Raw genomic sequence first — 118,409 nt, forward strand, 5'->3', positions numbered from 1 at the left:
CCCCTGTGCCCTGTGTTGGGGGGTCCCCCATTTGATGATTCCCTAGGAGAATCACACACTCAGCCGATAGCCCCGTCCTGGCCACATAGGAATTATCACAGAACGCTGTATAGTGGGACCAGCCAGAGGGCAGCGTGCGTAGCCAAGTCAGGAGGAAACCAGGTACAGGCTTCCCAGAGACCTCTCTGGGGAAGTCACACTGGATACACGTCACTCCGCCAGCAGTGAGTTGTGACCACACCAGCAAACATTACCCACCAGGCAAGCTGATTAGAGAGAGACGCGGCACCCGCAGCCGTCCCTGGGGGCGGGTCGTGTGGCACCCTCTGCCTAGCACACACCAAAGTCTGGACGTTCATCATAGAACACAGTGCCTGCACGCGCACACACACACACACAGACACATACACACACACACAGCTTAGGCACAGCGAGCCACTCATCATTTAGTGAGTCTCCATGAGAAGCCTCCCTGAGTCCACGTTCCCGGGCGCCAGCGAAGGACCCACCCTGCAAACAGGTCTTTCTAAGGCGAGCAGTCTCAGGCCTGCTTTATAATTCTTTCCTACCCACTCGACCCCTTGGCCCTCGGCCGAGGCTTCTTTACAGCAAGGTCACTATCAGTGGGACCCCACACAGAAGGGCGAGACAGGCCTGCAGGACGAATCTCAGCGACCCCTATTAGGGGTCCTGAATTTAGTCACTTAAAATAACAGCCATTTCTAAGTCTATCTTAGAAAGCCAGGTGGCTTCCTCCTGGCCCAAGGCATCGACTCAGGTCCAGCACAGCTGTGGCCTCCAAGTTCAAGCTGACCTGAAGCCTTCCGAGACCGAGCCAGTGTGCTCATGGGCATGCAGCGTAACCCCGGAGGGTACATGGGGTCCCCCTGGAAATAAGTTACGATGTCAGGGTACCCCCAGCAGGACAGGACAGACACTGGTCAGGCAGCAGAGGTTAATAGTGCCCCGCCGTGAGTCTCCTACCGTGGGACTTCCTGCTCTACAATTCCCAGGCCAGCAGGAAAAACTCACAATTCCCAGTCCAGCAGGAAAAACTCACAAACCTATACGCACTTTGTGAGACTCGCCCAGGGTCACGTAGCCACCAGGGGACAGAGCTTGAATTCCAGCCCGACCCCGTTGACTCCAGGGTGCACCGCCTCTGCACACCTTGTCTGGAGAGCCCCGAGTCCCAGACACCTGTGTTCGCCTGCTCACGCCCTCCCGACCAAAATCACAGGAGGACATATTGGCTCTACTCATCAGCTAAAGAACTCAAAGTTCCAAGGCCAGCCCCTCCCTAGCGGTGCGACCTCTCTGTGCTTCAACGTCCATGTCTATAAAATGGAGATAATGATGACTTATAATTCTCTAGATCAGTGGTCCAACCCCCGGGCCGCGGACTGGTACCGATCCGTGGGCCATTTGGTACCGGTCCGCAGAGAAAGAATAAATAACTTACATTATTTCTGTTTTATTTATATTTAAGTCTGAACGATGTTTTATTTTTAAAAAATGACCAGATTCCCTCTGTTACATCCGTCTAAGACTCACTCTTGCCGCTTGTCTCGGTCACATGATACATTTATCCGTCCCACCCTAAAGGCCAGTCCGTGGAAATATTTTCTGACATTAAACTGGTCCGTGGCCCAAAAAAAGGTTGGGGACCACTGCTCTAGATGACACACCTATCTCCCGAGGTTCCCGTGACGAGACTATGTGAGTACGTCACTTCAGACAGCACCAGGCACACGGTCATGTCCTGGTGGGTGGTGGTTGTTACTGAAATGAAAGGAACCTGTGACTGTGCCCAGGATGCTGCGAGTCTCCGACAGGGCTTCTCGGCTCCCAGGCTCTCGTGGTCCCTTGTCCCCCCCCCCCCCTCAGCTCCGGCCCTACTGCTTCCTTGGGCTCTTGTGGCTCCCCCGGGGCATCAGAGAGCGCCCAGCAGACCCCGTGGTTGAGACGAATGCAGCTGAGAAGGGACAAATTGGTGGGGCCAAGAGACTCCAGAGGCTGATGTCCAGACTGAAAGGCCGAGTGTGGACTCCACTCCTGTGCTTCTTTTATTGGATGATCTTTTTTTTTTTTTTAGTGAAAGAGACAGTGACAAAGATAGGAACAGACAGACAGGAAGGGAGAGAGATGAAAAGCATCAGTTCTTCGTTGTTCACTGATTGCTTTCCCATATGTGCCTTGACCGGGGGGGCTACAGCAGCACGAATGACCCCTTACTTAAGCCAGTCACCTTGGGCTTCAAACCAATGACGTTTGGGCTCAAACCAGCAACCACAGGGTCATGTCTATGATCCAGCGCTCAAGCCGGCGACCTCGGGGTTTCAAACCAGGTTCCTCTGCGTCCCAGGCCGATGCTCTATCCACTGCGCCACCGCCTGGCCAGGCTCTTGGATGATTTCCATATGCACAGACCATGTGCCTGATGCCCCACAGACTTGGAGACACAGAACACGCCGTTCCGTCTCCTCGGGGAGCGGAGTGTCCTGCGGGACCTCTTCCCCCTTCAAGGTCCGTGTCGGAGCGCACACTGAAAGCGACGGGGGGCCCAGCCCATCAAGGGAAACGTCAGTGAAACCAGAGACTGGCCGGCTGGGCAGCAAGGGCCGTCCTCGGGCCAAGTGCTCCGGAGGCCTGGAGCTGCAGCAGCGGCCTGAAGCAGGGGTTTGCAGTAGGTAAGACCTGGCTTTGACTTCAGCGCGGCACTTACTAGCTGTGTGACCCTGGGGGTCTTGACTGAACCTCTCTGAAGCTCAGCTTCCCCCTGTGGACCTGGCTTGTGAAAATCCCTACATCTTCAACAGGGAGGATTAAGTGTTTTCAGATAACTGTCTCCCGAGTCCCTGGGGGTCTAGTGGCGAGGAATCAGATAGGTGTCTGGCACCCCACAGATGCACAGCGAGGAGGGGTGACTCCTCTTTCCATCGCTTCATTGTGGTAGACTGATTAAAAAGGAAAGGTGAGCCCTGGCCGGTTGGCTCAGTGGTAGAGCGTCGGCCTGGCGTGCAGAAATCCCGGGTTCAATTCCCGTCCAGGGCACACAGGAGAGGTGCCCATCTGCTTCTCCACCCCTCCCCCTCTCCTTCCTCTCTGTTTCTCTCTTCCTCTCCCGCAGCCAAGGCTCCATTGGAGCAAAGTTGGCCCGGGCGCTGGGGATGGTTCCTTGGCCTCTGCCCCAGGCACTAGAGTGGCTCTGGTCGGGGCAGAGCATCGCCCCCTGGTGGGCAGAGCATCGCCCCTGGTGGGCGTGCCGGGTGGATCCCGGTTGGGCGCATGTGGGAGTCTGTCTGACTGTCTCTCCCCATTTCTAGCTTCAGAAAAATACAAAAAAAAAAAAAAAAAAAAAAAAAAAAAGGAAAGGTGAGGCCTGACCAGGCGGTGGCGCAGTGGATACAACGTCAGACTGAGATGCTGAGGACCCAGGTTTCTTTTTTTTTTAAACTTTATTTATTTATTCATTTTAAAGAGGAGAGAGAGAGAGAGAGAGAGAGAAGGGAGGAGCAGAAAGCATCAACTCCCATATGTGCCTTGACCAGGCAAGCCCAGGGTTTTGAACCAGCGACCTCAGCGTTCCAGGTCGAAGCTTTATCCACTGTGCCACCACAGGTCAAGCAGGACCCAGGTGTCAAACCCCAAGGTCGCCAGCTTGAGTGTGGGCTCACCAGCTTGAGTGCCGGGTTGCTGGCTTGAGCGTGGGCTCACAGACATGACCGCATGGTCGCTGGCTTGAAGCCCAAGGTCGCTGGCTGAAACCCAAGGTCACTGGCTCAAGCAAGGGGTTACTCACTCTACTGTAGCCCCCCTCCCACCAAGGCACATATGAGAAAGTAATCAATGAACAACTAAGGAGCCGCAACAAAGAATTACTGCTTCTCATCTCTCTCCTTTACTGGCCCAGGGGCAGGGCCTGGCTCCACCATGTTCCCCGCTGTGTCCCCAGGGCCCAGAGCGGGGTTCACTGAGTAATTTGTTAACTGAATACAGGAGTGATGCCGCCTGAGGCCAGGCCCTCCAGGGCAGCAAGTGCAAGTCCTGTGAGAGCATCACCCCCTCCCTGGGGGGGCTCGAGAGGGCTCCAGGGATCGTGGACTTTCGGGAACCGGTCCACGCTCACAGCACGTTTCGCTGACACCTGTTTTGAAAGGACCAGGCCTCCCGACACTGCCAGTGCCCTTGCGGCTCCAGACGTCCCAGGCCAGCCAGCTAGCATGGACCAGGCACGGCAACCGCCCAGACCTGAGGACGCCACGTCCCGGGGGCCCCGCCAGCCGTCACCGGCCAGATTCGGACACACAGCAAGGCCTCCAGAGCCAACAGTCTCGCTCCTTCAGGCCAAGAACCCTCCCAGGAGGCGTGCTCAATACGGGCCACGGTCCCCTGATTCACTTCAAGCCTGCCGTCTCCCAGATGGGTCAGAGTGACTTAGAAAAGAACCGTGGCTTCAGGCCCCGAGTGAACTGACTCATGCGGAAGTGACTACTTCAGAAGCCACCACAAATCCCAACCGACCTCACGGGGCCCGTGCAGCCGTGTGAAACAGAATGTCAGCAGGAGGCTCGCGATGCAACCAGTCAACCTCGGTCCCTGCACCTGTGGTCCTGCAGCGTGTCTTCTCCGGCCTGGGGTGCAGAGCAGCGGCTGGGGGCGGCTCTCGGTCGAGCACTCAGCCCGTGAGGTACGTGGGGGATGCCCGTGGGCTCACACCTGCCAGCGCGGACCAGACAGACGACAACCTAAGGACACCGCCGGAATTCTCTGCCCAGACCTTGACACGGGCCTCTCCACGGGTGCTGTGGGGTCCAGGAAGAGAGGCGGCCTCCAAACGGCTCTTCACTGGACAGTCCACTCTGGCTAAGCTGTTTCCTTCCTGTGCCCCCTGATCAAGGTGCAGGTACCACTCAGGAGGCAGCCCCACCCCAGACCAAGAGTAATGGGGGGGGGGGGCAGGGAGACAGAAAGGTGAAGACATCCAGAGCAAAGGAAGAGGCCTGGGCTGGACGCCCGGTGGGTTTCCCTGCTGGGCACCCATTCACCCCCCTTCTGGTACTGCCACACCCTCCATACCACCACCAAGCTCCAGCTCTCGGCCCACGTGGGCATGGGCCCCCGCCCGGGCCATCGGTGCATTCCATGTCCTCGCCACTGTGACTCCCTGAGGCTGGACACCTCCCTAGTCTGGACCAGTGACAGCCGGGCTCAGGGGTTGTGTCAGGGAAGAGGTGCTCCTTCTCCCAGTGACGAGCGGAGGGTCACGTGTGAAGTCGGAGAGAAGGAAGCCAACTCAGAGGACAGCAGCACAGACGGCTGAGCAGACACAGACCCTCTTCTCCTGAGGCACAGCCCGACACCCCGTCCAGCCCTGACCTCCTCAGCCTCAGGAGCCGGTACCTCTCCCCACCCCCCACCCTAAGCCAACGGGAGAGAGTCCCCACCTGAGTCCTGAGGGCCCCCCCGTCAGCCTGCTCCGCTGGCCGTATTCAGAGGACAAAGAGACTTTCTTCTCGGGGGTGGTGGAGGTGATCGTCGGACAGGCTGTCCCCAGAGCCACCATGGAGACTGAGTCCAGCTGGCCTTTCCCAGGACACACACTTGAAACTATCAACGTATTTTCAAAGAGCATCAGCCCACAAGGACAGACCTGTTTTGCAGCAGCTGTTGTCTGGGTCTCCTCAGCACCTTGCTTTGTGATTGAGCTACGCTGATTCCCGCAATGCAGGGGGGAGGGGAGGGGTGGGGAGGGGAGGGGAGGGGAGGGAGGGGAGGGAGGGGAGGGGAGAGGAGAGAGGGGAGAGAGGGGAGGGGAGGGGAGGGGAGAGAGGGGAGAGAGGGGAGGGGAGGGAGGGGGAGAGAGGGGAGGGAGGGGAAGAGAGGGGAGGGAGGGGAGGGGAGGGGAAGGAAGAGAGAGGAGGGGAGGGGAGGGGAGGGGAGGGAGGGGAGGGGAGGGGAGGGGAGGGGAGGGAAGGGAAGGGAAAGGGAGGGGAGGGGAGGGGAAAGAAGAGAAGATGGGAAGGGGAGGGGAGGGGAGGGGAAAGAAGAGAAGATGGGAAGGGGAGGGGAGGGGAGGGAAGGGAAAGGGAAGGACACGTATCAGGTTTATGGAAGCCGCATGCCCTCGGCCACAGGGGGCGGTCAAACAGGGTGTGGGGCTCCAGACGAGCCACGGGGAAGCTTTCTCTGGTATTTTCCAAGTTAGAGCTGGAGTGAAGGGACCCTTCTGTCGGGCCACTGTGCTGGGGGGCTCTAAGTCTGCAGCTGTCAGCTGTCTCCTGCCCCGCGCACAGAGAAAGCCCACCTGCAGGAGCGGAAAAGGAAGCCAGGACACCAGCCTAGGAGGTCTGCTTGCCTAGGGGAGTCTCTGAGCGGCCTTTCCGCTGCCCTGCTAGAACTACACTTACAGTCACCCTTATAGTCAGTCACCTGCTGTCATGACGAGATGGCAGGACCTTGGGGGCCTGGTGACACGGCAGCGCCCAGCCACCTCCCGACCCGGGACCACCTGCCTACCCGGGACCACCTCCCGACCCGGGACCACCTGCCTACCCGGGACCACCTCCCGACCCGGGACCACCTGCCTACCCCTGCATTGGGAGGTGACAGAAACGACCTTCTGGCTTGTCTGAGCCACTGTATTTATTTTTAATGTTTATTTTATTGATTTTAAGGACAGAAGAAGGCAGAGAGAGAGAGAGAGAGAGAGAGAGACAGGAACATCCATCTGCTCCCGTACGTGCCCTGACTAGGGATCAACCCGGCAGCCGCCGGGAATTGGGCTGAAGCTCAGATAAACTGAGCTGCCCGGCCAGGGCTGAGCCACCGTATTTTGATGACCTCTTGTTTCGGCAACCCCCCCCCCCCCCCCCCCGGTCTGTGAAGGTGAGAAAGATATTAAAACAAACAAGCTCTGATGGGTCTAAGCCTCTGGATGTCACTGTCTCTTCAATAACTATGTCATTCATTACTCCCAGAGCGCCTTCTGAGCGCCAGGAGGGTCCTCAATGCTTCCCAGGACACCTCACTCCATCTGCACCAGCCCCGGGGCGCTGGAACCCCCACTGTGCCGCTCAGGGACCCGCCTCACATTCATACCCCGCTGCCTCCCAGGCTACTGTTTCCTCATGATTGGTTGTGTTAGACAATAAATCCCCTTTTTGCTAAAACCGGTTCAAGCTAGGTTTGTCTCCTGTAAGAAAGCAGCCCAAACTGGATGTCCGATTTGTCCGGTTTGTCCGGCCCTCTATGGAGCAACAACTGCTCGGTCCAGCACTATCAGCCGCCATTAATGACCGCAAGTCAGACAGCTCTCCAGGGACACCTGCTCCGTGTAAGTCCTCAGACCACAGCTGTAGCCAGAGAGGCCCCTGTGTGTACTTTTGATTGGGTCCAACTACAGATATTCTGGTCTGAACTATGAGGTTTATGGCAAAGACAGGGTGGGTCAAAGGTTCTAGGCCAGGGAACAAGTGTCACAGCTGCTGTCTTCAGTGAAGTTAGGCGTTACTGCTGCCCCCAATACCTGGGGCAAATCTGGCTGCCAGACTAGTCCATCCACACGGGGAATCAAACCTGGGACTTGGCAAAAATCAAGTCTGGGTGCTGAGGGTCCCCTTCTAGTAGAAAGGTCCTACAACAGAATGCTGGAAGGCCTTCTGTAGTCACCCTTGGTCATTTAGGAAAGAAGAAAAACACAATCACCCCTCCTTTCAGGTTTCGGGAGCTGACAGGAATTGGGTTCTGAGAAGCCACGAACCATGTCTTCATGATTTTAGGCCACCGCGGCCACTGGCCAAGTGTGTTAGCAGCAGGAGAGCTGAGTGACCCCTGTGAGTGGTGCTCACTGTAGGGCGCTGGTGGCCAGGCACAGACAGCAGCCTCATGACCGCCATGCAGGGACAGAGTGACCCCTGTGAGTGGTGCTCACTGTAGGGCGCTGGTGACCAGGCACAGACACCAGCCTGATGACCGCCATGCAGGGACAGAGTGACCCCTGTGAGTGGTGCTCACTGTAGGGCGCTGGTGGCCAGGCACAGACAGCAGCCTCACGACAGCCATGCAGGGACAGAGTGACCCCTGTGAGTGGTGCTCACTGTAGGGCGCTGGTGACCAGGCACAGACACCAGCCTGATGACCGCCATGCAGGGACAGAGTGACCCCTGTGAGTGGTGCTCACTGTAGGGCGCTGGTGACCAGGCACAGACACCAGCCTCACGACCGCCATGCAGGGACAGAGTGACCCCTGTGAGTGGTGCTCACTGTAGGGCGCTGGTGGCCAGGCAAAGACACCAGCCTGATGACCGCCATGCAGGGACAGAGTGACCCCTGTGAGTGGTGCTCACTGTAGGGCGCTGGTGGCCAGGCAAAGACACCAGCCTGATGACCGCCATGCAGGGACAGAGCTCTGCTCTGCAGCCTGACTCAGGCAGCACCCAGCCACCAGAGGACAAGGGTGGGAGTGTTGGGGACAGGTGATTCTGAGTGCCACAGATAATGGCATAAAATGACTGTTAAGAGATATGGTTTAAGCAAAGCCCTGGAGAGCATTAAGAGCTTAGAGCCGAGGATGACTGAGAAATTCAAAAGAGTAAGAAACCCAACAACAACAAAGGGTGGGTAGAAGGTGTCACAGACAGCTTTTTTTTTTTTTTTTTTTTGTATTTTTCTGAAGCTGGAAACGAGGAGAGACAGTCAGACAGACTCCCGCATGCGCCCGACTGGGATCCACCCGGCACGCCCACCAGGGGCAACACTCTGCCCACCAGGGGGCGATGCTCTGCCCCTCCGGGGCATCGCTCTGCCGCGACCAGAGCCACTCTAGCGCCTGAGGCAGACGCCATGGAGCCATCCCCAGCGCCCGGGCCATCTTTGCTCCAATGGAGCCTTGGCTGCGGGAGGGGAAGAGAGAGACAGAGGAAGGAGAGGGGGAGGGGTGGAGAAGCAGATGGGCGCTTCTCCTATGTGCCCTGGCCGGGAATCGAACCCGGGTCCCCCGCACGCCAGGCCGACGTTCTACCACTGAGCCAACCGGCCAGGGCCCAGACACAGCTCTTTGTAGATGCCGACTGGCTCCCTTTGTCCCCAAGTTCATCTTAGAGCGCAAGCGAATTCAAAACACGAGGCAGAGCCCTTAGACCTGCGTCAGGGGCAGGAACTTCTGGTAGTAGCTCTTGGTGACGTCGATCATCAGCTCCTGGGTGCATTCTGGGAGCTCCCCTGAGAAGAGCCCTGGGGAGAGACAGACCAGGTCAGCCACGGGCAGTCAGGGGAGAGACAGACCAGGTCAGCCACGGGGAGAGACAGACCAGGTCAGCCACGGACAGTCAGGGGAGAGACAGACCAGGTCAGCCAGGGGAGAGACAGACCAGGTCAGCCACGGGCAGTCAGGGGAGAGACAGACCAGGTCAGCCAGGGGAGAGACAGACCAGGTCAGCCACGGGCAGCCAGGGCAGGACTCAGCTCTGACTCCTGTTCAAACCCCCAAGGGCCTCTTCTTCCATCACGAAACGTCAGAACGCTCCGTGTTCCCTCTCTGGTCTAACAGTATTTCTGCCGACCCTCTCCTGTACGATAGGAATTCCTGGGGGGGGGAAACAACACTGCTCTCAAGATGGAGACACCTGTTCCAGGCTCACTGCCCCATCTGAAGAGTGAGGCCACTCTGACTACATCAGAGCTCGTTCCAGACGAGGACGTGTCTGTCCTTCCCGATTCCGGTAGGACCCCTCCTGGGCAAGCCAAGGTGAGAAACCACCCAGCTAGTCAGACGAGGAGATGAGTCCACATCCATCAGACAACACAGAGCTGGGAGCAGAACAGAGACGTCCCACAGGGAGACGAAGGACGGGTGTCCTGCTGGGGACACCGGGGAAGAGGCACTCCCTACCACAGCCGGAAGTGCAAACTCACCACTGTCAGTTAGAGTAACTCAGGCATACCTAGCAAAGGTTCCTCAAGTTCATAACCTGTGGCCTGACAACCAACTTCAAGTATTACTCCACAGATGCTCATGCCCAGCTGCACGATGTACGTATGAGAGCATCAGTGCGGCAGTCTGACCATGAAAACCAGGTCCTGCTGAGCGTCTGATGACACCCCTCACAGCAGGGCGCCGGTCACTCACACTGTGGCACGTCTACGCAATAAAAAACACAACCACTAACAGGAACGAGGTGACTACACACTGACAAGAAGAAACGCCGAGACATCTGTTAAGAAAGCAAGTTTCCATTCAGAATAGAGTGTGATTCCGTTTGTATACGTATAAACAGTTCCATATGTCCACATTGTACACACATATACCTATGTATTTATATACGTACACACATAGACACTCTGCACACACACACACACAGTGAGAAAATAACAGTAGGATAGAAAAGATGGTCTAAAAATACAGTTTTTTGGGGGGCAACTGACAATTCACAGGCACCTTTTACAAATCAGCAGCTCATGTTACATTTGCAAACACGTTTGGTCTGCACAGTATTTAATCTTTTTAAAAAAATCAGCAGCCAATGCTTAACAATTCAGAGATATCACCTAAACATTCGGTTTTCAGGCTTGTGTTTGAAACCAGCCACAACAGGGCATGACTGCAGTCACCCCCAGGACTGGCCAGGCTGCTGGGGCCTCTGAACTTTCGGTTCCGGATGGTTTGCCCCCGATCTGTGCCGTGACACTGCATGCTGTGGAGCCCCCCAAAACGGGCCCGTGTCCCCGCAACGGGCCTCTCATTAGAGATGGAGGTCCGCAGCAGCAGCATTCAGATGGGTCGTGTTTGTCGTGAAACCACAGGAAATGAACCTGGGAGTAGCTTATCACAGGACAAAAAGCACTGGATTCTGAGGGAGGGGTCTGACTGCTGTGGAGGCCCCCCCGCAAACCAGCTCTCACACCGTGGACCACCCACCGCTCTCGGCCTGTTCCCTCAGTTACACGGTGCCCCCTCGGGTCCCCGACGGCCTGACTGGTCCAGCAGGAGCTCCACACGGTGTTTCTCTGGACTGGCAACACCGGCAGCGCCTCCCTGACTCCTGCCGTAGGCCGTAAGTGGTTCTAGGGCCCGTCGGCACGTTAGAAGAGATGGAGAGATTTCTCTAGCAACGCACTTCTCACCTCAGACCGGACGTCTGTCTGACCGTCCGACTGTCTGACCTAGCACTGGCTGAGACAATGAGATGCTTTCGCAGTGGGAGCCCACGCGGGGAGTTACGAAGACGTCTCCCCCTCTGCAAAAGCCGAGGCACGTGAAGGAGCACAACGGCCAGCTCCCCCCCAGGACCCGGAGGACAGTGCTGTCCCACTCGGATCGCATACCCAGTGATCTAGTGAGACCGTTTAAACTGGAGAGACAGTGGAGCCGCCCGGTGGCAGACATCGTCTGTGCATCTGGGACGGGGCTGTGTCCACACACAGGGTCTCAATGACACGGCCTTGGGACGGGGCTGTGTCCACACACAGGGTTCCAATGACACGGCCTTGGGACGGGGCTGTGTCCACACCACAGGGTCTCAACGACACGGTCTTGAGACGGGGCTGTGTCCACGCCCCAGGGTTTCAATGAACATCGTCTGCGCATCTGGGACGAGGTTGTGTCCACACCACAGGGTCTCAATGACACGGTCTTGGGACAGGGCTGTGTCCACACCACAGGGTCTCAATGACACGGTCTTGGGACGGGGCTGTGTCCACACCACAGGGTTCCAATGACACGGTCTTGGGACAGGGCTGTGTCCACACCACAGGGTCTCAATGACACGGTCTTGGGACAGGGCTGTGTCCACACCACAGGGTTCCAATGACACGGTCTTGGGACGGGGCTGTGTCCACACCACAGGGTCTCAATGACACGGTCTTGGGACGAGGTTGTGTCCACACCACAGGGTTCCAATGACACGGTCTTGGGACGAGGTTGTGTCCACACCACAGGGTTCCAATGACACGGTCTTGGGACGGGGCTGTGTCCACACCACAGGGTCTCAATGACACGGTCTTGGGACGAGGTTGTGTCCACACCACAGGGTTCCAATGACACGGTCTTGGGACAGGGCTGTGTCCACACCACAGGGTTCCAATGACACGGTCTTGGGACGAGGCTGTGTCCACACCACAGGGTTCCAATGACACGGTCTTGGGACGAGGTTGTGTCCACACCACAGGGTTCCAATGACACGGTCTTGGGACAGGGCTCTGTCCACACCAGAGGGTCTCAATGACACAGCCTTGGGACAGGGCTGTGTCCACACCACAGGGTCTCAATGACACGGTCTTGGGACGGGGCTGTGTCCACACCACAGGGTTCCAATGACACGGTCTTGGGACGGGGAAAACCGGAGTTTTCCGTCTTCCTGTGACTTACGTTTTCCCAGCTTTCCGGGATAAGCAGGTAGGACTTCTGTTCCTCACACGCTGTGTAATCGGAACTCTGAGCTCATGAAGAGTTTTACCCGAGAGCACGTCGGCCTCAGTGGAGAGGTGACGTGTCCTGTACTTCCCTCAGTGTCCTGGAGGGACACTGCTCTCAGACCGTGCCCTATGCTAACTTTTCAGCTGGGGCCTTCCTGGGCAGGGCAGGCAGTATTAGTTCAAACCGCAAACCCTGTGAGCGCAAGGCCATAGTCGGAACTCTCTGGAGACCTGCTTCTCCCACCCGGAGCCCAGGCAGAGAGAGACACGTACTCTGTGCGTTTCTGTGCTGGGGGAGACGTGCTCTGCACCCACTTTCCCTGAGGGACCCCCTCCCAGAGGACCCCCGCACGTGCTCTGCACCCACTTTCCCTGAGGGACCCCCTCCCAGAGGACCCCTGCACGTGCTCTGCACCCACTTCCCCTGAGGGACCCCCTCCCAGAGGACCCCCGCACGTGCTCTGCACCCACTTCCCCTGAGGGACCCCCTCCAGAGGACCCTCGCACGTGCTCTGCACCCACTTTCCCTGAGGGACCCCCTCCAGAGGACCCCCGCACGTGCTCTGCACCCACTTTCCCTGAGGGACCCCCCTCCCAGAGGACCCCCGCACATGGGGCTGCAGGGTCTCTCTCATCCCACACGCAGTGGACTCTCACCACTCTGCTCCGAAGGCCGGGTCCCTGAAGCAGGCTCGCTGGGTCCACTTAGTGTCTGTGGGCCCTTGGAAATCTCTTTACCCAAGTTTGCATTTAAAAGGGTCCTTGTTACACTGGGAGCAGCACCTTAGGTGCTTAGTACAGCATAACCTTTAAGTCAGCCGGACCAACGTGCTGGCAGAGGCAGACTGCATGCACTGCTTTTCTGAAGCAAAAGACACCTGAGTTTTCATAACCAACACCCACTTACCTGGGCAGCCCGAGAAGACAGTGAACGGTGGGACCACAGTTTCCGGGGGCAACACCGTGTTGTCCAGAATTTTGCAGCAGTCCTTCAGTACGCAGCGCCGCCCCTGAAATCAGAACCTCGTCACTAGGCAGCAGACCGGGAAATGAGAGGTGACGTCTCTGTGTGAACGGCTACTTGGTACTCTCTCCACTCGTGATTATTCAGGGGACGCCTGTTTGCTTGCCTGACATCTGTACTCCTTTCCTCTGGTACCAGAACCTGTGCCCACTCAGAACGACCGTGTGCCGCTCGGGCCACGTGCTTCCACCCCCAGCCCACCCTGCAGGCCCCGGGCTGGCTCGGGCCACGTGCTTCAGTCTCCAGCCCACCCTGCAGGCCCCGGGCTGGCTCGGGCCACGTGCTTCCACCTCCAGCCCACCCTGCAGGCCCCGGGCTGGCTCGGGCCACGTGCTTCCATCCCCAGCCCACCCTGCAGGCCCCGGGCTGGCTCGGGCCACGTGCTTCCACCTCCAGCCCACCCTGCAGGCCCCGGGCTGGCTCGGGCCACGTGCTTCAGTCTCCAGCCCACCCTGCAGGCCCCGGGCTGGCTCGGGCCACGTGCTTCCACCCCCAGCCCACCCTGCAGGCCCCGGGCTGGCTCGGGCCACGTGCTTCCACCCCCAGCCCACCCTGCAGGCCCCGGGCTGGCTCGGGCCACGTGCTTCCACCCCCAGCCCACCCTGCAGGCCCCGGGCTGGCTCGGGCCACGTGCTTCCATCCCCAGCCCACCCTGCAGGCCCCGGGCTGGCTCGGGCCACGTGCTTCCACCCCCAGCCCACCCTGCAGGCCCCGGGCTGGCTCGGGCCACGTGCTTCCACCTCCAGCCCACCCTGCAGGCCCCGGGCTGGCTCGGGCCACGTGCTTCAGTCTCCAGCCCACCCTGCAGGCCCCGGGCTGGCTCGGGCCACGTGCTTCCACCTCCAGCCCACCCTGCAGGCCCCGGGCTGGCTCGGGCCACGTGCTTCCACCTCCAGCCCACCCTGCAGGCCCCGGGCTGGCTCGGGCCACGTGCTTCAGTCTCCAGCCCACCCTGCAGGCCCCGGGCTGGCTCGGGCCACGTGCTTCCACCCCCAGCCCACCCTGCAGGCCCCGGGCTGGCTCGGGCCACGTGCTTCCACCCCCAGCCCACCCTGCAGGCCCCGGGCTGGCTCGGGCCACGTGCTTCCACCTCCAGCCCACCCTGCAGGCCCCGGGCTGGCTCGGGCCACGTGCTTCCACCCCCAGCCCACCCTGCAGGCCCCGGGCTGGCTCGGGCCACGTGCTTCAGTCTCCAGCCCACCCTGCAGGCCCCGGGCTGGCTCGGGCCACGTGCTTCCACCTCCAGCCCACCCTGCAGGCCCCGGGCTGGCTCGGGCCACGTGCTTCCACCTCCAGCCCACCCTGCAGGCCCCGGGCTGGCTCGGGCCACGTGCTTCAGTCTCCAGCCCACCCTGCAGGCCCCGGGCTGGCTCGGGCCACGTGCTTCCTCCCCCAGCCCACCCTGCAGGCCCCGGGCTGGCACACAGACTGGCTCAGGGAACTGCCATTGAGACAGAACCAGTCTGCTGCCCTCAGTCAGGGCTTCTGCTGGACCCCCGGGAGGAGCCGCTCTTCCCATGAGGTTTCGAGAGGAGAACAGAAGCTGGGAGCAGTGTCTCGTCCATGAGGAGAGAACCTGCCGGGGAGCTGGCCGGAGGAAGCCAGGGAAGGGACGGAGACAATTCTCGTAATTCAATCAAAGCGCCAGAGCCACTGAGGCAGAAAACTGGCATCCACTTCTACACTCGTGACTCGTGCTAGCCCACCCACCCACCTGAAGGTCTAGAATGACTCGTGCTAGCCCACCCACCCCCCTGAAGGTCTAGACTGAGTGCCTCGTGCTAGCCCACCCACCCCCCTGAAGGTCTAGAATGACTCGTGCTAGCCCACCCACCCACCTGAAGGTCTAGAATGACTCGTGCTAGCCCACCCACCCCCCTGAAGGTCTAGACTGAGTGCCTCGTGCTAGCCCACCCACCCCCCTGAAGGTCTAGAATGACTCGTACTAGCCCACCCACCCACCTGAAGGTCTAGAATGACTCGTGCTAGCCCACCCACCCCCCTGAAGGTCTAGACTGAGTGACTCGTGCTAGCCCACCCACCCCCCTGAAGGTCTAGAATGACTCGTACTAGCCCACCCACCCACCTGAAGGTCTAGAATGACTCGTGCTAGCCCACCCACCCACCTGAAGGTCTAGAATGACTTGTACTAACCCATCCACCCACCTGAAGGTCTAGAATGACTTGTACTAACCCACCCACCCCCCTGAAGGTCTAGACTGAACCTCAAGCCCGACTTTATCCACAGCCACCAATTTTCAGTTCCGCCACCACCCACAGCACTCTGCGGGCAAGAGATGAGGTCTGGGAGAGCCACCTGTCCCGGGGGGCAAGGGCAGGAGAGGCTTCTGTATTCCGTGTAGAGGTGTGCCTCAGTCTACCTGCTGCTCTAAGTGTCGGTCTTTACTGACTTGTGCTGACGTCACCAGAACCTGAAATTCACTGTGTTCTGGTCAGATGACCAGATACAATGAGCCTGGCTGAGAATGGGGAACTCTTCTTTTTTCTTTAATTTATTTATTTTTATTTAGACAATTAAATTTAACAGGGTGACATTGGTCAACTAGAGTACATAGATTTAGAGAAAACATCTCCGCATCAGTGGGACAGTGAATTATGTTGTATACCCATCACTGAAAGTCAAATCATCCTCCAGCACCTTATATTTGTTTTGGGAAATCTTAACAAATACTAGGACAATGCTAACTTGTTGAGATATCAGATCTCGCCAAAGAATATGAAAGATACTTTCACTTGGTTGTGTCCAAATTTTCCCCATTATGAAATACCCAAATCAGATGTATTACCAGGTACATTGCCAAATGAATAATTTACCTCTAAAAAGTTTATCCCTCTAAGGTCTGAACTTCTTGTTCTTTTTTTTTTTTTTTAAGGTGAGAGGAGATAGTGAGGCATGCGCCCAGATCAGGATCCACCCCGGAACCCTGTCTTGGGCTGATGCTTGAGTACCAAGCTATTTTTAGCACCTGAGGCCGACACAGTAGGACCAACAGAACTATCCTCCATGTCCAGGGCCAATACTCAAACCAATCGAGCCGCTGGCTGTGGGAGGGGAAGAGAAGAGAAGGGGGAGAGAAGAGGGAGAGAAGGGGGAGAGGGAGGGGTGAAGCAGATGGTCATTTCCCCTTTGTGCCCTGACCAGGAATTGAACCCAGATATCCACACGCCAGGCCGATGCTCTATCCGCTGAGCCACAGGCCAGGGCCAGGTCTGAACTTCTCACGTGTCTTACAGTTGTCCCCGCTGGGCGGACCATAGCCTAGGCAATACTTGGCAACACCTTTTGCTGAGAAGCAAGTCACTCCTGCAGCTGTTCATTCCCTGCAAGCCCCCTTCCACAAATTCCTGATGTTGGCAATTTTAAACTCCAGCAGCTGACCAGCTCCCCAGTGACTTCCAAATGAACTCAGAGATGACATCTAAGCTCCTAATAACTCAGACGAAGCACACGGGGCCCTGGATACAGGAACAGAAGCGCCGTGTAAGGCACGACACATGCGCAGACAGAGGTCTGCGCACATGGGGCCCTGGATACAGGAACAGAAGCGCCGTGTAAGGCACGACACATGCGCAGACAGAGGTCTGTGCACACGGGGCCCTGACAAGGGACAGGAACCTTCACTCTGTGCCACCAGCCACCACACAGCCTATTCGTCCACTGGCTGGCCCTTCTGCCCACTCAGAAATGATGCTCCACCGGGCTTCAGGGCATTCTGGGTAAATGGGTCAATTAGACAGCAGCAGAATAAAGAGTGCAGCTGCCTCCTAGGTACAGTGGACTGGAGAGAGGGCAGGTGAACAGCGGAGACTACTTCTTTGCTCTTTCCTGGAGAACTTTCTTGAAGGGGTCAACAAGTCCATGTTACTGGCTGAAGCTACCTGAGTCTCCTGGTGCAAGGTACTCAGCACCTCTGAGCCTTGGTGTCCTCACCTGTGAAACAGGACGTACAACCAGCTTGCAGGGATGCGGTCAGAATCAGTCATGTGTGTGCAGCACGCAGCACGACTGCCCGCTGGGCTCTACCCGCAGGCATCTGGGCACCCGTGATTGACAGCTACACCTTCACGCAGCCAGAAGTCAGACGCCATACGGGATGCTGTGGGAAGGCTCCATGTGTCATGGGGCGTGCCAGACTCTGACACGGTGCCTGCTTGCTGTGAGAGTCTAGAATTCTAGAAGAGTCTTTCTCCTCACACTGGCTGAGACTCTAAAGGCTCAGCAGTGAGCACCACCCGTACTGAACGGCCGTGTCGTGACAGGCGGCCGAGGCACTGAAGTGGGACGCAAGAAGCAGAGCCCGCCAGCAGGACCAGAGCTCCCCGCGCTCCCGAACGGCGCCTGGGCCTGAACCTCCCAGACACGTGCTCGGGGGTAGAGGACAGGGCTCCAGGCCGGGGCTCGTGCTGCCTTCACTGTGCTGAGGGAACTGTGACACAAACCCAGGGGCGGCTCGAGGAGCCGGCTTCTGTCACAGGGAGGGAGGGACGGGACGGAGTCCCCCATGTCCCCCTCTCCACGGCAGGCCAAGCCAGAGAGGTCCTGTCTCTAACGCTGAGAGCTCGGGAGGGGAGCACCTGGCTCCACCACCAGCACGTCCCCTCACTCTGAGGCCAAGTCAGCTGGACTGTTCCCCGCAGCGCGGCTCTCCCCGTGGTCACCTCGCCCTGCCCCGCTGGCTCCTGAAACGCTAACTGCACAGCGGCTGCGAGTGTCCTGATACTCTAGGGGCGGAGTCCCACCCAGAACAGAAAGCCAGCTCTGTAGTCACAGGAGCAGCCATTCAAAACACAAGAAAAAGCCTTGGCTTTTCCTGGAATCTGGTCGGAGGAAACACTTTCCCTAAACATTTAGGCAGTCTGGCTCTGATCACTGACATTCTCATGAATCCTGACTGGAATCAAGCTCCTGGTCTGTGACATTCCCACAACCCCACCTTGTGAAGCACACACAGAGACCTGTGCACAGCAGCCCGGACAAGTGGGTCACACAGACCGACGCCCAGGCTCCCGGGAACCGGGGTCCAACGGGCGGTGCTGAGCGAGGGGCTCCCGTGCGCCCTGCACACCCACTGCCCTCTGCTAATGCAACTCCCTGGAAGTCACGTTCTGGGCTCAGAGCCTTACACGTGCCAATCTCTTACTAACACACCCTCCGCCCCCTCCCCTGTCTATGGGCCAGCCACCTGACCCTTCCCCACCCCTCGCTCCACCAGACCGGAGATCCCCGAGGTAAGGCGACAGGTGGACCACAGAGCAGCATGACCATGCGTGCCGCCTGGGTTCAGACCCCGGCTCTCCTTGATAGCCTCACTGATCCTCTAAAGTCTAAGGTCTCTGGTCTTCTCTGCAAACAGGGGCCACAGCAGCACCCACCACCCCTGCATGGCTGTGAGGAGTCAATGAAAAATCGAAGGAGAAACTTTAACATCACAGGGAAGAGGTTCAGTAAAGATTAGCCATGATTACTAACGCCTAGAAAAAGCCCAAGTCCAGTAACATTGCCGGGAGACCAGAAACCACTTCCGCCTGTCCGGTCCCAGAATCAGCGGCCCACTGACACGAGGGACAGCAGCTAGAGGGGAAGCGAGGCGCCGAGGCACGAGGGACAGCAGCCAGAGGGGAAGCGAGGCGCCGAGGCACGAGGGACAGCAGCTAGAGGGGAAGCGAGGCGCAGAGCTCCGAGTCACAATACTCACAATCACACAATTCTTGCCAACGTGGACGTAAGAGCCGATCTGGGCTGCGTTGACCACACAGTCCTCCTCAATAAACACGTGGTCCCCGATATGTAAAGGGAAGAATGCCACACTACGGAAGAAAAGGAGATGAACAAGGAAGGTCAAGGCGATGTCTTTCTGGTCAAGGCCTCCAGAACCACAGATCCTACCCTCAACGTCACCATCTTGTAGTAAGACTGTTTCCGGCAGGGAAGGAACCCTCAGGCTGGGGCAATTCTGCAATTCTGCATGTCCAAATTCTACTATTGTAGCTCAAAACCAGAAATATCAGACCAAGAAGACAGCAAGGCAGAAGGGCAAGACAGTCTGAGCTCAGAGAACTGGCCCCAAATAAAAATGCACAAACGTGTGCTCACTCCGTTTCCCTGGGAAATGCTCCCAGAGCACACGTCACTGACCTGCCCTGGAACACGTGAGGGATGACATCAGGGCTGTGGGGCATAAATTCTAGCACCCAACGTTCTGGAAATGTGTGTGCGGTGGGCAAAAGGCGGTTCACAGTTGTCTGTCTTATGGTGAAAGACACGCAGGTCATGCTTAACGTAATAGCTTTAGTGGCTTTCATGTGCTCACAACTGTAAACCCACCGCTGCAGACTCCCTCACGTGACCGAGTGCCTGCTGTACGCAGATTCTGTGTGAGGAATTGGGGGTACAACCACAAGGAGCTTAGACTCAAGAGGAGAAACAAGATCAAATCAATGATCAGATAGTAAGTAGTTAGTTACTCTTGTGAGAAGCGCTACAGAGAAAATACACCGCGTTACGTGAGTACGTAACAAGGAGACTCAGCGCAGAATGGAGGTTTGGTAAAAGCTTAATTAAAGTGACGTGTAAGCCAGGACTTGAACGGAGTGGTGGCAGGCTTCTAATGCCGCTCTTGCTCTCCAGGGTTTGTCGAGTGTCACGGACAAGGGTTCTGTGACCGTGTGTTCGAGTACTTTCAGTGCCCTGGGAGACGGAGAAGCACCTGGACGGGAATGAATGCAGAGTAGCTGGACGCTCGCTGGCTTTTCCAGCCCTGTGTCTATCCTGCCAGAGCCTCTGTCACAGACGGTCCTTTCCTCTGTGGACCTATCATTCCTACGTCTTCCCTCCTCGTGCTCTCGGTCCGTACACCTTGTGTGACAATGACGTCGGTCCGTACACCCTGTGTGACAATGACGTCGGTCCGTACACCCTGTGTGACAATGACGTCGGTCCGTACACCTCGTGTGACAATGACGTCGGTCCGTACACCTCGTGTGACAATGACGTCGGTCCGTACACCACGTGTGACAATGACGTTGGTCCGTACACCTTGTGTGACAATGACGTCAGTCTGTACACCTTGTGTGACAATGACGTCAGTCCATACACCTTGTGTGACAATGACGTCCTTGATGGGCTCAGAGTCCACAGCAGAATTACAGTGGAGGAGAGTGCACTGCACAGGGGACCCCACAGCACCTCCACTCAGGCGCTGTGGCTATTTACACTTCCTGTTTCCCTATTTCTCACGTGAACCACATCCGTCCACTCACCGACCAAGCCCCGCGGCCTGCCCGACTCCGTGCTGGGAGCTGGGGCACCACGGCGAGGGTCAGCGATGCACTGTTCAGTCCGGATGCGTTTCCTGGACCACGTGCATCTAAGAACACCTTTGGCAGAAGGGCAGCACCTCTAGTAGATCATCAGTCCCTGCGTGTAACCACGTGGGAGATCCACCACAAGGCTTCCTGGTTTCCCCCAACGGCCTCCTGAGCTAACGAGCGGACGGTTTCCTGAGAATGACTTAGAGGGACGCCCTGCGGCCACCCCTGGTGTCACGGGGCCTGGAGCCCAGTCTCACTGTGGAAGACCCAGGACTGTCCCTGCACGAGACACTCCTGGTAGGAGAGCTGGTCCGCGTCACCTGCTCTCTCCTCTGCTCCTCCCTCTCCTCACTCAGACCCACGTGACAGGAGGATCAGTATACAGTGAGACCACGTCACAGAACCACATTCTCTAAGAGCCACCTGTTTATGGAAATGCTATTTTATCCCTTTTTAATTACTTATTTTTTTGTGAGAGAGACAGACAGGAAGGGAGAGAGATGTGAAGCATCAACTTGTAGTTGCATCACCTTTTAGTTTTTCATTGATTGCTTCTCATATGTGCCTTGACCAGGGGTGTGGGTGGGGTGTGGGGAGGGGGCCCAAGCCCAGCCAGTGACCCCTTGCTCAAACCCGAATCTCAGTGTCCCAGATCAATGGTCTCTCCACTGTACCACCACTGGTCAGACTATTTTATACATTTTATGTGCCCTGCTTATAACTGAGTGACTGACGTAAGAAAAGCACTCAGTAAATGCTGCTGAATTACTGGATTAAATGCGGGTGATGTCATAGGTAAGAGTTAGAGTAAATCACCAAAGGGGGAGACACCACCACAGCAGGTACAGGGTCGTTTTTCCTGCCCTGTCCATGTCCTTTCTTGGACACTCCTTATTCCCACTGTGAGATCAGTGGGACGAACTTGACCTGCCCTCTGGGTCACAGCTGTTTAGACCAGGGGTGAACACTTAACTCATACAGAGCCAATCAGATTCCTTCTCCCATGAATTTGAAATAAGATATCTAATTGCTATCTGTTGAAAATCTAAATGAAGAAATGATCTAGCCTGACCAGTGGTGGTACAATAGACAAGACATCAACCCAGAATGCTGAGGTCCCTGGTCTGGAACCCTGAAGTCGCCAGCTTATGCAGGGGACCATCAACATGATCCCAAGATTGCTGGCCTGAGCCCAGAGTCGCTGGCTTAAGCAAGAAATCATTGGCTTGGCTTGAGCACACCCCTCCCCAAGTAGAGGCAGCTGTGAGAAGCAACCAATGAACAAAGAAAGTGAGGCAGCTGCAAGTTGATGCTTCTCATCTCTCTCCTCCCTCTCGCTCAAAAACATAAATTATGGCCCTGGCTGGTTGGCTCAGCGGTAGAGCGTCGGCCTGGCGTGCGGGGGACCCGGGTCCGATTCCCGGCCAGGGCACACAGGAGAAGCGCCCATTTGCTTCTCCACCCCCACCCCCTCCTTCCTCTCTGTCTCTCTCTTCCCCTCCCACAGCTGCCGAGGCTCCATTGGAGCAAAGATGGCCCGGGCGCTGGAGATGGCTCCTTGGCCTCTGCCCCAGGCGCTAGAGTGGCTCTGGTCGCGGCAGAGCGACGCCCCGGAGGGCAGAGCGTCGCCCCTGGTGGGCATGCCGGGTGGATCCCGGTCGGGCACATGCGGGACTCTGTCTGACTGTCTCTCCCCGTTTCCAGCTTCAGAAAAATATAAAAAAAACCCCAAAAAACCATAAATTATGTAAATAAGGGGCTGCGGTTGGCTCCAGGAGGACGGGGGAGGAAACCACAGGGAACCTGCAAGCCATAGTGCAGCAGCCGTGCGGAGAGCAGGGACAGCTGAGAAGTGGTGTCACTCTGAGACAGCAAGCACCAGATACACAGAGTGGCTGTCTTGTTTCTTGCTAGGTGACGTGTTCTGGGTTCTAGGGGCTCATGAGGCTTGGCCCCTTTTTCTACCCTTAGGTTCCCTCAAACATGCCTGGTCAGTTTAGTAAGAATCCCTTTGCTTTTGCCAGCTTAACTCGAATCTGTTTCTGGCAACCGACCAACTGTCAACCAGACCAGGAGGACCACCACTGGAGTGGTGCTCACCGTGGTGAATTCTCACTCAGTGTCCCCAACAGCACGGGCCCATTCCTCCCACCACAGCGCAGCACACGGACGACCATCAGCAGCAGCAGCCTGCCCGCAACCGAAACGAGAGAATTAAGTCTCATACCCTTTGCTGAATTTCTTGAATGGTGGCCTTATGACACTCCGACTTTTCACAACACAGTGACGTCCAACTCTTACGTTGGCCAGATCCCCGCGGATAATACAGTCATTCATCACAATGGTCTACAAAGCAGAGCAGTTAAAAGTTACCAACATATGCAGATGAAAGCGTTATAACAAAAAAAGAGTAGGTATCCAGACACTGACCGAGAGCTGTGCTTGGAGCACTGAGTCACGTTTTGTGTAGGTAAAATGTACAAGGTTAAGACCTTGTTTGGACTCTGATTTGAACAAACCAACTATAAAAAATTTATTTTGAGATACTGAAAAGACTTTTAAAGACAGACTGAGAATTAGATGATATTAAGGAATTACTAGTTGGTTTTTTTTTTAACTTGTAAGAGAATTGCTCTTATGACACTGACTGCATAGTTCAGTCTTGGTGGCCATGGAGGGTGACTTATTTTTATTTTTTTTAGTGAGAGCAAGGGAGAGTGAGAGAGACAGGAAGGGAGACAGATGAGAAGTAGCAACTCAGAGTTGCGTCACTTTGGTTGTTCATTGACTGTTTCTCATATGTGCCTTGATCAGGGGACTCAAGTTGATCCAGTGACCCCTTGCTCAAGCCAGCGACCTTGAGCTCAAGCCAGTGACCATGGGATCATTTTAATGACCCCATACTTGAGCCAGATGAGCTCATGCTCAAGCTGGCAGCTTTGGAATCTCAAACCTGGGACCTCAGGGTCCCCAGTCAATGCCCTACCTACTTCACCACCACTGGTCAGGCTAAAGGGTGACTTTTATCTGCACTACGACGTGGGTCACTGTTGGGAAAACAGCTGTTAGGCATGCTCGCTTGTACTGTGCATGATTAGTGCATGAGCACACGGCAGTGCCACGTGTACGGCCTAGGTGAGGCTGCGAGCGCCTGTCCTCAGGGCGGACTGCAGACTGCCCGCCCGCCACTGCGAGGAGCCATTTGCTGTTTGTTCGCCTGCTGCCATAACGATCCCTCCGTTTGCTCATCTGCCCTTACGAGAATCGATTAAACAGGAAAGGCCCAACGCTTTCCGGCCCTGCAGTTTCTCTACCCTCCGCCTGAACCCAGAGTGGACCTGCCTGGCCTCGACCACCAGCATGACAGTCACAAGGCCAAGTCTGGCCCCAGACTCTTGGAATTTGAGTTCAAACTCTATGGGATATTGAGATATGCCAACAAGCAATTACAAAAATGACGTCATCATCGGAAAAGAGGCTTATGTACATCAAAGCCTGATGGGAGTTACCCTGGCCAGATTGCTTGGTTGGTTAGAGCATTGCCCCAAAGCGCAGGGGTCGATCCTCAGTCAGGGCACATATAGGAACAGATCAATGTTCCTGTCCCCCTCTCTCTCTTTCTAAAATCAATCAACAACAACAACAAAAATAAAACAAAATAAAAGTGTGATGGAGGGACTAAAGAGATCAACTGATGACAGAAATTACCAAAAAGAATAATGCTGTGTGGCCTCCTCTTGACCTGCTGGGCTGCCGGGAGCTGGACATCACCACTGGAGATGGAACGTTTTTCTTTCACATCAAAAACTGCTTCCCGCCTGACTGGGCGGTGGCACAGTGGATAGAGCGTTGGACTGGGATGCAGAAGACCCAGGTTCGAGACCCCAAGGTCTCCAGCTTGAACAAGGGCTCATCTGGTTTGAGCAAAAGCTCACCAGCTTGAGCCCAAGGTCGCTGGCTCGAGCAAGGGGTTACTCGGTCTGCTGAAGGCCCGCGGTCAAGGCACGTATGAGAAGGCAATCAATGAACAATTAAGGTGTTGCAATGTGCAATGAAAAACTAATGATTGGTGCTTTTCATCTCTCCGTTCCTGTCTGTCCGTCCCTGTCTATCCCTCTCTCTGTCTCTGTTAAAACAAACAAACAAACAAAAAAAACTGGTTCCCTTACTGATGTTGGCCCTGGCCGGTTGGCTCAGCAGTAGAGCATCAGCCAAGTGTGTGGAAGTCCCGGGTTCGATTCCCAGCCAGGGCACACAGGAGAAGCACCCATCTGCTTCTCCACCCCTCCCCCTCTCCTTTCTCTCTGTCTCTCTCTTCCCCTCCCGCAGCCAAGGCTCCATTGGAGCAAAGATGGCCCAGGCACTGAGGATGGCTCTGTGGCCTCTACCTCAGGCGCTAGAATGGCTCTGGTCGCAACAGAGCGACACCCCAGATGGGCAGAGCATCGCCCCCTGGTCGTGCTGGGTGGATCCCGGCGGGCACATGCGGGAGTCTGTCTGACTGCCTCCACTCCTCTCACTAAAAAATTTTTTTTTTTTTTTTTTCATTTTTCTGAAGCTGGAAACAGGGAGAGACAGTCAGACAGACTCCCGCATGCGCCCGACCGGGATCCACCCGGCACGCCCACCAGGGGCGACGCTCTGCCCACCAGGAGGCGATGCTCTGCCCCTCCGGGGCGTCGCTCTGCCGTGACCAGAGCCACTCTAGCGCCTGGGGTAGAGGCCAAGGAGCCATCCCCAGCGCCCGGGCCATCTTTGCTCCAATGGAGCCTCCGCTGCGGGAGGGGAAGAGAGAGACAGAGGAAGGCGCGGCGGAGGGGTGGAGAAGCAAATGGGCGCTTCTCCTGTGTGCCCTGGCCGGGAATCGAACCCGGGTCCTCCGCACGCTAGGCCGACGCTCTACCGCTGAGCCAACCGGCCAGGGCCTAAAAATTTTAAAAAAGGAGAGAGGGATTTTTTAAATGTACAATAATTGGGAGATGAGGCAACATTTCATCTGCCATGCTAAAGTGACAGTGTATAAGAAAGCAACGGCAGGCGTCCTGGCGGTGGCTCTGTCGCTTACCTTGCCGTTGAGAACGATGTTCTGACTGCCGCACAACACCGACTGGCGACTAACTTTGTTCCCGGATGCCTGAAACGAAACAACAGCAGGGAGTGAGGGGGGTAGGGGACGAGCTGATCAAGAAAGTTCATATTGGAGAGGAAAGGGCTTGAAACGTGGTGTACGGTCCGCAATGGAACGAGTCCAGATTTTCAATAAAGCAAGAATGGAGTAGGAAACCAGCGAGTCAAAGGATGGACCCAGTCCAGAATTTGGAATGAAGTAGGTCTGTCTAGTCTAGAACCTGGTGGCATCGGAGCCGTGGGTTCGAGTCCCAACACTCCACCTCGATTTTCAAGCACGAAACCCAACATGACGACTTCCCAGGCACCAGAGAGTTGACAGAATTCCATGTAAAACAAAAGAGTACTAACGTGGACTGCGCAGTTTACCCATATCACGGACTGATTGGAAGGAACCTAACAGTCTTTACCACCTAGTAATAAATCACGACAGGTTCGTTTGTGGGTTTTTTAAAAATCGTTTTCAAAAGCCCGAAGCCTGGAGCTATCATTCATATGAGGATGGACGAGACTTGTCCTTGTTTCCTGGAAAGCATGTGATCTCTCCAAGGAAACCAGGATTGATTAAAAAATAAAAAGCCATAGCTGGACGTTGAAGGAGTCAACAACAAGGCCAGACCCTCCACGCCCATTCGTGCCAGAGGCACCGGCCGGGGAGCAGCAGGGCCAAGATGGGGGCACCCGCGCCGAAGGGGCACGGGCCGGCCAGCGGGGGGCCGACGTGCGGACGCGCGCGCACCGTCTCGATGTACTCGGACTTGTTGTAGAGCAGCTCTCCCAGCTCCATGGCCACCAGTCGTTCTGTAAGCAGCCCCGGCACCCGCCGCAAAAAACCTATCAGCCCAGTCGGTCCGCCTGGGAGGCCGGCTACTTCCGGCGTGTCCTGCACGTCCTGCACTTCCGCTTCCGGGCGGCCTTCGGGGAACTCATCCACAGCTCGGCGCTCCGCTAGGCGGCCGCGCTCCGTCGCTCGGTACTCCCCGGCTGCGCGTGCGCAGGCCGAGCGCGGCACGTCATTGGCCGGGTGGACGGCGCGCGGGTCCCGCCGCCTGGGCCGGCGGGTCGCGCGCTGAAGGGGGTAATCCTGGGGCGCCAGTGGAGCTCAGGGCCGGCCGGAGCGCTCGGGGCCGACGACGCTGCTCTTTTCGTTCGTCCGCTCGCCGGCTCGATGGAGGAGCCTCCCGGGAAGCCCCTCAGCTGCGAGGAGAAGGAAAAGGTGCTGGGGGTGGGGGGGGTAGGGCTTGACCCCCGAACTCTGACCCCGGCCCCAGGGGTCAGCCTAGGGCGTGCTGACCTCTGTGCAGCCCACGCTCTCGGCGCTCGGGGGCGCCCCGGGAGTGGACCTGGGGGAGCGCGCTCTGCTCGCCTGAGGGCGTGTAAAGAACACGCTTTCGTTGTTGCACAGATAAATGCAGAGCAGCGGGGACAGCCGGGTCCCCGCGGGCACCCCCTCGAGCCTGGCTCTCCCACCGCAGCCCCGACAGACAGCAGTCCGTTAGCAGGCGTGGGGGTGCGCGGGGCTCGCCTGGGGTCCTGCAGCCGCCCCAGCGCCGTGTATTTTTATGGGAGGAGGACGTGTACGCACGTGGTTAGGTCGGGCTGGCTCTGCACGTCCTGTCTGCCCCTCTGCGCCCTGGGTGACGTTCCCGTGGGGACATGTTTATCGATCCTGTTAGGTTTTTTGTTTTTGTTTGTATTTTTTTGAAAATACAAAAAGAGCCGGCTCTTTTTGAAGTTAGAAGCAGAAAGGCAGTCAGATAGACTCTCACATGTGCCCGACCGGGATTCACCCGGCATGCCCGGGGGTGGGGGGTGGGGGGTGTGCTCAGCTGCAACCGGAGCCATTCTAGCGCCTGAGGGGGAGGCCACAGAGCCATCCTCAGCACCCGGGCCATCTTTGCTCCAATGGAGCCTTGGCTGCGGGAGGGGAAGAGAGAGACAGAGAGGAAGGAGAGGAGGGGGTGGAGAAGCAGATGGGCACTTCTCCTGTGTGCCCTGGCCGGGAATCGAACCCAGGGCTTCCAGACGCCGGCCGACGCTCTACCACTGAGCCAAGTGGCCAGGGCCCTGGACCCTGATTTTTTAAAGTTCTGAATAGTATTCTGTCGTATGCAAGTTTCTTTAAATGTCACTCTGCTGAGACACTTAGGTGGTGTTCAGCTTTTCTGCTGCCACAACAGCGAACGGTGTTGCTCTGACCATCCTGTGCCAGCTTGTGCTTCTGCTGGTGGTAGCTCCAGAGTTATCCGGTACCGCTGTTCCCGGCGTTGTGCTTCCACAGGAGAGTTCATCTCCTTCCCCCAGCCTCCCTTCTAGTGTGGCGGGGTGAGAAGGGCATGTCGGAGTCAAGAGAAGCCGGCTGACTTACTGGGCACTGCAAGAAGCAGTCGGGCATGGACTTGAGAACCCAGACTGGAGAGCTGAGCTGGTGGGACCGCGTGGGTTTGGACCACCTGCCCGTTGATAGGCTGTGTGATCTTGGAGAAACTGCTTTCCCTCTGACCTTCCTTAGGCCAGCTTCTTCCTCCTCCTCCGGGTCTAGGTTCAGGGTAGTCCTCAGAAACGATCCCTGGCCGCCATACTAAAGTCAGGTCCATTCCCATGACTCGGGAGCACTCACGTCTCCCTGTGCATCCGGGTGTTGATTACCATGTGAAGTCGTGTGTTTGTTTTCTTGTTTATTACCTGCATTGTTCACTCTATGTGAGCTTAACTACTCTGTGTGTCCAGGACGCGGAACAATAGCCGATACCCTTATGGACTAATACAGCTATTGTCCTCAGGTGGGAGAGAGAACTGGGTCAGTAACTGACAAATTAGAGATTCGTTTGCCAAGTGAATGTCTGAGGGTGACAGCTCCTGACTCCTTGGAGGATCTCACAGGAAGAGAGGTGGCGGGGGTGGGGTAGGGGAGGGCAGAAATAAGTAGGTGACAGTGTAACAGGCGCTGTAGTGAAGGAAGCGCGGAGGAACGGGGGTGGGTGGTAGTGGTGGGGTGTCTACCCTGGACTGAAGAAGGATGTAGAGTCTGTTCCCGGGAAACAAGAACCTGAGCTGAGACTTGAGGAATCAGTGGGCACGAGGGGAGGGAGTTGGGGAGAAAAGGCCCCCGTGATAAGAGCAGCCTGTGCAGAGGTTCTGAGCCAGCCAAGGGCTTGGGGCTCTGAGAAGTGAGAGGCGCGGGGGCCAGCCCTGCCCGCTCCACGGCCTCCAGCTGAGGGGCCGGCAGAGCCCCGCACGCAGGCTGGGTCCTGGCAGGCTCTGTGCCCCTCCTCTGCTCAGGTGTGGGGGTGCGCGGGGCGCGGCTGTGGTCCTCTGTGTTGCTCAGCATGGTCTGGTGTTTTCCTTCTTCCAGCTGAAGGAAAAGCTGGCGTTCTTGAAACGGGAGTACAGCAGGACCCTGGCCCGCCTTCAGGTGAGTGAGTCTTGGTCTCTCAGTGACGGTTCATAGAACAAAGTCGATGAACACAACTTTTTTTCATAAGAATGAAGCTTTGAAAAACTTCTTTCACTTAACTTTGTTTCCCGGACTGCTCTTCCCTTCTCTAGCGTGCCCAGAGAGCTGAGAAGGTCAAGAGTTGTATTAGGAAAGCGGAGAAAGAACAAGGTTGTTCGCCCCAGCAGGAAGCCTCACCTCAGCGGAACTGCTCAGGTAAAGCTGACCCCGGCACTTCTGCTCGCTTTGTTAACCCTTTGAGGAGCACGAACGGTCACGGCATCCTCGTGCCTCCTGACCATCCAGAGGACAAGCACACAAATATTCTATTTTAAAAATGTGGAAGGCAACATTAAAGAAAGGCAAATGTGTGTTCTTCTTGTTTCCATGAATTGGTTATCAAACGTGATTTTAAGTTAATAAAACTGGAACTGGAACTAATTTCATTTTCTGGAAGAGAAACCTCACTGCCAGGGGGTCAGCGAGCATGAAATCTCACTACTCACAGGGTCCATTCCTTTCCCGGTGTGTTTGGTTGTGGTTCTTTTTCTCAGTCAGAAGGTCAGGATGCAGCGGACTCTTGAAGTTGTACAATGTGCTGATTTTTTATGTAGTCACAAGACAGTGCAGCCATTGTCACTACCTACTTCCAGAGCATGTTCATGTTCACCGCCCCGGAAGGAAACCCCGTTCGCCCCCGACTGTTAAGCTACTTTCCGTGTCTGTGCATTACCCTGTCCCAGACAAGTCACAGACATAGACGCGCACAGCGTGTGACCTCTGGTGACTGGCTTCCCTCGCTGAGCACAGTGCTCTCAGCGGTCACTCCCCTGGACGCACATCACTGTCTGTTCCCCTTGGCAGCTGATGAAACTCCTCTCTCTGGACGTCCCATCATCGGGAAGTGCCAGACTCTCCTATAGCCTCTGTACCGCGGTGCATTCTTACCACAACGCGTAAGGGCTCCAGTTTTCCCGCATCCTCACCAGTACTCTAACCTGCCACGTTAAAGCTTATAACCATCCTGGTGGGTGTGGACTGGTATCTAATTGTGGTTTTAATCTGCACTTCCTAGAGACGAATGAGGTTGAACATGGTTTCATGCGCATAGAAGCCATTTTTATGTCTTTAGATAAATGTCTATTCCACTGTCTTTTACTAATATTTTAGCTAGTGTATTTGTTCTTTTGTTCTGGGGTTATAAGTGTCTTCTTATTGTAGCTATTACACCCTTATTAGATGCCTGACTTGTGAATATTTCCTCCCATTCTATGAGCGAGAAACGTTGCTTTCAGTTGAATAGTTTATTTAGTGCTCTTTTTCCCATTCAGTTAAACTGATTGCTTAATTATTGGAACCATTTTTAAATTAAATTTCTACTTATGGCTGGAAATACTCTAAAAAACATGGTCATATGTCATGTTAGTACTTAGATGATTGATAATCATAAAATTGGAGGCTATTGAAGTAGGAAAGAGGTGTTAAAGTAACGAGCTGTTTGATGACATCCTTACGCAGGGACCTTGCTGGCCTTCTCTGTATTGTATCCAGTTTCAGTACCTGGGCTGCTGAAGCGAGCACTCAAAATCATCTTTTCTAGCACAGTTCTATTTGTTTATTTATATCTACTTAAAATTATTGTGGTGTGTTAGATTATTAAAAACTTGGCACTTTTTTTTATAAATAAATTTTTATTTTAATGGGGTGACATCAATAAATCAGGGTACATATATTCAAAGAAAACATGTCCAGGTTATCTTGTCAAACTTGGCACTTTTATCTGCCTGAATGAAATACATTTATTCTTAAGAAAATATTTGGTAGTATTTATGTATGATTTTCTTTTTTTTTTTTTTACAGATAGAGAGAGTCAGAGAGAGGGATAGACAGGGACAGACAGACAGGAACGTAGAGAGATGAGAAGCATCAATTATCAGTTTTTTGTTGCAACACCTAGTTGTTCATTGATTGTTTTCTCATATGTGCCTTGATCACGGGCCTTCAGCAGACCGAGAACCCCTTGCTCGAGTCAGTGACCTTGGGTTCAAGCTGGTAAGCTTTGCTCAAACCAGATGAGCCTGTGCTCAAGCTGGCGACCTCGGGGTCTTAAACCTGGGTCCTCGGCATCCCAGTCCGACGCTCTATCCCCTGCGCCACCGCCTGGTCAGGCTATGTATAATATTTTAATATAAATGTTTTTCATCTTATTTCAAAAGGAAAATACTAATTCTATATGTTTCCCCCTTAGAACCTGAAACGAAAGTATCTCCCTGTGATGCGCTGCACGTCCACCCCCATCTTGGAGAAGCTGGAAACGGGAAGCCTGAATTCTTGGACCTTGGGCGTAGCCCAGCAGGAGGACTGGGGGCGCAGGGAACGGATGGTGGCCCCGAACATTTTGTCTCCAGGGTCGGTGGTCCTGCTGGTGAGAAGAGGCAGAGGAAGCCGCCAGGGAGAAAAAAGCAGCAGAAGAGAACGCTTATTTCTCCAGAGAGAGAATCCTTCTTTGACGCTGAATCACTTCTCGTCTCTGGAAAAAGACTAAAGGAAGCAGGAGAGGTCAATGGTGGACGTCCTGGGACACCTGGAACTAAAGTAAGACCCTGCTCCTCAAGTCCTCCGTGGGACGTCCCAGCCTCTCAAGCATCAGGAGCGGGGACGGAGGGAGGGGGCGTCTTCGTGCCGCCGAACGCCGAGGCGCAGGGCGCTGTGGGTGCTCTCCCAGGAGGAGGTCATCTCTCCAGGGCGCCCCCGCCTCCACCGCGTCCTCCGTCAGGTAGCCGCAGTGGTCAGCACCTTCACCCCAAGCCCCCTGAAGGGAGCTGCACACTCCCTGCCCGTGGTTTAGAGAACGTGGACCCTGCCTCCCCTGTCAGCGTAGAGGCGCACGGCGAGGACATGACTGGCTTCCCGGGGAACCCGGAGGTCAGCGAATCTGGACGCGCTGGTGGCCAGCTGCCCAGAAGTCCTGCCGTGGAGGCAGGCGATGCATGTTCTGTCAACGAGCCGACGTGTAACGTGCCAGCGAGTGAAAAACAAACCTTAGAGGAACGAAATCACACAGAGAGGTCCTCAGACTCTCCCAGTAACGCCCTCGACGGTAGACATGAAAGTCTTCAGGAAAATGCGGTTCTGAGTCAGGCTGAGAGTCCGGGCTCGGAAGTTATCCCTCCTGTTCCAGCAGGTGGTGGGACACATCCCTGCCCTGCGCCGGAGGGCCTTCTTTTTCCTGCGGAATATCATGTGAGAACCACACGGAGTATGTCAAATTGCCAGAGGCAAGTGGCCCCGGGCGCCGTCATTCAGAGTCAGTTGGGTGTCAGAAAGAAAGGGATCAAAAACAGAAAGGAAGCTACTAAAATTTTACACCTTCCAGATGAAGAAAGGAACCGAGGTGACGTTGTAGCATGTCACCCCGACACGGGACAGGCGAGTTCAGGGAGTCCTTTCCAGAGATTTCTCTCGTTGCCTGCAGTCAGCTCTCCCGCCGGGCCCACGCAAGGTGACGTTCCTCGGAAGGCGGTCACCCAGCCTTCCGGCCGCAGACGCAGAGGAGCCCGAGAGCCAGCCGGCTCCCCGGTGTTACGGCCTCACGCACTGCTTTGGCCCACGCCCGGCGCGTGGGGTGTGGACGTGTCCAAGGACGAAGCCACCTCACACAGGGATCAGAACGGGAGGCCAGGTGTCCACGGTGAGAGGGGAGTTACAGGTAAATCAAAGCGTGGTGGAGGATGGTGACGACAGGGGCCTCGACTGATGACTCGGGGACTACACGTCCTACAGATAGTCCCTCGTTGACTCATCATAGGAACCCGACGGGAGTAGAATCTCTTTATCCTTCACCTGGCAGATGAGGAGAGTAAGGCACAAGGAAGTTAACGTGCTTTTAGTTAATTAAAGTGGCAGAACCAGGGTTCAGACCTGGCTGTGTGGTTGGAAGAGTTGACATACATTGGGTGTTGACCTAAGGTGAGCATTCAGGGACAACACGGTCTATTCGTGGGGAGAAGTGTAACTAACTCAGGAAGTGTTTTTGGAGTAAAATGAAATGCGTGTCAGAGCAAGAGCTCGCTGACGGCCTCTCTCAGGAATGATGGTGTAATCAAATGAAATAGGTCTGAGCAACTTCTTTTCAGTAAAATACCCAGTATCGTCTCTCTGAGGTGAGCAGTACATAAGATTTTGGAAGATAGGAGGAGACGTGTAATTTAAACCTGTTTCTTCACTTACTGGCGAGTCATCCTCTCTGAGAAACTGAGCAAAAAACTAGGTCATTCCCCGTGGTTCTGTGCTAGAGATCAGCAGACTTTCTGTAAAAGGCCGTGTAGTCAAGTGTCTTTGTGCTATGTCAGAGCTACTCAAGTGTATAGAATGCAAAAGTAGCCACAGACAACCTACAAATGTGGCTATGTTCTAATAAAACTTTATTTACAAAAGTAGGGAGCCTGCCTGACCAGTGGTGGCGCAGTGGATAGAGCATCGACCCTGTGCGCTGAGGACCCAGGTTCAAAACCCCGAGGTTACTAGCTTGAGCGTGGCATTATTGAAATGATCCCATGGTCACTGGCTTGGGCCTAAAGTTGACTGGCTTGAAGCCCAAGGTCGCTGGGTTGAGCCACAAGGTCACTGGCTCAGCTGGAGCCCCCCCCCCCCCCCAGTCAAGGCACGTATGAGAAGCAATCAGTGAACAACTAAAAAGTGCCACAACTATGAATTGATGTTTCTCATCTCTCCTCCTTCCTGTCTCTTTCTCAAAGAAATAAATAAGTGCAGGGGAGCCTGGCCCTGGCTGCTCCTTCTGTGGTTAGAGCATCAGCCCGGCAGGCAGAGGTTGCAGGTTTGATCCCTGGTCAAGGCGCATAAAGGCACAGTTCTATGTTTTTCTTTCTCTAAAATCAGTCACATAAAATAGGAAGCCTGCTTGTTCTGCCCCCTTGGACTCAGGCTCTGGTCCCTGAACTATAATGAGCGAAATTAAAACTGAGTCACGATTTATCTTCTAGGCAGCGAGAATGGAAAGGAATCCGAAAGTAGGACAATCTCTCAATAAACTAGAAACATTCTTTGTAACATGTTCACATAATCTGCAGCTACAGTAAATTTATTTTTTTCTTGAGGTGACCCTCACATAACAAAATTAACGGATTTAAATTACGTGAACAGTTCGGTGACAGTCGTTCACAGTGTCCAACCATGGTCCCCCTCCACAGTTCTGCAACTCATCACCATATGCGGAAACTCTGTGCCCACAAAGCATTTGAGCTCCACTTCCTCTCCCGAAGCCCCTGGCAACTACTGGTCTGTTCTTCTCTGCATTTACTCCGTTCATTATTTCATGTCCGTGTAATTATGCATTGTGTGGTCTTTTGTGTTTGGCCTCTTTCACCTGGTTGTCAAAATCCATCCGTGTTCTAACACATATCAGTCCTTTTATTTTATTTTATTTTTTATTTATTCATTTTTAGAGAGGAGAGGGAGAGACAGAGAGAGAGAGAGACGAGAGACAGAGAGAGAGAAGGGGGGAGGAGCTGGAAGCATCAACTCCCATATGTGCCTTGACCAGGCAAGCCCAGGGTTTCGAACCGGCGACCTCAGCTTTTCCAGGTCGATGCTTTATCCACTGCGCCACCACAGGTCAGGCTACCAGTCCTTTTTTATGGCTGAATAATACTCCATTGTGTATGTGTATCAAGGCTGTTTATTCATTAGGTGTCCGGGTGCAGCTGCGTTTTGAATGGTGTTAAATTTCTGTTGCTGAGAATAGTAAATAAGTCCCCTGAGCCAACTGGCCAGTGGTCGGGCATTGGCCTGGCGTGTGGGAGTCCTGAGTTTGAGTTTGATTGTTTTCAGGGCACACAGGAGAAACAGCCATCTGCTTCACCCTTCCCCTTCTCTGCCCCTCCCTCCTCTCTCTCTCTCTCCCTCTCCCCCCTCTTCCCCCCACAGCTGTGGCTCATGGGCTCGAGTGAGCTGGCCCTGGGCTCAGAGGTTGGCTCCATGGCCTCTGCCTCAGGCGCTAAAAAATGTCTGGTTGCAATGGAGCAGCCCCAGGTGGGCAGAGCATTGCCCTGTAGTGGGCTCGCTGGGTGGATCCCGGTCAGGGCGCATGTGCGAGTCTGTCTCTCTGCCTCTCCTCCTCTCACTGAAATAAAATCAGAGTAGTAAATAACCTCGCTTGAAAGGGGGATTAAGTTGTCTTCAGTGAGAAGAGCCAGCGTTTTGTAGCCTGTTGGGATCGTAGTTTTAGAGCAGAAAGGACTTCAGAGACGCTTAGTCTAGTTCCCTTACGAGGACAGGGGAAAAGGAAGGGAATGGACTTGCCTGAGGTAACACAGCAAGTCCGTGGCTGAGCTGGGACCAGCCCCGGCCCGGCTCCCCCCGGCGAATGCCGTTAGCACTGTACTGTCTGGTACTGTCTGGTACTGCCGGGGGAGGGCTGCTGGTCAGCCTCTAACCTGGGGCTCGCCTTCGAACCGTTCACTGAGGAGTCCGGGTCACGGGTGGGAAAGGCGGTGACCCTGTCGGTTCCTTGAGGCGTCCAGAAGCCGCGCCCTGTGGGGTCCCTGTCTCTGGTTGGGCGTTTGTTGTTGTTGCTGCTGTTCCTTTCTGTTTTAGGGAAGGAAGGTCCCTGCCAACAAGAGGACGGCTTTTCTTCCAGCCGGGACGCTTGTTCAGCTTTGAACGAGGGTGCGTGCAGAGCTCCTCCTCCTAAGAACGAGATGCTGAGTTTAAAGCAACTGTTGTCTTTTCTCAAAATCACAGACTTCCAGTTACCCGATGAGGACTTTGGCCCCCTTAAGCTTGAGAAACTGAGGTCCTGCTCAGCAAAGCCAGCCGAGCCTCCTGGGTCAGACGTGCTCGGAGAGAGGCGTCTTGCAGTGCAACGTCTAAAACGCCGGCCTCGGCAGGAGGGCCTCTCCTCCACCATGTTACTGTTCACGCCCCCGAATACTGCCGCACCTGACGATGATGCCGGCGCGGTGGAGGCACTGGGTTCGCCCGCCTTCCCGGTCCTGGGCACGACTCCCGCCCCCGGCTCCCAGGCACAGTGTGGCACAGCATCGGCAGAGGTGGCCAGCCGGACCTGCTCTTCACCCCCGAGTTCTCACGGGGGAGCGGGGGGAAGCACACGGCACCACGGTGGCGCCAGCCCGCCAGAGGTAGACGGCAGCCCGCCCACATCTGGGAGGAAAGGGCAGCCAGACTGTGACTGGGACTGTGACTCGGGTTCTGGCCCCCAGGCCACACCGGCCCCCGCTGGCTCGTTCACTGTCACAGAGAGTCCGCTCCCTGGAAACACCTGCCCGGAATTGTGGGGACGTCCCGTGGAACAGGTACAGTCTGCTCTGTGACGTTTTCTCTGAAGGAAGGAAGTACCTTAGGGACTGTGGACAGTATGACTTCCTTCCACATGGGATCCTCTGTGTTTAAGAATGTTTGAACGTGTGTCCTTGACATGACTTCACTGTAAACTTTTAAATTTGTTCTGGGGAAATTAAAGTTTGTTTTATTTATTTAAGTGAGAGGAGGGGAGATAGATTCCTGCATGCGCCCTGACTGGGATCCACCTCGGCACCCCTCCTCTGGGGCCGATGCTTGAATCAACCGAGCTATTCTCGGTGCCTAGGACCAATGCTCAAACCAATTGACCCACTGGCTGCAGCAGTGGGGAGAGGGAGAGAAAGGGGAGAGGGAGGGGAAGAGAAGCAGATGGTCGCTTCTCCTGTGTGCCCTGATGGGGATTGAACCTAGGACGTTCACCCCCCCCCCCATGTTTTATCCACTCAGCCAACCCGCCAGGGCTGAAATTAAAGTTATTTTTTAAATGTATTTTTAAAATTGAGGGATTGTATCATCATTGTCATCAGGGAAGAAGTTTGTCATGTGAAATAAATAAGCATTTTGATGAGTAAGTGGTGCAGGCAGATGTCACACACAAAGCCTGGCTTTTGTTTCTGCAGACTGAAATAGCCGTGGTCCCTGCTTGTGACAGCTTAACCCCAGGCGGCCTACAGCTGGTCTCAAAGCTAAAGGTCAGGAGACTGTTACATTGTAATGTGTCTTGTGTCTTACGTATAAGGAAATGACTTGGTAGGAAAATGGAGAAGAATTTGTTTAAGTAGCTTTTCATTTTTCACTTAATACTATTAAATAAATGTGGTAAGAAAAAAAAAAAGATTCAGAAAAACAGAGTAAAGTGTTTTGTTTCTCACAATATTCACCCGTATCTATATTTCGAGATTATCTCCCGAGGAAGTTGACATGTCAGGCGATTGCCAAGAACAGTGTAAGCTCAGTAACGCAGCTCCTCTGAATTTAAATCAGGCATGTTAACATGGAGAGGAAGAAAGAGGAGGCGTCCGTGACTGTCCTACCCCAGTGATGTCACGCTTCTGAAACAGCCACGTAGGGTGATTTATCAGACAGTGGGCAGCGGATTTCGACTGTGACGGAGTGAAGGGGTCATCCTCTGTGCTGTGTGCTATGTGTGGTTCTGAGAAATACAAATGACGGTATTCTGGGCATGATATTTTAGTGACTCCTGAGACGGAGATTGGACCTGAGACGTAGTGAACTTTGTGTTCGTGGGGCCTGAAGTAGCTTGGTGTAGAGTAGGGTTTCTCAGTTTCACTGCTCTTGACATTGGAGGCTGGATAATTCTTTTTCTCTTCTTTTTTGGGGGTATTTTTCTGAAGTGAGAAGCGGGGAGGCAGAGAGACAGACTCCCGCATGCGCCCGACCGGGATCCACCCAGCATGTCCACCAGGGGGCGATGCTCTGCCCACCAGGGGGCGATGCTCTGCCCACCAGGGGGCGATGCTCTGTCCATCTGGGGCAGTTGCTCCTTTGCGGCCGGAGCCATTCTAAGGCCTGAGGCGGAGGCCATGGAGCCACGGAGGCTGGATAATTCTCTGCTGTGGGGGTTGGGGTGGCCTGTGCACTGTAGGATTGTCCAGCAGCCACCTTGGCCTCGACCAGCTAGGGCCAGGAAGCACCCTCTCCCCATGTGACAACCAGAAATGTCTACAGACACTGTCAAGTATCCCCGCGGGCAGTGTTGCAGAATTGTCCCCAGCTGTGAACAACTGGTGTAGAAGGAAGAGCTTCACGTCCACGTCCATGGCTTCTGCCCGTTACTGGCTTTGTGACCTGGGGCGAATCGTGTAGCCTCCGAGACCCAGGTCCCCTTTCAGTAGAAGATACAGAGTGGTCACTGTGTCATGTCGCAGTTATTCTCCAGTCAGTGTTAATAACTTGGTTTCTTCATTGTCAACACAAACGAGCGGACAGTTCATCTGTCTCTTCAAGTTTGTGAGTAAAGTGCCGCTGCCCTGCTTTTGTATTGCTCTTGTCTGTCTGTAGGTGGGGGAGCCTCTCTCTCCCCATTTCTAGAACTATTTCTCTCTTAGAGATCTGACTTCCGAGATTTGTCCGTTCTGTGGGTCTGCCAGGACAACCTCCTTTTTGGTTGTATTGACTTGTTAATTGAGGTTTTCATTCCCTGTGTCAGTTTATTCTTTTGTTTTTCATTGTGCTTCTTTCATTGCTCTTTTACTTTCTTGAGCTGCTGGCTTACTTTATTTTCTATCCTGCTCACTATTTGATAGATGGCTTCATGACTGATGGTACATTTTTGGGGGGAAAGTCTCGCTTTGGCTGCATGCTGCCGTGTTTGGTTGCCTGGCGCTCTCCTTGCTGTGTGTTTAGAAACAAGTGTGTTGTTGCAATCCACGGGTCCTTCATCAGGATGTTTGCTTTCTAAATGGATAAGTGCTTACGGGCTGTCCTCTGTGGTTAAATTCGAATGTATTCCGTTCTGAAACTATACTTTTAAATACTTTTAAATTACGTCGTGAGATAAGGATGTGTGGACAGTTTTTTTAATTACACCTAAGACCACCACGCTCTTCATTTTGACCTGCATAAAACTTGAATTCCGTCTACGTGGTATTTTTATCGCATCCTTGTCGTACATCACTTCTCGTATTTATTCATTTTATAAAACAGACCTCGAGTATTCCCTTAACTTAAATAACCGTTGTTGCCGTTCTGGTCAGAACCCTGCAGGTTCCTGTGCCGTGGATGTGAGCGCCGTGTGCTGGGAAACAGCTGGCCTCAGAGAGCCGTGCATCGTAACTGCTTGTGAAGACACCGTTTCCCTGTGGAGACGCCTGGGGGCGTGGCAGTGGGAAAAGGTGTGTTCCTGGCACTTTGCGGAGGTGAGTCTGAAGAGATTGTTTGCGTGATAATGGGTGGTGGGTGGGCAGCTTCCCAAAAAACCGAGGGGGGATCTGTGACTATGCAAGACAGAACAGGGAGGTGCTCTTTCCCCAACGTTTTTATTATGAAAAGTTTCAAACATAACAGAAGAATTGTGCAGTGAGCGCCCTGTACCTGCCGTCTCAACCCTACAGTCCCCACAGTGCTCCTCTAGGGTGATTGCACGTTTCTCTTAGAGCGGGTTTTTATACTAGACCCGTTGAAGCAGCTTGGAATTTCCTGTCCTACTTTTAAACTTGCTGATACCTTCTTGATCTTCCTCTTCTTGAGAACATTGATTCTGCTTCTTTTCTTTTTTTTAAATTCAGTGAGAGGAGGGGAGGCAGACAGACAGACTCCTCCATGAGCCCTGACCGGGATCCACCCAGCAAGCCCACTAGGGGGCGACGCTCTGCCCATCTGGGGTGTTGCTCTGTTGCTCAGCAACTGAGCTCTTCCTAGCGCCTCAGGCGAGGCCATGGAGCCATCCTCAGCACCTGGGGTCATCTTGCTCCAATCGAGCCATGGCTGCAGGAGGGGGAGAGAGAGAGATAGAAGAGGGAGGTGGTGGGGTGGAGAAGCAAATGGGCGCTGACCTGTAAACTTCTAGTATATTGAAAGCTGTGTTCCGTGATCGTTTGATACGTGTACGCATCGTGAAAGGGGTCTCACAACGCGGCACACCCATCACTTTGTATAGTTACTTGTTTTTTTATTTTTGTGAGAACCTTTAAGATCTACTCTCAGCAGATCTCATTCTTGTTCTTTCTACAGCTTCTAGCTCTCCTTTTGCTCAACAAATACATGTTCAATGAAAAATTTATTTTAAATGGCTTCATAATGCTTCATGGGCTCACAGGCCAGATTTAACTTAATTATCCTCCTGTTGTTAGAAGCATGGTTCCAGTAATTAAACGCTGCAGTAAACACTGTTATGAATAGAGTTTACCTGGATTTGCAACTCATAAAAAGAGGGTGCTTGCCGGACCTTCTCACATTTCTTCAGATGTTGGAAACTACCCTGGCACAGGAAGAATGAAAAGGAATGCAACAAATTTTAGAAAATTTAGATTGGTGAAAGACGAAACAAGCGAACACCATTTGATGTTCTTCGTCTTGTTCAGGTGCCAGTGTTACAGATCGTACCCGTGCCTGACGCTTATGACCTTGTGTGTGTGGCTTTGGGGAGTTTGGAGATCAGAGAAATCAGGTGTGTCATTCTCCGGGGGGGGGGGGGGGTCCTTTCCCTCCGTCCCAGACGGAAGTTCCCATTTAAATCTGTACCTGAGTCCATTGTTACTACTAGAAACTGAACCCCTGCCGTCTCTGCATTTCTCCTTGTATTCGGTGTAGGGCTTTGCTTTGCTCCTCTGACGGTGAAAGGGAGAAGCAGGTGCTCCTGAGTTCTGGAAACATCCAGGCCGTGCTGGGGCTGACCGGGCGGAGGCTGATCAGCAGCCGCAGGACCGTCTGTGATCAACACATAGAGATCCTGATGTTGGCAGAGGACGGAGGGTAAGCCCAGACCGGCCCATCTGCACCATTAGGTGGAGAGTGCCTTGTCCCGGGTTGCAGAGGAAGTCTTGTCTTCCATGCCATGTGCACCTCTGTCCACACGGGGGCGTAGGAGCCGTCCAGAGCAGTGGTTCTCAAAGTGTGCGCCCTAGAAGATTTCCAGGTGTGCCCTGTGGTATTCCAGAGAAATGTGTGCCTGCTGGGGACCAAAAACCCAACAGGGATTTTGGAGTTTAGATTTTGGGGGGACAGAGGTGTGGGGAATTGGCTGTAAGCTGACAGTATGCCCAGCCCCCACCTCACTTGCCTGATTACGTTGCAAAAGGCTGTTAAGCTGTTACACATCCCCCATGTTCCCCAGAAAGACTGGAGGCAAGTTTCTTCTCTCCTTTGGTGTCAAGTTAGGATGATATGTATAGTGGGGGTTTTCTGCACTCAACACAATTAAGAGTAAAGAGAGGAATTCTTCAATGTATTCATAAGGAAATGAGAGTTTGCCTTCAAATAGATGCCCAAACATTGAAGAAATCACTAGGACACATCAGGCTCATGTTTCTCATAACACATGAGTGAAAAAACTTAACACATTCGTGCTGGGACCTGCCGAATTTTCTAAATCTTACTAAGAATGTATCTGTATATATATATAAAAAGATAACTTTTTAATCGTCTTTATTTTTTTGTTTTTGTTTGTTTTTACAGGGATAGAGAGAGAGAGAGAGGGACAGATAGGGACAGACAGACAGGAACAGAGAGAGATGAGAAGCATCAATCATCAGTTTTTCGTTGCAACACCTTAGTTGTTCATTGATTGCTTTCTCATATGTGCCTTGACCTCGGGCCTTCAGCAGACCGAGTAACCCCTTGCTCGAGCCAGCAACCTTGGGTCCAAGCTGGTGAGCTTTGCTCAAACCAGATGAGCCCGCGCTCAAGCTGGTGACCTCGGGGTCTTGAACCTGGGTCCTCCACATCCCAGTCTGATGCTCTATCCACTGCACCGCCACCTGATCAGGCGTCTTTTTATTTTTTTAACCCCTCTTTACGAATTCTAAAAAGCATTAACTCAAAAAATGTAACATAAAAATGTTTTTTAATGTCAGAATAAATTTAATTTTGTCATTTATTTCATTTAATTACCATAAAAAGATGCTTGGACTTTTTTTTTTTTAATATTTGACTTAATTATTATAACATATTTCTCAGAAATTTGTACATGGTGTGTCTACAATTATTTGTAGGATTTTAAATGTGCCCTGACTTCAAAAAGTTTGAGAACCACTGGTCTAGAGGGGTGGGAGCGGACGTGCCGGAGGACATGGCCGGGCGGGGCCTCGGGGGGTGGAGCCTCGGGGGGTGGAGCTTGCTCTCCTGTCTCCTCTGAAGTCTCCGTGTGCCCCTCGGAGGCGGCACACACCTCGAGACCCTACACCTTCTCTTGTTTCGCGCACTGGCGTTCACGGCTTCCGCTACCATCTAGACCAGGGTCCCCAACCTTTTTTGGGCCACAGACCGGTTAAATGTCAGAAAATATTTTCACGCCCGGCCTTTAGGGTGGGTCGGATAAATGTATCACGTGACCGAGACAAGTGTCAAGAGTGAGTCTTTGACGGATGTAACAGAGGTTGTCTGGTCATTTTAAAAAAATAAAACATCGTTCAGACTTAAATATAAATAAAACGGAAATAATATAAGTTACTTATTCTTTCTCTGTGGACCGGTACCAAATGGCCCATGGACCGGTACCGGTCTGCGGCCTGGAGGTTGGGGACCACTGATCTCAACGCTGATCCTTGCAAACGTACACTTCAGTTCTGCACTCTTTCGTGACCTCTGGATCTGCAAGGCCTGTTTATTAGACATCCAGGGCTCCCTCAAATTCCAACATGCTGAAAATGAAGCTCCTAGCACCCTCTGTGTCTTAACATATACTCATCTGTGTACTTTATTGTGATTATTTGTCTGTCTTGCCTAATAACAGGGACATGAACCTTGTTAGTCTTCTCTTTTTTATGAATGGTTACAGCCCTCTAGACCAGGGGTCGGGAAACTTTTTGGCTGAGAGTGTCATGAACGCCACATATTTTATTTATTTTATTTATTTTTTATTTTTTTATACCTTTCTGAAGCTGGAAACGGGGAGAGACAGTCAGACAGACTCCCGTATGCGCCTGACCGGGATCCACCCGGCACACCCACCAGGGGGTGTCGTGACCAGAGCCCCTCTAGCGCCTGGGGCAGAGGCCAAAGAGCCATCCCCAGTGCCCGGGCCATCTTTGCTCCAATGGAGCCTTGGCTGCGGGAGGGGAAGAGAGAGACAGAGAGGAAGGAGGGGGTGGGGGTGGAGAAGCAAATGGGCGCTTCTCCTATGTGCCCTGGCCGGGAATCGAACCCGGGTCCCCCGCACGCCAGGCGGACGCTCTACCGCTGAGCCAACCGGCCAGGGCCCACATATTTTAAAATGTAATTCCGTGAGAGCCATACAACGACCTGTGTACATTATGCATTATCCAATAAAAATTTGGTGTTGTCCCAGAGGACAGCTGTGATTGGCTCCAGCCACCCGCAACCATGAACATGAGCGGTAGGAAATGAATGGATTGTAATACATGAGAATGTTTTATATTTTTAACATTATATTTTTATTAAAGATTTGTCTGCGAGCCAGATGCAGCCATCAAAAGAGCCACATCTGGCTCACGAGCCATAGGTTCCCGACTCCTGCTCTAGACAATAGAGAAATAATTATTTGCTTCAATTAGGCAAGTGTTAGTGGAGATGGGGAGAATCAGATTTTGGGAGAGATGAGATGATACAATCAGTAGGAGCTGGGGATTGACAGGATCGAGGGGAAGGAGATGAGGAGGATGTCCAGGTGTCCGGGCCGGTTACCTGGGTAGACAGCGGCACCATCCACTGAGAAAGGAATGCAGAAGGAAGCCCGAGGTTGAACGAGAGAGCCAGTGACTTTAATTTTGGAGATGATTAATTTGGGGTGCTTGCACTATATCCAGGCAAATAATATGAAAATACTATATGTTTATCTTAGAAAGTTATAGAATGTACATTGTTTTCCCAAAAGTTTTCTCTGGCATTCGGTTAGTGTTTTATTGTGCAGACGTCAGTCATATGTACTGCCTTCTTAGAGACTGCCTTGGTGCAGAATGCTGGTTTTTAATACTATTTTAGATGCAGAAGCAAAGAGAAACAGTTTCTGATGCCCCCTGAAGAGACGGTGCTCACTTTTGCTGAGGTTCAAGGGATGCAGGAAGCTCTGCTGGGCACCACGGTAACGAACAGCATTGTCATCTGGTAAGTTTTCCCTCGAGTTCCTCGGCTTTCTCTTCTGTAGTGTAGTACCTCGGACTGACTTCACAGGGCTGTTAAGACTGGGTACGAGACTCTAAGTAGGGTTGTGTTTTCGTTTGTTTGCGATCAGATGCTAGACATTTGTCTAAGAACATCGCATTGATTCAGACGTGAAGACAACCAGTCTGGGTCAACTATAAATGAATGGCATTGTACTGGCATCAGTGTGTGATTGTTTCTGTGTCTGGTTCACGGCTGAGTCAGACCAACTCTCCTACTTCACGGAACTACAAACCCTGGGATCCATGTAAAAATCATCTCACGAAAGGCCCTGGAGAGTGAGCAGAAGGAGAAGGATCCTGGAGGGGGTTTGACCCTTAGAGAAAGGAGCTACCACTGGACGTGCTTCCTGTTCTTGTGGCTCTTCGTAGAGGACAGGCCCCAGTCTGCACCCAGCGTGGCCAGAAGCTTGACAGAAAACCTTCTGTCACCTGACCCGTGGTGGCGCTGTGGACAGGGTCGACCTGGAACTCAGGTCGCTGGTTCAAACCCTGGGCTTGCCCGGTCAAGGCACAAGTGGGAAGCAGCTACTGTGAGTTGAGGTGATACGACAGAACTCAACTCTCCCCCCCGCCCCTCTAAAATCTAAACAAAGAAAACCTCTGTCCTGCCCTGGCCCGGCATCTCAGTGTCAGCGTTGCTCCAACAGGCCAAGGTTGTGGGTTTGATCCCCGGTCAGGGCACATGTGAGAATCCACCGGTGACAGCATGAGTGAGTGGGATATGAAGTCAGTGTTTTCGGACGTCCTGCTGTCAGAGGACATCCCCACTTGGGCACTTCCCCCTGGTCTCAGGTCTTCTTTGAGGACAGTGTTCTTTACAAAAGATGTCTTTTCTTTCTGCTAGTTCTCCAGTCCAGATGTTCATTATTCAGCTCCCATTTAATCTGGTAGTTGCCGTCAATCAGCATGTAGCCTCTGGACCCTCTCTCTTGCTCTTATTCTATAGACACTCCTGCCCCCAGTCGTGCCCCCTCCGCCCCAGAAGTAAACCTTCGTGGGCTCACGTTCTCTCCTCAGCTCCGTGTCCGCCGGGCTCTGTGACAGACCTTCCTCTTCGCTGGGCCGTGCTCCTCAGCTCCTGTTTCTTCTTCCCATCCCGCAGTCCCCCCTGTAGCTGATAGTGTGTGGCGTTTCGTATATAATGCATCCCAGCAGAATTAGAGGGTGGGGAGGGGCCTCTGTACTTAGCTTCTAGAGTAAGTTCCAGTTCTGTGTTAGGGGCACCTTCCCCCACCGCGCGTTGAGTTCTGTGTTAGGGGCACCTTCCCCCACCGCGCGTTGAGTTCTGTCGGATCACCACAGCCCCCATCGATGTTTTCCTGTCTGGATTCGCGTGGCCCTGGTTTTGTGGTTTAGCACGTGCTACTTTGTCTTCTAAATGCCCTGAAGATAGCAGTTCTCAGTGTCTGCCTTAGCTCTGCTTAGGGTTGCTGTTCAAGGATACCGGGTTCATATGTCTGTCACAAGCTACCTTTTTTTTTTTTCCCCAGAGACAGAGAGGGAGTCAGAGAGAGGGACAGATAGGGACAGACAGGAACGGAGAGATGAGAAGCATCAATCATTAGTTTTTCGTTGCGACACCTTCGTTGTTCATTGATTGCTTTCTCATATGTGCCTTGACTGCGGGCCTTCAGCAGACCGAGTGACCCCTTGCTCGAGCCAGCGACCTTGGGTCCAAGCTGGTGAGCTTTTTTGCTCAAACCAGATGAGCTCGCGCTCAAGCTGGCGACCTCGGGGTCTCGAACCTGGGTCCTCCGCATCCCAGTCTGACGCTCTATCCATTGCGCCACCGCCTTGTCAGGCTCACAAGCTACCTTTTACCTGCTGGGCTCTCTGTAGCTTTATGAGTGCAGAGAGTAGCTGTTCACCTCCCTGTAGGACTCCTGACTTATGAGCTGCCTAAAGTAACTCATGTTACATATACTCCAGGTCAGGTGGCCCATTTGAAACTACTGCTGAAGGTTTAAATATGGAATCTTGGTCAAGTTGTATTCACTGAGCACAGTCTTTCAGCTTGATAGCTATTTGAATCTACTTCTTTTTTTTTTTTTTTTTCCCTTTTTCTTTTTGTGACAGAGACAAAGAGAGGGACAGATAGGGACAGACAGGAAAGGAGAGAGTTGAGAAGCATCACTTCTTTGCTGCGATGCCTTTGTTCATTGATTGCTTTCTCACATGTATGGCCTTGGGGGGGGGGTACGGCAGACCGAGTGACCCCGTGCTCAAGCCAGTGACCTTGGGCTCAAGCTGGTGAGCTTTGCTCAAACCAGATGAGCCCGTGCTCAAGGTGGCGACCTCTGGATTTCGAACCTGGGTCCTCCACGTCCCAGTCCGACGCTGTGTCCACTGCGCCACCGCCTGGTCAGGCTGAATCTGCAGCGCTTTGTGAAAGATGCAAATATGAATCAGATATGAATCCTGGTCCCAAGGCCCCTGACATCTGGTAGGCAAAGGAGATTGCTTGATCATTCCCAGTGCCCAGTTCCTTACGGTCCACAGTGGGCCAGAGTGGCAGAGAGCTGGACAGACTGTTCTGGGGTTGGGGAAGAGCGGTTGCTAAGCACAGAGCACGCACCACCCTTTCTAAGAGGCAGACCTGCCCTGGCACCCCGGGTATGAGGAGAACTTTGCATACTTACCTGAGAGTTTAGTTCCCTGTCTTTAGTTTCTGCATACAGTAACTGGGCCATTGAAAGTTCAGAAGTATTTGTTGAATGAACCCGTTATACTCTATCACACTATAGATTAAATATAAATGAGGCCTGTGGACACTGCCACGTAGAATTGGAGGCGGGGAGGTTTTTGTGGCCTGGTGCAGACAGGGAGGAGTGACAGAGTCTGACCGGAGCTCGGGCAGCCGGGAGGAGGCAGTCCATCAGATGCATGGGCACTGATCAGTGTGGGGCTGGGCGTGGTCAGTCGCGAGGAGGGCGTTGGGACGGACAGCGTGGGTCAAGGTAGAGAGCGGGGGCTACGTCTGCGGCTGCACAGACAGGAGATTTCAGGTAGAGGAGCAGTGGGGACACAGGGCTGCAGACTGGACTCGTGAGGGCTACACGACCACGCAGAATAACCTGGACTTGATCTGTGGCTGATGGGGGCACTGCACGTGTCCCACAGGCAGAGTCACACGGCGGGACAGCGGTTAATGTCCCGGACCCTCAAGCCAAGGAAGGAGGGGTTCCGACAAACTCTCTTTTCCTTTATTCGTATTGGCCCTCCTCTCTCCTCGCGTTGTTTTTCTGTTTGCACCCCAACTCCGTCTTTCCTCGTCTCTCCGTTATCTTGAGCTGGCTGCAAACTCAGCAGGCGTTCTGGAGCCGTAATGACAGGTCTGTTCCAGGGCCTCTCTTGCCTAACCAGGTTTGGTTTCCTGACTGTTCAGTCTTCCACGGACAATGTAGGCGTCACAGGAATTGTGACAACATCATAGTGATAGATGTATATGCCATGTGCCTGATTTCAATCCCGAGTCAGCGGAGACACTGGAGCCCTTTTCCCCTGCGGCTTGGAGGCCTCTCTCCCCAGTGGCCGAGAGAGGACGGAACTGTCCGATTAGTGGACCCACTGGCCAGGGTCCGCTGTCGTTCTGTGTTTAGCTCAGTCTGTGACTAAACAACACCAAGGTCGTGTGTCTCTTAGTTTTTCCCCTCGGTCCCCTCCTCAAGGATGCTGTGACAAAGACGAGAACATTATGTGAAAACCGATGTGCTGGAAAAGTGTTACCAGCGTATCTCTCTTTGGTATTTAAGGAATTTAAAAACTGGGCAGCTCCTGAAAAAGATGCACATTGGGGACTCCTACCAAGCGACCGTCTGTCACAGAGCCTACTCGGAAATGGTACGTACCGGCCAGCTGGGACCCCTTGGTGTCTGTTGAGTGTTGCTCTTGGTGTCGCTGAGTGAGAGCGGTCACTTAGTAAGTAGTAATTCACTGGCTCTGCTTTCTGCCTATTTTTTTCAAAATTGGGTAGCCATGTTTGTTCTTTCTTGAAATTTATGGGTGAAAAGAAGTGTCAGTACCATATGATTGGTCAGTTTTCTGGCTGCATGACTTGAGGGCACACGTTTATTACTGGCTGTGAATTGTTAAAATTGATTTTGAGAGAGAGAGAGAGAGAGAGAGAGAGAGAGAGAAGGGGGTGGGAGGAGGAGTAGGAAGCATCAACTCGTAGTAGTTGCTTCCTGTATGTGCCTTGACCAGGCAAGCCTGGCATTTCAAACCGGCGACCTCAGCGTTCCAGGTCGATGCTTTATCCACTGCTTCTCCACAGGCGGGCCCGGCGGTGAGTTTATACTGAGAAAGAGTATGCCTGTGATCAGACTGTCACAGTGTGGCTCCCGGCCTGAATGACTCTCCTGAGGGAGGAGGATTAAATGGTCACAGACCTGTGGCTCTCCTAGGCTCTCGTGTTCTCGTCTAGAGACAGACACAGTCTCGGAGCCATTGTGTTAACACACTTGGTGGACAGTCTGCTCTGGCATCTGAGCGGGGGAGGTAGCTGTCCAGGAGTCAGGGATAACGGCCTGTGTGTCCAGGCTGAGCCGCGAGCTGAGGAGGCTGCGGTGGCCAGCTCGGTGCCGTGTGGAGACGGACGTGCCCGGACTCGGGGCGGCCCCGCGAGACTCCGCCCGTGCCGGCTCTAGACACCAGGGTGCTCCTCCCCCTGCCCAGCGGCCTCTGAGGACGTGGGCTCAGGAGGTCTGTGGTCTCACACCATCTGGCACATGGTCTGCAGGCTTACTGTTCTTCCTAAAAGAAGAGGGTTGAATTCACCTCTGGAATGATTACATTTACCTACTAGGCATTTAAGTAACTTTATATATGTGATGTCACAGAATTAATTCCTATTTAGCTTTAAAATATTTAGCAATGGAATATTAAAATACTTAGAAATGGAAAAGATAGTAAGAAAGAGTTCCCCATGAAGCCACCTGCCAGAAATACTAGTTTGCAGTTGAGAGCAGGATGCGGCCACATTTCTGTAAAGGGACAGAGAATATTTTCAGTCCTGCAGGCCTCATGGTCTGTGCTGCAGCCTCTCAGCTCAGAGCAGGATGCGGCCACATTTCTGTAAAGGGACAGAGAATATTTTCAGTCCTGCAGGCCTCATGGTCTGTGCTGCAGCCTCTCAGCTCAGAGCAGGATGCGGCCACATTTCTGTAAAGGGACAGAGAATATTTTCAGTCCTGCAGGCCTCATGGTCTGTGCTGCAGCCTCTCAGCTCAGAGCAGGATGCGGCCACATTTCTGTAAAGGGACAGAGAATATTTTCAGTCCTGCAGGCCTCATGGTCTGTGCTGCAGCCTCTCAGCTCGGCCACCGTCACACACAGTCACGTGGTGACACGTGACACACAGGTATAGCCATGTTCCTTTCCCGTGGAACCTTCTGAAACTCGAATTTCACAGAATTTTCACATGCCATAAAAGAGTCTTCCTCTGTCTTTTTTTCCCAACCAGTTCAAAATGCAAAAAGCTGTCCTTAGCTCACGGGCCCTACAGAAATAAGCCTGGAGCCGGATGTGACCTGTGGGCCAGTTTGCCAGCCCGTAGTTCAGTGTATGGCATTGAACATGTTTTTAACTCTCAGCTATTTACCGATTGTAAGGGGAATTTGTGCTGGTTATAAAAATTCAGTCATTCTGGAAATGCATAAAGTAGACACGAGTGTTATTATTCCCAAGATGGCTCTATAATTAATTCTCCCTATTTCACCCTCCAAAGGTAATAATTTTCAACATGTAGTCTATATATAGACATGTATGTGTGTGTGTGACATAGCTTCACACACAATAATGTTATTAGAATACGTAATTTTAAAGCTGAGAGAGATTTATAAACATTTTCCACAGAAACAATCATAGATGATGGCGTCTTTCTTTTTCTTGCTCGATAAATAATAAATGAATAAACCATTGTAGACTGGCCTAAAAATCCGGTCACCACTTCCAAGATGGTGCTTCTGGGAGTGTGTGTTCTGAATTTTCAAAAACCGACAGACAGATGAACATTTCCAGTGTGAGGTGTCCCTCCGTGGGTTCATGGGCCAGCGTTCCCCACAGGGAGGGTGTGGGGTGTCCGTGGTGTCTGGGGTGTAGGGGCTGTTTCAGGCCTGCAGAGAAGTGGCTGAAAACCCCTGGGGGCCCTGTGTGCGGGGACGCTGCAGCCCAGCCCAGCGACCCTCTCAGGGCTGAGAACCCCTGGGGGCCCTGTGTGCGGGGACGCTGCAGCCCAGCCCAGCGACTGTCTCAGGGCTGAAAACCGCTGGGGGCCCTGTGTGCGGGGACACTGCAGCCCAGCCCAGCGACCCTCTCAGGGCTGAAAACCGCTGGGGGCCCTGTGTGCGGGGACGCTGCAGCCCAGCCCAGCCCAGCGACCCTCTCAGGGCTGAGAACCACTGGGGGCCCTGTGTGCGGGGACGCTGCAGCCCAGCCCAGCCCAGCGACCCTCTCAGGGCTGAGAACCACTGGGGGCCCTGTGTGCGGACACGCTGCAGCCCAGCCCAGCGACCCTCTCAGGGCTGAGAACCCCTGGGGGCCCTGTGTGCGGACACGCTGCAGCCCAGCCCAGCCCAGCGACCCTCTCAGGGCTGAGAACCCCTGGGGGCCCTGTGTGCGGGGACGCTGCAGCCCAGCCCAGCGACCCTCTCAGGGCTGAGAACCGCTGGGGGCCCTGTGTGCGGGGACGCTGCAGCCCAGCCCAGCGACCCTCTCAGGGCTGAAAACTGCTGGGGGCCCTGTGTGCGGGGACGCTGCAGCCCAGCCCAGCGACCCTCTCAGGGCTGAGAACCACTGGGGGCCCTGTGTGCGGGGACGCTGCAGCCCAGCCCAGCGACCCTCTCAGGGCTGAGAACCTGAGAACCGCTGGGGGCCCTGTGTGCGGACACGCTGCAGCCCAGCCCAGCGACCCTCTCAGGGCTGAGAACCCCTGGGGGCCCTGTGTGCGGGGACGCTGCAGCCCAGCCCAGCGACTGTCTCAGGGCTGAGAACCCCTGGGGGCCCTGTGTGCGGGGACGCTGCAGCCCAGCCCAGCGACCCTCTCAGGGCTGAGAACCCCTGGGGGCCCTGTGTGCGGGGACGCTGCAGCCCAGCCCAGCGACCGTCTCAGGGCTGAGAACCCCTGGGGGCCCTGTGTGCGGGGACGCTGCAGCCCAGCCCAGCGACCCTCTCAGGGCTGAGAACCACTGGGGGCCCTGTGTGCGGGGACGCTGCAGCCCAGCTCAGCGACCCTCTCAGCCGTCTGCCCGAGAACAGGTGAACTGTGACAGTGTCCCGGGACTCACAGCGTGGTGTTCACCCCTGCAAGTCTTGCGTTCTGTCCCCGCCGGCCCTGGCTTCTGCTCGCCATGGTCCTAATGATTTCTCTGATGATCCGTTTTCCGTCTAAATCAGGGGCTGCTTTTTGTTGTCCTGAGTCATCCCTGCGCCAAAGGGAGGGAGCGGTCGGGAAGCCCCGTGTTCCAGCTCATCGTGATCAACCCGACCTCGGCCCTGAGCATGGGCCTGGCGCTCTACTGCCTCCCTCAGGGGCAGGCTGGCAGGCAAGTGTGAGTGCCCGTCAGTGGGCCGGAGCTCTGCAAGAGCAAAAAACACAAGACGTTTCTGTGTCCTGCGGTGAACGGACCGAGGGACGCGTGTTAGAGGTAGAGTGTTGAGTAGATAGATCTGAGTCAGGCCTCAGGTTCCTGTCCCCTGACCCCACCGCGTGGTGTGGGGTAAGGGTTTAATGTGTGTTCAAGCCCTGCTTTTCCTCATTGCAGAGGAATTCGTGTTCTCTACAGAAAACATCACTTACGTCTTTTCATTAAGAAAAGTTTTAAACGTTCTTCAGGAAGACATCTTTACGTTGAACTGTGAGCCCCCCCATGTAGACAGCTAATAATACGATCTGTGAATAAATATCTAACTACTGACTGTCAGAGGGTGATGTGCAAGGTGCTGGTTATGGCAATGAGGAAGAGCAACATTTTTTTATTGCATTTATTGGGGTGACATTGGTTAATAAAATTATCTAGGTTTGAGGTGTACAATTCTATGATACATCACCTGTACACTGTATTGTGTATTCAGCACCCCAAGTCAAGTCTCCTTCCATCACCATTTACCCCCTTCACCCTCCTCCCCCTCCCCTCCCCTCCTTTTCCCTCTGATAACAACTCATTTTTATTAAGTACTTTCCGTGTGTTTGGTACTGTGCTATTACCTATTTCATTACACCTCACAATATTGACCACGTCCCCCTCGTGCTGATGAAGTCAAATAACTTGCTCAGAGTGGCACCGCTCTTTGTTAGAATTCAAAGCCAGGTAGCTGAGTGCAGAGCCCCGTCTTTAAAAGAGAGCCAGACTTCTGCCTCATGATTACACCTGAAAAGTGCTGTGTAAAGAAGATGAATACAGGGCATGTGATGGAGTGTGTGTTTGAGCGCACGCACGCACACGCTCTGCTCTGGACAAGTGATTAGCTGTGACCCTTCTGCTGAGGCGACGGGCCTGAGTAATGGCAGACGCCCAGCCCCACGAATGCCTGGGGTCAGAGCCCGCCAGGGAGAGGGACTGGTGGGAGCGAAGACCCTGAGGACACTGAGTTGGCCACCGTGAGCTAGCGGGCAAGAGGTCCAAGGTGCGTCAACAGAGAGGCCGGGACTCACGTGTGGTTCTGTTCAAACTGCCGCGGAGCCAGCAGCCCCCGGATTGCAGACCGGCACCTGTAGTTCCAGGGGGTCTTGCTCGTACTGCTTTGGGAGGGATCGTTGTGGCCTTTTGTTTGTTCATTTGTTTATACGTATATGGTTTGAATCTCTGTTCTCTGCTTGCTGTTAGGTTCCTGGAAGGTGACGTGAAGGGTCACTTTGCAGCAGCAGTGCTGACGTCTGGGACAATTGCCGTGTGGGACTTACTCCTCGGTCACTGCACTGCGGTCCTCCCGCCCGTCTCTGACCAGCACTGGTCTTTTGTCAAATGGTCAGGGACAGATTCTCATCTGCTGGCTGGACAAAAGGATGGGAACATATTTGTATATTTAATCAGTTAGGGTAAGAGGAAAACTGTGCTGGATATCTTGAGCCACCTAGGACTTTTAAATTGTAACTACAAGGAAAGTGTTTGAATGATATTCAAAGTAATTACTTGTATTCTTTCTGACAGATGTTTTATTCTAATGGTTAATGCTCGTTTATACTGTGGGGGAAAGGACTCAGGGTCATCTTTGTAATTCCTTGCATTTGCCCATTTGCTTTGGAAAGTGTACGTAAAGCTTCAGATGTTAATAAGTTTTTTCGTTTTGTTTTGTTTTTTTGCACATTCTCTCTCCCCTGAGCACAGCCACACATTTCTTCCACCTTTCTTTCTCTCTAAGTTCTCGGGGGCCCCATGAGACTTGCAGTGGGGGGAGCCGAGGGCAGCGGGGGGAGCCGAGGGCAGCGGAGGGAGCCGGGGGCAGCGGCAGCCCATCCCGGGCTCATTCCCTGGACCTGCCTCCCAGGCCCTGGCTTTCCCGTTGGCCAGAGCAGCCCCGCCTCTGCCCGTCGCTGCTTCTCTCCCGAGCTGTTTCTTGTTTCACTGCCCCCAGCTTTGATAAACGTACTCTTCAAAATAAATAAATAAAATACTTTGACACAGTTTGCTTGGCGTACTATTTTTTCCCCATTCTATGAAGGTCATTTTCAGAAACAAGTAATTATTTTACAACTAAAATGATGTTTGCATAGTAAGAGTCAATTGCAGTAAGATGAGAAGCATCAACTCCTGGTTGAGGCACGTCCTTGTTCATTGATTGTTTTTTCAAATGTGGCTCGATTGCGGGGGGCGCCTTTAGCCAGGCCAGTGACCCTTTGCGCAAGCCAGCAACCTTGGGGTCATGTCTGATCCCACGCTCAAGCCGGCGACCTCGGGTTTCAAACCCGGGACCTCAGCATCCCAGGTCGACGCTCTCTCTGTTGGGCCGCCACCTGGACCCGCTTACTGTAATTCTACATTTATTAGTGTTACATAAATCTGTTTTTAGATTCTTATTTTATGCTGAGTTTTGACCTATTGAATCATTTTCATTCCTGTGGAAGAATCGCGGCATGCAGACTTTTAAACGCTTCAGAGACGAAGTGAGAAGTTCCTTTCCTTCCCGCAGGATGAGTGTTGAGGGTTCTAGTTGTGCGCTGGAGGGCGCAGTGCCGCCAGGGGCCGCCAGGGGCCGCCACCCCGCCCGTGTGCTCGGCAGCGCCGCTCCGTGCGTCGCCCGCCCCGCCCCCGGGAGCGGAAACGAGCCCCGCGCGCGCCGCGCAGTGCACTCTGGGTCGGCGCAGGCATGGCGGCTCGTGTCCTTTCCTGCTGTGTCCGCCGGCTGCCCGCGGCCTTGGGCTCGCTGCCCCGGCTGCCCACGCTGGCCGCCGCCCGGCCGCTCGGCACCGCGCTGTGCCCCGCGGGGACGCAGACGAGGCCCGCGGCCGCGGCGCTCGCGCAGGTGACTCGCGGTGACTTTGCCGGGGCCGGACAGGGGTCAGCGGTCGGGCCGCGGGGGGAGGGAGCGGGCCGCGGGGCCGCGTCCGTCGGAGGCGGGCTGCCCGGGGCGTCCTCCCGCGCCCGGTGCCTAACGGCGCTCGGTCGGCGCTGCTGCGAGGCCGTGCCGCCCTAGGGACACCCGCGGTCGGACCTAGGGACACCCCGGGTTCGAGCACCGGCTGCTGCCGAGCGACACCGCGGGCTGTCGGGTCGCCGCGCTCGGCCGTGGTCTGCACGGCGCCCCGGGATGCTGGTCGCTCCCCGGAGCCTCGGCGCCGAGACTTAGCGGAGATGCGGCAGGCAGAGCGCCCGCGCCGTGCGCCCCGGTGACCCGAGTCGCTACGGTGACAGCTCTCCAGGGGAAAGTGATGACCGGCTGCGGGAGGGAAGCCACGCTGGCCACGGCCTCTCCGGGGCAGGCCTCTCCCTGAATTTCTCCCTCCTGGAGGTCAGGGTCGGAAACAGGAGTGTCTTTTTGTTTTTAATCTGCAAACATTTATGAGGCTGACACTCTCCTTAGGGCAGTGATTTTCAACCCTTGGCTGCACATGCAGGTCACCTGGGAGACTTAAAAGAGGAAGAAAAATAAATCCCTTCCACCCCCCACTCCATCCCCCCTTCTGATGAACTGGCAGGGATGAGGCCCTGGCGCGGGATTTTGTTTGAAGTTTACCAAGATTCAGAAATGCAGTCTTAAGGTAGGATAGGCTCCCAGGGTTCAAGGTGAGAGAAACCCCCTTTCAAACCCTGGGACTTCTTTGTCATAGTGGTTTCGAGGCTGATGAAGAGTGAAAAGGACCGGAGAAGGAACGGGAGTCTCTCGGGGCGGTGCCCAGGGCGCCCAGTGATGGTTCTGTGCGGCCAGTGTTGAGATTTACTGACACGGCAGGAGGTTCATTCATGGGAGGTCGACCTGTTGACGGAATCAAGAGGTTGAAAGTGTCACCCTGAAGTTAAGGAGGCGGTACATGAGATGCTCAGGTGTTCTGTCTTTGAGACGGTAACATTCGACTTAAGACGCAAAAGCAGCAGGTCCCTGCACTTAGAGCCCTGATACTCAAACTTGATTCTGTGTAGGGATCACCTGGGTTAAAATACAGATTGTGGGAAGGGGCCAAGAGTCATTTCCAAAGGGCTTCCAGCAGATGTGTTATAAAAAGATAAGACTATAAAATAGAAGATGAGGAAACAAAGGATTGTGGTCTAAACTGGAGCCCAGAAGTTTGATACTTGACCCTGGCAGGCCCTGAATCTAGTCCATCACCTTAACCCCCGGCCACGACTACAGTTCAGGCCCTGCATCTGAACTGTCTCGCAGTCAGAGCACAGAGAATTTCCAGAGAGTTCTGTGGGACACGGGACCTACGTAAAAACTGGTCTTGGTACCAGGGCCGGGTGACATGTGTGTGACAGTGATGGGCTCAGGACTGCGGTCTGTCCATATCACTGGCTCCCCGGTAAAAAGGACTGCGGCCTGTCCATACCACTGGTGCCCCGGTAAGACGAACCCTTTTGTCTTCCTCAGGGCTGCAGCCGTGGCCTGGCCTCTTCTGTGCCAGCCTGTGTGGCGTGCCACCTTGCCCGTAAATCTCAGGCAACGTGGACTCGTTTCTTCCCACGCACACACGGCACTCGCATGCTTCTCCTTTTCTTGGCCTGCCTTTCCCTCCTTGAATCATCTGCCCCTCTCTTCCTGGTTTGCAAGGACTGAACGATAACTATTGTCTCATTTTTGTCACAGCTGAACTGATCCGTTTGGATCGGTCTTTTCCATGAGAGCGTAGCTTCTCTGAGGATAGGAGTCTCGTCTTCTTTACCGTTGTCATTCCAGCCTGTAGCACAGGTGGAGGCAGTCCTGCGGTGAAGGCAGGGCACTGCCACGTGGAGGACAGGTGTGCACAGAGCACAGAAGCAGGAGGTCTAACCCAGGGCTGGGGTTCAAGGAACTTACCCACTGGCTCTGCCCGGAGAACCGTTTCAAGTATAAAAAAAAAAGATACACTGAAAGGTAGTTCATTATTTCATGCACTTAATACTTAAATGAGAATAAAAGACGCACACAGAACTAGATTATAAGAAAGCTTGAAAATATGAATGAAAAAATATTCAATACCTGGCAAAAAACAAACTATGATTTAAGGCATATCCGTATTGCTTTTTTTTTTTTTTTTGTATTTTTCTGAAGCTGGAAACAGGGAGAGACAGCCAGACAGACTCTCGCATGCGCCCAACCGGGATCCACCCGGCATTCCCACCAGGGGCGATGCTCTGCCGCTTGGGGCAGAGGCCAAGGAGCCATCCTCAGCACCCGGGGCCAACTTTGCTCCAATGGAGCCTTGACTGCGGGAGGGGAAGAGAGAGACAGAGAGGAAGGAGGGGAGGGGTGGAGAAGCAAATGGGCGCTTCTCCTATGTGCCCTGGCCGGGAATCGAACCCGGGACTCCCACACGCCAGGCTGACGCTCCACCGCTGAGCCAACCGGCCAGGGCCCCCCCCATATTGCTTCTTGATTGGCGTCCTCACTTGCAATTTTTTTTACCCATGGACCGAAAGAACATGACTGCAGGCGCTTAGACTACGCTGTTGCACAGATGAATGTTAAAAAAGAGTAAGGAATGTAAATCTGTGATTTCCACACTGGGTGGCTGCCCAGGTGCCCACCTTAGAGAGAACCCTGATGACAAGGGCCGTTTTAACAATTGGTTTGCTGAACTCAAAAAAATTAGGTATGGGTTCTGCCGAACTGGTTTGAACCGGCTGGGTCCCACCCGTGGACTGTAGTACACGGCAGTGAGGGTGGTCTTGAAGGCAGAGTTTCTGCAGCAGTCAGGGCAGGGCGCCAAGGCCCGTGCCGAGGCCAGGATGGGCCGGCAGGCGCTGTGGGAGGGAGAGGCCCTGGGCGAGGCAGCAGACAGCAGGCCTTCTGTGGAGGGCCCTGTGTGCCCACCGGGGAATGGGGGTGTTCTCCGCCTGGGTCAGGGAGTGAACATGAAACAAGGATTGTTGAAGGAGTAAGTGACACCTTTCCTCCCAGCCAGCCATGCGGGGTGACTGAGTGTGACAGAGGGACAATGGGAAGAGGGGAGATTGGCCCTGGAGTTTCTGGTTGGAGCCCCAGGTGGGAGTCTGGGAGCAGCTGTTTTGTGGACAGTGAGCAGTTCATTGCCAGACGGGAGGTCGAGGTGTCTGTGCTGCTTGGTGGAACTGTGCAGGGGGCAGCTGGCAGAAATGGCCTTCGAAGCCGTCCGTGTGTGTTCCTTCCAAGTTCCCTTCGGTGAGAGGGGCCAGGCGGCGTGAAGGTGTGTGCCGAGGGACGCGCCAGGTCTGGCTGGTTCCTGCCCCCCCCCCCCCCCCCCCCAGGGAGCCACCCTTCCCTGCACACGGGCCTGCTCTGCGGTCTGGGCGGAAGGTTTTGTTCAGTAGAATTGTTGGGTGTGCATCTTGGGAAGAACAGTTAACATCAGAAACAACACATGTATCTTTTTTAAACAGCAGAGATCCAGCAGGAAGGAGGCAGTAGGCCCTCCAGGCGGCCTTTCTGCCTCAGTCTCCTCATCTCCAACGGGGTGGTGGTCCCGTGCATCTCAGTTCTGTCAGAACTAAAGGAGAGCGCATGGGAAGTGCTGAGGGCAGTGCCAGCACCCGACTTGGTGATGAGAAACCAGTCGGACACCTGAAGTGCTGGGCCCTTCTCGGTGTGTCTGACACCCCACGGCGTGCTGTGTGCGGCACTGCCGTTTACCCCGTTTCAGAGGTGAGGACACTGAGGCACGGAGAGGTCAGTGAGAGCCAGTGCCGGGTGCAGATGAGGCCGGCTCGTTCCAGGGTCTGAGTCCTCGCCTCGGCCCCCGTTAGCTGCTCATGCCGCCTGGCGGAGACCCCTTTAGTTTCGTGCACTTACAGGGTGTCCGCCTGGCCTCTGCAGGCCTTGCCCTGCTGCCAGGGACGGTGCCACCCGCAGCGGGCCACGTGGGTAGCCGTGTACAGACACCCTGACCAGCGTCCTCCTCCTCCTCCGGCAGGAGGCAGTGACAGCAACAGGCTCCCCTTGCGGGCCCCTCCTCAGCAGGGGTGCCCAGACGAGGTCGCCACTGAGTCCCTCCGCCCCGAGGTCTTGTCTGGGGTCAGCTCCCTCCTGCTCCCGCCTGCTCCCGAGCTCTTCCTGCTGCATCATTCCTCTGCGCTTGGGGGCCTCCGCGTCCTCCCACACCACAGGGCTCCTGGCCCACGCTGCCCTCGCAAGGGGAGGGGCCATAAATCTAGACAAACAAGAGCAAGTGCTCTGGAACTCCCAAGGCTCCAGAAATACTCCCTAGAGCAGGGCTCCCCAAACTTTTTACACAGGGGGCCAATGCACTGTCCCTCAGACCGTTGGAGGGCCGCCACATACAGTGCTTCTCTCACCGACCACCAATGAAAGGTGCCCCTTCCGGAAGTGCGGCGGGGCCGGATGCGGCCCGCAGACCATGGTTTGGGGACGCCTGCTAGAGTCAGTCCCGTCTCCGGGCGGCTTACTGATCAGACCTGCATCAGTGCCTGGCTGTGGGTTTGGCTGGTTGTGTGTGTTTCTCGGCCGTGTAAGCTCTGTGTGCAGCCGTGCACACGCGTTTGCTTCATCTCACAGTGTGCGACGTCCCATGTCCCTTTGAGTCCCAGGCGCCTGAGCCCCAGCCAGCAAAACCTGTGTTGTTCTACGGGAAATGCCCCAAGACCTCTAAGCCCCAGTACTGAGCACACTTCCAGGAGGACAGACCAGGTCAGATCAGGGACTTGCACACTGAGCCCCACCGTCCCTGCTGCTCTGCTCTCGCTCTGCACTGTGCTGTCCATGCTTCAGGCCCGCTGACCCGTGACGTGGGGCTCGTCACGCTGGGTGAAGGCGCCCAGTCAGGACCCTAGACCCACTCTAAAGCAAACAGGTGATTATCAGGTGGAACTGAGATGACCGTGGAGAGCGGAAGGGCCTGAGGTTTGGCCGTGACGAGGGTGGACCCCGACAGGAAAGGAACCGGGAGGACTCACGGGCGCCCTCTCCTCTGGGTTGGCAGCCAGTGGGCCGAACCAGACCCCTGCGGTGGTGGCCGCAGTGAGAGCCACCCCTCATTCTGCCATGACAGCTCTTCCATGTGGGTGGTTTCGACTGGGTATGCCAGTGAGAGTGGCAGAGGCTTCCTGGGGCGGTGGCTGCCGCAGGTGCCACGAATGGACACAAGCCCTTCTGCAGCAGACCTGGCACGATTTTAGGCTCAAAGCCTGAGGGCTGAACAGGAGGCAGGACGGGCCAGTCCTGGCTCTGGGGGCAGGGAGGCCCCTGTTTATGCCACTGCGTGCTAGGGCTTCTGAGAGTGCCCGTTGGGGCCCGTCTGATCAGATGGCTCTGTGGAATACGTCTGAGACCAGCTAGTGCGCTCCCAGGAGGCATTCTAGGCTCAGTGTCTCTCTCCTGCCCTCGCAGACACCAGGCCGCCTTCCACAGCTGTGCCGCCGATACAGCGACGCGCCCCCTCTGACGTTAGAAGGCATCAAGGACCGCGTCCTCTATGTCCTGAAGCTCTATGACAAGATCGACCCAGAGAAGGTAACTCCCGTGCTGTAAATGTCTTTTGCTTTAAAGGAGCCTTTCGTCACAGTATAAAATTCAGACAGTCCAAAAAGGATGTTCAGTCCAGTCCCCCTGCTCCCAGCCGCCCATCCCCTCCGGGAGGCAGCAGTGAGAGCAGCCTCCTGTGTGTCTTTCCAGAGCTACTCGGCACGTATGCAAGGACGCAGGCATACACGTATGTATAGCATCTGTGCCGTGGGATCTGTATCTCAGGTCAGAGAGAGGGAGGGACACCAGTCTCTTCCTGTGTGTGCCCTGCCGGGGGTCGAACCAGCAACCTCTGTGCTTCGGGACAATGTGCGAACCAACCAAGCCATCTGGCCAGGGCCCCGCCCTTCTTTAAAAACACAGTGGGCAGATTCTGTCAACACTGTTAGGCACCTTTCTTAACTCCTGGAATCTTTCTCATAGGGACACATAAAAAATTCCTTCAATAAGTGAATGTATTGTGTGAGTAGGATAGTGGGGTTTTGGGTTGGTTTTCTGAGGTATAATTGAAACCTGGCATTGTTCCAGGTATTTGTATATTCCGTGAATTAACACATAGTTACACAAAAGATTTGTTCTTGTAATGAGGAACTTTAAGATCTACTCCCTTAGCCACTTTCAAACATGCAGGACAGTACTCACTCGAGTCACCGTGCTGTGTATGATATCCCCAGGATGGTCTGTGTGGATGTGGTTTTTTTGATGCATTCTTCCTGGTGATCTTGAAGTTGAAATTAGAGGCAGGTGATGATAAACACTGTTTGCTATTCTTGGTGGTGGGGGAGGTCGCTTCTCAGGTGCAGTGTCTTAGTTGTTAATGAGGCAGCCAGAAAAACCACGCTCAAATGTCACTCAGAGCAGTGACCAAAGATCTTAATAAAATACATACAGAGTAAAATCCATCATGAGCTTTTTTTAGCGAGCAGACAGACAGGAAAGGAGAGAGATGAGAAGCATCAACTTGTAGTTGAGGCACCTTAGTTCATTGATTGCTTCTCATATGTGCCTTGACTGGGGGCTCCGGCCAAGCCAGTGACCCCTTGCTCAAGCTGCTGACCTTGGGTTTTGAACCTGGACCTCAGCATCGCAGGTGGACGCTATCCTGTGCCACCACCTGGTTAGGCCACTGTTAGCTTTTTTTTGTTTTTGTTTTTGTTTTTTTTCCATTTTTCTGAAGCTGGAAACAGGGAGAGACAGTCAGACAGACTCCCGCATGCGCCCGACCGGGATCCACCCGGCACGCCCACCAGGGGCGGTGCTCTGCCCCCCAGGGGGCGATGCTCTGCCCATCCTGGGCGTCGCCATATTGCGACCAGAGCCACTCTAGCGCCTGAGGCAGAGGCCACAGAGCCATGCCCAGCGCCCAGGCCATCTTTGCTCCAATGGAGCCTTGGCTGCGGGAGGGGAAGAGAGAGACAGAGAGGAAAGCGCGACGGAGGGGTGGAGAAGCAAATGGGCGCTTCTCCTATGTGCCCTGGCCGGGAATCGAACCCGGGTCCTCCGCACGCTAGGCCGACGCTCTACCGCTGAGCCAACCGGCCAGGGCTGTTAGCTTTTTATATATTAAATCAGTCCAGTCAAATGTCAACACGTAGAGCACAGCAAGCACACACCAGTGCATGTTAAGATGTGTCAGGGTCACCGGCGCCCCTCTTTAGAACTAGACCCTCCGTGTGATGACTCAGTAGCCCTGTCCCACTCGGCTGTCTTGCAAGCGGAAGCTCATAGACTGAATTCTGTCCTGCAGCTCTCAGTGAATTCGCATTTTATGAAAGACCTGGGCTTAGACAGTTTGGACCAAGTGGAGATTATCATGGCCATGGAGGACGAATTTGGTAAGCAGACTCGCAGGCTGGGTCTTCAGTGGAAACAGCAGCACGCCTGCCTCCACCACCGCACGCCGGCCGGGGTCTCCTGCAGTGCTTCCAGTGCACACTCCATGTTACCCGGGTTTGTGCCAGTTAGTTGTGCGAATTAAGACAATTCGAGGCTTCACAGCTAATTGTGGGGATGAATGGGGACCTCTGTGCCATCGGACAGAGCAGAACTTAGCTAAACTAAGATGCCTCAGCAATTATGCTAAAGAGGCGTGGTAGGTACCTGCCAGGGCAGGGGGTATGGGATTTCTTTTGGGGCAGTCAGATATTCTACAATTAGATGATATTGATGGTTGTACAACCTCATGACGATTCTGAAAACAAATGAATTTTACACTTTACTTGGGTGATTTTTTTATTACGTGAATTAAACCTTTAAAACCACCAACCATTACGGCCAGTTTGATACACACATTGTCTAGAACAGAACTAGAATCCACAGCCCCAGTGGATTCGGGGTCGTGGAAACACGATCGAGTGTTAGTGCTTTCAGGTCCAAAGGATTGACTTTCTCTACGCTCACGCTGTTGTCAATTTTACTTTCAGGGTTTGAAATTCCTGATATAGATGCGGAGAAGTTGATGTGTCCACAAGAAATTGTAGATTACATTGCAGATAAGAAGGATGTGTATGAATAAGTGTCAGGTAAATAGTTTGACGTATAAGTATGACGTTCTCACGTAGAATTAATCTCTCTGGGGTTCTTCAGTGAAGTGGAGACTTGGGAAGAGATGGAAATGCCTGACAGGTTTTTCAGTGGCTGTACAACGCAGGCCACTGGTCACCAGCGCCTCCCAGGGGGCCAGCCTCGTGGTCATCTCCGTCCTCACGGGGAGGTGGGAGCGGTCTCCTCCCGCACAGACTCCCAGTGCCAGCCCTCCCACGAGTTGTCCCAGAAGCGGAGCCCGCGGCCTCCCTGTGGCCCGAGGCCAGCCCCGCCCGCTGTCAGGAACCGGGGTGGCCTGGCTGTTGGCTGTGAGGCAGAGGCTTGTGGACAAGAGGGGAGACCTGTTCCTCCCAGCTCTGCTCACTCGTCTGTCTGTCAGGCCACTGGGAGCCGCACTGCGCCTGCCTGGGGCTCTGTGTGTGAATCACTGAAGCTCGATGGTAACGAAGCTGGTCAGTAAACACTGCGTTTCCTCATGTATAAGACGCACCCTTTCCAGAAAAATCGGGTCTAGAAACTGTGTGTGTCTTTGCAGTGGTTGTAGACTGTCTTACTTGCATTTCCTGCTTTTCTGCGCTCCTTGTTGAAGACAGTGATTCGTCATCAGACACAGATGAGGACAAGCTCATGGATGGGAGTTCTGGTTCTGACAATGATGAGGAATTGTATGACTCTTATGATGAATAAAACTTGAGTTCAGTAACTTTATGTAATACATTTTCCCCCTAAATTTTGGGCCCCAAAATTAAGGTGCGTCTTATACATGGGGAATACTGTTATTTGGACTCGAGGGTCATAAGTGGTCAGACTTTCTAAGTAAAACTTGGTATCTGTGCTACCACCTCAGTTCCCCTGGGTGTAGCAGCCCAGAGGTCTCCCTGTAAAGTTCGTAACATGCCCACAACAGCGCGCCCACAACAGCACACCCACAACAATGCACCCACAACAGCGCGCCCACAACAGCGCACCAACAATGCACCCACAACAGCGCACCCACAACGCAACGCACCCACAACAATGCACCCACAACAGCACAACGCACCCACAACGCAACAACGCACCCACAACAATGCACCCACAACAGCACAACGCACCCACAACGCAACAACGCACCCACAACAACGCACCCACAACAGCACAACGCACCCACAACGCAACAATGCACCCACAACAGCGCGCCCACAACAGCACACCCACAACGCACCAACAGCGCACCCACAACAACGCAACAACGCACCCACAACAGCGCGCCCACAACAGCGCACCCTGACGCTGACCTCGCTGTGTCCTTTGCAGGCAGACCTCTCCCCCAGGAGCCTCAGCAGGAGCAGCTAGCATGGAGGTCAGAGCCTGTTCCACATCACTGCTGACGTGGACGGAGGAGCTCTCTTTAGACTGTATTTAAGTTGTCTTAAGTGTTTTTGCCCTTTGAAAATAAATCTATAAAACCAACACCTGTCAGCCTTCAGTTTTTCAGTGATGTCTATCAAGTGCATTTTTTTTTAGTGTATGCATGAGAGAGTGAGAGATGAGAAGTATCAACTCATAGTTGCAGCACCTTAGTTGTTCATTGATTCTCATATGTGCCTTGACTGGGGGGGTCCAACTGAGCCAGTGACTCCTTGCTCAAGCCAGCGACCTTGGGCTCAAGTCAGCGACCTTGGGGTCATGTCTGTGATCCCATGCTCAAGCTGGTAACCCTGTGCTCAAGCCAGATGAGTCTACTCAATCAAGTGACCTTGGGGTTTCCAACCTGGGTCCTCAGCATCCCAGGCCAACGCTCTATCCACTGCACCACTGCCTGGTCAGGCGTAAGGTGCATTCTTATGTTGATTTTTATTAATACATATTTTAAGTTTTTATTTACTGACTTTAAAGAGAAAGGGGTGGGGGTAGTGGGAAGCATGAACTCATAGTTGTTTCTAATATGTGCTTTGATCGGCATGCCTGGGGTTTTAAACCGGTGACCTCAGCATTCCGGGTTGACTGCCAAGCCACTGCGCTACCACAGATCAGGTGTGATCTGTCATTGGTATGCACGCAGATCAAAAGTGTGAATTTTTGAGCGGTGTACTTGGAACAAAATAGGCTTGGTGTGAGCCACTGATTGGAATGACCATATTTGTAACACCTGGGGCAGTGTTGTGGCTCTTCTAACCCTATGGCAGCTGCCCGTTCTGCCCATGAAGAATGCGTCTGGTTGTTTCTGCCTGGTAGGAGCTCTGCTAGCATCTTCACTGCTCAGCGCCCAGAAGGGACCTGTTTGCACATTCTGTAGTAGCTACTCCGAGTTCCAAAGGAGCCAGGATAAGGAAGAAAAGTCACTGACTGACAGGTAATTCTTGACAATGCTACTTTAGGGTCATGTTCAAACAGCAAAGGCCCTTGTGCTCTCAGAACATACTGGAATGTCCTTTGTGTGCCACTCTAGGGAGGCTGCTCACGGGCCACATGCAGCCTTCCAGTGTCCGAACGAGAGCGGGCAGGTGGGGTTCGAACGGCCCTCGGGCCCCTGTGTCCGTGGGAGGCAGTCCCCTCTGCAGGGCCTGTCAGCACCGTTTCTGGCCCGATCTCCGGTTCTGCCACACCGCCCTCCTCATGGTGCCCCCCAGGACAGCATGCGCTCAGAAGCGTGGAGAGCCCACCACGTGTGTCACACTGCCAGTGGGCGAGCTGCACACTGGTCCATGGTGTGGCCCCGCTCTGGGGAGCTCACACTCGGCGGGGGGACACTCCCTTCCACGGATGGTCACGTTCAGCACTGGGCTGCCCCATGTGAGGAGCAGAGAGCAGTGTTGCTACCGCTGTGGAACCTGGTCACAAGGAAACACCCGGAAGGTAGGGTTTCTATAAAATTGATGTCATAAGGAAGGAGAGATGACTATGAAAGACCAGGGACTTCAACTTCAGGGGAGTGTGGGGCTGGGTGAAGTCACACAAGGCAGCAGCCAGGAGCCTGAAGACAGGGAGGCCGACCCCTGGGGACCAGAGTGGGCAGAGGAGGGCTGTCCTGACAGGCGTGTGGCCTTGGCAGTGACTCCAGTAACAAGTGAACCAAACCAAAGCCCCCTCTCTCTCACCTGCTCTTTGTGGGTGGGATATAGTCAAAGCCACAGCAAGACGACAGGGTAACAGTTGACCACAGTGGCCCAGTTCCAAATACTGGTCCATCCCCAGTACAGGTCAGGCGCATGAAGAATTAGAAGAGAAAAGGAGACACAGTTAATTATCAAACTTTAATTGATAGGCTAATCTTACAGGATAAACAATAAGACAGCTAGTCAAGGTTACACTTTAAAGAAAAAAAAGAAAATTCCAGCAGCGCAAATCTAATAGACTAAACACGTTTGTCTCCTCCCAACAGCCGTTTGATTAGAACACAAAGCCAGACAGCGCACACAAGGAAACACGGTACTGGGTACAAGGTCGGTTCTTTCTGGAGAACTGAGAGGGAGAGGAGAGTGTTGGGACTGGGGACGCGGCAAACCACAGCCTGGCAGGCAGACGGCCCGGGTGCTCTGCGTTCCGGAGGGCTCCTGACCCCCCACAGCTTCAGGGGGCCCTAGTGAGAAGGAAACAGGCCAATCCTAACTAGGGATGACTTTTGTCACAAAGCCTCAAAACAAAGAGACCATCCTTTTCCAAGATGACAGGCATGACCAGAGGCAAGGAGCAAGGGAGAGGTCTCCCTAGAAGACGGGTGGAGGGAAAGCTGGCCCTCGCGTGGCCCGCGGCACAGGGCCCCCCTTCCCTTTCTGCCCCTGGCAGAGAGAGGGCGAGCCGAGAGCAAGAGGGCGGCTCTTCCAGGCACGTGGGTAAGTGAGAGGAGGGGGCACGCCCCTTCTGGCTGAGACGCCACAGGTGCTCAGAGCTGCGGCCACGGGGCAGGGATGCTCTCTGGCCCGTCCAGTGAAGCAGGAGCTGGGGGCCTCCCAAGGCCGCCCGTGTCCACAAGTCACAGAAGAGCACACCGGGCTCAGGGCAGCTGACGCTGGGTCCAGAGTCGACGCCGCACGCCTAGGGCCACGCATCAAGCCGAGTACCTAACACCAGTTGGCACCCCCCAAGCCCACGTCTCCTGACAGGACGGCAACACAGCCAACAGGCACTGGCCCCCGCAGGGACCACTCGGCCCTCCTCACCAGGGCGCCTTAAAAGGGAGAGAGGCATGGCGTCTGTGAGCAGAGGCCCGTAGGGGGACCAGCAGCACAGAGCCCAGGACGGGGGGCAGCCCCTCGGTGGCTCAGACAAGCGCCCATGGGGGCCAGGTGCCGGCCCGGCCCGCTCCCTGCAGGCGGGAGCCCCGCTCGGAACCAGCTCTCCCTGGTCCACCTGCATGCCCACAGAAAGAGCCGGTCCCCTCTGACCGGGAAGGAGCTGCCCAGTCATCCTGAGGACACAGCAACACTGTGATGGACCAAAGGGGAGAGGATTCCAGCTTGCTAACGTTACTCTCGGTCATTCTGGACTGCAAGGAGAAAGGGAGAGACTGGTCAGCCACGGGGCTGAGCGGCCGGAGAGCGAATACTGTTGGACCCACCCAGACTCGAACCAACCCTAACACCGCTTCCGGGGCTCCCGCAGACGAACTCAGGGGCCAGAGCTCGTGGTTGTTCCAGCACAGTCGTGAGCCCCACCCAACAGCTCCTCACGAAAGATGTCACTTACATTACTATTTACATAGAGTATCTCGAGTGAGGAAAAAAAGCACCATTTTACGTAAAATAAAAAGGCTCACACAGGTTTTGGTCCTGTCTGGAGACGACACCAGCCTGAGCGGAAAGGTGTGGCCCTCAGGGAGCAGGGAGACGACAGGTCACACGCGCTCACGGGAAGGAAGGGGTGTCAGGGCGTGGCGGCCACGCGGACAGGGCGAGTGCGGAACCAGGCAGGTCTGGGGACAGGGCGGAAGCGGGTGTGTGGCACCATCAGGGCGGGCTCAGCCAAGGGGGACAGGGACACCGGCCAGCAGGCTGAGCGTGCCCTCTGTGGACCCACCGGCTCAGAGGCCAGGATGGCAGCGGAGAAGCTGCCGTTCCTGCAGACACTGCCGGCCGACAGCACAGAGAGGCTGCGGTCAGCTCCGCCCCTGCAGGGGATGCGGACGGGCAGTTTCAAGGACGCTGCACGTCACAGATGTACTTGTGTCCCCAGAAGCAAGAGCAGCTCTTCCCGCCCAGACGCGTAACTCGGAACTGACTGCACGAGGAGCATGAGCCTGTCCACCCGGCGGGATCCCCGCACTCCCGTTTGGAGGGAAGGGTGCAGAATGTCGTTAACGGGCTCACATGCTAACAGATTTCACAGAGTCAGGGGGACAGGCTAACGACGAGAACGCCAGGTCTGGGGACTCCTGCCAAGCCGCCCTGAGAGCCCGCAGCTAGGGCAGGAGCACCGCAGACGGGCAGAGAACCAGCGGCCTGCACGAGGACGCCGCTCACCGAGGACTCCCATCTCAGAGTCACCAGGCTGCGAGGAGACAACACAGTTCACGCGCATACACCACGCAAGGGCTACTACCAGAGGACGAGCTTAGTCACAAAAGCAAGTTAACCCATTTCTGATGGAGCAATCGGCGACCCGCGAGGTCAGACATCTTACGAGAAAGGCAGCGTCTCTGAAGGACACTTCCCGATGAAGGACACTTGAACACAACCACGAGCAGAAGCAACGAGTGGAGAAGCGTCATGAAATGATCACTGCTTAAGAATGCCTGAAACTCCCAAAGTGGACCGGTGGATCTACGGCCCTGTCTGCTGCCCCCACGGGGCTCCCCCAGGGACAGCCACACCCAGGCCAGGCTGGGCGTCACCACCAAGGCGGGGAGGGCGGCAGACAACTGTCAGCGAGGCAGCGGGACCGCCCCAGAGACCGGTGCCCAGGAGGCAGGAGGACTAGAGCAGTCAGGCAGGGCCCTCGGCCGCAGCAGGAGCCCCCACGGGGAGCCCTGGCCGAGCCCCACGCGCTCCCACCCACTGCGCACGCGAGCAGCAGCGTGGCGGGAGGGGCCAGGAGAGGAAGCTGAGGGGGCAGCAGGGGGAACTGACATCTTTGGGTTTTGAGAACAAAAACTCAAATCTAGGAAGTGAGAAAACTAAACGGGAAAGAAAGAAGCCTGAATCTTAATGGACAGAAGACTATGGCTTTCCACCCTCCCACTGGCACACAGTTTTACGTGAAAAACACCCAGCGCATCACAACACAGTCCAAATGTTAGCAACCAAAGATTCACGAAAATATTTCAGTGGAAATTACAGAAAAAAGAGCAGAAAGCTTGTTGACCATTCCTCTCTGAACAGAACTTGGCAGACCTGCCCTCAAACACACGTCAGGATGCCACACGACAGGTCGGGATCAGGTTTATTGTTTCCACTGTACTGACTTTAAAAATGGTACGAAGCTGTGAGGAAGGGACCGGTGACCTTACGTTGGGATCGAGCTACGAGTGACAGAACGCCACCTCTGGCTTCGGGCGCCACACCACCTCAGATCGGAGAGAGATTGCTTTTGAACAAAGTTCCAGAACTCTGAAATCCGGGGTGCTGCAGCCTCTCCCAGCAATGTCCTTCACTGCGGTCAGTCTCCGGGGCCAGAGGTGAAAGTGCTTTCAAAAGTACTGCCACTTGCCCAGCACAGTGTCCTTGATGGCGTCCACATACTGGGTCGGGACCCAGTACACCCAGTAGTAAGAGGCTTCCGTGGGGCCCAGCTGGAACGCCTGGAGGGGAAGAGGAAGACCAGCGGCACTTCAGAGCCGGGAGCGAGTGGGCGGGAGGGGCAGTGGCCCAGTTAGACACAGTGGGACTACGGACGGACGGACGTGGGGCACGCTCCTGGCGGGGGGTGTGACTGGGGCACACACGGCATGGCCAGCCCGAGGGCGGTGATTCCCACACCTGCGCACCCTTCGGAACCCTCCGGAGGGCCTGTCACAGCGGACGGGGGCTCCGACTCTGCCTGGGGGGCTGGGAGGGGCTGACAAGCTGGTTCCCAGGTGCTGTGACACTGCCGACCCAGAGACCCGTCTGGGAACCACAACCCTAGAAATGCCGTCACACGTGCACAAGGAGACAGACAAGCGCTCAAAGCAGCACGATCAGAAATGGTGAAAACCTGGACACACCTGCATATCCATCCCTGGGGCGTGCAAACTAGAAGTGGTGCGGCCTGGACATACGAATGTCGCCTTGCCTTTAAAAGGTCTGGACTGGACCTGTGGTAAGCAGACATACGCCGGCAGGCCAGAACAAAGCAAGCTGCAGAACGGTCCATACCACGATGCCACTCAGGAAAACTGCACACACACAAAGCAGCCCTGAGGCCTGTCCTGAACACACTCGACATGGAAGCAGACAGGGAGGAGCCACGATGGGTCGTGATGTGGTCGTGTGAGGGGGACAGATTCGCTGCTGGTCAACTTTCTTTGATTAAAACAGAATACAAAGCCAGTTACAAAATATTGGCAACTGTTACATCCTGCTGATGGATATATGGGCTTTAGGACTGTTCTTTCCTGTTTTCTAGGATGCCTCATAAAAATAAAGCACCCCTTCTGATGTGAACTCTGACAGGTGAACATCGAGCGACACGGCAGGTCCGCAAGCCAGCGGCCAGAAGCCCCCGACCAGGACCCAGGCAGCAGCGCGGAGTAACGGGGTTCAGAGGGGAGGAGGGCAGTAGGAGCCCCTCCCTTCCAGAAATGACTGCAGAAAACAGTGACCACTTACACTCAGTCCACAGCACTGCCCAGCCTCACCAGTCCCACAGGAGGTCACAGTGCCCACGCAGCTGTGCACGCCCCCCTCGGGCTGCCGGCCCCACTCGGCCAGACGGGAAGACAGCGCTTCCAAAGACAGTGCAGGGGCCGCGAATACATCAAAACTCAACTTCTAGGCCCTGGCCGGTTGGCTCAGCGGTAGAGCGTCGGCCTAGCGTGCGGAGGACCCGGGTTCGATTCCCGGCCAGGGCACACAGAAGCGCCCATTTGCTTCTCCACCCCTCCGCCGCACTTTCCTCTCTGTCTCTCTCTTCCCCTCCCGCAGCCAAGGCTCCATTGGAGCAAAGATGGCCCGGGCGCTGGGGATGGCTCTGTGGCCTCTACCCCAGGCGCTAGAGTGGCTCTGGTCGCAATATGGCGACGCCCAGGATGGGCAGAGCATCGCCCCCTGGTGGGCAGAGCGTCGCCCCTGGTGGGCGTGCCGGGTGGATCCTGGTCGGGCGCATGCAGGAGTCTGTCTGACTGTCTCTCCCCGTTTCCAGCTTCAGAAAAAACAAAACAAAACAAAACAAAACAAAAACAAACTCAACTTCTAAAACAGAAGCAACTGAGCAGGTAAAACAACCTATCAGCAGTTCTTTAAAGACTACAGACTAGGGCTAGTGGGGGCTGCCAGCAGGCCTGGAAGGAGCCTGGGGGGCCCTGGCCAGTTGGCTCAGCAGTAGAGAATCAGCCCGGCCTGTGGATGTCCTGGGTTCGATTCCCAGCCAGGGCACACAGGAGAAGCGCCCATCTGCTTCTCCACCCCTCCCCCTCTCCTTCCTCTCTGTCTCTCTCTTCCCCTCCCGCAGCCAAGGCTCCATTGGAGCAAAGTTGGCCCAGGCGCTGAGGATGGCTCCTTGGCCTCTGCCCCAGGCGCTAGAGTGGCTCTGGTCGCAGCAGAGCGATGCCCCTGGTGGGCATGCCGGGTGGATCCCGGTCAGGCACATGCGGGAGTCTGTCTGACTGCCTCCCTGCTTCTCACTTCAGAAAATTTTTTTTTTCCTTTTTTTTTTTAATTTTTATTTTATTTATTCATTTTAGAGAGGAGAGAGACAGAGAGAAAGAGAGAGGAGAGAGAGACAGGGGGGAGGAGCTGGAAGCATCAACTCCCATATGTGCCTTGACCAGGCAAGCCCAGGGTTTCAAACCGGCGACTTCAGCATTTCCAGGTCGACGAAGAAAATTTTTAAAGAGAAGAAAAGGAGCTGAAGGGTGGACAGTGAGCAGTAAGACAGGAGCAGACACAGGACTGACAGACCTTTGACAGCGGGGTCCGCAGGGTCTAGAGGCTGCCATGAAGCTAGAGCCCCGTCCTGGGGCCTTTCGACCCCTCCCTCTTCTGCAGACCCCGCGGCCCCGCCTACAGGCAGACCTCTCCTCTTCCTCCTCCCTGGGATGGGCCAACGTGGCCACATCCCTGCTGGCTGGATGTTGAAAACCCTGCCTCTTCCGACAGAGAAGGGCAGGTAGCCCCCTGACCACGTCACTGCTCGGGTCAGGTCCCGGCGCAGCCACTCCGGAGTCTGGGTAGCTGACCTCGCCCCTGCAGTGGTCCCTTCACACTGGGGAAGCAGGAGGGCGTGCCCTGTGGCCCGGCTCCTCACTGCAGCCCGCTCTGCACAGAGCCAGCAGTGCCCGCAGCGTCCTGCCTCGGGGGAGTGCCCACACCGTCCTGCCTCAGGGCCGCAGCGCCGGCCAGAGCGCCCTCCACGGGAACGGGTCTGCAGGTCCGTCCTCCTCAGGGCGCCCGGCCGCCTGACGTCCACAGCCCAGGAACGGCAGCGCCACCCCAGAGGGGAAGGCCTGGTGGCCAAACACCAAGACTAGTGAGAAGTTTTATTCTCTATGCAAGACAGAAGTTAAATAAAACCCACAAGCCACTCCTCCTCGTTATATATATTTTTCTGGTCTAAAAACAAAATGTTACAGAGACAAGGGAGGCTTCAGAGAGCCACCGTTTCCCCTTTAGACTGCTGAGAGAGGGTCAGAGAGAACCAGGAGTGGGTCAGGACGGAGCTGAGCAGTGGGGACAGCACGAGGGTGTGGGAGTGCGCGTCTCCTGACCCGCCCCCTCCTCGGTTCCCACGGGTCCCCGCGGGAGGGGCAGAGTGGCAGCCCAGACAGGCCAGAGCTCCCAGCTACTCACCATCATGTGGTAGTCTTCGTGTCCTTCGATGGGTTCGCTGACCACATTCTTAATGGAGCCCATGGGTAGTTTCTCAGTCCGCTCTAGGTTGAGAGGAAGGACAGTCATTATTCAAAGCCCTTCTGTTCCACTCATGTCTCAGTAGTCCTTCATCAGGGCTAGTGGCTTTGGAATCTACTGTAAGCTCAAGTCACCCGTGTCCTCAAAGGATGATGGGTCAGGACCCTGACAATGACTCTAGAACCCTGTGTGGGAGCCGGGAACTTCTTAGGAGCATATGGGACCAGGATGTGGCAACAGTATAGTTAAGGTCTCTGAGAACAGAGAATTTCTTTCTTGGTGTTTTTTTTAGAAGTCTAACAATAAATACCCAAGAATTTCCACTGCACCCTTCCTGCCCAAGCCCAGCACTGGCAAAGGTCTTTGGCACTGGGACAGTCCAGAGGACCAAGAACGATGTTAACCAGCACCACCCAGTAAACTCAATTAGAAACAGAGAGGCTTTGGCTGGTTAGCTCAGTGGTAGAGTGTCAGCCCGGCATGTGAAGTCCCAGGTTCGATTCCCGGCCAGGACACACAGGAGAGGCGCCCATCTGCTTCTCCACCCCTCCCCCTCTCCTTCCTCTCTGTCTCTCTCTTCCCCTCCCCCAGCCAAAGCTCCATTGGAGCAAAATATGGCCCAGGCGCTGGGGATGGCTCCTTGGCCTCTGCCCCAGGTGCTAGAATGGCTCTGGTTGCAACAGAGCAACGCCCCGAGGGGCAGAGCATCACCCCCTGGTGGGCATGCCGGGTGGATCCCGGTCGGGCGCATGTGGGAGTCTGTCTGACTGCCTCCCTGTTTCCAACTTCAGAAAAATACACACACACACACAAAAAAAAAGAAAAAGAAAAAGAGAGGACCAAAAACAAGGGCAGCAGCGTGCCCCTGGGATGCCCACAGACAGGACTGCTGGGGCCGAGGGACCCGTCTCTGCCGCGAGCTCCTGCTCACCTGCCCCCCCATGCCTCCACGTGCACACGCCAACAGTTCTCCTAACACAGGTGCGACCTCTTATGCTTAATGTTCAAAGTGCCACTTAGTGCATAGTCAGAAGACACTTGGTAGCGAGTTTAAGGCGGCAAGCGTGGAGGCGGCGGCAGGCGTGGACGCGGCAGCAGCACGGGGCGCCTGCTGGGAGTGAGCGAGTGCAGCGGGCTGGGGGTGACCACAGGACAGTGGGCAGAGCCCCCGCGGAAACCGCTGCTCACAAGCAGGGGACGGAAGCCTTCAGCAACAGTCAAACCCACTTTGGTAAAAACACTACCGAGTTTGCAGAAAAAAGCCTGGAGAAGGCAGAATCTGAAAACAGACCACTTGACCAAACACACCAGGAATGCAGAGCTCGGGGTGCCTGCCTCACTAAAGGGCAGAGACGTCCCATTCCTGTCCCGGGGCCTCTGTTCCTGAGGAACGGTGGCAGGGAGGGTGGACCCGAGGACCGTCACTCGGGCCTTGACTTCAGTGGCGCCACGGCAGCGAGCAGGGGCAGGACCTGACCAGGGGACACCTCCCAGCACTCCCACCCCTCCAAGTGTTCACACATGTCCACGTGAAAGTGAGTTCTGGTTTCTCCTGAAAATGGAGAAGACCTAACGATGCTGAGCCACACTGAGTGACAATCGGCTCGATGAGACGCGACTGCCCTCGCACAGGGCACAGGGCACAGGGCACGGGGCACAGGGCACAGGCTCCCCACCCGCCTCCTGCCCAGAGCCTGGTCTCGCTGCAGACCTGCGGCCGGGTCCTGCTCCCCACGGCCACCGAGGTCACCCGCCAGGAAGAGCCCATCAGCCACCAGTCGGGTGCCCCTCGGAGACAGGCCACCTCCCTGCTGGAGCGGCATCCCACTGCGTCATCTTTGCCAGCAGAAAGGGAAGCCAGTGCCTGGTGTCCTCTGAGGGAGCTTATGGCACTCGGGTGACAGACCCCACGGGCAGGTGAGACGGAGGCTGGCGTGCAGGGACCGAGCCCACGGAGGCTGGGCGCCCCGAGGCCAGGCACACGGCGGGACTGAGAGCCTCAGCTGTGGTCAGCCCTTGGGGTCCGAGTCCAGGCCACACACTCTAGTGCCCAGCACAGTGCGGGCCCTGCAGCTTCTCCCGCACGTACAGCAGGAAGGGCTGCTCCCACACCACACAGCACATGCGCCACGGCACAGCAGGTCCTGACAGGTCCCTGCCCTCCTGACGTGCTCAAAGTGCCACCCCCAACACGGAAGCACTGCCCGAGAAGCCGGCGAGCCCCAGGAGACCTGATCCTCGCCCAGCCTGCCTGGGTGCCCCTGCCCGCGGGCATTGCTGTCCCACCAGGCTGCTGAAGTGAGTCAGCGCAGTGACAGAGGACCACCTCAACCGCCTGCCGCGTCACGGAGAGCAGGGGCTGGCGGGACGGCGGCTCACGACTAAACAAGCAACAGGCGACAAGGGCGAGCTCAGCAGAAGACAGTGACCTCTCACAGGGTCAAAGGCCCGTGGAGGGATGGGGGAGCCCCGAACTAGTTTGCAAAACTTGCTCTGATCATGCAGTTAGGACCAAATGTGAGAGAGAGAAAACAGCAGGTTGTCAAGCGAATGTTAGAAAGCTCACACACTTTTAGGTCGGTCTTGGCTCACTTTAAGAACCAGGAGAGGAGTGAAAAGGAGGCTGGCTTCCGTATTTTAGATGATTAAAAACCTCACTCCCCACCACCCGGCCCTGATCATTGTCCCTGAGACGTGGATCCCATTTGAAGCAGAATCACACTAATGCCTGTCCCTGAAACCAACCAGCCTCAGAGGACGGGAGCCCCGGGCTTCTCGTTAGCGTTTACCTCGAACACTGAGCACCTACAGTGCTGGCAGAGACAGGCGAGTGAGCACGTTCGTCCCCTCCGGAATCTAACGGGGACAGACAAGTCAGAGTCATGAGTGCTCTGGGGACACAGAGGACGTGCTCTAGGAACAGAAGCGGGGGAGGGGGCTATCGGGAAGGGTCCGTTAGCAGACGTTTCAGTAGAGCCCTGGAAAGATGGTATTAGTGCCCGGGAATGGAGTGGCCCACAGGGAAGGGCCCGGCACGAGCAGACGGCGCTGCAGTGCACACGGGAAGGCAGTGAGGGCTGCAGCCGACACAGGAGGCAAGCGGGGCCGGGAGCAGGGTCAGAGACGTCAACTGGCGTCCCACCACTGAGGACACTGGACACTACGGTCAGGCATCTGCGGTGGGCCTTAAAGAGCCAAAGGGTTTCCTTATCTTATTTAGGAAATTAAAGGGGGTAACACTGACCAGTAAGAGTACACAGGGTTCAGGTGAGCCCAAGGTGTTTGAACACAGAAACCAGGGAGAGGAAGACAGGAGGGAAGACGGGCGGGACAGAGAGCAAAGAGGAAGACAGAGAAACAGGGGACTTCTTTCCCGGACCAGTTCAGAGACGCTCGGAGCCTAACCCGCAGAATGGAGTGGCAGAGAGAGAGAGACAGAACTCCGGAGTGTGACCAACAAGGCTTTGATCCATTTGGACAAAAAACCAGGGAGGATAATGAGAGACAGTTCCTAGCAAACAGCAGCCTGACCCACTGCGCCCGGGGGGGGGGGGTGTCTATGGGGGCAGGCAGAGGGCACCAGGCAGGGGGTGGCGGGGCCCAGTGTCAGGAAAAGTGTCCTCAGTAACGGGGCCATCTCGGATCTCACAGGGCCCGGCGGGGGACAGAAAGGAAGGGCACTGGGTGCACACAGGTGGACGGGACACTGGGAGCTGCAGCCCGCCCCACGTCAAACCACACTCAGCTCCAGCTGCTCGTGACGGGAGAATGCAGGTCCAGACGGCTAGACCTTCTGACGTTTACTGAGAAGTCAAAAATCAGATCAAGTGAAACCTCCAGTTTTTACAGACAGTGTGTAAACAGGTAAAACCCTTGTCTACGGACCAGCCTGGCCCACACAGCTGGAACCTCTGGTTTTGGGTGCAGCTGGACAGCCTGGGTTTGAAGGACTGGCCCTAAGACGGGACTGAGGAGACCGAGGGGAAAACTCCACCCAGGGGAGGAGCACCTGAAAGCAGACTCGGGAGCCAGGGCCCGCGGAGCAGAGCGGAGGGTTCCGAGTGCGGAGCTGCAGGGGGCTGCAGGGGGCTGCAGGGGAGCCGGAGGCGGCCAGCGCCAGCATGCGGGGGGGGGCGCACGCACCTTTAGTGCCGATCCACAGCTGGTCCTGCTCCAGCTTGAAGGTGAGCCTCACTTTTCCTCCAGATTTGTTGTACATGCCGGACAAGGGGACCGTGGGCAGGCGCTCCTGGGGGCACAAGAGCACGGTAACAGGGAGGAACCGGCGACAAAAAAGGACAAAACCAGGAGAAGGGACAGGATGCAAGGACGGGGGCGCAGGAGCCCCGGGAGGAGAGGTGGGCCTGGCTTTCGGAATGCCCACGAAGGCGACCGGCTTACCTGGGCCCCCTTAACGGACGGCATCACGTCTTCAGGCTTCCCTTTATCCAGCACTTTCCTGTGTTGCTATAAGATAAGGCAGAAGAGATTATTAAATGGAAGTTGACTGCGTCTTGGTCACATGACTACCTCCGAAAAAACAGGATGAAGAAACACAGTGTTGACGTCTGGTCCGAAGGCCTGTTCTGTCCAGAGATGGGCCCTCTGACCGGCAGCCGTGCTGTCCAGCAGAGGCTGACGGGGACGGAAACCCATGGCCAGCGGAGGCTGACGGGGACGGAAAGCCGTGCTGTCCAGCAGAGGCTGATGGGGACGGAAACCCATGGCCAGTGGAGGCTGACGGGGACGGAAAGCCGTGCTGTCCAGCAGAGGCTGACGGGGACGGAAACCCATGGCCAGCAGAGGCTGACGGGGACGGAAAGCCGTGCTGTCCAGCAGAGGCTGACGGGGACGGAAACCCATGGCCAGTGGAGGCTGACGGGGACGGAAACCCATGGCCAGTGGAGGCTGACGGGGACGGAAACCCATGGCCAGTGGAGCGGAGACGGGGACAGAAACCCATGGCCAGTGGAGGCTGACGGGGACGGAAAGCCGTGCTGTCCAGCAGAGGCTGACGGGGACGGAAACCCATGGCCAGTGGAGGCTGATGGGGACGGAAACCCATGGCCAGTGGAGGCTGACGGGGACGGAAACCCATGGCCAGTGGAGGCTGACGGGGACGGAAACCCATGGCCAGCAGAGGCTGACGGGGACGGAAAGCCGTGCTGTCCAGCAGAGGCTGACGGGGACGGAAAGCCGTGCTGTCCAGCAGAGGCTGACGGGGACGGAAACCCATGGCCAGTGGAGGCTGACGGGGACGGAAAGCCGTGCTGTCCAGCAGAGGCTGACGGGGACGGAAAGCCGTGCTGTCCAGCAGAGGCTGACGGGGACGGAAACCCATGGCCAGTGGAGCGGAGACGGGGCCAGCAGGGCACGAAAATAAATCCTTGCTTCTACTGAATTTCATCAGCCACGCGTGGCTACCATACTAAACATCAAAGTTCTAGAGAAAACAGGATTTCCAGACTGCTAATTCTAAAAAACACGACCCCCCCACCCTCCCAAGTGACCGCTGAAAGGACCCAGCACCCAGCTGGGAGCCACAAAGGTGTCGCTCTCCCAGCAAGTACAAAACGACAGCACCTCTATCCACTTAACCTCCCAAAGACATCTCTACTGATGCTGGCCGTCGGCCCAGCCGTCGAAAGGGGCATTTCCACCACAAATGGAGCCTCACCCACCACAGAAGTCTTTCCTGCTGCCCCACCGGGAACCCCAGCGAGACTGCGCCCGGAGGACCGCACTTGCAGAGAGAAATGCTGACTGTTCTCCAGCAGCCCGACAGGAAAAGGTCCCTCACTCAGACCACCCCAGGAATCTGAGGCAGCAACCTCGGGCTCCTGAGAAGGCTCCGGCCCCTGCAACCGCTCCTGGCTGGCCCACGGGCCTGAGTCTTACTTCCACCCCATCTATGGGCAACGGCTGGACAGTTACAGACACTGTTAGGGACAGTAAGTGGGCAGAGGGTAAAAATTAACCAAACTGAAGCACCAGGTGGCCATGAGCCAACTCAAACCCTCCCTGGCATGGCAGAAGCCCTCCACCAGGAATAAACTCAACACTGCCCGACTGCCAGCAAAGGGTCGCCCTGTCCCTCAGCCCGACTCCTGAGCAGCCGGTAAGAGTCACAAGGATGGACCCCTCTCATTAGGGCGTGTTACGCTTTATCACTGGCATGAACAAAACGTAGCAAAAGGGATTACGAGCTAGATCTGACTCAGACCTCACGAGGACCTTTTGAAGAATTGCCCCTGCACTGTGGAAACAGTCCCGAGCCTGCTAAGTTAGCATTACTAACTCAGAGCCTGTATTTAAGAGCTACGCATGCTCCCAGGGTGTGGCCCGTGGATGCTCGCTCACGTTTGCATTATCGAATCTGACGTTTCACACGCATGACAAGAGGAACGCAGGAAAACAAACATGAACCAATCTGGTTACAAGACATTACGATGCCATATTTGGGAGTGAAAGTGTTCACATATACACCTTTAGATACTACCATAGGGTTATAACCCCTGACCTGAAACCTCAGACAGGTGTTTCATGTTTTTTTATTTTTGTTTACAGAGACAGAGAGAGAGCCAGAGAGGGATAGATAGGGACAGACAGGAACGGAGAGAGACAAAGAGCATCAATCATTAGTTTTGCGTTGTGACACCTTAAGTTGTTCATTGATTGCTTTCTTATATGTGCCTTGACCACGGGCCTTCAGCACACCGAGTGCCCCTTGCTGGAGCCAGCGACCTTAGGTCCAAGCTGGTGAGCTTTGCTCAAACCAGATGAGCCCATGCTCAAGCACCTAGACAGAGTTTTAAACTTTTAGAGAGCCCAAAAGTTTTAGGCGCTTTATAAGTAAATATAGCTTTTTTGTTTTTTGTGACAGAGAAAGAGAGAGACAGAGAGAGGGAGTAACGGACAGGGACAGACAGAAAGGAAGGGAGAGAGATGAGAAGCATCAATTCTTCATTGCGGCACCTTAGTTGTTCATTGATTGCTTTCTCGTATGTGCCTTGATGGGGGGGGGGGGGCTACAGCAGACCAAGTGACCCCTCGCTCAAGCCAGTGACCTTGGGATTCAAGCCAGCGACCCCATGCTCAAGCTGGCGACCTCAGGGTCTCGAACCTGGGTCTTCCGCATCCCAGTCCGACGCTCTATTCACCACGGCATCCCCTGCTCAGGCAAGTGTAATACAGCTATAAACTACACTATGCAATCTCCTCCACGGGGTCTGGAGCAGCACCTTGTCACACAGTAACATTTCTATGATAAAACAGGAACGTTCACAGAAATCCCGATAGGTTCTGCCGCCACATTTGCAAAAACGTGTTCTGGGAGGTTTGGAAGCACAAAGGGAGTAGGACTCTGTAACAGAAGGCTGCGTCCTTCTCACGCTGCTGGTCACATGTCTTGGTGCCTGTGGTGACTGGAACCAGTGGTGGTTCCACCTGGTCTCCTCAGGACACAGGTTACAGGAAGAACCCTTAGTTTTCCTGGAACAGTACTGAGGGGCCAGGAGGCTCCCACAACGCCTGGGGGCTGCTGCTGGGCGGTGAGATCACAGGGGACACTCGTCTCACCGCTCCTGCGACAATGAAACACCCGCACCTCCAAAAGGAGCCGCAGAGAATGTGAAAGAACCAGGCCCCCCTTCCTGGACCAGGAGAGGTGAAAAAATCAGCGTACTTATCATCCTGGTCAGCGTCATTGGCTTCTTGACATGGGTCACTTTTAGAGGAAACTCTGAAAGCTATTCATTTTTCACACTTTTCCAGACACGGGCTTGCTGACTTGGGGGAAGCCACACACGAGGGACAAATGTAATAAGCACTTGCACAAAATGGGGAGTTAGTTCTAGCGATAGCATAGCATTGTTCTCCTGCACTACCCAGGAGAGAAACCCACGTCCGGCTCTGAAGCCTCTGCCTTTACAAAGGCTTGATCCTAAAGGAGAGAGACTTGAGACACACTGACCCGCCAGATGAGACAAAGTTGCAAATCTCAGGTAGTTTGTCACCTCCACTCAACAGCCAGCCGCACCCAACCGCTGCCATAAATTTCCATCATGGACCCTGTCCAAAGAGGAGCTTATTCTAGGGAGAACGTAATCAACCACAGGCTCTGGAGAACAACGCCTCCAACTTCCCAGGACTCGCAACCACAGGACGGACGGACTCACTTTCTGCCTGCACAGCGGCTCCTTCTTGTTCTCCTCCGCCTTGGCGTCCTGTTGCGCAGAGTCTTTGGGTGTGTTTACCGCTAAAACGTCATTTATGGTGGAGCCGACCACCATGATCTTGGCTCCGCTGGTCACCTTCATTTCCCTCAACGTCTTATCCTCGGGGACGAGTCCCTTGTACATGACTTTCTGCATGGCCGGTGGGAGACCTTGGGAAAAGTAGCAGACGGTGAAAGGGAGAACTGGAAACACACTTGGCCGAGACAGCACTTGGGCAACAGACTCAACGTGCATCCTGCTCTCTTACGGGTTACTTTTGCACGCTCGGGCAACTCGCAACCTAGCTCAGCCTCAGTTTCCCAGAACTCTGTAAACAGTGACAACAATAAGCTCTTCTTACTGTATGGATTTAAGGATAGCGAGATAGAACCGACAGAATTTAGTACAGTGCCTGGTAGTCAGTAATTGTTTAATATTAGCTGTCACATGTCCCAAGCTGTTCCTCCATCTTCCAATCACTCAAACATTAAGTGGAAGAATCCACAGACCTCAAGAATACAAAACCCAATAGGGGCCAGGTTCTCGTCTCTATGGAGCTTACAGGCTACAAAGAAATCATTTCAGATGGCAGACAGCTGCAGACGGGAGGAAATTCGGTTAGTTCCAGGAGCACCTGGGAAGGGATCCGCAGGATGATGGTCCCCAGTGCTTCCTGCGTGAACTTCCCTTATGAGAAGGACCTGGTGCTTGCTCAGAATAGATCCCTGGCCACGTCCCAGACCCACTGAATCAAAACCGCCAGGGGGGTGGGGGGTGGGGGATGGGGTGAGGGTACAGCCTGGAAGCTGAAAATTGACCAAGTGCCTGAAATGACTTTTATTAAAGACGTTCGAGCAACACCAGGTAGAAGAAGCTTGGACCGTCGAGTCGGACCTGGGCCTCAATCCCAGCTTAGCCGGTTCTACTCAGCTCTACGATGTGGGGCACCAGATCTCATCATCCTGCCCATCCGAGTAATGGGGACACCCTAGCACCCCGCCGGGAGGGCTGCTGCGCGGAGAGCGGACCGAGCACGAGGAGGGGGCGGGCGGCGGCGGCCGTCGGGCCACGGGGTTTCCCCACCTGTGATCGAGTGGATCTTCTGTTTCAGCTCCGAGCCGGTGCTGTCCAGGGGGAACTTCACGTCGTGCTTCGTCTTGTTCCAGATGATCTTCAGATCCACCAGCTCCCGGGCCGCGCCGCCGCCGCCACCGCCGCCGCCCGCGTCCTCGCCATTGCTGACCGAGGCCTGGGCGCCGGGGTCCCCGGGGGGCTGGGCCGGGGCCGGCTGCAGGCTGCCCCGCGCCGCACAGGAGTCCTCGGCCGCCGCTCCCGCCGCCGCCGCCCCCGCGGCTTCGGCCTCCGCGCAGTGCAGCGCCCGCGCGGGCCCCTCGGCCGCCACGCCGTCGGCCTCCGCGTCCATGCCAGGCTCCTCCATGCCTGCAAGGGGGTCGGTCAGGGGGGTGGGGCCGGGCCTGCGGCCGGACGCCGCTCAGGCTCGTCCCCGGCCACCCCACCCCCGACCCCCAACCCCGAGCCAGGCCGCGGACGCGAGCCCGGACCGCTCCCTTCGGGGCCCGACCCGGGCGCCCGCCGCCCCGCCGCCCCGCCACACTCACCATCCGGGGCCCCGGCCGCCGCCATGATGATTGTGTACAACACCCACCGCGCCCGCAGGGGCCGCCGGGAAAAGGCGAGCTGCGGAGATTGGCCCCCGCAGCAGCCCCTAATCTCGCCCAGCCTGGCCGGAAACAGGTGGAGGTTTCTATGGAGACCCGCCTCCTCCGCTTCCCGGGCCCGGCCCCTGCCACGCTTTAGCTTTCGGCGGCCATGGGGGGAGGGCCCGCGCAATCGGCTGCTCGACCGGCTCTGCCCCCTCGAGGCCAAGAGGGGCTGCAGCCGTGCAGGGGAGGGGGGCGTGGCCTCGCAGGCTAAGCGGCCTGCGCCTTTAAGGGCCGGGGTGGGGGCGACGAGGCGGGGTTGGGCCGCCTGCGGCGGAAGCGGATTGGCTAGGCGGAGTCCCCGGAAGTGATTGGACGGAGACGCCCACGTGGACGAGTCCATCCCACATGGCGACGCTCTGGAGGAGGCTGCTGCAGCCCGGGAGGGTCCCCGGAGTCTGGGGGCGCCCTCTGGGACGGCGCCAGGCCAGTCTGGGTCCTGATTCCGGGGCTGCGGTGCGAGTGCGCTTCGCCCCGAGCCCCACAGGTAACCTTGGCGGACGTTGACAGGGCAGGCCGAGGCCCACCGTCCCGTGCCCGCCCCCCCGAAGGTTCCCGAACGAAGAACCCCTTCCGGTGGAGTCCGACTTGGGAGGGCAGCGCGACCCCATTTTTCCCCCCGAGGCGGAGACAGGTTCCCGAACGGAAATTCTTGGCATAGCCAGGGATGTTTTTGTTTCTAATGGTTCTGCACCGTCTCTTCCGGTCTCTTCTGTAGAGTCCATAAATGTATATATGCTAAGTACACACCGTCAGGTCCTGTTCCGCTGCGACACAGTGGCCATCGAGAAAGGAGGGTCCCTATCTACTCCGTAGTAGCCGCGACAAGTATCTATAAAAAAAAACACTGTGACTTTTAGGCAGTCCCGTGTGCCACATGGGAAAGAAAGTGCAGCAGTCCTAGCCTAGGGCACTGGGGGTCCGGAAGGATGCTCAGGAAGGCCTTGCTGACGCGGTGACACTTGAGCTGAGAGCCCTATGACCAGGACCTAGCTAGGTGAACATATGGGAAGAACCTTCCGAGCGGAGGACATCGCGGGTCCGCACGCCCAGTGGTTAGTGTTGGCGCTTAGCAAGCCAGAAGGAGGTAGGGGCCCCTTGTATGTACTCGACCCTAGTGGCGATCTTGTCAGGGCCGCCCCACCAGTTCCAAAAAATTCTTTTCTCACGAGGCTACCTGTCTCTGCCTTCACAATGAGCATGCTCTCCTTCTGGGCCCCAGCGCCAGGAAATAAGTACGGCGACCTTTGTGGTGAGGAGGTCCCAGCTGCACAGAACGAACGGCAGGATCCTTTTTTGGTAGGCGGGTCTAGTTCAGTGGACAGGGTGCGCGTCTCAAACCATCCATGCTGGAAGGACTACTTTTTCTGATTGCCAATCACTTATTATGGAGGATCGGCACTTTTATGAAATCAATATAAACGGATTAGTTGACGGTGAAAATGTTGAAGGCATACAAAGTATGAGCCTACTTTTTGTTAAACAGATAGAAAATTATTCTGTCAGATTGCCATTAAGTTTCTAGATATTGTCTCCTGATTTCCGTGCTTAGTTAGCAGCAGGTTTGCAGACCAGCACCAGTTTGGGTGCCATACCCAAGGCCGGAGACTGGGTACAAGTTTCTGGCTTTGCCATTTCCTTGCTGTGTGACGTGGGCAAATTACTTAACCTCTTGGAGCCTCTGAGTTTGTTTGATCATCTAGCAAACTGGGCTCGTCATTGTACCTGCCTCGTGGATTTGAGACGATGCAGCTGAGACACTTAACAAGGGCTGGTACTTATAGAAAGCACTTAACTGTTGCCTCTATTATGATGAGTGTAATTTTTTTTTTCCTTGCTAATTTGCAAAAAAAGCCCAAATGGCCAAAGGCTGTTAACTACAGACTTTAGATAAGGAAATTATCAAGCGCCCTGGCTGGGTAGCTCAGTTTGATTAGAGCATCATCCCAGTACACCATGGTTGTGGGTTTGATCCCCAGTCAGGGCACATACGAGAATCAACCAATGAGTGCATAAATAAGGGGAACAACAAATTGATGTTTCTCTTTCTATACTCTCTTTTTCTCTCTCTCCAAAATCAAAAAGAATTATTAAGCCACACAGATCGTTACAATAGCCAAAAATAATCGAAAGGTGTGCTTTGGTCAGCATTTAGGCCTCACAGCAACCCTGCAATAAAGGTTTCTGTTTTTTGTTTTGAATCCTAATAAAAGAAGAAGTTGGAACTCATACAAGTTAAATAGAGAACCCAACAGGTAGTGAATGGTGAATGCAGAATTGAACTCCAGGTCTATTTCATATCAGAGGTCTTGCTGTCAACTGCTGGCCCCGTGTCTTCTCGGGGACCCCTGGTTTTGTGGTGGCCTTGCAGGACCTAGCTGGAGGTCACACACATGATCAGTGTGGCCGGAGTCAGCCTGACCGCAGGGCAGCTGTTCCTGTGCCATGTCCTATAATCGGAGGTGCAGACGAGCTCGTCGTGCAGACAGGGCTGTGGTCTAAACCAGTGGTCCCCAACCTTTTTTGGGCCACGGACCGGTTTAATGCCAGAAAAGATTTTCACGGACCGGCCTTTAGGGTGGGACAGATAAATGAATCATGTGACCGAGACAAGCGTCAAGAGTGAGTCTTAGACAGATGTAACAGAGGGAATCTGGTCATTTTTAAAAAATAAAACATCGTTCAGACCTAAATATAAATGAAACGGAAATAATGTAAGTTATTTATTCTTTCTCTGCGGACCGGTCCGCGGCCCGGGGGTTGGAGACCACTGGTCTAGGGGAAGGGGAAGCCCCTGGGAAAATTGTCCATTCTGTGTTTTCAGTCAGGAGTGATGGGAACATAAAAGCTCAGAAGTTTGAATTCGGGTGAACAGAAATGTCCCGGAATTGAATGTCGCTTTTGCTTAGTGTTTAAAGCCCGCACTGATGGTGAAAATGTCACATAGACGAAATTCAAAATGTATGCTGAGGATAGTAATGACGGTGCGTGGAGGTGTATGTAAAAAGTCATTGTATAGTATTTTTAATTGGATATTAATTTTTCCCCTAGCACATTGAATTTGCATAAGTTAAATGTTCATGTGAACATTCCTTTAGAGCAGGGGTCGTCAACCTTTTTATACCTACTGCCCACTTTTGTATCTCTCTGTTCGTAGTAACATTTTCTAACCGCCCAGCGGTTCCACAGTCATGGTGATTTATAAAGTAGGGAAGTAACTTTATAAAATTTATAAAGCAGAGTTACAGCAAGTTAGAGCATATAATAATAATTACTTACCAAGTACTTTGTGTCGGATTTTCGCTAAGTTTGGTAGAATAAATCTTTATAAAACAACTTACTATAGTTAAATCTATCTTTTTATTTATACTTTGGTTGCTCCACTACCGCCCACCATGAAAGCTGGAGCGCCCAGTAGTGGGCGGCAGGGACCAGGTTGACCACCACTGGCTTAGAGCATCGACCTGAAGTGCAGAGGTTGCCGGTTTCATTCTGGGGCAGGGCATGTACAGGAAGAGATCAGTGTTCCGTGTTCCTGCCTCTCCCCTCTCCCTCCCTCTCTCTCGCACTAAAGTCAGTAAAAACAATTAAAGAAATGTTCACGTGATAACAGCTTCAGTGAATACGCCTCTGCTTCTCCTCCTTTGCATGAAACTTGGCCTTGAGGCAAATCTTTCTGTTTTTTTAATTTTTTTAAACTGATTGATTTTAGTTAGAGATGTAGGGGGAGGGGAGAGAGAGACAGGAACCTCACTCTGTGTCTGTATGTGCCCTGACTGGGGATTGAACCCGTAACCTCTGTGCTTTGGGGTGACTCCCTTAACCAACTGAACTATTCGACCAGGGCAAGGCAAATCTTCAAGTAGAATGATGGGTACATTTGGGGGGAGTTGGCACTTCTTTACAAAATGTTGGTCTTTGTGGGGCAGCTGTGTTAGGCTTGCTCGCGGGATTACCAGCTGTAAGCACTTTGCCTGATTGGCGTGGGAGCGCGTGGCTGCACCGTGTGTGTGGCCTGTAAGGCTGTGGATGCTTGCACTCGAGAGAGATGGAGGAATGCGATGGCGCATGGCCTGCCCCCCACTGTGAGGGGCTGTTTTACTGTTTGCCTGAGAGGCGGTTCCCCCTGCCTGTGTGCTTGTCCGCCACTGTGAGACTTTATTAAACCGAATGGCCCCACCCTTTCTGGTCCCGCGGTTCCTCTGCCGTCTGCCCGAATCCAGCGTGGACCTGCCTGGCCTCGGCCACCGGCCTCACAGTCTTCTTTAGAAAAGGGCTGGCCTGGCCTGGCCTGCGGTTGCGCAGTGGGTGGGGTGTCCACCCGGAACGCTGAGGTCGCTGTTTTGAGGCCCTGGGCTTGCCCGGTCAAGGCACATAGACAAGCAACAAACAAGCAATGAACAACTAAAGTGAAGCAACTATGAGTTGATAATTCTCTCTCCCCCCCTCCGCTCTCTGTAAAATCAATAAAATCTTCTAAAAAAGAAGAAAGAAAGAAAGGGGCTGAAGGAGTCCCACCGTCTTCCTCGGTCACGTCTCAGTGCTCACTAGAGGGACCAGAGGAGCGGCTTCTTGGGCTTTGATGTTCGTTGGGACGTCGTGTCACTCGGAGCTGGCTTGTCCCTAGACCGGGCTCGTCGGCTCTCGCTCCCTGTCTTAGCCACGCTGTCCTCCTCTCTGCCCAGGCTTCCTGCACCTGGGTGGCCTCCGCACTGCCCTCTACAACTACATCTTTGCCAAGAAGCATGGAGGGAGCTTCATCCTGCGCCTGGAGGACACGGACCAGGCCCGCCTTGTGCCCGGGGCGGCGGACAACATTGAGGACATGCTGGCGTGGGCAGGTGAGGCTGGCGGGGCGGTCCTGGCTCCGGGAGGACAGGGGTGCTGCCTGGGGTGGCAGGTGCCCCCCGAAGAAAAGCTCAGTGGGGTTCTGTTTTTTGGTTTAACTTTTTAAAAAAATTGTAATTGGATCTATTGGGGCGACATGGATGAACAGAATTGTACAGGTTTCAGGTGTTCAGTTCTGTAATAGATCATCTGTACATTGCACTGAGTGGTCACCGTCCCAGGCTCCAAGGCCGTGTTGACATTCCTGTTCTCGTCCCAGAGCCTCAGGCCCTCCTGGGAGTGGGCAGGAGCTAGGCCAGCCGGGAGGTGGGCCTGGGCCCTAGGCCTGTGCTGAGTGGGGACACGTTCTAGTCCTTCACTCGCAGGAGGGAGTGCTGACCCAGCCGGGAGGTGGGCCTGGGCCCTAGGCCTGTGCTGAGTGGGGACACGTTCTAGTCCTTCACTCGCAGGAGGGAGTGCTGACCCAGCTGGGAGGTGGGCCTGGGCCCTAGACCTGTGCTGAGTGGGGATGCGTTCTAGTCCTTCACTCGCAGGTGGGAGTGCTGACCCAGCCGGGAGGTGGGCCTGGGGCCTAGGCCTGTGCTGAGTGGGGACGCGTTCTAGCCCTTCATTCGCAGGTGGGAGTGCTGGCCCAGCTGGTCGAGTCTTCTGACTTCCCAGAGGAGCCACACCTGCTGGGTTTTGCTTAGTTTTGTTCTTGGTTTTTGGGAGAGAGAAACATCCATTTGTTGCTCCACTTGCTTACGCGTTCATTGTTGGTTCCTGTGTGTGCCTGGACTGGGGGTCGAACACACAACCTTGGCGTAGGGGAATGACACTGGGCCTAGTCGAGCTACCCTTCCAAGGCCTGCTGTTTTGTGTTTTAGTTTTTCCACTGATTTGAGAGAGAGCGAGAGGGAGGGGGGAGGAGGGAGAGAGAGGGAGAGGGAGGGGGAGGGGGAGGGAGAGGCATCAGTTTGTTCCACTTCATTGTTCCGTTTAGTTGTGCACTCATTGTGTGCCTCCCATATGTGCCCTGACTTGGGGATCAGACCTGCAACCTCAGCACATTGGGATGATGCTCTGTTCACTGCGCCACCCAGCCAGGGCCCTGCTGTTTTTTTAATGAGTACTTCCCAGCCTGACCAGGAGGTGGCACAGTGAGTAGAGCATTGTGAGGACCCAGGTTCAGAACCCCAAGGTCTCCGGCTTGAGCGTGGGATCATAGATCATAGACACGACCCCATGGTCGGTGGCTGGCTTGAGCAAGGGGTCACTGGTTCAGCTGGAGCCCTCCCCCCCCAATCAAGGCACATATGAGAAAGCAATCCGTGAACAACTAAAGTACCACAACTACAAATTGATGATTCTCATCTCTGTCTTCCTATCTGTCCCTGTCTGTTCCTCTCTCTCTCTCACTAAAAAATAATATATATATATATATACTTCCCATTGTTAAATCTCTGAGTTCAGGTAATGGGGGGGCGGGGTTAACCACTTGTATGAGCCAAACAAAATGTGTGCAGCCTCTGAAGTTGATCTTGTGGGAAGTTTGATCCTGAGCACAGCTCAACTAAGGGACAAGAAGGAGTGTATCTGTGTTCTCTGGGTCAACAGTTGCCTACCTGCCCGGACAGGTATGACTGGTTCAGCTCCCCAAGAAAAAATACTGAAAATACCAAGACTGTTCTGAGATGTATATTTAACTCAGGTAAATTATTAACTGGACTCTGGATTCCTGAAGGGCAGAAACGGTTTCTGTTTTTTGGGTTTATGGCAGGTACTCATCGAGGTTAACTGAGTAAAAAGGCATTCCTCCACCCAGATCATAGACTGGCACCCATAGTGTTCCAGCACTGAGCAGAGACCTCATGCTCAGTAAGCAGGGAAGACGGGTGAACAGTTCGGTCATTCTTATGGTATGAAATGACAAGTACAGGTTTGGGAACCCAAACGGTGCTTGTTTAGGTAGAGCAATCTGCAGCGCGGAGGTGACGTCAGAGCAGAGACTTGTGCAGACTGAGGGGCCGGCCCTGGGGTTACCTTGGGGAAGAGTGTTCAGGGCAGAGGGAATAGCAGATGCAAAGGCCCTGTGGAAGCGAAGTGCTGGGCGTATTAGAGGAGCAGCCCAAAGGCCAGTGTGGCCCGAGCACAGTGAGCAGAGCAGAGGGACGCGCTGTGAGGACAGGTATTGTGCCGTGCAGGCCCGGAAGAGAACTTTGATTACGTGCAGGCACTCTGCTGCGTGTGGGGGCCAGTGATGGACGGCCCCCCCGCACGGAGCCCCGGTTCATCACGAGTGTGGGAGTGAGGCCTGCGACCCCCCCACCCCTGCATTGCTGAGGCAGAGGCCTGGCACCAGGCCCCGGAGGGCTGACTTCTGGAGCGGCTTGCTTCAGGAGTCTTTTTTTTTTTACGTGTAACTTGCATATGATACTCACCGTGTTGTACAACCATGGCCGCTCTAATCGAGAACATTCTCACTGCACACTGAAACCCAGTGCTGTTGGCAGCTGTCCCGCTCCCCCCCCCCCAGGCAGCCACCGATCTGCCTGTCCCTGTGGTTTGCCTGTTCTGGACACTACACGTGAATGGGATGAGGTGACGTGGTGTTTTGTGACTGGCTTTTCCTGTGAGGTTCATCTCTGTTGTAGCACGTGTCAGCACTTAAGATGTGGAGATGCCGCTTACCCCCTCAAGCGGGTGTTTGCTCTTCTCCGCTCTTTGGCTGTCGTGAACATTACACACCAGTGTTTGTGTGTTCCCCTGGTGGAGTCCCTCGGAAACCGTGGGCCCGTCCACGTGCTGAACATCCGCTTGGATTAGGAAAGCACCCCCCAGTGTACCTAACCCGACTGTGGGGCAGCTTGTTCGGCTTGCTCACTGGTGCCGGCGGTAAGCCCTGTGCCCAGTTAGTGTGTGAGCCCGTGGCAGCGCCACGTGTGTGTGGCCTGTGTAAGGCTGTGGTGCTTGCGCTCAGGGGTTGCAGGTGGCGGATTGCCTGCCCGCCACTGTGAGGGGCCGTTTTGTTGTTTTCCCTGCCTGGGTGCTTGTCCGCTGCTGTGAGACCTTATTAAACAGAACAGCCCTCCGTTTTCTGGCTCTGCGTTCCTCCACCGTTAGCCCGAATCCAATGTCAACCTGCCTGGCCTCCACCACCGCATTATATTTGGCGTAGCAGGCAGGGTTTGGAGCAGGTGGGTATGGAGCCACCGACACTCTCGAGGGGTGGAATAGAGGAGTGGCTGTTCCCGGTGGCTCTCCTGGTGGGGACCGTGGGCTGGGTGTTTCTTATAACCCGGTGAGAAGAAACAGGAGCTCTGTGCAGGAAGCTGAGTGAGGTCGAGAGCTCCAAGACGAGTGCGTCCTGAGCAGCAGTGACGGCGTGGACTGGACCGAGGGCCGGAGAGGGAGGCCAGCTGGTTCGAGAGCCGCCGTGTGCCGTTCAGGCCGAGCGCCAGCAGCGCCTGCCCCCGGAGTGGTCTCTGGACAGAGAGCCATGGGTTCACGAGTTGCAGTCCGCCCTGGAGCTGAACGTTGGCAGCAGCGGCCGTTAGAGAAACAGCTGTGGGTACGGGAGCTCCGGAGTCGGGGGCAGGGGCCCCAGAGCGGCACCCGCAGGAGCCGGAGAGGGTGTGGGTGCCGGAGCTGCGGCCCTGCGGGCAGAGTGGCTCCGAGTTGGTGGGAGCAGGCGTCCCCGATTCCTCCTCCTCTGAGGGGAGGCCTGGGCTGTAACTGCTGTCCGCCGACTCGGAGCCCAGCCGGTGGTTGCCAAACAGGTAGAGACCCAGCAGCCGCGAGCCCCTCGGGGGCAGCCACAGCCTCTTCCCCAGGTAGTGGAGCCCTCTGTGGTCTGGCCTTGCACCCTGGCAGAGCTGATGGAGTTGGGGGTGAAATTCAGGCCCCTGGCAGCCTGCTTGGTGCGGCTGTGGGCATAGCGGTGGGCATCATGCTCTCCGGAGCAGAGGTGGACCGGAAGGCTGAGGGTCGCTGCCCCACATTCCAGCCCTCTAGAGTTGCTCGCTTCACAGTCTGTATGACAGGAAACAGACCACAGCAACAGCCCAAGCTACACAGTAATTACAATAATTACAAAGGTGCCCTTCACATGGTCTCCCTGAGCACTCTGCCCAGGGTGCCACCTGGAGGCCCACCTCTAACTCCCTGCTCCATGGTGGGTAGGAGGCCTGTACAGTCCAGGGCTGTGTCCATGGAAACGTGAAGTGTCCTTGGTGCACCTCTGGGGAAAGTGGCTGAGAATTAGACTGTCACCCTGAGACGAGTCTTTTGTGTGGACTTTGGAATGCCAGGACCTGCGGGGGCAGAACGCTGCCCTTGCAAGCTCTACAAAGATTGTTTAAAGGAAAACAGTTGACCCCTATGGCCTTTCCTTACATACCTGAAAGACATTAGTTAATTACCCTTCTATGCACCGCCCCTCCCCCGCAACTAACAAGAGAAACAGGTCCGTGAAAGGTACCTGAACACAGATGTGGGTAGATTTGATTTTGGCCGGGGCAGATAGAAATTAGATGGCAAGTCTAATAAAGTCTTGTTGGAGCTTTGGCGGCAGCTTGAGTCAGAACAGAGGTTCCAGCCGCTGAAAAGGCAGGGGAAGCAAGTGGTCCCGGCATCTGCCAGGAAAATCACTGGCGTTCAGGTTACAGGATCCCCAAGACCCCTTGTCCCAGTTTGAATAGGGAAAGGGCGAGGGGCCCGTCTGACAGGGACGGGCGGGGGCCAGAGGCCCCCTGTGATATTGGCGATCCACTGGTCCCCTCTAATGTGCACAGGTGTCGGCATTAGAAGGAAATAGGTGCTTTTTTTTTACGGCAGCAGCAGCAGCTACGAGAACTGTTAAGGAGACACAGGCCTTCAATGTGGGTGACCGCGCCAGGCCCTGTGAGCTTGTGAGGGGTTTGGATGGGGCTCGTGACAACGGACAAGTACCCTGTGGAAAGGTGCTGAGGTCCGATAATACAGAACTCCGGCTGGTTGCTGTGATGACCTTTACTTGGTGATGTGCACTGACAGCTGGGCTGTCTACCGTAGACTGACTCTTGGACTGCGACCAGAGTGGCGCACTGGCTCTCTTGATGGCTGGACATGTCGTTCGTGGACAGCACTATGAGAGACCGTGATGGGGGGTCCCGTGGGACCTGTGGAGGCCCCCTCCTGCCCTGGTTCTCCTCCAGCTGCAGAGGTGTGCTGAGACCAGCTTGGCCATGGGCATGCAATGCCCGAGAGGAAGGTGCTGCAGGACTGAAGAATAAACACAAGACACAACATCCAGAGAAAATGGGTACAGGGGACGCCCAGCCTCTAGGACTGAGAGCCCAGATCACTGCAGCCTCATTGTAGGTACATGAGCAGAGCCTGGGTTCAGGGGCATAGAAGGGTAATTAACTAATGTCTTTCAGGTATGTAAGGAAAGGCCATGGGGTCAACTGTTTTCCTTTAAACAATCTTTGTAGAGCTTGCAAGGGCAGCGTTCTGCCCCCGCAGGTCCTGGCGTTCCCAAGTCCACACAAAAGACTCGTCTCAGGGTGACAGTCTAATTCCCAGCCATTCTCCCCAGAGGTGCACCAAGGACACTTCACGTTTCCATGGACACAGCCCTGGACTGTACAGGCCTCCTACCCACCATGGAGCAGGGAGTTAGAGGTGGGCCTCCAGGTGGCACCCTGGGCAGAGTGCTCAGGGAGACCATGTGAAGGGCACCTTTGTAATTATTGTAATTACTGTGTAGCTTGGGCTGTTGCTGTGGTCTGTTTCCTGTCATATAGATTGTGAAGCGAGCAGCTCCAGAGGGCTGGAATGTGGGGCAGCTGTGTTAGGCTTGCTGGCGGGGTTGCCAGCTGTAAGCCCTTTGCCTGATTGGTGCGTGGGTGCAGAGCAGCAGGTGTGTGTGCCTGGGTGAGGCTGTGGGTGCCCGCGCTCGGGGACTGCGGATGGCAGGTGGCCTGCGCCACTGGGAGGGGCCGTTTTGCTGTCTGTTTGCCTGAGAGGTGGTTTCCCTGCCTGTGTGCTCATCTGCCGTTGTGGGACTCTGTTAAAGGGAATGGCCCAACCCTTTCTGGCTCCACAGTTTTTCTACCATCTGTCCGAATCTAGTGTGGCCCTGCCTGGCCTCGCTCGGCCACTGGCCTTAGACACCCTGATGTGTAAAAATTGCAGGTTTGATCCCCAGTTAGGGCACATGTAGGAGCAGGTGGATGATTGTCTCTCTCCCTTCCGCTCTCTTTAAAATAAGTAAATAGGCCCTGGCCGGTTGGCTCAGCGGTAGAGCGTCGGCCTGGCGTGGGGGGACCCGGGTTCGATTCCCGGCCAGGGCACACAGGAGAAGCGCCCATTGCTCCACTCCTTCCTCTCTGTCTCTCTCTTCCCCTCCCGCAGCCAAGGCTCCATTGGAGCAAAGATGGCCCGGGCGCTGGGGATGGCTCCTTGGCCTCTGCCCCAGGTGCTAGAGTGGCTCTGGTTGTGGCAGAGCGACGCCCCGGAGGGGCAGAGCGTCTCCCCCTGGTGGGCGTGCTGGGTGGATCCCGGTTGGGCGCATGCAGGAGTCTGTCTGACTGTCTCTCCCCGTTTCCAGCTTCAGAAAAATACAAAAAAATAAATAAATAAATAAATAAAATAAGTAAATAAATTAAAAGCTTGACTCCACTTGCCCCGCCCTCGGAGCGCGACCAGCAGTGTCGCAGGCATGTCGCTGTCGTCCCCTGTCACTGTGGTTCCTCTCTCTCCGTGCTGCAGGCATCCCCCCGGATGAGAGCCCCCGCCGTGGAGGCCCCTCCGGGCCCTACCTGCAGTCCCAGCGGCTGGCGCTGTACGCACAGGCCGCGGAGGCCCTGCTGAAGACCGGGGCTGCCTACCCCTGCTTCTGCTCGGCGCGGCGGCTGGAGCTGCTGAAGAAGGAGGCCCTGAGGAGCCACCAGACGCCCCGGTGGGTGCCCTGCTCCTTGGCCGCTGCTGCAGGACAGGCTGCGCCAAGCTTTCTGTGTCTGGGTTCCTGCGGGTCAGCGCCCTGCTCAGCTTTCTGTCCACACTGCCGCCCAGTCCTGGCCGCCGTGCGGGCACCTCGGGGTGCAGCTCGCAGAGGCTCTGCTCCCTAGACGCGTCCCCTTGCCCCGTGCTCTCCGCAGGCAGCTCCCACGGGGCAGCTGACTCTCCTCGGAGCAGCTGGGGGCAGCATCCTCCCGTGACCTCGCTGACACGGGGCGCTCCTCGCCTGGCTGTGCTCTGTTCGCCTGGAGGAAGTCACCGGGTCCAAGGCGATGACCTAGGGCAGAAATGCCAGAAGCTGGGGCCACTGGGGCCGTGTCCAAGCTGCCCATGGTGCTGGGCCCCAGGCAGCAGTGTAGAGTGACTTTTGTTTAGAATAAGTAAAGTTGTCTCCTGTTCAGAACAGTGCAGAGGAAGGGCTCTGACTCTGACGGGGCTGCTGGCCCCCTGGGCAGGGAGTGTGGTGAGGGGAGGGTGACTGCTACAGAGACGGGCCGTGTGTGCACCGCTGAACGCACGTACTTCCCTCCTTCCCGTTCGAATGGGGCACGCAGCGTGCGTGTGTGCGGCTTCCCGGCTCGAGGATCAGCATGGTGCTTGCGCAGTGTCCTGTTGGGGGGACACACATCATTGACTCAGTCGGTACTGTACTCAGGAACCCCTGTCATCTCTGACTTTCTGCTGTGAGAGAGGAGAGCTGGGACAGGGAGGCTGCCAGGCCTCGCTGTGTGCACGTGCAGTGTGCGGACGGCCCGGAGCCGCGGTGCCGCCTGGTGGCCCCGTCCCCGCTGTGTGCACGTGCAGTGTGGGGACGGCCCGGAGCCGCGGTGCCGCCTGGTGGCCCCGTCCCCGCTGTGTGCACGTGCAGTGTGCGGACGGCCCGGAGCCGTGGTGCCCCCGTCAGCGGTGCCATCGTAACTGGAGCTCCGGCCTCAGGCACCGTTTGCATGGGGCCCGGTGTGTGGCCAGGTCACGCCGTTCCCTGCACACCGCTCTCCCCTCATAAGCACACTTGTCCACTGACAGGGTTGCTTTCTTGCCCGAGGTCGCACGTTTATTGGAGACAGAGGTTGGGCTCACGTCCCCGTCAGTACTCTTAGCAGCTGCGCTGCTGGGCTTCCCTACAGGTATGACAACCGGTGCCGGACCCTGAGCCAGGAGCAGGTGGCCCAGAAGCGGGCCACGGAACCCAGGCCCGCGATCCGCTTCCGCCTGGAGGAGGAGGCACCGGCCTTCCAGGACTTGGTGTACGGCTGGACTCGGCACGAAGTCGCCAGCGTGGAGGGCGACCCGGTCATCCTGAAGAGCGACGGCTTCCCCACCTACCACCTGGCCTGCGTGGTGGACGACCACCACATGCGCATCAGCCACGTGCTGCGCGGCTCCGAGTGGCTGGTCTCCACCTCGAAGCACCTGCTGCTGTACCGCTCCCTGGGCTGGCGGCCCCCTCGCTTTGCCCACCTGCCCCTGCTCCTCAACAAGGACGGCAGCAAGCTGTCCAAGAGGCAAGGGGACATCTTCCTGCAGTGGTTCTCCACGGCCGGCTTCCTGCCCGACGCCTTGCTCGACATCATCACTAACTGCGGCTCGGGCTTTGCAGGTACCGCTCGCCTGACGGGCCCGGGGGGAGCGCGGCGGTGAGGAGCCCGGCCTCGTCCGGACCCGCCGCTCCGCGGTCTGCCTGGGCCGCCTGCACGCGCACGGCTTGCTCTTCATTCCACAAATGTTTACTTTTACTGTTTTTTTTTTTTAAAAAAAACAAACTATTTTTTGTATAATTTATTGATTGGTTTTTGAGAGAGAAAGACAGAAACATCGATTTGTTCACTTATTTATGCATTTATTGGTTGATGGTTGTATGTGCGCTGACCGGGGTTTGAACCTGTAACCTTGGCATCTGGGGACAATGCTCTAACTCAGGGCTCGGGAACCTATGGCTCGCGAGCCAGATGTGGCTCTTTTAATGGCTGCATCTGGCTCGCAGACCAATCTTTAATAAAAAAATTATAACGTTAAAAATATAAAGCATTCTCATGTATTACAATCCATTCATTTCCTACCGCTCATGTTCATGGTTGCGGGTGGCTGGAGCCAATCACGGCTGTCCTCCGGGACAACACCAAATTTTTATTGGATAATGCGTAACGTACATGGGTCGTTGTATGGCTCTCATGGAATTACGTTTTAAAATATATGGCGTTCATGGCTCTCTCAGCTAAAAAGTTTCCCGACCCCTGCTATAACCAACTTAGCTACCTGGCCAAGGCTCCATGAATGTTCATTGAGCCAGACACTGTGTTTAGTATTGGGGTACACCAGTGAATAAGACAGGCATAGCCTGACCAGGCAGTGGCGCAGTGGATAGAGCGTCAGACTGGGGTGTGGGGGACCCAGGTTCAAGACCCCGAGGTCACCAGCTTGAGTGCGGGCTCATCTGGTTTGAGCAAGACTCACCAGCTTGAGCCCAAGGTCGCTGGCTCGAGCAAGGGGTTATTCAGTCTGCTGGAGCCCCCTGGTCAAGGCACATATGAGGAATCGATCAATGAACAACTAAGGAGCCACAACGGAGAATTGATGTTTCTCCTCTCTCTTTTCCTATCTGTCCCTATCTGTCCCTCTCTCTGTCTCTGCCACAAGAAAAAAAAAAGGACAGGCATAATCCATGCTCTCAAGGAACTTACGGTCTCTGCACCTTGCTTGCTTCATCTGTAAAATGGGACCAAGTGTCTACCTCTTAGGTGTAAGTTAGGGTTCACTGCGTTCATGAGTGTAAGGCCCCAGCTCAGTAGGCACAAAAATGACAGCTCCTGTGATTATTACAATGATGTTACTGTTCCAGCTGTGTTACGGGTACTACTGTACTGTAACCCTGGTTTATTCCAAGCTGAGCCTTTTATCCTGGGCCCAAGACTCCGAGCCCACATCTCAGAGAAGGACCAGGTAGGGTGAGTCTTTGTGGAGGAGAGTTCTGAAAACGAGGCAGCGATAGTCTGCTTTTTGTTGACTCGGCTCTTAACCGTTACAACGTCCTTGGGAAGGAGTTACTGTCTCCAGTGTTTGTAAGAGGATCCGGAGGCTCGGAGGGGTTAGGTAACTTGCTGTTGTCACACAGCCAGTGAGGGATGAGGCAGAGGCCCCCTGTGGGCTGAGGTCTGCCCAGCTGCCCGCCCGAGGACAGCCCCAGGACAGCGCTCTCAGCCGGGCCTGCTCTTTGCAGTCCCTCGGGAAGCTTGGGGAGCGCAGGACAGCGCCCTCAGCTGGGCCTGCTCTTTGCAGTCCCTCGGGAAGCTTGGGGAGCCCAGGACAGCGCTCTCAGCCGGGCCTGCTCTTTGCAGTCCCTCGGGAAGCTTGGGGAGCGCAGGGGGAAGCCCCCGGCCTGCTCTTTGCAGTCCCTCGGGAAGCTTGGGGAGTGCACGGGGAAGCCCCGGTTGGGCAGCTCGGTTGGTTCGATTGCTGTCCTGATGCCCCAAGGTTGCAGGTCCATCCCTGGTCAGGACACGTAGAAGAATCAACCAATGAACGCAGAAATAAGTGGAACAACAAATCAGTGTTTCTCTCTCTCCCTCTTGTCAAAAAAATAAAAAATCTGTAAGTAAATTTTAAGAAAATAGAGCACGCTGGTGCTCAGCCCCTACCCAGACCGGTGGAGTCGGGGGCTCTGCAGTTCAGCTAGACGGTGGGTGAGCTGCTCCTGGCTCCAGTCTTCCAGTGCAGTGGGGGTAGGTGAAGGCCGATTCTTCTCAGACTGTTTCCATAGTGATAGAACGCTTTCTACAAACGAAAGCTCATCTGGGCCCTTGATTACAAAGCAGAGGTTGAATCTCTCTGGGGAAAATGGGACCGGGAGCCCAGAGCTTGCCCCCTGGGCCTCCGTGGGCGTTGGAGGGCGGGGGGGAGGGAGCTGAGCCCCCACCCTTCCTCACTCGCAGAGAACCAGATGGGCAGGACCTTGCCCGAGCTGATAGCACAGTTTGACCTGGCCCGGGTCACCAGCCACTCGGCCCTGCTGGACCTGGAGAAGCTCCCAGAATTCAACAGGTGAGTGGGGGGCAGGGGAGCCCCTGATTCAACAGGTGAGTGGGGGACGGGGGAGCCCCTGATTCAACAGGTGAGTGGGGGACGGGGGAGCCCCTGATTCAACAGGTGAGTGGGGGACGGGGGAGCCCTGGTGGACGAGGGCTTTCTTGCTGGGGATGGGTCCCCGCAGCCGAGGGGCCCTGGGCCCCAGAGTCTCACGCGCCTGCCTCGACTGTGGGCTCAGGTGTCGAGTGCCGTGTGACCACACGTGTCCCCTGACTTCTGCAGGCCGCTGCTTCCTCTTCTCTGAAGGGGGCTCGTGGCAGTGTGTACCACTTGGAGCAGCTGTTGTAAGAGTCGAGTTAAATTTAACGTTGCATCTAAGTATGTCACAGCCCCTGCACGTAGGAAAGTGTTTGGTCAAGGGCACTGTTTTGTCACCACTGTTGTCCCTGAGCACCCCTTACATAAACCCTGCTGACCACCAAAGCCGGGTGGGGAGCACCTTCATTTTGGAGAACCCCGTCCTGCCAACACCGAACTGGCACTGTGCCTGCCTCCTGATTACATGCTTTATGCTTCAAGTCATCCTTCACTCAGAAACCTGCACACGCAGCTACAGTTCCCGTCACTGTGGCTGTGTCCAGGCTAAGGGCCTGGCGGTGACGTGGCAGACAGGTTTATAGTCATATTTGCAGTCACTCTGCGACGCCTTCTCTCTCTCTCTCTTTCTAAAGTTGGAAACGGGGAGGCAGTCAGACAGACTCCCGCATGCGCCCGAACAGGATCCACCCGGCACGCCCACCAGGGGGCGATGCTTTGCCCATCTGGGGCGTTGCTCCGCTGCAATCAGAGCCATTCTAGCACCTGAGGCAGAGGCCATGGAGCCATCCTCAGCGCCTGGGCCAACTTTGCTCCAATGGAGCCTTGGCTTTGGGAGGGGAAGAGAGAGACAGAGAGGAAGGAGAGGGAGGGGGTGGAGAAGCAGATGGGCGCTTCTCCTGTGTGCCCTGGCCGGGAATCGAACCTGGGACTTCCACACGCTGGGCCGTTGCTCTATCACTGAGCAACCGGGCAGGGCTGATGCCTTCTCTTGAGCGCTGGTTTGGGGACAGGCTCCTTGGTGCTCTCCTCGTGTGAATCCAGGGAACTTGTGAATGGCGATTGTTTCTGGTCTTTTCCTTCATCTGCTTCTCCAGTCAGACCTGTGGGGTCAGTTGTGTGATTTCACCCGATTTTACACACGAGGAACCAAGATGTAGAGAAGTTACCTAACGGGCTCAGCTCACTCAGTGAACGGTGGGCAGGTGGTGAACGGGGCGGTCAGGAGCAAACGCAGCACACGGTGACCGCAGCTTGGACCCTGCCTTTTCTCCAGAGCAAGGGATATCGGGAAGATGGGGTGAGGGCTGGGGTGCTTTGTGGCCCCCTGTCATTCCCCCTGAGCACCTGGGGTGGCCAGAGGAGGGTAGAGGTGGGGCTTTGCTTAGTGTGAATGGGAGGAGGGCGGCTTTGGGGTGCCCACAGGTTTAACGCAGCTGACGCTGTTCCCTTAGACAGGCGTTCTGATAGCCAAGGTGCCCCTGGGATTAGTTCGTGATGGTGAAGAGAACAGCAGTGGTTGTCATAGCAGCAGCAGTGCTCGTGCTGAGGTGGAAGTCGTCATAGTGACCAGTGGTCATCGAGCCCTTACTGTGTCCCAGCGCCACCAGGGCCTCCTGTTCCTTTACTTCCACCGTCTCTAGCTACTAGGGACGTCCTAGAAACAGCTTCAGTGTCGACTTCATGGGATTATTCTTTGTAATTGCTTTAAAAAAATTACGTGTTGGCCACTGTATTTCAGGTAGCTTCCCCGAGGCTCCCAGCCTTCTGTGCTGACCTGCAGAGGCCTCTGCTCGGACCCCTGCCCAGCTCTGGCTGTGGCAGAAACGCAGGCCTGTGCCCAGGGCTTGACCGACATCCCTCATTTAGTCTGCACAGCTCCCGGCCAGGGAGCCCACTGTGGTTCCCACGCAGAGGTGGCCGTCCTGAAACTCCAGTGGGCAGTACCTTGCTGTGAACCCCTGGAGGGACTGGCCTCGCCCGCAGGCCTGATTCCAGCGCCCATGAGACGTTCACCCACCCCTGGCTGCCTGCCTTCTGTGCCAGGGGCAGGGTCCCTAACCTGGCACCGCACGCTGTCTCTCTCTCAAGCCCTCTGCTGCTCGGGACGGGGCAAGGGCAGGCTGGGGATCAAGGACTGACAGGGCTGGAGGGCTGGAGCCCTGGAGGCTTTGCTGTCTCCAGAGGAGGAGACAGGGCAAGAATTCTCCTGACCAGGTGGTGGCTCAGTGGACAGAGCGTCAGCCTGGAATGCAGAGGACCCAGGTTCAAAAGCCTGAGGTCGCCAGCTTGAGCGTGGGATCATAGGCATGACCCCGTGGTTGCTGGCTTGAGCCCAGGGTCACTGGCTTGAACAAGGGGCCACTGGCTCAGCTGGAGCCCCCCGTCAAGGCACATATGAGGAAGCAATTGGCCTGACCTGTGGTGGCACAGTGGATAAGAGAGTCGACCTTTGCCTGACCAGGTGGTGGCGCAGTGGATAGAGCATCGGACTGGGATGCAGAGGACCCAGGTTCGAGACCCCGAGGTTGCCAGCTTGAGCGCGGGTTCATCTCATTTGAGCAAAAGCCCACCAGCTTGAACCCAAGGTTGCTGGCCCCAGCAAAGGGCTACTCGGCCTGCTGAAGGCCCACGGTCAAGGCACATATGAGAAAGCAATCAATGAACAACTAAGGTGTTGCAACGCGCAATGAAAAACTAATGATTGATGCTTCACATCTCTCCATTCCTGTCTGACCCTGTCTATCTGACTCACTCTCTGTCTATGTAAAAAAAAAAAGAGAGTCGACCTTAAACACTGAGGTTGCCGGTTCGAAACCCTGGGCTTCCCTGGTCAAGGTACGTATGGGAGTTGATACTTCCTGCTCCTCCCCTTTCTCTCTCTCTCTCTCTCTCTCTCAAATGAAAAAAAAAAGAAAGCAATCAGTGAACAACTAAGGTGCTACAACAAAGAGTTGCTGCTTATCTCTCTCTCTTCCTGTCTATGTGTGTCTTACTAAAAAAAAGGGGGGAAGAGAACATTTGAATTTATAAAATAACTCAAGTTTTTATTTTATTTATTTATTTTTATTTTTATTTTTTTTATTTTTTATTTTTTTCTGAAGCTGGAAACGGGGAGAGACAGTCAGACAGACTCCCGCATGCGCCCGACCGAGATCCACCCGGCACGCCCACCAGGGGCGACGCTCTACCCACCAGGGGGCGATGCTCTGCCCCTCCGGGGCATCGCTCTGCCACGACCAGAGCCATTCCAGCGCCGGGGGCAGAGGCCAAGGAGCCATCCCCAGCGCCCGGGCCATCTTTGCTCCAATGGAGCCTTGGCTGCGGGAGGGGAAGAGAGAGACAGAGAGGAAGGGGGGGGTGGAGAAGCAAATGGGCGCTTCTCCTGTGTGCCCTGGCCGGGAATCGAACCCGGGACTCCTGCACGCCAGGCCATCACTCTACCACTAATGTTTTCTATTAAAAGCATGAAGGACAGCACATCTCCAGGTCGCGTGGGCTGCGGGGGTCCCTGTGTCGGGGGTGGGCCGAGCCCTTTCCGTTTGTAAGTGTGGAGCGAACGGCCTTGGCTTCCCCCCAGGCTGCACCTTCGTCGGCTGCTGAGCAGCGGGACCCAGAGGCGCCAGCTGGTGGGGCAGCTGCAGGTGCTCGTGGAGGAGGCGTTCGGGAGTCAGCTGCGGGACAGGGCTGTCCTGGACCCGGCCCATGTGGAGAGGGTCCTCCTGCTGAGACAGGTGTGGGGCTGGGGGCCCGGGAGAGCGAGGCCGTGGTGGCACCCCTCCCAGCGCGTCCGCCTGCCCCCAGTGCACTGAATAACCCCTCTCCCGCCAGGGTCACATCTGCCGCTTGCAGGACCTGGTCTCCCCAGAACACTCCTACCTGTGGACGCGCCCCACTGTGGGCCGGGAGCAGCTGGGTGCCCTCTCGGAGAAGGTGGATGTGATTGCCAAGCACGTGCTGGGGTGAGTCCCGCGGGCTGAGCTCAGGGTGCCCTGCCCCCCTTCCCTCGCTTTCCCCGGGTCCCCACACCCCAGGGCTGAGCTCAGGGTGCCCTGCCCCCCTTCCCTCGCTTTCCCCGGGTCCCCACACCCCAGGGCTGAGCTCAGGGTGCCCTGCCCCCCTTCCCTCGCTTTCCCCGGGTCCTCACACCCCAGGACTGAGCTCAGGGTGCCCTGCCCCCCCCTTCCCTCGCTTTCCCCGGGTCCCCACACCCCAGGGCTGAGCTCAGGGTGCCCTGCCCCCCCCTTCCCTCGCTTTCCCCGGGTCCCCACACCCCAGGGCTGAGCTCAGGGTGCCCTGCCCCCCTTCCCTCGCTTTCCCCGGGTCCCCACACCCCAGGGCTGAGCTCAGGGTGCCCTGCCCCCTTCCCTCGCTTTCCCCGGGTCCCCACACCCCAGGGCTGAGCTCAGGGTGCCCTGCCCCCCCCTTCCCTCGCTTTCCCCGGGTCCCCACACCCCAGGACTGAGCTCAGGGTGCTCTGCCCCCTTCCCTCGCTTTCCCCGGGTCCCCACACCCCAGGGCTGAGCTCAGGGTGCTCTGCCCCCTTCCCTCGCTTTCCCCGGGTCCCCACAACCCAGGGCTGAGCTCAGGGTGCCCTGCCCCCCCCTTCCCTCGCTTTCCCCGGGTCCCCACACCCCAGGACTGAGCTCAGGGTGCTCTGCCCCCTTCCCTCGCTTTCCCCGGGTCCCCACACCCCAGGGCTGAGCTCAGGGTGCCCTGCCCCCCCCTTCCCTCGCTTTCCCCGGGTCCCCGCACCCCAGGGCTGAGCTCAGGGTGCCCTGCCCCCCCCTTCCCTCGCTTTCCCCGGGTCCCCACACCCCAGGACTGAGCTCAGGGTGCCCTGCCCCCCCCTTCCCTCGCTTTCCCCCGGGTCCCCGCACCCCAGGGCTGAGCTCAGGGTGCCCTGCCCCCCTTCCCTCGCTTTCCCCGGGTCCCCACACCCCAGGGCTGAGCTCAGGGTGCCCTGCCCCCCTTCCCTCGCTTTCCCCGGGTCCCCACACCCCAGGGCTGAGCTCAGGGTGCCCTGCCCCCCTTCCCTCGCTTTCCCCGGGTCCCCACACCCCAGGACTGAGCTCAGGGTGCCCTGCCCCCTTCCCTCACTTTCCCCGGGTCCCCACACCCCAGGACTGAGCTCAGGGTGCTCTGCCCCCTTCCCTCGCTTTCCCCAGGTCCCCACACCCCAGGGCTGAGCTCAGGGTGCCCTGCCCCCCCTTCCCTCGCTTTCCCCGGGTCCCCACACCCCAGGACTGAGCTCAGGGTGCCCTGCCCCCTTCCCTCGCTTTCCCCGGTCCCCGCACCCCAGGGCTGAGCTCAGGGTGCCCTGCCCCCTTCCCTCGCTTTCCCCGGGTCCCCACACCCCAGGGCTGAGCTCAGGGTGCCCTGCCCCCCCTTCCCTCGCTTTCCCCGGGTCCCCACACCCCAGGGCTGAGCTCAGGGTGCCCTGCCCCCCTTCCCTCGCTTTCCCTGGGTCCCCACACCCCAGGGCTGAGCGGCTGGGCCTGCGGTACAACCCCAGGCCTGTGAGAGGTCCTTGGTGAGCTGATTGCTCGCGGATCCGCCTGGGACAAAGGGTGCCCAGAGGAGCCCACACTACCCAAAGAAGCGATGCTTCCAGGCTCTGGGGCTGGCCCGCCTGGGTGCCATCCTGGTCCCCTCTCACCCGGTAGCTCCCCGGCCCAGACGGCTGCACTTTGGCCAAGTTGCTGCAGCTGTCAGAGCTCCTGTGTCCTCACATGGAAGGTGGGACACTCGCTCTTACTGTAACGGTGCAAGGACGTGTGTGATGACAAGGGCGGACAGCACCATGAAGGGGACTGACTACTCTGTAACTGTGGTGGTCAGAACAAGGGCTGGCTTGAGTCTTAACAGGGGGTCCAGAAATAATGTCAGCAAGACCCAGTGTCTCTGCCTGCCCCTCTGACTGCCCACACTGCCCACCCCGGCCTCTCTGCAGAGACTGGACAGTAGCTGGAGAGCGGGATTCTCTTCCTGGTCCTACAGTCCAGGGGCAAACAGCTTTCCTCCGTGTCTCCGAGGTCCTGCCGCCCCTCGGTTTTGCTCTCGTGCACTTGGTCCCCGGTAGCTCACGGACCAGCCAGGGTTCAGCCAGAGGAGGAAGAAGGACTCAGGGAGGTGGACAGGACACTCCTGCCCCTTAGAGACCCGGTTAAAGAGCTACATGTTCATTTCCAACTGTGTCCCGCTCGCCGGACCCCTGTCCTAGGGCCATGCCAAGCTACAAGGGAGTCTGGAAAATGGACCTTTCTAATTTGGCAGCTATGTGCCAGCTAAAAATTTTGTCACTACATAGAAAAGCAAGAACAGTCACTTGTCTAAAACAATATAGCCAGCCAGCTGGAGGGTCAGGGTTCAAACCTAGGTAGGCTGGGGCGAGACCACACGTCTGATGGTGACGGCTCTGGCTGCTTCCTGGTGTGAAGTGCTTGGACACTGCTGACATCTAGAAACCTTCGCTCTGTTGTTATAATGTATCGAAGAGATAAGAATACAAGCATACAGTGAGGAATATAAATGGTCAAGAGGATTTATAGCAAAAATCGTTTATAGCTACTCCAGCCCCCAACAGAAGGGCAGCCACACTTAGCAGTTTCTTTTGTGGATTGTCTCTGTTCAGGGATACTATATGTGTATCTAACGGTATTCTTATTTAAAAATTTTTAAATTTAATACTTTGTTATTAATGCAAACATTTTAAGCCTGGATTTAAAACCTAAAAATGATGTGAAGGTATATATTGGAAGTCCCATTTTTCTTTTTTTTCTATTTTATTTATTATTTTTAGAGAGAGGAGACAGAGAGAGAGAGAGAGAGAAAGAGAGAGAGAAGGGAGGGAGGAGCAGAAAGCATCAACTCCCATATGTGCCTTGACCAGGGAAGCCTGGGGTTTCAAACCGGCGACCTCAGTGTTCCAGGTCGATGCTTTTACCCACTGCGCCACCGCAGGTCAGGCGGGAGTCCCATTTTTAATCCTTGTTCCCCATTTGCCTCGTTCCAGAAACCTCTCTATATGTTACTACTGTTTTTTATTTTTTAGAGAGAGAAGCTGGAAGAGAGAGAGGAGGGGAAGAGAAAGATGAGAAGCATTAGCTCATTGCTTTACGTTAGCTGTTCATTGATTGCTTCTCATATGTGCCTTATTGGGGCGAGGGCTCAAGGTGAGCCAGTGACTCTTTGCTCAAGCCAACGACCTTGGGATTATGTTGATGATCCCACACTCAAGCTGGCAAGCCTGCGTTTAAGCTGGTGACCTTGGGGTTTTGAACTGAGGCTCTCAGTGTTCCAGGTCAACGCTCTGTCCACTGTGCCATTAGCAGTCAAGCACTGCTATTCTTAATTAAAGCTAAATATTCCTTCTCTCCCCCCACTTTTTTTACACAAAATGCACAAACAATAACTGTTCCATGTCTTTTTCTTCGTTCACTTAACGTATGTTTTGATTGGTCAGCATTCTCATTCCCTTCTACTGCTACATTGTTACACCGCTTTACAGTGATTTATTCAGCACCCTCCTACTGACGGACATTTGGGTTGCTTCCAGGTTTTGCTGTTAAAACGATGCTGCGATGAGTGACCTTGAATAGACATCATGAAGCATGTTTGCAAAGAGCTCTTATCATTAGAAATGGTTCTCCCTTGGTTGTGCACGTTCCCCCGCAGGGCCTGTGGGTTGTGGTTCCCTGGCGTTCATGTCTTGATTCCTCCTGCCGCGGCAACTGTTTTTAGAGGTGCTCTGGGGCTGCCACTCATGACAGGAAAGCTGCCACGTGACTGGTCAGAGGCTACCAGATCTTTTAGAGTCCCTGTGTAAATAAGTCACGTGACTCGGTTCATGCTAGGAAAGGAGTGGCGACTCCTGTCTCAAGTTGGAATGCTCAAGCCCTAGGGCCAGCAAGGCGGGCTGTCTGCACCCAAGGGCCATAGGTTCTGGTCACTTAGGAAGCTGGTCGCTGAGCCGGCCCCTGGAGCAGAGCAGGCCGGCCCCCAGGTGTCCGAGCGGACGCCAGGGACCCTTGGCCTCAGTCCCTGGGCGGTGTGGGCCGGCTCCTCCCCACCTGGTGCCCGTCTCCTGCACTCCGAATCAGGGTGAAGTTTTTGCAAGTCCAGCTCTAACTGAACAGAATTCCTCTTGAACTCAAGCACACTTTTGGGACAGGGTCTCAGTGGACTGCCAGGGAAGGGTGACGGTCACCACCCGTGGAGCTTGGAGCCCTGGGCGCTCTCACCTGTGAGCGAGGACAGTCCAGCATGCCGGGCAGGGCCCTGAGTGGGGCTTGGAGCCCTGGGCGCTCTCACCTGTGAGCGAGGACAGTCCAGCATGCCGGGCAGGGCCCTGCCTGGGGCTTGGAGCCCTGGGCGCTCTCACCTGTGAGCGAGGACAGTCCAGCATGCCGGGCAGGGCCCTGAGTGGGGCTTGGAGCCCTGGGCGCTCTCACCTGTGAGCGAGGACAGTCCAGCATGCCGGGCAGGGCCCTGCCTGGGGCTTGGAGCCCTGGGCGCTCTCACCTGTGAGCGAGGACTGTCGCAGCATGCCGGGCAGGGCCCTGAGTGGGGCTGCGGCTGTGGCCTCCCAATGGCTTTCTCTGCGCTTCCGCGTGGTCGTCCCAGAAGCTTCTCCTCCCGGGTCCCGAAGCCGGGCTTCAGGTCACTTCCCGGAGGCTGATCCTGCCGGCCTGCACCTGACTCATTCCCGGTTCCTTCTTAGATCCTCTTGCGAGGTCTCCGAGCTCTTGGTGTAGTAAATACTGGCTCATTCTTCACATTTTATTGAAACATAAGATCTGATACTTCGGAGTACTTGCTACTGTCCAGGCGGTGCACTCAGTGCGCCCCGTGTTTGTTACTCACGGCCTCCTGTGGGGTGCGGATGCCGTTGTCACCCCGCGTTACAGGTGAGAGACCCGAGTCACAGACGCCAGCACGGAGGTAGCCCCAGTGAGTGGTCTGCTCGTACCCGCTCAGCTCCCGTTGTGCCCGTGTGCCTGGGGCCTGCCTGCCTGTGGTCCGCTGACTCGGACGGGGGCGGGTCCAGTAGCTACTTCCTCCCTCCCTTCCCCCCAAGCAGGCCTGGACGTGGGCTGTGCTGTTTATATTGCTGTTGACCGACTCTCTTCACATTCTTGCTCCCCCACCCCGCCGCCATGGGCCCTGCAGGCCCCTCACAGACTGGCCCTTTTCCAGGCTTTTCGAGGGACCCGGCGCGAGCCTGACTCAGGACGTGCTGAATGCAGCACTGAAGAAGCTGTCGGACAGCCTGCCCGGGACCAAGCACAGCGACGTGATGCGGCTCCTGCGCATGGCCCTCAGTGGACAGCGGGTGAGGCGGCGGGCGGGTGGGGCTGGCCCGGGACCGAGCACAGTGATGTTATGCGGCTCCTGCGCATGGCCCTCAGTGGACAGCGGGTGAGGCAGGAGGGCGGGCGGGGCTGGCCCGGGACCGAGCACAGTGATGTGATGCGGCTCCTGCGCATGGCCCTCAGTGGACAGCGGGTGGGCGGGGCTGGCCCCGGGACCGAGCACAGCGATGTGATGCGGCTCCTGCGCATGGCCCTCAGTGGACAGCGGGTGGGCGGGGCTGGCCCCGGGACCGAGCACAGCGATGTGATGTGACTCCTGCGCATGGCCCTCAGTGGACAGCGGGTGAGGCAGGAGGGCGGGCGGGGCTGGCCCCGGGACCGAGCACAGTGATGTGATGTGACTCCTGCGCATGGCCCTCAGTGGACAGCGGGTGAGGCGGGTGGGCAGGTGGGCGGGGCTGGCCCGGGACCGAGCACCGCGACGTGATGCGGCTCCTGCGCATGGCCCTCAGTGGACAGCGGGTGAGGCAGGAGGGCGGGCGGGGCTGGCCCCGGGGCCCTCGTGGGTCATTTAGCTAACATTCACCAGCAGCACTGGGCTTCTCTTTTTATTTTAATACTTTATTGATTTTAGAGAGAAAGGTGTGGGGGAGGAGTGGGGAGCATCAACTCATAGTTACTTGTCTTATGTGCCTTGACCACCAGGCAAACCCGGGGTTTCGAACTAGCAACTTCAGCGTCCCAGGTCGACGCTTTATCCACTGCGCCACCACAGGTTGGGCGAGCTCATTTTTCATACAAAGATGAATGAAACATGCACACTCCCCTCACTCAGTCACTCAACACACAATACCTGTTGAGCACCTGTTGTGTGCAAGCAGCATGCTAGGTATGGAATAGGGAATAAGACACACACTCCCGGCCTGACCTGTGCTGGCGCAGTGGATAAAGCGTTGACCTGGAAGTGCTGAGGTCAGCAGTTCGAAACCCTGGGCTTGCCTGGTCAAGGCACATACGAGAAGCATCTACTATAAGGTGATGCTTCCAGCTCCTCCCCCTCTTTTCCTCCCCCCGCTCACACACTCACTCCCTCACTCGCACTCCCTCCGTGCTCCATCCTGGCTGTGGACTGGAGGTGACGGACAGCTGCACAGGAAGAGCAGGTTCCAGGGCTGCAGCCTCAGCCTCAGAGATGAAAGACAGGGAAGTGCAAGCTCTGCCCTGGGGGTCCCGGCTGCAGAGCTGGGGCTGGCTGGGCTGTGACCTCTGCAGGCTGGGGCTGGGCACTGGTTTTGGCAGGTTAAGATCACGCGCAACCCTCTCTTGTTCTCAGCAAGGCCCTCCTGTAGCTGAGATGATGGTGTCTTTGGGACCACAGGAAGTGCGGGAACGGATACAGAAGGTGCTCTCCAGCTGATGGGAGGTACGCCAGCCAGTGGAGGCCGCCCTCGGGACCGGCACGTGCATGTGGGAGCTGCCTGGGGAGGGGAGCGGAGGGGAGGGGAGGAGGCCTGGGCCTGCCGGGACCTTGCGGAGGGAGCAGGAATGGAAGCAGTCTCCGGGTGCACGTGGTGTCTTCATGGCTCCACACCGGCCCGTCCTCACCAGGTGGCCAGGGAAGGCCAGCCCCTTCCCACCCTCCCTGCGTCGGGAGAGGAAGGCCTCATGTCTGGTGCTGATGCCCCATGACACGGCAGTGGTGACAGGCTGGCTCTCAGCAGCACAGAGGGCTTGTTAGGCGCTCAGCTGATAGAGCAAAATGCCACAGACTTGAGGCTCAACCACCAGACAGTTATTCTCCTCCCGTCCTGGAGGCTGCAGGTCCCAGGTCAGGGTGCTGGCATGCTTCGTTTTTCCTTGACTTGCTGATGGCCGCTTTCTTGCTATCCTCACATGGTCGTCTCTCTGGGTGTGCCCTTGGTGTCTCTGTCCACATGTCCTCCTCTCATAAAGAAGCCGTTCAGGCCTGACCGGGTGGTGGCGCAGTGGATAGAGCGTCGGACTGGGATGCGGAGGACCCAGGTTCAAGACCCCAAGGTCGCCATCTTGAATATGGGATCATCTGGTTTGAGCAAAGCTCACCAGCTTGGACCCAAGGTCGCTGGCTCGAGCAAAGGATTAGTCTGCTGAAGGCCCGTGGTCAAGGCACATATGAGAGCAATCAATGAACAACTAAGGTGTCGCAATGAAAAACTGATGATTGATGCTTCTCATCTCTCTCCGTTCCTGTCTGTCTGTCCCTATCTATCCCTCTCTCTGACTCACTCTGTCTCTGTAAAAAAAAAAAAAAAAAAAAAAAAAAGGCCCTGGCTGGTTGGCTCAGTGGTAGAGCATTGGCCTGGCATGCAGGAGTCCCGGGTTCAATTTCTGGCCAGGGCACACAGGAGAAGCGCCCATCTGCTTCTCCACCCCCCTTCCTCTCTGTCTCTCTCTTCCCCTCCCGCAGCCGAGGCTCCACTGGAGCAAAGTTGGCCCAGGCGCTGAGGATGGCTCTGTGGCCTCTGCCTCAGGCGCTAGAATGGCTCTGGTTGCAGCGTAGCGACTCCCCAGATGGGCAGAGCATCGCCCCCTGGTGGGCGTGCCGAGTGGATCCTGGTCGGGTGCATGCGGGAGTCTGTCTGACTGCCTCCCTGTTTCCAACTTCAGAAAAATACAAAAAAAAAAAAAAAAAAGATGCCGGTCAGGTGGGATTAACACCCATCCTAATGGCCCAATCTTACCTTAATCACTTCTTTAAAGGCCGAGCTGCAAATATTCATGTTCTGAGGTCCTCGGAGTTAGGGCTTCAACATAATGACTTTTTTTCTAATTAATTAATTAATTTATTTATTTATTTTTTTTACAGAGACAGAGAGAGAAGTCAGAGTGAGGGATAGACAGGAACAGACAGAGAGGAACGGAGAGATGAGAAGCATCAATCATTAGTTTCTCGTTGTGTGTTGCAACACCTTAGTTGTTCATTGATTGCCCCTCATATGTGCCTTGACCACGGGCCTTCAGCAGACCGAGTAACCCCTTGCTAGAGCCAGCGACCTTGGGTTCAAGCTGGTGGGCTTTTGTTCAAACCAGATCAGCCCGTGCTCAAGTTGGCGACCTCGGGGTCTCGAACCTGGGTCCTCTGCATCCCAGTCCAACGCTCTATCCACTGCGCCACCGCCTGGTCAGGCAACATAATGACTTTTGAGGAGCACAGTTCAGCTCATGGCAACTGGGCAGCAGCGTAGACTCGGTCCTCAGGTCTAGTTTAGATTGAGCAATAAAGGATGTTTGACAAGCGGGGTGATCTTGATGTCGGACTTTGGGGCTCATAAGGGGAAAGGTCCTCCTTTGTCAGAGGTGGAAGGACCGCGTCTGCTGTTTGTGCCCTGGACTTGGGGCAGCCTGTCTCCCTTCCCCTAAAGGTTGTCCATTCCTCTTTCCCAGTTTTCCAGACCTGGTCCTTGGACGAGAGACCCTCACCTGCCTATTCTGCGTCTCCTCTTCATGTCTACCTCTTCCTGTACCCGTCACTTGTAAGTGACCGTTTGTTCTGAACTGAGATGTTTTTTGGCACGAAGAGAAATAGCTCAAGGAAAAGGAGGACAGTGCTGGATACAGCCCCTACGGGCTTCCGGGTGTCCGGGTGTGGCAGCGCCTCTAGGTGGCCCCTGGTCTCCGCCCCTCCTGGGTGTTCACACCGCATCAGGCTGCGCAGAGATGCCTCGTGGCGCCATCTGGTTCTGGATCCCTTCTGTGCGGAAGCTGCTGCCCCACAAGATGCTGAGGCCGCCTTACGGAGCGGTGCACATGACGAGGGACTGGGGCCTGCAGCCAGGGGAGGGCACCGTCTCAGAAGTCTGTCTTCCAGCCCCGGCCAGACCTTCGGGTGACGGCCACCCTGGCTGCCGTCCTGACCGTGACCTTCGTGGGAGCCTCAGCCTGAGCCACCGAGAAGCTCTCCCGAGTGTCACACGCGGATTGTGAGACATCGTGTTCGGTGTGTGAAGCCTCTGGAATTGGGGATCGTTAGTTACCCAGCAACCGAGAGCCCATCCCGCCCCCGTCCAGGGAGAAGGGCTCGGGCAGTGAGGAGTCCACTGAGCTTCACAGACCTCGTCTTTTCCTGAACAGTATCTCAGATCAAGTTCCACTGCAAACTCCGAGAATCAGCTCTGCCTAAGTGAAGCTCATCGGAGACTAAGTTTACGGGAGGTTCAGCTTGGGAGAGTCGCAGAGTCTGGGAGGGCCAAAGACTCCGCTCTGGAGAGGACGGGACCCCCGAGCTCTGGCTGTGCAGGCGGTGGGGCTGGCGGCCATCTTGTCCTCAGTGGGGACACGGGAACGCCAGCTGTTTCTTCCTGTCTGTCCCTCCTCTGGTAATTTCCCCTTCAGTTGTGGGCGACTCACCTGCAGACGCAGACGCTAAGGAGAGTGTGGTCGGGCTGGTCGAGGTCACGCTGCTCTCCCTCAGCTAGGAAGAGGGGCTCCACGGAGCTGGGACATGGACGAAAGTTGTTCCCAAGGGAAGCAGGGTTTTTCCCAGATGAAGGGGACACAATCTAATAAAACCAGTGCCCTGGCCGGGTGCCTCGGTTTCTTAGGGCGTTGTCTTGATGCACCAAGGTTGTGGGCTTGATTCCCAGTGAGGGCACATACAAAAACCAACCAATGAATGCATAAATAAAGGAACAACAAATGGATGTCTCTGTCTCAAATAATAAAATAAAAAAACTCGTGATGTTTTTGTGCACTCACCTAGGTGCAGCCACATCTGGGTTTCAGAATTTGCTGGTAAACACATGAGTCCGTTATCTCATTCAATCTTCACAGTCCCGGGAGAAAGGCATTATTTCTGTGTTATAGACAGGGAAACTGAGGCTGGGAAAGGCAATCAACTCGTCTGAGTTAGTCTGGGCAAAGCGAGGATCTAACCCCCAGCTTGTGACAACCCACGTCCAAGTCCCGCTCTTCACTCCTGAGTGACACGAGAGCCCCCCCCCCCATGTGACGGTGGTCATGGGCGACTCTCACCTCGGCTGATGGCTGATAAGCTGCTGAGCTGAGAACGCACTGCTACTTTCTCAGTCGGAGCGAGTCGTGGAAAAAGCAGCACGTACCTTCCGGACGAAGGGGTTTGCTCAGCACCAGTGGGTGCGTGTGAAAGGATTTCACACGTTTAAAATAACCTCAAGCCTGACCAGGCGGTGGCGCAGTGGATGGAGCGTCGGACTGGGATGCGGAAGGACCCAGGTTCGAGATCCCGAGATCGCCAACTTGAGCGTGGGCTCATCTGGTTTGAGCAAAAGCTCGCCAGTTTGGACTCAAGGTCGCTGGCTCGAGCAAGGGGTTACTCGGTCTGCTGAAGGCCCGCGGTCAAGGCACATATGAGAGGACAATCAATGAACAACTAAGGTGTCGTGTTGCAATGCGCAACGAAAAACTAATAATTGATGCTTCTCATCTCTCCGTTCCTGTCTGTCCCTCCCTGTCTATCCCTCTCCCTGACTCTCTCTGTCTGTTAAAAAAAATAAAAATAAAATAAAATAACCTCAAGTCTAACCCTGGCTGGGTAGCTCATTTAGAGCATCGTCCAGATATGCCAAGGTTGCTCCTTGTTCAGGACACATACAGGGATCAACCAGTGGTGGTGCAGTGGATAGAGAGCATCTACCCTCAGGATGCTGAGGTCCCTGGGTTCAGAACCCCAAGGTTGTTGGCTTGAGTGCAGGATCATCAACATGATCCCAAGGTCTCTAGCTTTAGCCTGGAAGTTGCTGGCTTGAGCCATCTCTGCACAACCCCTCAGTCAAGGCACATAGGAGAAGCAATCAGTGAACAACTAAAGTGAAGCAACTATGAGTTGATACTTCTCATCTCTTCTCTTCCTGTCTCTCTAGAAAAAGAAAACAAAAAACCTTAAATAAGAACCAACCAAAACCCTGGGCTTGCCTGGTCAAGGCACATATGGGAGTTGATGCTTCCAGCTCCTCCCCCCCTTCTCTCTGTCTCTTTCCTTTCTCTCCCTCTCTGTCTCTCTCTCTCTCCTCTCTAAAAATGAATAAATAAAAAATTAAAAAAAAAAGAACCAATCAATGAATGCATAACTAAATAGAACAACAAATTGATGTCTCCCTCTCTAAAAGTCAGTAAATACATTTAAAAATTTTTAAACCATTATAAACTAACCTTGAGTCCAGTAACGGCCCTGTAGGCCAACTGCCTAGACTCACAACACCAGTCCTTATTCACTGCGTGACGCCTGCGCCTCAGTCTCCTCACCTGTAAAAGGGGAATAACGGTACCAGTCTGAAAGCGTGGTAAGGGATGAAAGATGATGATGTGTGTCAAGTCCTTAAATCAGTGCTTGGCACCTAACATCTGTTGCCTTCATCGCCATCCTCAGTATCTTCATTTTTACAAATGGCGGTCTTGGTCGTAAGGCATAGAAACACAAGACTTCATTGGAAGATTCAGGACTCTCATGGACACAGGGCAGGACTTGCAGCTGGGCCTTACGAGGAGACTGGAATGCGTATCTGGAAACCCATTGGGACCCACGGCATTCACTTTTGTCCCTCTGAGATGGCGGTTTCTAACACCGTTCTCTGTACGTCTGCGCCCCTCACCCTTCTGCGAGCTGGCTTTCTCTTCCTCTCTGTACTTGGCCAACAACGGCCCGGCCCTGAAGCTCAGTCATCTCTCTTCTACACTCCCTACAACTAGTGCTCCATCTCCAAGTTCCCCGGAGAGAAGCTGGTCAGCCCAGCTTGGCTCAGCTCTCTCTACTTCTGGTCTAATTAACTAGCCAGGGGGACAGAGTCATGTCTGCAATAATGTCATGGCTGCAGGGGACCCAGTCTAGTGAGTGGGGAAAGTGGTACCTTTTCCTGTGTGTATTATATTCTCTTTCCAGAAAAAGGTAATTTTTTATAACCGAATTTAGAATCTCATTCATACTGCCTTTACCCTACTTATATCCTTTTTCTTCCCAATGCTTATGACTATATGACATTATACAGTATATTTGTACATGTTCATTGTCTGTCTTACTCTAAGATTAAGACTGGCAGGAAGTGCCCTGGCTGGTCGGCTGTATGTGCCCTGACTGGGAATTGAACCGGCAATCTCTTTGCTTTGGGATGATGCTCTAACCAACAGAGCTAGCCGGCCAGGGCTGTGTTTCCACTCTAAGGCATGCACAGTGAACGCCAGAATGGTAGCCATAGAGGCCTAGAAGAAGAATCTGATTGGTTAGTGGGAGGAACCAATGCAAGCCTGTGAAATTAAAAAAGTTTTTCCTATTGATTTGCAAGAGAGAGAGAGAAGGTGGGGGAGAAGTGAGAGAGAGGAGCATCAACTCGTTTCACTTAGTTCCGTTTAGCTGTGTGCTCACTGATTGCTTCTTTTTTTTTAAATTATTTATTTTTAGAGAGGAGAGAGAAGGAGAGAGAGAGAGAGGAGAGAGAGAGAATGAGAGAGAGAAGGGGGGAGGAGCTGGAAGCATCAACTCCCATATGTGCCTTGACCAGGCAAGCCCAGGGTTTCAAACCGGCGACCTCAGCATTTCCAGGTCGATGCTTTATCCACTGCGCCACCACAGGTCAGGCTGATTGCTTCTTGTATGTGCCCTGACCATGGGTTGAGCCCACAACCTCTGGTGCACCAGGTCAATGCTTGCTCCACTGAGCCACCTGCCCAGGATCAAGCCTGTGAAGTTTTAAAGAAACTGATTGGTTTGCTTGAAGGAAAGCCAGTCCTTCCCAACCCCCAAAATGTAAACACAAGCTTAACAGATCCAGCCCTGTTTTTCCTTTGCCTTCCTGCCCGGGAACGTGCTGACCCCGTCTGCTCCCGTGCCGTGTGGACTGGCAGCTGACTGCGCCCAGGTCCCTGCACGGTCTCCCAGGGACAGACTCTGAGCAGTGCCTGGACCGGACTCAGTTTTTATAACAAGCTAAACCGTGGTGCAGAGTATCCGGACTTTGGTTTTTATACTGGGCTTAATGAAGACAAGCCTAGACTTTTTCCTTGACAGATGGAAATAAAACACTGGATACCCACGAGCAACCTTCTAGTTCAACCCTGAATAAATCTTACTGCAACAGTTGAAGCTTCTCCCAGTGCTGGTCCTAGAACATGCTGATTATGCAACTCCTTACAAGAACCACATTTCTGCCTGACCTGTGGTGGCGCAGTGGATAAAGCATCGACCTAAAACACTGAGGTCACTGGTTCGAAACCCTGAGCTTTCCTGGTCAAGGCACATAATGGGAGTTGATGCTTCCTGCTGCTTCCCCCTTCTCTCTCTCCTCTCTCTAAAATGAGTAAATAAAAAATAGAACATTTCCACGAGCATCAGAGGAACCCCTGAACTGGTTTCTGATTGATGAGTAGGAGTTCCTTAGGTCTGTTGAGGTCGGGAGGGTATTCCACGTAGAGATGGAAAAGAGAAATGCACAAAGGCAGACGTGATTGGAGCCACGGGTAGGGGTTGCAGGAGTCTTAAAGTGGCAGAGGAGAAATCCAAACAGCCCTTCTTTGCAGGTTAAAAATATCAAGGTGCTGGCTGATGCCAACAACAAAACCCAGATCCAGACCAGCTGAGACAATATTCAGTATCCCACAGAACAGGAAGTTCAGGGGACAGGCGGGCTCTGGGTTGGTTCACGAAGCAGCCAGTGACATCAGTTTGGACCTCAGGGCTTTCCATCCTGCTGCATAACTGGCCATAGCATCAGCAAGGGCCTTGGATCGATCCTAGCTCTGCTCACAGCCGGCTGCTGGGAGCTGCCTGCCCTGGACAGGTAGCTCAGTTGGTTAGAGCATTGTCCTGGTACTCCAAGGTTGCAGGTTCAATCCCTGGTCAGGCCACATACATGAATTAACCAATGAATGCATAAACAAGTGGAACAACAAACTGATGTGTCTCTCAATAAAACAAAAAAAGTCAATCTTTTTTTTTTTTTTTTTTTACAGAGACAGAGAGTCAGAGAGAGGGATAGACAGGGAGAGACAGACAGGAATGGAGAGATGAGAAGCATCATCAGTTTTTCGTTGCGACACCTTAGTTGTTCACTGATTGCTTTCTCTTATGTGCCTTGACCGCGGACCTTCAGCAGACCGAGTAACCCCTTGCTCGAGCCAGCGACCTTGAGTCCAAGCTGGTGAGCTTTTGCTCAAACCAGATGAGCCCGCGCTCAAGCTGGCGACCTTAGGGTCTCGAATCTGGGTCCTCGGCATCCCAGTCCGAGGCTCTATCCACTGCGCCACCGCCTGGTCAGGCTCAATAAATCTTTTAAAAAATGAGAAAAAAAAAAAAAAGCACTAGGCCCATCTCCACTTCCTCCTTCATGTCTGGTCAGAGGGAGTGGCTCTCCAAGGAGACTTTACCAAACACTCTCCCCCACTTGCACTTCCCCATTTTTTTTTTTTTAAATTTACTGATGGATTTTAGAGAGGAAGGGGGAGAGAGGGAGAGAGAAAAACAGAAACCTCCATCTACTTCTGTCTACATCCTGACCAGGGATCGAACCAGCCACCTCTGTGTTGGGACAATGCTCTAATGAACTGAGCCATCCAGCCAGGGCACTGGACCCCTCACTGCTGATGCAGGGGGAGGGAACCCCCCCACAGATCAGACCCAGAGCTGGGGTGCATGGCCTGCTGGGGGACCTGTGGATGCCCGAACAAAGTGGGGGGTTTGGTCAGTGAGGACATCAGACGCTGGCTTCAGGAGGTGGAAGGTGAAAAGCCACAGAAATGCCTTAAGCCGAAGTGGTGTGTCGGATTGGTGTTTTCTCAAAGGGTCATTCTGCCAGCTCTGCCGGAGAGAGACATGAGCGGGGTCAGCCCAGAAGCAGGAGGACGCCCTAGGAGGAGGGCTCTTGCCGTGATGAGGCCACGTGTCCTCATCGCAGCCTGACTGAGTCTGTCTGCCAGCTGTGTCACCCAGTCCTGTCACAGGTACACAGTGTCACCCTGCTTCATCCTGTTCCCCTGCTTCTGTGGGCCTGGAGCCGAAACACAGCTGTGTCATCTCTCGTTTGACCAGAACTCGGTCTCTGGTCAGCAAACAGGAGGCCGTGTTCCTAGGATTACTTGACGTGGGTCAGAACTTGATTCTCCCCAGGGCTAATGCTTAAGGGAGAGGTCATGCAAGG

The 118,409-nt window shown here is 55.3% G+C and overlaps 5 protein-coding genes and 2 non-coding genes across 14 annotated transcripts; 4 read left to right on the top strand and 3 right to left on the bottom strand.

Moving 5' to 3' along the window:
• Positions 1 to 8,754: 8,754 nt before the first annotated feature.
• DCTN5 (dynactin subunit 5) lies at positions 8,755 to 26,784 on the bottom strand. The gene is made up of 6 exons (XM_066383429.1): positions 26,637 to 26,784; positions 25,836 to 25,904; positions 22,998 to 23,116; positions 19,156 to 19,267; positions 13,322 to 13,424; positions 8,755 to 9,234 (listed from the first exon to the last, which is right to left on the bottom strand). The coding sequence occupies exons 1-6, from the start codon at positions 26,682 to 26,684 to the stop codon at positions 9,137 to 9,139; spliced, it is 549 nt and encodes a 182-aa protein (XP_066239526.1). The 5' UTR covers positions 26,685 to 26,784; the 3' UTR covers positions 8,755 to 9,136.
• Positions 26,785 to 26,909: 125 nt separating this feature from the next.
• PALB2 (partner and localizer of BRCA2) lies at positions 26,910 to 54,085 on the top strand. 4 transcript variants are annotated; one of them, XM_066383403.1, is made up of 14 exons: positions 26,923 to 27,113; positions 29,253 to 29,312; positions 29,447 to 29,549; positions 31,582 to 33,042; positions 35,949 to 36,493; positions 36,575 to 36,667; positions 37,295 to 37,366; positions 39,392 to 39,553; positions 40,718 to 40,803; positions 40,947 to 41,108; positions 44,295 to 44,417; positions 48,229 to 48,316; positions 51,869 to 52,017; positions 53,299 to 54,085. In XM_066383403.1, the coding sequence occupies exons 1-14, from the start codon at positions 27,066 to 27,068 to the stop codon at positions 53,507 to 53,509; spliced, it is 3,363 nt and encodes a 1,120-aa protein (XP_066239500.1). In that variant the 5' UTR covers positions 26,923 to 27,065; the 3' UTR covers positions 53,510 to 54,085. The 4 variants fall into 4 exon arrangements, with proteins under 4 accessions (XP_066239502.1, XP_066239500.1, XP_066239501.1 ...); XM_066383405.1 differs by having other exon boundaries at positions 26,910 to 27,113; positions 35,949 to 36,667; XM_066383404.1 differs by having other exon boundaries at positions 36,096 to 36,667.
• Positions 30,807 to 30,914, bottom strand: LOC136404663 (U6 spliceosomal RNA). The gene has a single exon (XR_010751378.1). It is a non-coding gene; the product is annotated as a U6 spliceosomal RNA (small nuclear RNA).
• A 661-nt stretch (positions 54,086 to 54,746) lies between the features above and the next one.
• On the top strand, positions 54,747 to 64,558 carry NDUFAB1 (NADH:ubiquinone oxidoreductase subunit AB1). Of its 3 annotated transcripts, none has more exons than XR_010751206.1 (5): positions 54,747 to 54,934; positions 60,428 to 60,550; positions 62,310 to 62,512; positions 62,986 to 63,084; positions 64,403 to 64,558. XR_010751206.1 is itself a non-coding variant. In XM_066383431.1 (5 exons), exons 1-4 carry the CDS (start codon positions 54,779 to 54,781, stop codon positions 63,075 to 63,077), a joined length of 459 nt encoding a protein of 152 aa, XP_066239528.1. In that variant the 5' UTR covers positions 54,747 to 54,778; the 3' UTR covers positions 63,078 to 63,104; positions 64,407 to 64,558. The 3 variants fall into 3 exon arrangements, 2 of the variants coding, with proteins under 2 accessions (XP_066239528.1, XP_066239527.1); XM_066383431.1 differs by having other exon boundaries at positions 62,310 to 62,397; positions 62,986 to 63,104; positions 64,407 to 64,558; XM_066383430.1 differs by having other exon boundaries at positions 62,310 to 62,397.
• Positions 64,559 to 66,323: 1,765 nt separating this feature from the next.
• Positions 66,324 to 83,172, bottom strand: UBFD1 (ubiquitin family domain containing 1). Its single transcript, XM_066383424.1, has 7 exons — positions 82,907 to 83,172; positions 82,371 to 82,727; positions 81,249 to 81,457; positions 77,473 to 77,538; positions 77,215 to 77,320; positions 73,012 to 73,094; positions 66,324 to 69,824 (listed from the first exon to the last, which is right to left on the bottom strand). The coding sequence occupies exons 1-7, from the start codon at positions 82,929 to 82,931 to the stop codon at positions 69,714 to 69,716; spliced, it is 957 nt and encodes a 318-aa protein (XP_066239521.1). The 5' UTR covers positions 82,932 to 83,172; the 3' UTR covers positions 66,324 to 69,713.
• A 99-nt stretch (positions 83,173 to 83,271) lies between these two features.
• On the top strand, positions 83,272 to 112,949 carry EARS2 (glutamyl-tRNA synthetase 2, mitochondrial). Of its 3 annotated transcripts, none has more exons than XM_066383421.1 (10): positions 83,276 to 83,495; positions 87,694 to 87,849; positions 94,589 to 94,778; positions 95,965 to 96,437; positions 98,767 to 98,875; positions 102,537 to 102,690; positions 102,788 to 102,918; positions 108,155 to 108,290; positions 109,604 to 109,731; positions 111,694 to 112,949. In XM_066383421.1, the coding sequence occupies exons 1-9, from the start codon at positions 83,357 to 83,359 to the stop codon at positions 109,685 to 109,687; spliced, it is 1,572 nt and encodes a 523-aa protein (XP_066239518.1). In that variant the 5' UTR covers positions 83,276 to 83,356; the 3' UTR covers positions 109,688 to 109,731; positions 111,694 to 112,949. The 3 variants fall into 3 exon arrangements, with proteins under 3 accessions (XP_066239519.1, XP_066239518.1, XP_066239517.1); XM_066383420.1 differs by having other exon boundaries at positions 83,277 to 83,495; positions 109,604 to 109,693; XM_066383422.1 differs by lacking the exon at positions 87,694 to 87,849 and having other exon boundaries at positions 83,272 to 83,495; positions 109,604 to 109,693.
• TRNAP-UGG (transfer RNA proline (anticodon UGG)) lies at positions 94,096 to 94,170 on the top strand. The gene has a single exon. It is a non-coding gene; the product is annotated as a tRNA-Pro (tRNA).
• Positions 112,950 to 118,409: the final 5,460 nt, after the last annotated feature.

Source organism: Saccopteryx leptura, chromosome 4, assembly GCF_036850995.1.
Source record: "Saccopteryx leptura isolate mSacLep1 chromosome 4, mSacLep1_pri_phased_curated, whole genome shotgun sequence".
Lineage (NCBI taxonomy): Eukaryota > Metazoa > Chordata > Mammalia > Chiroptera > Emballonuridae > Saccopteryx > Saccopteryx leptura.

Excerpts from the sequence above, each read along its gene's own strand:
- DCTN5 (XM_066383429.1), bottom strand. The coding sequence starts at position 26,684 with ATGGAGCTGGGAGAGCTGCTCTACAACAAGTCCGAGTACATCGAGACG. Across the intron at positions 25,905-26,636 it reads AGTCCGAGTACATCGAGACG|GCATCCGGGAACAAAGTTAG; the intron begins GTGCGCGCGCGT and ends GTTTCGTTTCAG. Across the intron at positions 23,117-25,835 it reads ACATCGTTCTCAACGGCAAG|ACCATTGTGATGAATGACTG; the intron begins GTAAGCGACAGA and ends TCTGCTTTGTAG.
- PALB2 (XM_066383405.1), top strand. The coding sequence starts at position 27,066 with ATGGAGGAGCCTCCCGGGAAGCCCCTCAGCTGCGAGGAGAAGGAAAAG. Across the intron at positions 29,550-31,581 it reads ACCTCAGCGGAACTGCTCAG|AACCTGAAACGAAAGTATCT; the intron begins GTAAAGCTGACC and ends TTTCCCCCTTAG. Across the intron at positions 36,668-37,294 it reads GGGGACGTCCCGTGGAACAG|ACTGAAATAGCCGTGGTCCC; the intron begins GTACAGTCTGCT and ends TTGTTTCTGCAG.
- NDUFAB1 (XM_066383431.1), top strand. The coding sequence starts at position 54,779 with ATGGCGGCTCGTGTCCTTTCCTGCTGTGTCCGCCGGCTGCCCGCGGCC. Across the intron at positions 60,551-62,309 it reads ACAAGATCGACCCAGAGAAG|CTCTCAGTGAATTCGCATTT; the intron begins GTAACTCCCGTG and ends TCTGTCCTGCAG. Across the intron at positions 62,398-62,985 it reads GGCCATGGAGGACGAATTTG|GGTTTGAAATTCCTGATATA; the intron begins GTAAGCAGACTC and ends TTTTACTTTCAG.
- UBFD1 (XM_066383424.1), bottom strand. The coding sequence starts at position 82,931 with ATGGCGGCGGCCGGGGCCCCGGATG. Across the intron at positions 81,458-82,370 it reads GAAGATCCACTCGATCACAG|GTCTCCCACCGGCCATGCAG; the intron begins GTGGGGAAACCC and ends ACTTTTCCCAAG. Across the intron at positions 69,825-73,011 it reads ACGAAGACTACCACATGATG|GCGTTCCAGCTGGGCCCCAC; the intron begins GTGAGTAGCTGG and ends CTTCCCCTCCAG.
- EARS2 (XM_066383421.1), top strand. The coding sequence starts at position 83,357 with ATGGCGACGCTCTGGAGGAGGCTGCTGCAGCCCGGGAGGGTCCCCGGA. Across the intron at positions 87,850-94,588 it reads GGACATGCTGGCGTGGGCAG|GCATCCCCCCGGATGAGAGC; the intron begins GTGAGGCTGGCG and ends TCCGTGCTGCAG. Across the intron at positions 96,438-98,766 it reads CTGCGGCTCGGGCTTTGCAG|AGAACCAGATGGGCAGGACC; the intron begins GTACCGCTCGCC and ends CCTCACTCGCAG.